The 144,179-nt window shown below is 43.5% G+C and overlaps 1 protein-coding gene across 1 annotated transcript; it reads left to right on the top strand.

The window, feature by feature from the left end:
• Positions 1-26,344: 26,344 nt before the first annotated feature.
• Positions 26,345-112,050, top strand: NOL10 (nucleolar protein 10). The gene is made up of 21 exons (XM_059942213.1): positions 26,345-26,512; positions 30,530-30,575; positions 32,853-32,951; positions 35,685-35,762; positions 37,008-37,045; positions 38,254-38,390; positions 39,131-39,196; positions 40,954-41,014; positions 43,610-43,695; positions 48,006-48,084; positions 49,294-49,443; positions 51,962-52,028; positions 54,336-54,388; positions 81,751-81,877; positions 85,459-85,538; positions 85,732-85,830; positions 86,880-86,969; positions 95,201-95,374; positions 95,638-95,885; positions 105,224-105,326; positions 111,262-112,050. The coding sequence occupies exons 1-21, from the start codon at positions 26,447-26,449 to the stop codon at positions 111,379-111,381; spliced, it is 2,067 nt and encodes a 688-aa protein (XP_059798196.1). The 5' UTR covers positions 26,345-26,446; the 3' UTR covers positions 111,382-112,050.
• Positions 112,051-144,179: the final 32,129 nt, after the last annotated feature.

Genomic DNA, 144,179 nt, shown 5'->3' on the forward strand with positions numbered 1-144,179 from the left:
TGCAGCTAAGTTTAAGTGCCTTGACCACCACTTATAAAATACCCCCAAGGTTATGAAAAAAACGTTCATGGACACAATCCTGAAAGAACCCAGGTCATAAAGAATGCTATTTCTTCCTGGAAATATAGGCTGAGGAGGAAATGCCATCAGCCCTGAATCATCTCTAGCTTATTATGAATTTGGCTTCAGCTAGATATTCCAGAAATATTTGTGCCGCCGGCACTGGTTGTGCACTGAGCCAGCTGAAGTCTGTGCAAGATGGGACAGTTCCATCAGGTTTGGGAAGCAGAAGGACGAGGCTGGCCTAGTTGGTCTGTTGTCCACCAGACCTCTCCCAGGTGGTACCCTTTCAGACCTCTTCACTACTTCATGGAGACAGCCCTTTCCAAAGATGCTGTCCCCAAATTAGCGCAGACACATAATTCCACCTACGATCAGCTCAGGTGGATTTTTCTAGGCTTTGCTGAGAAGGACCCAAGGAAGTTTTTCTGGAGGGACAGGTCTCTGGTAGAGAAAAATGTAAGCCGAATTGTCCCTTGAGTGGCCACCTGGTGTTGTAGAAACAGATTAGGCTTTAGAATCAGATAATCGGATTAGCTGCTTAACCTTGCTGAGCTGCAGGGTTCCTATCTGAAAAAAGGAGGGCAATTATGCTCAACTTTCAGGCCTGTTCTGAGGATAAGAGAGAATAGCATCTGAGGCACCAAAGTCAGAGCCTGGGAACCAGCTGTGCTCAGTAAATGTTCCTTTCCCCTCTCACTCCCTCTCCTCTCTTAGACGGTCTTTGTGGTTTTACACTTTACGTTTGGTACATTATTATAATCCCTTGTTATTGCCCGGCATCTTTCTCCAAGGGCCCAAAGTACTTTGATCTACATTTTATCATCTTGGCCAATACCCTTGTGATTTAAGGACAGTGTCCTGATGGTGTTCATTTTTTTCTTGGAGAAAATAAGACGGAGGAATTCTCATGATTCATTTGCTCAAGTGCATAGAGATAAGGAGAAGGCTTCTCTGTTCATTTCATTTAACAAGTTTTTTTGTTTGTTTTTGGGTTTTTTTGTTTGTTTTCTTTTGGTTTGTTTTTTTTTTTTTTTTTCAGTATCTTCCAGCCTCTGGAGTTTGCAAAAATAAATCAGAGTTTTCAGACTTGTGGTAGAGCAAAGCAAATATGGTTAACAGAATTATGAGCAGTCCCAACTCACGAAGGTTTGAATATAAAACACTGAGCAGGATGTGATACACGCATAAAAATTAGATATAAACATTCAGGAAATGCCGTGATCCTCATTTCACAGATGAGGAAACAAGCCCATTAAGTGAGCTGATTGAGAGCACAGTTAATGGTAGGCCTCAGATTTGCACTTCATTCTTCTGAATATCGCACAACAATATCTAAACTACTGCTCTACTACCTGGTCCAAAGAACCAGCTACTGGCACACTACGTGGAGTTAAATTCCTGGCTTTCCCACTCATCAGCCAAGTGAACTTGCAGTTACTTGGGTTCAGAGGGCTGTAAAATGGGGATAATAATAGTTCCTGTTTAATAAGGTTTTTCTGGGCTTCCCTGGTGGCTCAGTGGTTAAGAATCCGCCTGCCAATGCAGGAGACACGGGTTCAATCCCTGGTCCAGGAAGATCCCACATGCCGCGGAGCAACTAAGCCCGTGCGCCACAACTACTGAGCCCGTGCGCCTAGAGCCCGTGCTCCGCAACAAGAGAAGCCACTGCAATGAGAAGCCCATGCACCGCAATGAAGAGTAGCCCCCACCTGCATCAGCTGGAGAAAGCCTGTGCGCAGCCATGAAGACCCAATGCAGCCAAAAATAAAAAAATAAAGTAAGGTTTTTCTGGGGATTAAATGATATGGCACAGCGACCGGTCCCTATTAAGTCATCAGTCAAAGTATGCTCTGAGTATCAGCCACCTTAAAAACTTCACTCTTCTCTGCTTCTTTTTCTCCTTTTGTTTCTCATTTCTAAGTTCCTTTTTCCCCTCCCAGGGTTCTTTTGGAAGATACTGATCCTGCCCAGTTATAAACACGTGACCTGTCTGTCACTCATGCATTCAGCTCTTCAAACATGTCTTTGATGTAGTTAAGCTGGGAAGAAGAAGAGGGCAGCAAGTGCTTGGCGAGGAGTCTCCAGCAAAGAGAACCCACAGGCGCTTCGAGCTCTGCTTTGGAGTTGAGAGGATCTGACCTCAAGTCTCAAGTTCTGTCGTGTATCAGCTGTGCCCTTTCCAAATACAAGCTCCCATAGTCCAGTTTCCTCACCAATAAAATGGGGTAGTCAAGGTCTTGTTAGAGAATTACAATAAAAGTGGAATGAGATAAGGCATGCAAGATGTCCAAACGTGCCTGATGCTCGCTGCTCGTACTCGTCTTTTCACCCTAGATTATAGCCTTCAGGAAGGCAGGGACCACACCTACTTCATTCACTGTCAAGTTCTTAGTGCTGAATAGATGTGAATACTTTTTTTTTTTTTTTAAAGCACTTTTCTTTCTTATAGCTACTTTATTTATTTATTTAATTTTATTTTTGGCTGTGTTGGGTCTTCGGTTCATGCGAGGGCTTTCTCTAGTTGAGGCAAGTGGGGGCCACTCTTCATCGCGGTGCGGGGACCGCTCTTCATCGCGGTGCGCGGGCCTTTCACTATCGCGGCCCCTCCCGTCGCGGGGCACAGGCTCCAGACGCGCAGGCTCAGTAGTTGTGGCTCACGGGCCCAGCTGCTCCGTGGCATGTGGGATCTTCCCAGACCAGGGCTCGAACCCGTGTCCCCTGCATTAGCAGGCGGATTCTCAACCACTGCGCCACCAGGGAAGCCCAATGTGAATACTTTTTGGATCACCTGAAGCAAGGAACCTAAAAGCTGGAGACTGCCTGGCAGATCCCGGGAAGCTGAGTGAGAATTCTTTCGCTCTTCTAGACCTATTCTGTTTTAGAAATTTTAAGCAGTTTCAAAAGGTCATGAAGATATAAGACTGTATGTAAGGATTGGCTATGTATGTTAAATGTATGTGACACCCATGGTCATTCAATTATGTTTATAGGGCTGAAAATTGGAGACAATATCTATGCCGGAGAAAAGGGATTGGACAAGTTACTAATGGTATAATCATGCTGTTGTTAAAAATGTTTTAGAGGAATATTAAATGATGTATGAAATAATCATAAAATTTTAAGTGGAAAATCCAAAATTAAGGTACCAGTGTTGTAAGAAATCATGTATAAATAGAATAAGTACATAGTATATATCTATTTTAAAAGGGAACACAAATACATCAAGAAGTTGCTGGAAAGTGGGATTACAGATGTTCTCTTTTTCTTTGACCTTTACAGTTTCAACTTTTTCATAATACAAGTGACTCTTAAAGTAAAAACAAAATACCTAATAATATTAAAATTGACAACCATCCAGAGAACCAGATGCCAATTACTAAAGAGCAATAATGTCTCTACATTTTCCACATCCTATTTCTGGCTCTGAAATCTTCCATTCTGTCACTGCTTCTACACAGCTCTTTTTTTTTTTCTTAATTTATGTGTTTATTTGGCTGCACCGGGTCTTAGTTGCAGCATGCAGGATCTTTAGTTGTGGCATGTGGGTTCTAGTTCCCTGACCAGGGATCGAACCCCGCCCCCAGCATTGGGAGTGTGCAAAGTCTTAACCACTGACCACCAGGGAAGTCCTGCTTCTGCCCAACTCTTAAGCTCAAAAAGAGAGACTGCTTTCTTTTTCTTCGTCTCTTTCTCCTTGACCTAATATTCACTTCTGCATCTGAATATTCCCATCCTTTGTTCTTGGAAATGCAGAACTTTATTGATATTTTGCTCCAGGGGGCCAAGTGTTTAAAGCAAAGTTAGAGAACTTTTTATCAGCTACATAGTCATGTTTCAGATTATTCAAACTTGCATTATGATTAGTTATTTATTTGTCTCCTTACTGCTAAATTTTAAGTGCCTTGAATTACCTTTACCTGCCTGGATTAATTTTTTGTCTTCCGCCTCTCCAAGGGACCTAGATCAGGCCTGGCATATAGCAAACATTCAAAGGTTTAGATATTAAATTAAGCAAATATTTGTTGCAACCAAAAAGGGCTCTTCTAGCTTTATTACAACCTGTACAGCCTTTTAAAAACATGAAGTAGAATGTTTTCTTGTGTTCTATACCACTTTTCCGTCCTTCTTTTAAGTAGCTTCCTAATAACCCATCCAAAGTATGCCCTACGTGTTCTACCTCCAAAATGTATCTTGAAGAACCTACTGTATAGCACAGGGAACTCTACTCATACTCTATAGTGGCCTATATGAGAAAATACTCTAAAAAAAGAGTGGCTATATGTATATGTATAACTGACGCACTTTGCTGTACACCTGAAACTAACACAACATTGTAATTCAACTATACTCCAATACAGATTTTAAAAGTAAATAAATTAAAGAAAAAACAAATGAAATGTATCTTGGGGGCTTCCCTGGTGGAGCAGTGGTTAAGAATCCGCCTCCCAATGCAGGGGACACGGGTTCGAGCCCTGGTCTGGGAAGATCCCACATGCCACAGAGCAACTAAGCCCGTGCGCCACAACTACTGAGCCTGCGCTCTAGAGCCTGTGAGCCACAACTACTGAGCCCGCATGCCACAACTACTGAAGCCCGCGCGCCTAGAGCCTGTGCTCCGCAGCAGGAGAAGCCACTGCAATGAGAAGCCCGCGCACCACAATGAAGAGTAGCCCCCGCTCACCGCAACTAGAGAAAAGCCCGCGCGCAAAAATAAATAAATAAATAATGTATCTTGAATCTGCCCACTTTTTCTTCTTTCTTTTGACTCTTCTAGGTCATTATCACATTTACTCCCATCTCCTGTAGTGGGTGGAATAGTATTCTCCCCGCCTCCCCACACCCCCAGTCTCAGAAAGGACCTTATTTGGAAAAAGGGTCTTTGCAGATGTAATTAGTTAAGGATATCCAGATGACATCCTAGTGGATGTATTAGAAGAGGAGAAGACACAGGGACACATGAGGAAGAAGACCACGTGGAGACAGGCAGAGATTGGACTGATGCAGCTGCAAGTCAGGGGACGCCCAGGACTGCTGGGAGCCCCCAGAAGCTAGGAAGGGGCAAGGAAGGATTCCTCGCTAGAGCCTTCGGAGGGAGCATGGCCCTGCTGGTACCTGGATTTCGAGCTTCTAGGCTCCAGAACTGTGAAAAGAACAGATCTCTTGCTGAAGCCTCCCAGTTTGTGGTACTTGGCTAAGGCAGCCCTAGGAAACTAATACATCTGCCTACAACCCAGAGTGGTAGTTTGTAACACATATCAGATCAGCTCACTCATCTGCTTAAAATCCTCCAGTCATTTCCCTTTGCTCTTAAATAAACCCCAAAGCCCCCATCGTGGCCTACAGATTGGTCCTAACTTCAGTTGCTTTAGACATACCACCCACCACCTTGCTTTTTATAGTGACCTATGGACCCCAAGCCACTCCCTCTCATTCCTCAAAGATTTTAGTTCCTCACTCACTGTCACTCCATCTCTACTCATGTCTTTTTTTTTTAATTGAAGTATAGCTGATTTACAGTATCGTGTTAGTTTCAGGTATACAGCACAGCAATTCAGTTATATATATATATATATATATATATATATATATATATATGTGTGTGTGTGTGTGTGTATGTATATATGTATGTATATGTATATTCTTCTTCAGATTCTTTCCCTTTATAGGTTATCACAAAATACTGAGTATAGTTCCATGTGCTATACAGTAGGTCCTTGGTCCTATTCATGTCTTAATGCTTGGTGACGGCACCATATACCAGAATGATTCTGGCCACCCCGTGGCCTCTCATTTCCTTGAACCCTTCTTCTTTTCTTTTCTTTTTTGAAAATATTTATTTATTTATTTATTTGGCTGCACCAGGTCTTAGTTGCGGAACACGAGATCTTTGTTGCCATGTGCGGGATCTAGTTCCCTGACCAGGAATCGAACCCGGGCGCCCTGCATTGGTAGCGCAGAGTCTTACCCACCGGATCACCAGGGAAGTCCCAAACTCTCCTTCTTCAGTGATGGTGTCCATCTGCCCTTTACTCCATGGTCTTACCTGGACGCTACCATTACCACCGACTGCGACCCCTCACTGGTCCCAATGCCCTGCATCCCACCTTCTGACCACCGTAAGGGTAAATAACAAAAAGATTGAACTTTCCCTGTTGCCCAAAGAGAAAGACACATTTCCCTCCCTCCCTTTCCTTCCTTTTATTAGAGCATTTGCTGGAGAAAAGAGTATTTTTAAACCCTACCTCTGTCCCTTTGATATGTATGTAAATCTTCTAAAAAGTTCTGGTCAACATTACAACCCAGAGATGTTCTTCTGAAAGGCCTAGGAGCCACCTCTTTGAAATGTAAACACCAAGGAAGATACCTTCCTGTTACTGCTTGTCATAGAAATTTGAGAAGTTTTCTTTTTCCTCCAGATAGAGGCAGGTAACTAACACAGGTACCTACCCCATTTACCAGGTGAATTATTTTTGCCCCAACACAAACCACTCCCATTTTTCCTCCTCATTTCCCTAGTACCCACTGAGACCAAAATCCATTGACCCTGCCATTGTCTATCTGTCTGTCACACCGTCATGCCCTCACTTCCCTCCTTAAACTTCATGGCCCATCATTTTGTCTACTTCCTTGCCCCTCCCTTCAGCCCTCTTGTCCTTTACTTGCTTGGTTTTACTTGATGGGCAAAAATCCAACCCTCCACCTGCCTCACCTGGGTCATGCACCCACTGGCTGGAGGAAAACATAAGACTATACTGATTGGTCTTGAATTGGTCTGGAAACTAGAATATCTCACCCCAAAATAGGCCACTTTGGCATATCGATTATTTTGAGTTAAAGGCACTCAAGAAACATCAGGGGCAAGGAGGACATTGACCCTGTGTTTCTTGCTAAAAGCAGGAGATAAAGCTCCCAGGTGTCTGCCCTGTCCTGGGAGGAAGGAAGACATTCTTATCACCAGAGACGGGAGACTGGAAGCCGAGAAATCTGTACCAACAACCTTATTAAACTAACCTTTATCTTCCTAGTTACTTCTTCACCACTTACCACCCCTCGTCCAAACCCCTTTGTCTTGTCAATTTGTCACAAATTCATTGTGTCTTTGTCTGAAAGATATAAAAGCTTCCTGCTCTGGTCAAAAAAATTATATGCTCTTCTGTTAATTTGTTCTGTGTCAGTTTAATTCCTAGGACCGGCCAGAGACCCAGATAGGGTGGAGGAGAGTTTTTCCTCCCCTGCAATTCTACTTTAAATTTATGACCAGGAACCTAAGTTGAGCCCTTGGTAGAGTCCAGTACTTTATGTTATTTCCCCAATTCATTCTCTCTCCCACTCTCCCAGACAAGTATTTTAAACTCTCTTCTCTCCTGTATGTCTGTTTCCTCTTATGCCATCTCTACCCTCAGCAGAGGACTTTGCTAATTCTCTAAGAAAACTAAAACAATCCAAAGAAAACCACCGCAAGCCCCCATCATCATATACAAAAAATAACTCGAAATGGGTCATAGACTTAAATGAAAGAGCTGAAACTATAACAGTCTTAGAAGAAAACAAAGGAGTAAAGCTTTGTGATTGAGTTGGGAAAAAATCCGTTTCTTAGATATGATACCGAAATCGCAAACAACAAAAGAAAAATAAATTGAACTTCATCAAAACAAAAACTTTTGCATTTCAAAGGACATCATCAAGAAGGTGAAAAGACAACTCACAGAATGGGAGGAAAATATTTGCAAATCGTGTATCTGATAAGGGACTTGTATCCAGAATTTATAAAGAACACTTACTACTCAATGATAAAAAGAGAAATAACCTAATTAAAAAATGAGCAATGGATCTGAACATTCTCCAAAGAAGATATACAGATGGCCAATAAGTATATGAAAAGGTTCTCAATATCATTAGTCATTAGAGAAATACAAATAAAAGCCACAATGAGATGCCACTTCACACTCACCAAGATAGCTATCATTTTAAAAAGGACAAGTGTTGATGAGGATGTAGACAAGTTGGAACCCTCATACATTGTTGGTGGGAATAGAAAATGGTGCAGCCACTTTGGAAAACAGTTCGGCAATTTCTTTCTTTCTTTCTTTTCTTCATTCATTTATTTATTTATTCATTTATTTATTTATTTATTTATTTATGGCTGCTTTGGGTCTTTGTTGCTGCATATGGGCTTTCTTTAGTTGTGGCGAGCGTGGGCTACTCTTCATTGTGGTGCGCGGGCTTCTCATTGCAGTGGCTTCTCTTGTTGCGGAGCACAGGCTCTAGGCACGTGGGCTTCAGTAGTTGTGGTGCGTGGGCTTCAATAGTTGCGGCACACGGGCTTAGTTGCTCCGTGGCATGTGGGATCTTCCTGGACCAGGGCTCAAACCTGTGTCCCCTGCATTGGCAGGTGGATTCTTAACCATTGTGCCACCAGGGAAGCCCCGGCAATTTCTTAAATGTTAAAGAGAGTTCCCAGGTGACCCAGCAATTCCACACCCAGGTATATACTGAAGAAATTAAAACTATATACACACAAAAACTTGGACACAAATGTGAATAACAACATTATTCATAATAGCCAAAATGTGGAAACAACCCAAAGGTCCTTCAGCTGATGAGTAGATAAATAAAATGAGGCATATCCACACAATGGAATATTATTTGGCAATGAAAAGGAGTGGGGGGAGTTCCCTGGTGGTCTAGTGGTTAAGATTCTGGGCTTTCACTGCCATGGCCTGGGTTCAATCCTGGGTCAGGGAACTGAGATCCCACAAGCCACACAGCACGGCCAAAAAAAAAAAAAAAAAGCCTAAACAAACAAACAAAAAGAAGTGGGGCAGTGACGCATGCTTCAATATGATGAACCTTGAAAACATTGAAGCCAGTCACTGAAGACCATATATTATATGATTCACTTTATGTGAAATATCCAAAACAGGCCAATCCATGGAGGCAGAAAGCAGATTAGTAGTTTCCTAGGGTTTGAGAGAGAGCAGGGAATGAGGAAGAATTGGAGGAAAATAGAAAGTGGTTACTAGCGGGTATGGAGTTTCTCTGAGGGATGATGAAAATGTAAGATTGATTGTGGTGATGATCGCACAACTCTATGAATATACTACAAAACGGGGAATTGTAATTTAATGAGTGAATTGTATGGTATGTGAATTATTTCTCAATAAAGTTGTTAAAAAATAGAAATCAACCACAAATACCATTTACCAAAAAGGTAACCGAAAACAAACAAGGCCGCTCAAGCATGACCTGCTGGTGAAACCTTTCCAGATCCTTGTTTGGATTCCCACACGGCCTGACAACTCCCAGCCCTGTCTCACGGCTTTCAGTGTGGGGGCCTGCAGTCCATCTGTCCTCATCGCTGGGCTGGGGCTACTAGAGGCCAAGGGTCATACTTCACTCTTCTCTGCGTCACCACGTGCCCGGCACAAGGAAGGCTGCCGGTAAATGTTTGTTTAATGAGTGAATTCTCATAATCATCTTGTGACATTTACTAAATATGTCAATTAGATATTTAATTGTTTGATAAATGTTCATAGCCATGAACCTTTGATTCATCAACATCTGATAAACATTGTTGAATCTGTGGTTCTGAGAACCGTGCTGTACTTAATAACTTCAGAGGTCAAGTGTGTCAGATTCTCCGAATATTTGACCTCTATTTTGATCTCAGCACTGGGCAGCCAGCGTTTTAGGGAGCGAGCCACTGGGTAGGTGGCTGGAGTGGCCGGGCTTTGCCCTGAACCCACCAGCCCAGCTGCCCATCCCCTCTCTGATGCTCAGCCTGCAGCCGGCTCTGGAGGTGATCCAGGCCCTCTAGGCCCTGCCTCTGAATCACCTCTGGGCCCCTGTTGCAGACGTAGTGTCCCACACGGACGGGGTCCTCAGGAAGGCTTGCTCTGTGGGCTATCCTACCTGAACTGGTCCTAGAGACCTGCACTTAGCCAGCGGGCCAGCGGGAAGAAGTTTGCAGGCAGAGACAGGAGAGCACAGGTGACAGTGGTGGAGGAAGTGGCCGACCCTGTCCTCCTTGTCCTTTCATTCCACTGAGAGCCTGAGGCCAGCCGAGGGGAAAGCCCACGCCCCTTGGAGGACAGCGTAGGTGGTTCCGTGGCTGCAAATGAGGCTCCTGCCCAGCATTTTCTTAAAGAGCCTTTAAAATTCCCAGTTAGAACTGCTGGTAGCCCCTGTGAAAATGTATACTGATCTGTACTACATCCTTCTCTCTCTGTGGATATGTTTGGCGAGAGTGACGCAATGCTGGTACCCATTTGGAAAAGGAGCGCAGCAATCCTAGGGAATTTTGACTAAGAATGTTTAAAGGAACAATGGTTCTCAACACACATAACTGCCACGAGGAGCGGCACGAATTTTCAGCAAGTCTCTGCTTTCTGGAAGCCTGCTGACATACTAAGCAGGGCGTTCCAGGTGTCAGTGAACTCAGGGGTGAAATCTCTCGGGAGAGCGCTGTGGGTCCAGGTTGGGGGTGACCCTGAGCCGTGTGTCTGTGAGTTTGGGAGGCCCTTGGGGACCCTCATTTCTTTGACCAGCTCATCCATCACACCTGAGCACTTCCTGCTTTTCTGTGCCCTGCTTTCCTCACTCCGGTTCTCCCCAGGGTGCTCTGAGTCCTCCCCCGATCTCAGAGCCTCAGGGCTCCCTGTAGACATCATCGGGGCAAACACACTTGCTGTATGTCAACCTTCCTCCTTCCTGCTGAGCCCTCCCCCGAGGACATCCATGGGGAAACCGATGCTGCCAGACCAGATGCCTCCGTGTCCGTGAAGACGCCCCTCCTGCCAAGGGTCCAGCAGACCACCGCACTCTCCCCCTCCTAGGAAGGGACCTGCGTGCATGGTGGTAGGTCCTTGGAGATGACAAGGTCCGTCAGAGAGAGACCCCTGTCTGCCTGGTTCCCTGTGAGGAAAATCAACAATGAGTATTTCCTGAATGAATGAATGAATGGATGGATGAAGATGAATGAGTGAAATGTCATCATCTGGTCCCTCCCCCCTCCTCTGTGAGGCGGGGCATCTGACTTTGGTGTGGTATTTCTCTCCAGCTCGAATGGAATGGTTTGAGTGTCCCTGTGGACAACATCCAACCCGGCCTCTAAACTCCTCCACTCCAAGGCCCTTCCCTTTGGTCCTTTCAGCTGCCCACTCCTGTGGCTGCACCCTGCACCTTGTCATCACATGAAACTGCCCCACCTCTGAAAGCTTAAATAGCAATATCCCACTCTCATGCCCAACTCCCACTGCGCTGCCCTCAGCGCGCCCACACACGTACATATACACACACACACACATGCACGCACGCATGCCTGCCTTCCCCTGCTCCGTCACCTTCTCCCAATCTGGCTTCTTTTCCTGCCGGGCCTGACTGACTGAACTTCCGTCTCATCAGCACCTTTGATTCTCTCGTGCCCTACTCTTCCCGTGAATCATCCTCAGCTCATTTCAGCAAAACCCTTGATGCTGAGTCTTCCACACCTACATCTGGGCAGCTCCGCAGTGCCAGAGAGGCCCCACAGAGCTGCCCAGCACCGCTCTTGCCCTCCTTTCCCAGCTGTCCCTTCCCTTTGGTCACTCACCCGTTCATGCTTTCAGCGAATACGCTTTGATCTCCAACCACGGGCCAGGACTGTTCAAGGTTCCTGGGCCTGAGTGGTCAAAGCCAGGTCAGGTGCCTGCTCTCAGAGACCTCCCCTGCTGCTGGGGTGACACGGTAAATAGATAAATGACCGTCACGGTGATTCAGCGGGGTCAGCCTCACTGTTCTGCTGCAGTTACTACCTGGGGCTTTGCAGCCTTCATTCTGAAGGTGACCTTGCCCCCTACTTCAAGAAAAGTGATACCCTCGGATGTCATATCATTTCTAATTCTGCCAAGCTATGAATTTACCACCCTATGTACCTCTCACCCCGCAGCTGCCTTGTTCTTCTTGTTTAGAGAACGCGACAGGTCCTCCTGTTTGAGGCCAGTGTCCCCCACCCCCGTGCTCATCCCTGAAGCCCCCCTCTACTTGCCCCATCACTTATCTCCTGGCTATCCTTCATCGTCACACCGTCATTCCACGATCCTTCCCCTCAGCATGCAAACAAGCTCAATCGTCTTCTTTGTTTTTAAATTTTTAAAAATTTTGTCCCTGCCAAGCGGCTTGCGGGATCTTAGTTCCCTGACCAGGAATTAAACTGGGCCACCACAGTGAAAGCACTGAGTCCTAACCACTGGACCACCAGGGAACTCCCTCAATCATCTTCTGTCTTTAAACCGCCCTCCTTGGGCCCTGAGCCCCACTCCACACACCCCGCCTCCCCAATCTCTCTCCTTCCTTCTAAACTTCCAGCACTGTGTTCGCATCCTGACTGCCAGGCACACCCGAGTTCCCCTGCTGTTGAAGGACCTACTGTGTGCTTGAACCTATGCTCATTGCTGGGGTAACCACGGGAGGCATGACAGGCAAGGCCCCGGCCTCAGGCAGCTTACATTCTGGTGTGGGAGGCACGTCACATGCAAGTAAACAGGTAAAGAAGAATGAGAAATTTACATATTTTTTTAAAGTTCTATGAAGAAGATAAAAAGGGGTAGTGAGACTGAGAGTAACGGGGAAAACCCACTTCAAATAGGGTGTTCTCCCTGGAGAAAGGACAGGGCCTGAAAGTTTTGAATCGCCCAGATTCGTGAGGGGTGGGGACAGGAAGAGCCACGCCTGGTGGGAGGAGACCCCCGGCTCTGCTGGGGACGGTGTGTGTAGGTGGGAGCCATTCCCACCTCAAGCCGCTACCATCTGTCCTCACCGCTTCCTCGAAAACAATCCTCCCTCCATTTTTAAGCCCAGGGAACAGGTGCAGTCACGTTTGTTAGTGCTCCCTGCTCCAGGTAACCTCATTTAACGCTCTCCTCTGGAATCACCCCTTGCTGGGACTTGCATGAGTCCATCCTCTCCTGTGGTCACTCATTTCCTGACTTTCCTGCGTGTCCTTTCTCCGACCTCCCTTTATTTTTGTTGTCCCCAAAACTCCATTCTTTGCCCACTCCTTTCTCTCCCTACACCGGAGGTTTATGACTTTTGGGGATCACAGATCTCTTTGATTCTCTGTTGATCTCTCCTCCTAGAAAAAATAACTGCACATTACACAATACATAGGATTCTTTTCATATGATATTATCAAGGAGTTTTTGGGCCCCTCTAGACTCTCGGACTCCAGATCTAGAAGCCTTATCTATACACTTTCCCAGAGAGATTTTATCCATTCCCGCAGGACTATCTATTCTTTATAATTTTAAACATTGAAGTGTAGTGGAAAGTGAGGGCTGAATAGGTAGAACACAGAAGATTTTTAGGATAGAGAAACTACTTTGTATAATACTATTATAATGATGGATACATGTCATTATACATTTTGTCCAAACCCACAGAATACCAAGAATGAACACCAAGGATGAAACCTAATGTAAACTACAAACTAGGTGGTAATGATGTGTCAATGTAGGTTCACGGATTGTAACAAATATAACACCCTGGTGGGGGACTTGATAATGGGGGCGGCTGTGCACGTGGGAATTCTGTACTTTCCGTTCAGTTTGGTCATGAACCTAAAACTGCTCTAAAAATTAATGTCTATTATTTTAAAAGAGGAACTATAATGTATACAGAAAAGAGAACAAATTACAGGTATACAGCTCAATGAATCGCAGGTGGGAACACCCATGGAACCATGACCCAAGTCAAGAAATAGAGCATTAGTTTAAAAAAAAAAAGAAAGAAAAGAAAAAAGAGTATTAGTAATGCACCAGAAGCCCCCTTTGCCCTCTGCCATTTGTTATTTCCTCGCACTCTCCAAAGGAAACTACCAGCCTGACCTCTAATGCCATTGAGTAGTTTTGCCTGTTATAAATAGAATCATACACTATCTACTCTTCCGTGTCTGGCTTCTTGATGCCTGCGTTACGCTTGTGAGGTTCGATGTGCTTGGGTGTAGCGATGATTTGTTCATTTTAATTGGTGTGTGTTATTCACTGCCGGGTGTACCATGGTGTATTTTGGTGGACTTCTGTTTCAAGTTTGGGGCTTTTAGGAATCATGCTACTGTGAACATTCTTGTACATGTCTTTCGGTGAACACGTTGTACGTACTCCTGTTGAATATATATCTGGGAGTGAAATTGTTGGGTCCTGGAGTTTACATATATTTAACTTATGTAGATAATTCTAGTTTTCCAAAGTGATTGCAGTAAGCCAAACACCCCACCAGCAATGTGTTAAAGTTCCTGTCATTCCACATCCTCATCAATACTTGGTGTTGTCAGAATTTAAAATTTTAGCCATCCAGATGCGTGTGTAATGACAGCTCATTGTGGTTTTAACTCACATTTCCCTGATGACTAATTATGTAGAGGACACTTTCATGTGTTTATTGGTCATTAATATACTCATATATTTTGTATTGGGTTGTTGTTTTTTCACTGTTGAGTTGTAGGAGTTCTTTATACATCCTGGATACCAGGCCACTGTCTGATATACGTTTTGCGAATATTTTCTACCAGCCTGTATCTTGTTTATTCATCTTCTTAACTGTCTTTTTTAAAATAATTAATTAATTAATTTATTTATTTATTTTTGGCTGCATTGGGTCTTTGTTGCTGCACGCGGGCTTTCTCTAGTTGCGGTGAGCAGGGGCTACTCTTCGTTGCGTGTGTAGGCTTCTCATTGTGGTGGCTTCTCTTGTTGCGGAGCATGGGCTCTAGGTGTTCAGGCTTCAGTAGCTGCGACGTGTGGGCTCAGTAGTTGCTCTGCGGCATGTGGGATCTTCCCGGACCAGGGCTTGAACCCATGTCCCCTGCGTTGGCAGGCAGATTCCTAATCACTGTGCCAGCAGGGAAGTCCCTTAACTGTGTCTTCTGATGATCAGAAATTTCTAATTTTGATGTCTAACTTATCAATTTTCTTTTATGATTATGGATTTTTGTGACCTAAGAAACCTTTGCTTATCTCCCAAGTCACAAGATATTCTCCTATGTTTCCTTTTTAAATCTTTATTGTTTTAACTTTGGTGTTTAGGTCTATGATCTATTTTTTTTTTAGCAGTTTTTTTCTTTTTAAATTTTATTTATTTATTTATTTATTTTTGGCTGTGTTGGGTCTTCGTTTCTGTGTGAGGGCTTTCTCTAGTTGCGGCAAGCGGGGGCCACTCTTCATCGCGGTGCGCGGGCCTTTCACTATCGCAGCCTCTCTTGTTGCGGAGCACAGGCTCCAGACGCGCAGGCTCAGTAGTTGTGGCTCACGGGCCTAGTTGCTCCGCGGCATGTGGGATCTTCCCAGACCGGGGCCTGAACCCGTGTCCCCTGCATTGGCAGGCAGACTCTCAACAACTGCGCCACCAGGGAAGCCCTATGATCTATTTTGAATTCATATTTTCTGTATGGCATGAGGTTGAATTCAGGGCCTATTTTTCCCTATATGGATATCCAGTTATTCCAGCACCATTTGTTTTTTATTTTATTTATTTATTGATTTATTTAACATCTTTATTGGAGTATAATTGCTTTACAATGGTGTGTTAGTTTCTGCTGTATAACAAAGTGAATCAGCTATACATATACATATATCCAGCACCATTTGTTGAACAGAATTTCCTCTCCTCATCGGACTGCTTTGGTGCCTTTGTTGAAAATCAAATGATTACATACATTAGAATCTATTTCTGGGCTCTCTATTCTTTTCCATGATGTGTTTGTTGATTCTTCCTCCAGAAGCATATTATCTTAATTACTGTAACTTTACAGTAGGCCTTGAAATCACATAGTGTACCTCCTCTAACTTTGGGGGTTTTTTCAAGTGTTTTGAAAAAACCTTTTGTATTGCTGCACATTTTAGAATCAGCTTGTCAATTTCTACCAAAAAAAAAAAGAAAAGCCTGCTGAAATTTTGATTGGGATTGCATTGAATCTATAGATTAATGTGGTGAGAACAGACATCTTATTTTTTTTTTTAATGTGATTTTTCAGGCTTTATTTATTTATTTATTATTTATTTTTTTTGGCTGTGTTGGGTCTTCATTGCTGCACGCAGGCTTTCTCTAGTTGTGGCGAGTGGGGGTCTGCTCTTCGTTGCAGTGTGACGGCTTCTCATTGCAGTGGCTTCTCTTCCTGCGGAGCACGGGCTCTAGGCACAAGGGGTTCAGTAGTTATGGCATGTGGGCTCAGTAGTTGTGGCACGTGGGCTCAGTAGTTGTGGCTTGCGGGCTCTAGGGCGCAGGCTCAGTAGTTGTGGCATATGGGCTTAGTTGCTCCGCAGCATGTGGGATCTTCCCAGACCAGGGCTCAAACACGAGTCCTCTGCATTGGCAGGTGGATTCTTAACCACTGTGCCACCAGGGAAGCCTGAGAATGACATCTTAATGACAAATCTCATCTTGAATTATTTATGTATCTCCCCATCCTCCCACTCCCCCCCCCACACCAAGACCTGCTCTTGTGTTATCTACTGTCATACCTGACCCTGAAACTGGGAGGCACCCTTAACTTTGCCCTCTCCCTTAGCCCTAACAGTGATCATGAAGGCCTACTGATTTTTCTCCTCTTTGTCCCTAGCGCTTCCATGCTAGTGCAGGCCTTCCTCATTACTCACCCAGATAATTGCAATCTCTGCTTAATTACCTGGACCCTGCAAATGTAGCTCATGCACCAGCCTGAGAGAGACTGCTTTTGCAAATCTGACCCCACTACTCTGGCTTGAAACCCATTAGCTCCAGGATGAGTCCCAGTTGCCTTAACTTGAAATGTACCAGTTCATGATCTGGCTCTTTCTCACCTTTTCAGCTACATTTCCTGATATTCGCTGTCCCTTCCTTTTTCCGAAAGCCTCCCCACCCCCCCAAATGAGTTGGGACCCCTCCTTGATGCATCAGTCATGCCCTGTACACAGGACTGGGTACATAATGCAGGGTCCCTTGCTCAAAAATTATTAAGAATTTCAAGATGACAACAGCAGAGTTTTAAACCAGGTGCGAGTGAGGGTCTTATGAGCATGGGGCCCTGTGGGATTGCACAGGGCCTTTGCACTTCCCACACTTGTCATTGTCTCTGTTTCTGTGGAGCAGGAAGCCCTAGAACTCTGAAGGACCCAGGCAAGTCATCCATGAAGTGAGCTGCTTTCTTCCAAAATCAATGGCTTTTGTCCTTTGTTATAACCTGGTCACTTCGAATGCCCTCAGAAGGTAGAACATTGACTACTATTACAGTCCAGCTGCTCAGCTCTGAAAACTGAGTCAACAAATGATTATGTTCAGTGAGGCCCGCTGTGATCGGGGCATTGAGAGCCCTGATGGAATGAATTTGCTTGTGGTTGTGATGTCAGCCAGTAATCCCACCACAAAGGTGGAGGTTGTGATAAACTTTCAAGCACAGACATCACCGGTTTCTGTGTAGTATAATTAGCCTGTGCTCATTCTCAGTAAGTATCTGTTCTTATTCAAAGGATTCTATACATTCAACTCTCCAAAAGAGCTCCTTCAAATAGACTGGAAATGCACGCCCATGTGTATTTGGTATCATTTATGCAAAGTGTTAGTGTGTGATTGAAGGAGAAAACGTGCAGTGAGGTAGCATCCCACTGTCTGGGGTGAGGTGTGGGGTGTTTATTGCAATCTGGTTTGGGGCCCAGGTCCTAGTGAGGGTCTTCATGGTCAAGTGTAAGAGGGCTTCCAATCTGTCTTACTGCCAACTTCCCTGGCTTGATTTCTCCCACCCTAGAACTCCTTGGCAGTGTGGACTACATCCTATGCAGACTTTTATTCCTAATATGCACAAGGTCTGGCAATAGGTCCAGTAAATGTTTGGCTAATGAATGGAAGATAAAGGGAGAAAAAAAGAGGGAAGGAAACAGAATGGGGATTTCAGCGTTGGATTATATTATCTTGTGGAAGTAAGATAACTTATATTATCCCTACCAACACCACCTAGAGCAGACAAGCAAAGAAAACACAGCTTTACTTAATCTAAGGTTCAGCTTAACTTTGTCCAAAATGTAAATAATAACTCATTCTGGTGCATTTAAGACAGTTAAATGTCCATATTAATAATACTAATGAAAACAATAATAAATTTATATTAATAACAGTTATGAAAGTTATTTTCTTAATAACGTGTATATAGCTTTAACCATTTTTTAATTTAGTTATTCATTTATTTATTTATTCAACAGACATTGAGTGCCTGTTATGTTATAATAGTGTTATAATACTATAATAGTGTTATAACTAGGGAATAGATTTTCATGATCAAACATTCTATAGCTTATTTCACCATTGGCCATTTGTGGATTTAACATAATAAAAAAGTAAATCTTTTTTTTAATATAAATTAATTTATTTTATTTTATTTATTTTTGGCTGAGTCGGGTCTTCTTTGCTGCGTTCAGGCTTTCTCTAGTTGCGGTGAGCCGGGGCTACTCTTCGTTGCGGTGCGTGGGCTTCTCATCGCGGTGGCTTCTCTTGTTGCGGAGCACGGGCTCTAGGCACGTGGGCTCAGTAGTTGTGGTGCATGGACTTAGTTGCTCCACGGCATGTGGGATCTTCCTGGACCAGGGCTCGAACCTGTGTCCCCTGCATTGGCAGGCGGTTTCTTAACCACTGCTCCACCAGGGAAGCCCAAAAGTAAACCTTTTTAACAGTAAAACTATTTTTTTTTTAACAGTAAAACTATTAACTGTCTATTCCTTTCTCTTTCTTGCTCAAGTAACATAAAATGGACAGAAGGCATAACACAAGGCTGTGTAAAAGTACAGGGCAGCACCAATGTGCAAACTGCATATGCATACCTGAAAATGTTAACAATATCTCATATACATTCTGGAATCTGTGTGCCAATTAAGCCCACAGAGAAAGACTTACATGGTATTGTCTTATTTTTATATAATAATGTTATCTACAAAGCATTTTCATCTGTGTAATTTCACTTGAAATCTGCCTTCTAAAAACTTACAACCTAAGGCAGACATATTGACAAATGTCTGAACACATAGTAGTAACTCAATAGATATTCGCTGAATGAGTGTATGAATGAATATGGTTACAGGACACATGATTAAGAGTTAAGTATTAAAATAACACAAAAACTTTATAGTAAGTCCTAAAGGCATTTCAATTCAGTTCAAACATGGCATTTACACATGGTAGTAGCTGAATACATGGGTGCTTAACTAAATTTAATTTCTCACATCTTCGCTATACTCCAGGAGTCTATCGCATGGAGGGAGGAGTGATTCTCTTTTTCCCTTGGTGGGAAAGACAACCTGTACATGATGATGGTGATGAGGATGATGATGATGATGTTGATGGTGACGACCATGCAAGTCACGTGTAGTTAGGCAGAATTCTAAGATGACCCAATGTCCTTCACCTTTGCATAGTTCCCTCCTCTGTAACTATGATAGGCTATTACGTTATATCACATGGCAAAAAAGATCTTGCTGATATAATTAAGGTTACTAATCAGTTGATCTTAAGATAGGGCCACCTACTCACATGAGCCCTTTAGAAGAGTCTTCTCTGCTGGATGCAGAGGGGAAGTCACTGAGACCCACTGTGGCCAGCTTGAAAGACCACAAGCATCCATACTGTGAGCTCCCCATGGGGGTCGCGGAGGAAGGACCTGAGAACGGCTTCTGGGAGCTGGGAGTGGCCCCCGGCTGACAGCCAGCAAGGAAACAAGGGATCTCAGCCCTACAACTGAAGAAAACTGAATTCTGCCAACAACAAGAATGATCTGGGAAGCTGATTTGTCCCCAGAGCCTCCAGACCAGCCAGCCTGGCCAACAACACCTTAGTTTCTGCCAGAGAACCAGCCATGCCACGCCATAATTCTGACCTACAGAACTGTGGGTCAATATTTACGCTGTTTTAAGCCACCAAGTTTGTGGTAATTTGCTATTAGCAATAGAAAACTAATCCAGTTGTTAATGGTATTTTTAAGGTGTGGAAAATTCCTCTGCAGGTTATGCGGAACCCGAAGCAATGATTCAGAGTAACAGGGAAGTGGGTGAGCTCGGCATCCTGGGCTGGGAAGGGCGTGGCTAGCTATCAGTGTTCTGAAATGGGGTCTGACAGGCGAGAAGAAGACCACGCGATCAGCGAGAGTCTGGAAGACAGAAACGTTATCTTTGGGGATCACTTATAGTAACATCTTCCTCTTTCATTCATTCAACAAATATTTATATTTGTTCTTTTCTCAGTGTTGCATATAATTACATATATGTATAGCAGTCAGATGGATAAGGTCCCTGTTCTCACGGGGCTTACATGCTAGTGAGCATGGAGGAACCAGAGTATAAAACACTTCAAGTGTCAAAGAGTAAAGTCATTTCAGGTAATAAATGCAAGAAAGACAATAAAGCACATGGATGTGATGGACGCAGCTGGGCGGGGGCAGGGCTGCTATGGGTCAGAGAAGGCATTTGGGGGTGGGGGGTGACATTTGAAATGAGATCTGGATGCTGCAAAGTAGCAGCCGTGGAAATGCTGAGGACAGAGCATTCTGGACAGAGAGAACAGCAAGTGCAAAGACCCTGAGGCCAGAAAAGCAAGAAAACAGTGTGGCCAAGTCACTGGGGAGGGAGAGGTAGGCTAAACACAGGTGGTGGAGGATCTTGTTAGGCATCAGGAAGGAGTTTGGATTTAAATGTGAGTGCACTGGATTCTAAGCAGGGGAGCGAAACCATCTGATGCACTATTTTAAAAAGGCTGCTCTGAGGACTGAGGGTCAGGGGACGAGTGAAAGCAGGGAGCCCAGCCGGCAGCTCGGGGAGCCGGGCAGTGGGTGGCAGTGTAGAAATCCGGAAAACCTTCTTTGGAGATAAAGCAGATAGACTTCCCGGTGGATTTGACTTGGAGAGGGAACCACTTGGTGAATATAATCAGTTGGTTAAAAGATTATTGTTGAAATAGAAAAAAAAACCACAACGAAATGTTATTTTGCAAATACAACTGTAAGCCCCAGTTTAAGAAACACTGCAGTGAGATTATATACAATGTATGATGAGAATCTAGGTATTTAAGGCCCCCTGGAGATGAAGGAGGATGAACGGGAGTTACTGAGGTACACAGAGGGTGGGATTAATAGTAGTCGGAAGAGCAGGTGCAAAGACTCGAAGGAGGTGTGAGAGAGGGTCTCGTATTTTTCACGCTGTGAGTAATTCAGCTTGGAGAGTCTAGGGAGTGAGCAGGGGTGTGAGAGGAGCTGGGGAGGGGGCAGCATCAGGTACGGTGGCTGGGAAAGTCGGAAGGGGCCAGCAAAGGTGTTCAGATGTGTTCTTCTAGGCTTGGGGAGAACTAAAGAGTTTGGAGTTAGACTGTTGATGTGATCAGGTTTGCCCATTAGAGACATGACTTTCTCTCCTGTGAGAGACAGATTTGGGGCAGGAAGACCAGAATAAAAGGATTGCGATGGCCAGGTGGGAGAGGATGAAATTTGAATTCCTCTGGCAGTGGGAACAGAGAAGAATGAATTTGACATCTGAAAGGGAGAATCAAAAGGATTTGGAGTTGGATTGGCTGTGGACGTAAAGAATTGGGAGAGGAATCTTGAATGTTTACTTGAAGGTCTCTGGGTTGGCAACTAATAACACAGCAGTTAAGATTATTTGGAGTCTACAACTTTATTTTTTTCTTAGACAGTTTTTAATGTTTTTGTTCCCAGGAGTAAATAATAATAACTAATAAATAGTGCTTACCATGTTAGGAACAGTTCTAAGCGTTTCATATGTACTATATTTTATTGAATCTAAAAGCCCATTAACTATAAGATGCACCATTATCCCATGTACCATTAGAAGAAAAATACTGTCAATTAAATATGCATGATACACAAGACACACCTGATTTCAGGGATGATAAAAATAGGTATCCTGGACTCAAGTGAATTATAACACACACTCATTTTATCTTTATAACAACCCTCTGAGGTAGGTTCTATTATTATCCTCATTGTTCAAATGAGGAAACAGAAGCAGAGAGATTACATGAACTTGTTCTATCCAGCCTCTATCCAGGTAGCCAGTGGTAGGGCCAGGATTTGGACCCATGCAGTCTGGCTTTGAAGACTGTACTCTTAGCTTCAAGCACAGGCATTGGATAAAGCACCACATTCAAGTTCATCACAGTCTAGGGACTGAATATTTGTGTTAGAGATGAAACTAGAAACACCCGAGAAGCAGCACCTGCTTTGTAGTTCCACCCTCAGTGGAAAACAACCCTAGAATACAGAGGATTGAACCCTCAGGCCAGTGACTGTGGGAAGGGCACCACCCTGGCGCCGGGGACCAAGAACACCTTATTCTACCTGGCAGAAAACACCATGTTCCTTGCAGTGTGGTTCCCGACTCTCTGACATTTCTTGTTGGAGAAGGAAGATGTATAAATGGGCATGTTTGAAACAATCATTTGGCAGAGAGCTGTGCTGTTTTCAATATTCCAAAGGCCAAAATGTATGGGACAAAGAATTAGGACTCTGGGTCAGGATGTGGAGTGATTAATTGACTCATTTTTATCAAGAAGTATTTACTGAGAGTGTGCTATTTACCAGGCACTGGGTTAGGTTCAGGGAACCCAGAGATGAATTAAGGCCCAGACTTTCATCAAGTCTAGGTGGAAAGGGTGGTCAGACAAGTACATTACAAACCACAAAGGTAATTGCCATGGATTTACTTCAAATCTTTCAAAATAATCCGAGGATGAGGAAGTGGTGAGGGTATAGCTGAAACATAATGGTTCATGTGTGAATTGTTGAAGCTGGGTTTTATGTACATGAGTTCAATACACTATTATACTTCTAAATATGTTTAAAAATTTCCTAGAGTAATGAAAATGAGGGAGAAAGAAAATAACAGGGTGAAGAACATGTTCAAAAGGAGTCCATCCCCCATGGAAACAACCTAAGTGTCCACTAACAGTTGAATGGATAAAGAAACTGTGGTATATGTATACGATGGAATATTACTCAGCCATAAAAAGGAATGAAATTTTGCCATTTGCAGCAACATGGACGGATTTGGAGGGCATAATGCTAAGTGAAATAAGTCAGACAGAGAAAGATACTGTATGATATCACTTATATGTATTATTTGTGTTCTAAAAAAGACAACAAACTTGTGAATATAACAAAAGAAGCAGATTCACCGATATAGAGAACAAACGAGTGGTTATCAGTTGTGGGGGGCAATACAGGGATGGGGGAGTGTGAGGTACAAACTGTTGGGTGTAAGATAGGCACAAGGATGTACTGTACAACCCAGGGAATATAGCCAATATTTTGTAATAACTGTAAATGGAAAGTAACCTTTAAAAATTGTATAGAAATCAAACATTTTTTAAATTTTAAAAAAGGAGCCCATCCCAAATTTAACAAAAAAGGAAGCTTTATGGGCTCTATTTAAAAAAATGATATTTTAATTAGCCTTGAGAGATTGTGACTTAAGGAAACCAGAGTGTCTGAAGGAAACTGCCAAGAACAGGCATCTAGTATAGCATGGCATCCATGTTCATTGTCTGTAGGAGGTGTTAAATTACTGTGCATTTTAATAATAAAAATCTGCAAAAAAAAGTTATTTATTCAGTACAGTGAAAGCATGGGAGAATGAGAAAAATATTCAAAAGGTGAGTTTTGAGGAGATGGTGGCCTCTGGATATAAGGACAAGGGGAGGGCTTCAAATGAGCATCAGCCAAGATTCAAAAGCAGAGTAATGAAATGGATATCCATGAGGCAGATGGCAAATCTAGGGGTCAGTCAGCGGGAAATCGGATTGAATAAGGTAAAGTGAAATGGCCTAGGACTCTTTATTATCAAAGTGAGGAGTAGGCTATATCTATATATCTTATACCTAACACATGTCACTTAATAAGTGACAGACATGCTTGTGGTTTACACTCAATGGGTCTTTACAATACATTCTTGAAAATAATAAAGGTAGGGACTTCCCTGGTGGCGCAGTGGTTAAGAATCCACCTGCCAGTGCAGGGGACACGGGTTCGAGCCCTGGTCCGGGAAGATCCCACATGTTGCGGAGCAACTAAGCCCCTGCACCACAACTACTGAGCCTGTGCTCTAGAGCCTGCGAGCCACAACTACTGAGCCTGAGTGCCACAACTACTGAAGTCTGCACGCCTAGAGCCCGTGCTCTGCAACAAGAGAAGCCACCCAATGAGAAGCCCGGGAACCGCAACGAAGAGTAGCCCCCGCTCACCGCAACTAGAGAAAAGCCCGTGCGCAGCAACAAAGACCCAAGGCAGACAAAAATAAAAATAAATAAATAAAAATTTATTAAAAACAAATGATAAAGGTAGTATTTTTGTGTGTGTGAAAGTATTCAAAGTGTCTTGGAAATCATCCTGCATATTTTGGAAAATAAGAAGTTTCCATTTTTTTTTTAAAAATTGAGGTATAGCTGAGTACAATATTAGTTTCAGGTGTACAACATAGTGATTCGATATTTTTATAATTATACTCCATTTAAAGTTATTATAAAATATTGACTATATTCACTGTGCTGTACAATATATCCTTGTAGCTTGTTCATTTTATACACAGTAGTTTGTACCTCTGAATCCCCTACCCCTATCGTGTCCCTTCCCCCTTCCCTCTCTCCACCGGTAACCACTAGTTTGTTCTCTAGATCTGTCAGTCTGTTTCTGTTAACGTTTTCTATTTTTACAACTTGCTTAAAAGGCCTATTTTATTACCACTCTGAAGCCCATGATCTTTCTCTCCCTTGGGACACCACCTCCCCAAGGAGGATGGCAGTCCTGCATATTTTCTCAAAAAAAGTCTCAGGCGGAAGGCAGAATTTGGACTGGAACTTTAAGGCAGAATAAGGACAGTTACAATAGGAACAAAATTGTTAAGCTCAGAAGTCCTTACTCTGCCATGAACAATATAGCTTGTGCTCAAAGTGACCCACCTCAGTTACATGAAAGTGAAGTGAGTACTACTCTCCAGTTTCAAAAGGACCCTTTTGCACAGTTAACCGACACTTTCTGCTGAAGTTTCATCTAACCACTCCAGGAATTCTTAAGTCCTCAGATCTAGGCAACAGTCTCTAAGTAACTGGATGATCAACAGAGAAAGTGTGTGAACTTTCTGAAAACAATACTTAAGTGAGGGTCTGTCTGTCAATACTGTCACACACCCATCTCAAAAAACATCAGGTTCAAATCCATTTCTTCCCTGATCACCTCTTCTTTTACCTTTTTTCCCGTCTTCTTACTACGTTGTTTCTTTTCTTTCCTTATGTAGTGAGATTGCCAGGAAGGAAGAAAATTTTCTCTACCTTTCTAGGTTCTTTTGGCTGGTCTAAGAATTAAATTGACATCAGATTAATATGTGAAAATCAAACAAAAGTGTTATAACATGTATACATGGGAGAGACCCAGGAAAACTGAGTAAGGCACCAAAATGCTGGAAACCCTCATCTTAAATACCATCTTCAGCTAAAGACAAAAAAGATTGTTTGGGGCACTGGTTTGAGACTTCAAAGGCGAGGAAGGCAACTGACAAGGAGATTAAAAAGCAAATGTTTGGTAAACAAATGCTTTCTGGGTATCACAGAGACAATGGGACACAGAGAGGAATTTTAACAGACTTTGCTAGGTTCCTCCTTGTCTACCACACCCAGTTCACACTCTAGTTATCCATGGCGACAGCGCCCTTCCTAGAACAGGTCCTCTATCTACATTCTTCTAGACAGTGAAGGGGAAGGTCAAAGTTTCTTCCTGTGTCTTTTGGGCCTTGATTGGTTTCAGCTTGAAATAATACGCATGCCAAAGAGACATTTTGGGGTGGAAAATTTTGCTCCCCTGCAGGATAACTGTCAATTCCAGATGAAAATATTTTTTTAATATCATTTTTAAAAAGCTTTTATTTCTAATGTAATATTGCAGAAACACTGGTGAGAAAAGAACTCACTTCCACTCTGAATTCGCTCCCAGGTCGCATTCTCTCCCTGGATTCCCTGACCGGACCCCCAAAGCCTCAGTCAGCCCAGACAGCCTCGCCCTCCCGGGTACCTCGACCCTTCGGCCTGAGCAGCGACCCTAAGAGCTTCCTGCTCCTCCCTGCTGAGAAAAGGGAAAGCAGTTCTTCGCCCTCCCCATATTAAGGTCGCTCCCAGCCCCGCCGCCTCCCAGACCTCACTAGTTACTCTTCCCTAACTCCGCCACTTTTCCACTTCCGGGACCGGCGCTTTTTCCCGGCGCCCGGAAGTGCGTCATCACCCAGCGCCGGCGCCCCGGCCCCACGCCGCCCAGGCGCCCCAGGAGGCCCTGAGATTCGGGTTCCTGCGCGTACTGCAGCGTCCTGGACTGGAACGGGGGTCGCTGCTCCTCGGCGCCGCGATGCAGGTCTCCAGCCTCAACGAAGTGAAGATTTACAGTCTCAGCTGCGGCAAGTCCCTTCCCGAGGTGAGTCACGTCGGGTCCTCCTCTTCGCGGGGCAGCCGCCCCTCTCCTCCTCCCTGTCCCTGGTAGTTTCCGCTGGGCCCGGGCCGGCCCCAGACTAGGGGAGGCCCAGAGCCCAGGGACGGTGCCTGGGGGAGCTGGTCGGTGCTGGGAGACGAGGACAGTGCTGTTACCGCGCCAGAACCTGGGCCGAGGGGTGATCGGGATTGATGGGTTGGCTTGAAGTTTTTTGGGGTAAAGTTCTCTAGAACAGAGGAACTGTCCCTTTGGGCTTGTATAATGTTCACAGCCGCTGCCACACCGAGGAGGAAAACGTGGACAAATTGGTTGACAGGTATTTCTCCCCCATTTTAATGCCCGCTCATCAGCTTTTCGTTGAAGTCCTGTTATATGCCAAGTTCTAGAAATGCAGCGGTGAAGAGAAATGCAGACTTTGCGTCAGCAGCATTTATGATGTGGACGGCAGTATTTTTGAACCTTGCTGAACTTAACTTGATTTCGTTGAGTCTTAGGACATCAGAATTGGAAAGCGTTTGGAAAGTCAGCCATTCTCTTCCAATCTTTTCATGTTGAAAATATGCAAAAGATCCAGCGAGGGGAAGGGTGACTTGTCCAGAGCCATCCGCCTAGGCTCTGTAGCTTGGATGTTATTTCTCATAAGTGCTGGTCAGGCTGCTGTCGAAGCACTGCCAGTGAGAAGAAACTTTTGGCAGAAGCTCTTCCATTTTGAGACTGCTTGTTAGACAGTTGTTTTAAAACACGCCCCCTTTCTACATGGCTCTGTTGCTCCGAGCCCTGCCCTTGGAAATCAGAATAAGTGTAACTCTTCCTTGTGTCCGACCCTAAAAGGTTTGGAGCCAGTGATTAGATTCTTCTCAGAATTCAGGTTAAATAACTCCTCGTTCTCCAGCTGTTTGTCACACAGCATGATCCTTCTCATTTTGTTCTTTGGTTCTGCACGTTTGCTGAGACGTGAGTACCTGCAGGCAGCCCTGTTCTAAGTGTTGGGATACGTGATGAACCGGTCAGATAAGGTTCCCTGTTGGGGAAAAGGATAATAAGTAAGCAAATAGGACAACTTCAGATACTGAAAAGTGCTTTGAGTGCTGAGTGTCTATAAGAGAGCACTTGTGGATGAATTGTTTAGAGAAAGTGGTTTGGACTCAAGCCCTCAGGGAAGGCCCCTCTACAAGGGGGTAACATTTGAACAGGAACTTGGATGATGAAAAGGATCGAGTCTTGTGAAGATGGGGGAAAGGAAGAGTTTTCCGTACTGAGGGAACAGAAAGTGTCAGTGACCCACAATGGAAGGCACTTGGCACGTTGGAGAAACAGGAGAAGCACAGGTTGTGGCTGTGGAATGCTGAGTGGGGCAAGAGGGTGGGGACAGCTGAGGCTGGAGAGGTGGGCCTTGTAGGCCAAGGCAGGAAGTTAGGGTTTTATTCTTAGTGCTGTTGGGAGCTGTTGCTGGGTTTCAGACTGGCTGCTCTTTGGTAAATTACTGCAGCTGGGGAGGGTGTGAGTGGGGATGAGTTAGGTGGTCCACCTGAGAGATGGGTGGCTCGGGCTAGGATGGTAGCAGAGGAGATGCTAAGACTGGGTGGGGTAAAGGAGGTGTTTTGGAGGTAGGCTAATGGGTTGGATAGTCGTAGGGAGTTGAGGCGAAGGAAAGAATCAAGAGAGAACTCTTAGGGTTTGGATCTGAATAAGGGGGTACACGGTGTTGCTGATAACTGAAATGGAGAATTGAGCACATTGGGGGTCGGGGGACGGTAGTGAGCAAAAGGTATTAAAAGTTTTATTTTTGGTACTGAAGGTTGGATGTTCTAATAAACATCAGGTGGAAATGCTGAGTAAACAGGTATGTGCATCCTGTTAGGGAATCTCTCTGAATCTTCTTTTAAAGTAATTCTGACTTATCAACAAATTGCCTATTTTGCTTTACCTACTTCAAATGTAAGATCAAGCAGGGTTTTTTTTTTTTTTCTTTTCTTTTCTTTTGTTTTTTTTCAACAATGGCGGCGTGCCTGTCCAGTGAGAGAATTAGGTCATCAGCATTCCCAGAGCTCTTTTGCTGGGTTTCTGGTTAAATTATTTGGCATTGGTAAAGTGACATTCTCTATCAGCTGTGATTTTATGGAGCACAAAGAGGATGCCTGATATCAGTGACAACTTTCAGTTCTTTGGTGAACTTCTAAAACTTAGACTGATTCATTCCTTCCCCGCGCTGACTCTGTCTTGTGTGCTCTCCTGTAGTGCTGTCAGTTTGTACAGAAACTCCAGAGTGAACTGTTTTTCATCATTTTTCAACTGTTTTCCATCATCACTGTTGTAAGGAATTTCTGGCTCTTTTAGGTCCCAGGCTCCCATTTAGGAGGCAATCTCAGCCCCCTCCTCTTTGCCCCAAGCTCATGACGTGTGAGACCAGCTATTGAATGAACTTCCCCCTTTTTTAGCATAACTCCCTGAGAAGAGGAAATCGAATCGCCTATTAAAGGAGAAGCTCTTTGTTTTGCTTCTATTAGGTTGATGTAGAAGAATGTATCGAGTGCCCAGAAATATAGTTTAACATCACCTTTTTTTTTTTTTTAAAAGAAATTCACGTTCTTTTATTTATTTATTTATTTATTTATGGCTGTGTTGGGTCTTCGTTTCTGTGCGAGGGCTTTCTCTAGTTGTGGCAAGCGGTGACCACTCTTCATTGCGGTGCGCGGGCCTCTCACCATCGCGGCCTCTCTTGTTGCGGAGCACAGGCTCCAGACGCGCAGGCTCAGTAGTTGTGGCTCACGGGCTTAGTTGCTCCGCGGCATGTGGGATCTTCCCAGACCAGGGCTCGAACCCGTGTCCCCTGCATTGGCAGGCAGATTCTCAACCACTGCGCCACCAGGGAAGCCCTAACATCACCTTTAATTGAAACATTTCTGCCTAAAATGAAATCAGAGCAGTGTAATCACGAAGTCTAGCACAGACCTGTAAATCAATGCCCTAAAGACAAAGGCAGGAGGAGAGCTCTGGCTCAGACTCAGGCCCTTCAAAGAGTGACACCTGTTCCAGTGTCGACACTGCCTCAGGCGTCACACTTAGGGTCTTCAGGAGTGGGACTACATGACCAGAGAATCCTAAAGATTATAATGTCCTGTGTCTGACATGGGCTGTACATTGGGTTTGTGCTTTTAGAAGTGACATCTGTTAATTTTTCTCTTGCTTTTCTTTGATTTCCTGAGGGTATGGCTTCTCAGCCTCGTCACTATTGACGTGTTGGGCTGGACAGCGCTTGCTGTACAGGCTGCCCTGTGCCTTGCGGGAGCTTTGGCAGCGTCGCTGACCTCTGCCCACTAGCTGCCAGGGGCGCCCACCCCTTCCCATTGTGGCAGCCAGGTGCGCTTTAAGAATTGCCAGATGCCCTTTGGAGGCAAAATTGGCCCTGGTTGTGAACCACTGCTTTAAGGTAATCGTAGTGATTAGTGCTTCATCATTGGCACCTGTTCATGCAATGGACCTATGCTGCAAGCTAAAATAAGGTACAGGAATTACAGAACAAAATCTGGTGTCAGCGAATGGGACTTTTAAAAGTATCATTTCTTTATTATCAAGTGTCAGCTGTTTGGTCAGTTATTTATCTAGGTTGATGTTTTGTAAAAAATATATTTCTTTAAGAAACTTTCTCCATTTAATGTTTGCTTTGTACAATTTCACCTAAATGAAGTTCCATATGTTAGTTACAACCCATAACATTTGAGGCTCACTCCTTTCCCTTAGGCTGATTAGATGAGCTAGTTTTCTCTTGTGTAAAATATGGAAGTTCTAAAAATTTACTGTCTAGTTTATGTAAATATATAACAAAAAAATCCATGTAACAGGATGTTAACAGTAGGGTTACAGAGTATTTTCATTTTCATTTTCTATGTGACATATTCCTGTAAAGTTTCAATTTTTTAATATGAGCATGTATTATTTTTGTAAGCAGAGAAACAATTCAAGTAAATATGTTTTAAAATAAAGTCTCTTTTTTTCTTTAAGTGGCTTTCTGACAGGAAAAAGAGAGCACTTCAGAAGAAAGATGTCGGTGAGTATTATTTTTTTCATTTCAGTTACATTTGTGATCCACATTATAATGCTTTTCTCATTTATTGTTATCATATTTAAGTGAAGGTTTACAAAAACACAGTGGAATTCATGCAGTGGAAAATAAACTTCCTGCCCTTTTCCTTTTTTTTTTTTTTAATTTTTATTTATTTATTTATTTATTTATGGCTCTGTTGGGTTTTTTTGTTGCTGCGTGCGGGTTTTCTCTAGTTGCGGCGAGCGGGGGCTACTCTTCCTTGCGGTGCGCGGGCTTCTCATTGCGGTGGCTTCTCTTGTTGCAGAGCATGGGCTCTAGGCGTGCGGGCTTCAGCAGTTGTGGCACGCGGGCTCAGTAGTTGTGGCGCATGGGGTTAGTTGCTCCGCGGCAGGTGGATCTTCCCGGACCAGGGCTTGAACCCGTGTCCCCTGCACTGGCAGGTGGATTCTTAACCACTGCGCCACCAGGGAAGCCCCCTTTTCCTTCTTAAGAAAACCTTTGTTGTGCTTGATACAGTCCCGTGGGTATGGGGTTTGATTTTACCTACTTAAGCACTAGTAAGTTAGCTTGTTACTGTTTCCTGGATGATAGCAGAAGACGTAAGACTCCTGGGTCAGAGACAAGGGCTCCATTACTCAGGCGGCACAGCAGATAGCATGAGCACCAGCATGCTTCTGTCACCCCCCTGCCCAAGTTCACAGGGGCACTCATTGTGGCCCAGATGGGTGCACTGCATGCAGTGGGTTTGTGTTGCAGCTGAGGAACACTGAACTTGAGAAGTCCACTGCCTTCACAGCAAGCAGTAAACAAGCCTGCTCTTTGTCTAGAGGACACTCACCTGTGGAGGTTCCCAGCTGCATAAATAATGCTGAGAAATGGCTCAGGTAAAGGAGTGGCCAGGGCCTCACAGTCTTGCCATACCCAGCAAGACCAATAGGATGCAAGCAGTGCTAGAAGGACTAGCTCTCCTAACACTTCCATAATCACTTTGTTTTCCTGTGTATTGTATCTTTTTCCATTTGTTAAATCCATTTGTCAGTTTTTGAGATACAGAGACAATGAACATTTTCTTTCTGAACAAAGTAATTTTACATACAGGACATATGAACATGAACATATGATCATTGTAGAAGATTTTGATTCTTTAAGTTATGACAGCAGGGAAGATAGGTTTGTAAGATCAGTTTTTAACTTAAATCATTTTGGACAAATTTTCATTAAATTTTTTCTGTTACAACTTGTCATAGTTGAAAGATGATTAACTTCCCACATATTTTGTTCAAGTTATTTTCTGAAAATCAAAGACCTAAGATATTGAAAAGGTTTCTGGATGTGAGATAAATACCTCAAAGCAAGCATCTTGGAAAAGTAGGCTTTATATAAAATTAGAAAATTACAACTTTAAATCAAAGGAAAAGAATAATTGCTGCTTTCGCAATGCTTACTGATGTTGATTTCTTCTGATTCTCTCATTACACTCCAGTGTTCTAGTGTGTAAGAAAACAGATTCAGATTACTTAGAGGAAAAAATTGTTCATTGACTCCTTTCCAGCCCATCTCAAAACTGTCATGTGTCTTCCAAATTGAGTGGGCCACTCCTGCTCAGTTGGTTGGTTTAGTGAACAAGGCAGTAATGTGCCAGAGAGTCATACACGGTCCTTACGGTGAGCACATTGTTACAATAGCAGCCAGCAAGAACCCACACTTTCTTGTTGCAGGAAACCAGTTTCTGTGAGAGTACGTTTAAGTGTTTTGACCCAGAAAGATTGCTCTAAGGCTTCCGCTAGCCTGGATCTTCTTGGCCGCAGATCAGTGCTGCCACAAAGAGGCAGAAGTCAGCTTGGTAGCAGCTTCTTATATAAACTTAAGATTTTAAAGGTTTAGACTTGTTATTATTTAGGAGAAAAAATGGTAAAGATTTTTGTCTTAGCCATGATCCATGATTGAATAACAATAGTGGTTTAATGTTTATTCTGTTCCCCCTTTATCCCGGGCTTGAAACTGGATGTTTGATGCACTATTATGGACATTTTTTTTCCAATTAACGATGACACTTTTTCCTTTTTGAAACATAAAAATAAAATACTTAGTTTAGAAAAATAAGGTATGAGCTAAGGGAAAAGCTTGCTGTGTCATGGGCGGGGCTGTGTCCGTGCGCCTTCCCGAGGCTGGGAAGCACTGGGGCGTTGCCGTTGGTAGTGACCACTCTGAATACTGTCTTCCTGGACACAGAGTAAGCACGTGGCGGTTAAACCAGTTATTTATCTTCTTTCTTTGTAGATGTCCGTAGGAGAATTGAACTTATTCAGGATTTTGAAATGCCTACTGTTTGTACCACTATTAAGGTATCAAAAGATGGACAGTATATTTTAGCAACCGGTAAGTATCTTTTTGGTTATGATTTACATATACTTCGTAGCAGGAAATGCTGTGGTGGGAAAGGTCACTTTTTAAAAATTACCCTGACATTTTATTATTAAAAAATTTCAAACATATAGAAATATTGAAAAAACTGTATAGTGAACAGCCTGTCACCTAGATTCTTCAATAGTTTGCTGTATTTGCTTCATCACATATCTGTCTATCCATCTTTCTGCCATCCATCAATCCATCCTGTTTTTTGATGCATTTCAGAGTAAGTTGCAGGTATTAGTATACTTCACCCCTAAATACCTCAGTGTGTACATCATTAACTAGAGTTCAGTATTCATTTATGGCTTTTTTTTTAAAGATAAATTTGTATAAGTACATTGATGAGTTTGGACAAATGCATACGCCTGTGTAGCCCAAACCCCTACCAAGATACAAAACATTCTTTCATCCAGAGCATTCCGTTATGCCCCTCACAGTCAATCCCTGCTCCCACCCATGTGTGGCCAGCTTCTGCTGTGATTTATTTTTTCACCACAGACAGTGTAGCCTGTTTCAAATGGACTTCATGTAAGTGCAGTCATACACTATGTACTTTTTTTGTGTAAGACTTATTTCATCTAGGACTTCATATTTCAGATTCATTCATGTCATTATATGTGTCAGTAATGTGTTCTTTTTTTATTAGCACATGGTATTTCCTTATAGGAATATGCCACACTTTGTTAATTTATTCTTCCTTTGGTGGACACCTGGGCTATTTTCATTCTTCGACTGTTACTGGTAAAGCATTATGAACCATCTTGTACAAGTCTGTTCTGAGGACATTGCTGGGTCATAGGGTAGCTATATATTTAGTTTGATAAGAAACTGCCCGATGGTTTTCCAAAGTAGTCAGATCATTTTGTACTCCCACCAACAATGAATGATAGGAAAGGTCATTTTTATCATAATGATTTTCTCTATCATATACTAGTATTTTTTATGTCACTAAGATTTTATGTTAGCAGTATTCATCAGTATCAGAAAGTCATCAAATATAGGGAACTTTTAATGTATTATAAGTTAGAACAGCATTACCCAACCTGTTTTTGGTTGTGATTTTGCTGCATATATCCTGGGTATTGTCCACTTACATTTTTTTTGTTGGCTTAACAGTATCCATCTGTATCTCTTTTCCAACCACTTTCTTATTTGACAACTTTTATACATCCACGTGCTAGTCTCTTTTTTTCTGTGTCAATGGTTGTCTCATTACTAACACTATCCACATTTTTTAGCGTCCAGTTTTATGTTCAGAATCTAGATTATAATTATAGATTATATATAACATATATATTGTATATAGAGTATGTGTGTGTATATATACTATACTATATACTATTTTTAAATGAGATCTTGGGCTTTGATCCATGCCAGAAAACATAGGACTACTTCATTCCTTTCTTTTAAAAATATCCTTAGTGGTTTTAAAAGTCAGTCTTTTTCTTTTCATGATGAACTTATAAAAAATGCAAACATTATAGAAATACATAAGATAAAATGTGAAAGGCCCTAAGATGACACTAAAATATACAAAATATCACTGTGCTTATTCCTCCATCTTCTTTCTGTACAGAGTACTAACATTGTCATTGTTGAGTTTTACAAAAGCCAGATCACTGTATAAGCACCACTCTGCAGCCCTCACTGCACCTGCTCTACTCACTCTCCCTTTCACTTTGTAATATGTTTTGGCAGCTTTCCACGTCAGGAGTTACAGGTCTGCGTCATCCTCTTTATAACCTCTATAATGATTTACCATCATTTATTTAATCGTTTCCCTATCAGTGGACATTTAATTTGCTTTCAAGTTTTGGCCATCAGTAAATAATGCTGCAGTGAACATTCTTCATGTCTTTGGTACACTTATGGGTGTGTTTCTGTAGAATAAATTTGTATAAGTTGAAATACAGATATAAGGTGTATGAGCATCACATATTTTACAGATATTGCCAGATTGTCCTCCAGAGAATTTGTAACAATTTATGCTTATCACCAAAGTATGAGAGAACTTTTTTTGAACAGCAACCTCAATGCAGATACTAACCATTTTTTCATCTTTGCCACTTGATAGACAAAAACTAATTTTTTTTGAATTTGTTTTTTGAATTTTTGAATTTTATTTTATTTTTTTATACAGCAGGTTCTTATCATTTATCTATTTTATAAATATTGACAAAAACTACTTTTTTAAAAATCTACTTTGTTAGATTATTTGTGAAGTTGATTAGCTATTTGTATTTCATACACAGGTTTATACATTTTCTGTGTCTTGCTTGTTTATATCCTTTGTTCATTTTTCCCTTGGGATGTTGGAGAGGGCTGCTTTTTTTTTTTAATACCTTAATTGGCGTATAATTGCTTTACAGTGTTGTGTTAGTTTCTGCTGTACAACAAAGTGAATCAGCCATATGCATACATATGTCTCCATATCCCCTCCCTTTTGAGCCTCCCTCCCACCCTCCTTATCCCACGCCTCTAGATTGTCACAAAGCATCAAGCTGATCTCCCTGTGCTATGCACCAGCTTCCCACTAGCCATCCATTTTAGGAGAGGGCTGCTTTTAAGTTCTTTTTGTTTGATGTGCTTATAATGAATCTTACTTACCTCTAAACAAAAAGTGTACTCAACATATCTGCAGGATATTGATAATGAAAAGTATGTCCTTTAGGTTTTACATCACATTAAATTTTTTTATAGGAACATATAAACCTCGAGTTCGATGTTATGACACCTATCAATTATCCTTGAAGTTTGAAAGGTGTTTAGATTCAGAAGGTAAGAGGTTATATTTGAAATCACAAAAATAGTTTTTATATTTGGCTGCTTTTCTGCTTTTTAAAATGGGCATGGGTTGTGTATCAGTTTTCTGTGCTGTGTAACAAATTGCAATAAACGTGGCAGCTTAAAAAAGATTCATTTATTAGCTCATAGCTCTGTAGGTAAAGTCCGTCCAGGCTTTCCTGTGTTCTGTGCTCAGGGCTGACCTCAAGGTGTCAGCCAGGTGGGACTCTTCCAGGGGCCCTGGGCAAGTCCCCTTTTCAAACATACAGGATGTTGGCAGAATGCAGTTTGTTTTGGTTGTAGGGCTAGGGACCCCTTTGCTGCTGGCTGTCAGCCTGGGGCCATGCTCAGCTTCTAGAGACCCCTGCATTCCTCCTCACCTGGTCCCCTCCTCCTTCAAGCCAGCAGCAGCTCATTGGATCCTTCTTGTGCTCTGAATCTCTCTGACCGTCCCTTCTGCCGCCAGCTGGAGAAAACTCTGCTTTGAAAGGGCTCGTGTGATTATAAATCTCTCCTTTGCCATAGAACGTGATGTAATCACAAGAGCGGTGTCTTCTTACGTTGACAGCGTCCACCCGCACTCTCCGGAGGAGGGGACTGTCCTAGGGGGAAGGTCAGTGGGGTCATTCTTAGAATTCTGCCTGGCACAGGGCGCAGGTTGAAATGGGAGAGTTCAGGTATTTTTGTCAGGTGGCCCCATGTTTGAGATTGAGGGAAAAGAAGTTAATGGGATATGTATTCTCTTAACTCGTTTCACTGTCTTCTTTTTAAAAAACAGGACAAACTCCATGTGCCGCTAATAATAACTGTTTTCATTCTTTATTTTCATTTAGCAGGTATACTGTGAATGAGTAAAAAGTTACTGTTACCTTTTTTAAAGCAAAAAGTTTTGAGTTTTTAATGTTTGTTGTTTTACTTTGAACATCTCAGAAAAACTGTGACAAAATTTAGAAGTCATTATGTTTTGTAAATTTATTATTTAATTTGCTTCAGTTCTGTAGAAAATCTAGCTGATCTGTATAAAGAAACTATAACGCTTTTAATTTTCCATTTGGTGTTTTGGGGGGCAATATAACATGGAAACTTTGTTCTTGTGTTATGTAGGTGCAAAAAAAGGAAGAAAAACCCAGCATTTGTATATAGTATTTGTGTTGCATTAGAATCTTTGCATCAAGTTTGTATTTTTATTAAAAAAGTGGACTGATAATTGTATTTTTCCTACTATTTCTTATTTTTCAGTTGTCACCTTTGAAACTTTGTCTGATGACTATTCAAAGGTATGCTTTATAGCATTGGTTTTTACTGCCTGTCCTCAAGAAGTGAATGAGTGGGATTTGTTTTTACGATAAGTGTTTTTATGATGTTTCCATTTTTAAATTTAAAATGGCTGTATAGTAAAATAAAACCTATTGTTTTCTATTAATATATATTTAGTTTGTCACATGTATGTGACAACCAAGATAGAGATAGCCTTTGGCCAGTCTAATATCGAAATAAGTTTTCCATAGCATGTATGAATGAAACCTTTTCTGTATTTTTAAGAATTGATAGCAGTCATCTTTTTAGACCATCTTATGTTCTAGATGTGTGATTTTCATTATTGCATTTATTATTTTCATTTTCTTATTCATATGTGAAAAGTACAGTAGCAGTGTTGTACGTTTAATTCTCTTAACCCTGCAAATAAGTGGTTGTGCATATACTGAAACAGTTCAAGACACAGCTAATATATTTATGTTTCCTTTTCTTTCTTTTTTGGTGCCATTAGTGCATCTTTCAACTCTTGTAGTAATTTTCAACAGTTACAAGATTGTCAGTAAAAGTGCCTTATTCAATTTAAAATGAAAAACTTTTACAGATGTCATCATGAAGGAAAATTGAATTTTCAGAGCTGACATGCTTTCTATGTTGTCTTCAGTTCTGGAAACCATGGAGTACAGTTTATCCTTTTGCCTGTGGTAGCCGTTTATCATGTTTTGGGACTTGTAATTTTATAGTATATTTTCTCTAGATATTGATAAATTTGCTTTTAAATACCATCTGCAGATTTTTAAGATACCTTTGTAATACGTTAAATTTATACAAGGAGTCTGTCAAACTCTGTGTGATAATAGTGAGATTATTAAAATGTGTTCTTAAGTAAAATAGGAAATGACTCACTGAGGTTACTGAGCAGTGCTCTTCATTACAAAGTGCTGGTGCCAGATAAATGAAGGGCATTTGTATTAAGTCTTTCAGTTAGAAGGTAAAGTTTGCCAAAAAACCTATCTAAGATGCAGGAAGGCATTAAGTAACTAATGGAGAGGTTTGATTCTTAAACACATTTCTTAACCATGATGGCGAGTTGTGTTTATACACATGGGTTTACAGAGAGCAAGAAGGAGGATGAGAGAGATCAGAGATTTTCTTGCTTTGCCGGTTTCAGTGATGATGATGAAATAAATACTTTAACCTAAGCAAACTAATTTTCTTGTTTCATTTTCAGATTGTTTTCTTGCATAATGATAGATACATCGAATTTCATTCACAATCAGGTTTCTACTACAAAACCAGAATACCAAAGTTTGGGAGAGATTTTTCTTACCATTATCCATCCTGTGACTTGTACTTTGTTGGCGCAAGGTATTGGGATCTAATCACCCTTTGTTTTCTCCTTTCCACCTCCCCAGGCAACTTCTGTTCTTAAAATTGAGGAGAGGGATTAAAAGAAGAATAAGACATTATCCCTGCCTTATAGTTGCTCAAAGAGTGTAGTTCCAAAGTGACTGGCTCATTTAGGAATTACATCCTTGACTTCTATTAGCATGGTGCTCTAAATCTAGAGAGACATGGGTGACCCAGTAGTGTAGCAGTGGTGTGAAGTCAGTATCTTAGCCCCATTGCATGCATTTTAAAACTTTTATTCTTAAATGCTGCCTTCTTTATGATTATAAAAATAATACATATCCATTTTAGAAAATTGGGAATATATAAAAAAGAATAAAGAAGAAAAAAAAATCACCCATAATTATGCCACTCAGAGGAAACCCTTATTAGTATTTTATTGTTATTTCATTGTAGTCTTATATACATACACTTATAGATACATTTTGGATCTTGTATTCTCTGTGTTATTTGTAAATAATATTCTACTTAATGACTTCATAATATTTCCTTGGCACTTGGGTAGTTTAAATCACTTTTATGCGTGAACAAACTTACAAGTAAGGTGGTTATCTTTTAGGTTTAGAATACATTTTTGTATCAGTTTTACAAAGGGAAGTGATGCTTTATGACAGATACATGTTTCTAAAAATTATATTTACTTGAAGAAACGTTCATTGTAGTTTACTGGATTTTTTACTTTATTCATTGTTTGGCAGCTCTGAAGTTTATAGATTAAACTTGGAACAAGGACGGTTCCTGAATCCTCTACAGACTGATGCTGCGTGAGTGTTTTGTTATAAGAATCCTGCTGTATTTATTTTGGCCTGGAGATGAAGCCAGACGCCCAATTTGTTGTCACATGACATGTTGTTGCATTTAAGCAGAGCTCTGGGCAACTTAGGTAAAAGAGTAACACTAAATTTTTTCTCACACAAAAAATTCACTAAAAGACCTAGTGATGTCGTAAAATTTAAAAAAAAATTTTTTTAATATATGTGAAGAGTTTTTAACTCACTCCAGAAATTCAGTTACTGTTTTTTGCTATGTTCTTTAAATTTTCATTCATGATTTAGTTTTGTGATATTTTCTTTTATAGAGAAATTTTGAAATAACTTGGAGTACTATTTTTTAATTTTATTTTTTTATGCTTTTGCTGGCAGACATTTAAGATTTTTTCACATTTTCTTTTCATCGTATGTTATGGTCTGTACTTTTGTTTTATTCATAGAGAAATCCTTTAGGAATGAATCTGTCATAATAGGATTAATACTGAGTAATAGCAACAACAGCAGTAGTGAAAGCACTTACTATGTGCCAAGCATTATTCAGGATTTTATATATATTCACTCATTTGAAACTTATAACAAATTTTTACAGTATAGGTACTATGTTATCTCCATTTTACAGATAGGGCAGCTGAGACTCAGAGAGGGTAAGTAGCTTGTTTAAGTTCACACAGCTAGTATAGAGTGGAAGCTGGATTACTTCTCACCTATGTATATAATGAGCTTGTTGGATTTTCCTTATTGCTTTGAAAGGGATTTTTAAAGGTTGGAAGAACAAGTAGTGGTAAAAACCAGGTAAACTCTGGGTTTCTTTTTTTTTTTTCCACCTTGATTTGAAATACTCTTCTTTTTTTTTTTTTTTTTTTTTTATTTATGGCTGTGTTGGGTCTTCATTTCTGTGCGAGGGCTTTCTCTAGTTGCGGCAAGTGGGGGCCACTCTTCATCGCGGTGCACGGGCCTCTCACTATCGCGGCTTCTCTTGTTGCGGAGCACAGGCTCCAGATGCGCAGGCTCAGCAATTGTGGCTCACGGGCCTAGTCACTCCGCGGCATGTGCGATCTTCCCAGACTAGGGCTCAAACCCGTGTCCCCTGCCTTGGCAGGCAGATTCTCAACCACTGCGCCACCAGGGAAGCCCCCTCTTATTTTCTTTAAAAAGAAACTATAGTAATGTCATGATGCATCCTTGAATAATAAAAAGTTATCTGCTCTTTAGTAGCAGAATTTCCTGTTTATAATAACAAGTTTTATTTATTGAGTGTCTCGTAAACTCTAGATGCTGTGCTGAACATGTAGTTTTTTCATTTAATCCTCACAACAACCATATGAGGTTGGTGAATACCATTTTGCAGAAAAAGAAAATGAGCCTAGATCAGTGTACTCAACAAGCTGGTCAAGTCTCAGGATTGGTGTAGTAGTGATAGCCTGTGTTCTTTTTGCTTTGGGAGAAAATATATTGGGAAATGTGTTCTCGCGAAGGTGGAATAGTGTTTTTGAAGAATGCCCTTCCTTGTCTCGTCCCCTGGCAGATAGAGTGTCACCCTGGGGTCTGAAACTGCGGGGACTGTGTACAATGCACTGGCCTCTTTGATGCCTCGGTGCTTCGCATATGCAGATGAGCGAGAGAATCTGCTGCCACCTTCTGCACAGCATTGGGTTTACTGTTTGTTTACAAAGTTTACTGAGTGTCTGTCGTCCCCGCCCTCCGCAAAAGTAGATGCTAAAACTCTCTCCCTTATCGCTTTACTATTTTAGGGAGAATAATGTTTGTGACGTAAATTCAGTGCATGGCTTATTTGCCACAGGAACAATAGAGGTAAGCGTACGTTGACTTTATTTTTTAGAACATTTGCTCTGTATTTGATAACGAATGGAGTTTTATTTAAAGACAGCGTTGCTTGGTCCCTAAGAGCAGGGTGCTAATGAAGCCACAAGCCACTGGTTTGCTCATCGTATGGACCGTGGGTCACGTTCCACAGAGATACAGCTGTGCCGTTGCTGCAGACTGTGCCCCTTGTGCGTTGATTTGGTCTGCGAGGGCCATCATCGTCGGGGGTGAGACTTGAAGTTGCTGCTGAATTGCCAGCTCCAGTGTGATTGCCACTCTTGTTCTTAACAGGAGGCAGTCCCAGCTCTCTGTTGCTTGTCAGTTTTATGACTGACTTGCCCTGAGGCTTGTTTTTCTCGTCAGTGAAATGGAGATGATAATACTTACTTTGGCAACTCTATAGAGGTGCTGTGCTGGTGAGAATCACATGAAAGAACCTATTTGAAAACATAAACTGGAAAGGTATATAGGGTTGTGATTTGGACATCCTCTATAGTAGCATTCAATAAATGCATAACATTTTCATTTTAAACTACAGCACCTTTGAATCAGTGTCCTTCATGATTACCAGAAGTTTTTCTAGACTTGGATTTTTAATTACAATATTGTTAAATACTCATAATTAAAAAAAAGGTAAAAATGTCAAAAACGTATTATTAAAAAAGTACCCTTCTGTGCCTTCCAGTTACCAAATCCTCGTACACCCGAGGTAACTCTTTAATGGCTTGCAGTATTCTCCTTTTTTTTTTTTTTTTTTCTATGTATGTGCGGGTATGCATATGTGTTAGTAACATGGTTTTAAAACTTTTTCACAAAATTGAAATTATACCATGGTTCTTCATTTGCTTTTTTTTTTTTAATGTAATGGTATATAATGTACGTCTTTATACTTTGGTACTTGTAATTACTTATAAAGCTAAAGTAATTTTTAAAAAATTAATTAATTTATTTTTGGCTGCGTTGGGTCTTTGTTGCTGCACGTGGGCTTTCTCTAGTTGCGGCGAGCAGGGGCTACTCTTCGTTGCGGTGCATGGGCTTCTCATTGCAGTGGCTTCTCTTGTTATGAAACATGGGCTCTAGGCACATGGGCTTCAGTAGCTGTGGCTTGCAGGCTCTAGTGCGCAGGCTCAATAGTTGTGGCGCACGGGCTTAGTTGCTCCGCGGCATGTGGGATCTTCCCGGACCAGGGCTCGAACCTGAGTCTCCTGCATTGGCAGGTGGATTCTTAACCACTGCGCCACCAGGGAAGCCCCTAAAGTAATTTTTTTAAACTGATGGATAGGATTCCATTGTTTGAATGTACTGTAGTTTATTAAACCAATCCGTCTGGATGAAATTTAGGTTTCTTTACTCAAATTATTTTTATGTTAAAAGATTAAGATTCAAAATGGAACACATGAGGTTGATTTAATGGAAACATATAAAACTATGTTGACAGTGTTATAATACTATTAAGCCTAAGTCAGGCCAGTGAAGCATTATCTTGCTAATTACTTTTCTTGAGATTACCAAGGGGAAGTTTTAAAATAATTTTCTTGAAAAAATTGTTTATTTGAATAGAGTCCTTACAGAGCAAGCTAGGCTAGAAATCAGGAAGCGTGCTCTGTAAGAGAAGTTACGTATTAGAGCAGGCTGCTCTTTCACCAGCTGTTTTAAGACCAGCCCTGAGACTTGTTGAAGGGAGAGCAGAACCCCCCAGGCCAAGGGCTGGGTTCCTGAAATTCCTTGGGTACCTTGATTACTGGGGGCTTGAAATTTGATATGCATAGTCAGACCAGACTTTAAAATTCATTTTACATTAATTTTTTTAAAAAATAAATTTATTTCTTTCTTTATTTTTGGCTGCGTTGGGTCTTTGTTGCTACACGCGGGCTTTCTCTAGCTGCAACGAGCGGGGGCTACTCTTCATTGCGGCGAGCAGGCTTCTCATTGCAGTGGCTTCTCTTTGTTGTGGAGCACGGGCTCTAGGCGCTTGGGCTTCAGTAGTTGTGGCATGTGGGTTCAGTAGTTGTGGCTCGCGGGCTCTAGAGCGCAGGCTCAGGAGTTGTGGCGCACGGGCTTAGTTGCTCCGTGGCATGTGGGATCTTCCCGGACCAGGGCCCGAACCCGTGTCCCCTGCGTTGGCAGGCGGATTCTTAATCACTGCGCCACCAGGGAAGTCCTGATTTTTATATTATATGTTGGATTTTGATTTCTTCTGTGATAGTTATTGTAGTACATATATTAAACATTTATCATTGATACAATAATATTTACAAATTTATATTTTCCCAGTTATACCAAAATGTCTTGCATAACTCCTCTCCCCTCAACCACACCAACCAAATCAAGGTCCATTCAAGGATCATGCATCACATTTTGCACTTGTTTTTCTTAACCATCCTTCTTTTCTTCTTTTAAATTATAAAATAAATGCAGCTAATGATAAAACATTTAACAGTACTAAAAAGGGTATAAGTAAAAAGTTTGAAAAAGTTAAATTCTTATTCCCCACGAGATAATCAGTGTTAATGAGGCTTTTTTTTTTTGGTATTTGTCTAAAAATTTTCTAGTATTTAAAATGACTGTGTTTTGTTTGTTTAGGGCCGAGTGGAGTGTTGGGACCCGAGGACGCGTGGCAGGGTTGGCCTGTTAGATTGCGCCTTAAGTAGCGTCACAGCTGATTCAGAGTAAGTGGGAGTGAAGTCGCAGTTTAAATACTCATCAGCTTCTGATTTAAACAAACGTATCAACACTAAATTAAAATCAGTTGCTAAAGGGTGACACTCTTAAAACATGTTTATCTGAGGTTGTGGTTTTGTGATTGTTTTATGTAAAAATCCTTTCCTGTGAAAGCTCACTAAGTGGGGAAGCCAGATGGAATTCCTTGTTTATTTAGTTGCCGTGGAATTTTGTTAAAACAAATACACTGCAGGAATTTCTATTTCCCATTCTGTAGGATATGGTGGTGGAACCAGGAGTCCACCACTCCATTTAACAAACAAAAATATGTGCTTTGAATTCTAAGGTAGAGGGAAGCAATGTTTTTGATATTTTCTTGTTCCTATTTGGCCATTCCTACACTTAAAATAATTGGAAAAGTAAATCACAGTTGGGGGATGAAAACCTCTAAAGCTTGAATGAAGTAATACCTATAAGCCCCCTGTCCTTTTCCCACTCACAAGAGTACTTACTGTTACACTGCTTGGTACATATATTTTCAGACATTTTTTTTTTTTTTTGGCCTTGACTCATGGCTTGCGGGATCTTACTGCACCAATCAGGGATTGAACCCGGGCCCCCTGGCAGTGAAAGTTCCGAGTCCTAACCACTGGACCGCCAGGGAATTCCCTTCAGACATTTTTCTGTGCTCATATTAACACATGCAGATTATCACTGTCAGATCCTTGACATGGGATTAGTTGCTGTAATCAACTCGGGAACGCCCTTTCTCTGGGGTCTTGTTATTCATGGAAATGTCATTTTACCTTGTCTTTTCAGTTGGTCAGACATTTATCTACAGTCATGTCACATGGGAGGTGGAGTGTTAGATGGGTGGGCTAAGAGAGACTAACTCTAAATTTATTGTAGAATTTTGTGTGATTTGCATTTTTCTGGAGGAGAGAAGAAGAAATATAGTTCTTTCTTTTGAAAAAATCAGCTTTGTAAAGCATTCTTGACCTAGGAAAAAAAGCTAAGAATCACTGAATGGAAAGATGTCTGTTTCTAATGTATACATTTTTTCCTCTGTCATAAGTAAAGAAAAAATTTTTTCCATCTTTTAATTATGACATTGAAAGTGAGTATAGGAAATTTTTTTCCTGAGTATTGTTACTGAGTTTTATTAAAGTAATACTAATGAATAACTTCATTAGTCATGGTATGGAATATAGTATATTAAACAATCTAAAAATGGAAAACTCATTCTACATTTGATTTTTCGTTTTGTTTTGGAATTACTTAGACATTTTTATTGTGAAATGTACACATACAGAAAAACTCATAAAACATTAATGTGAAGATTACTGAATTATGAGTCTCTACATTTGTTAATAGAGTAAAGCAACGGAAAATGCTTATTAGTATTCATCAAATAGGTATGAAAGAAAATGAATCAGAAACTTGTTTATTTTTAGAAAGTAGAAAATCAGGTTTAAGTGAAAGATATTTACTCACTCTCTAGGAAGCAAAGAGGTTAATTTTCTCTTACCCTTAAGCATTAACTTGTGTTTGAATTAGAATAAAGAGACTTGTGTACAAACTCTGTCATTAATTGTTTCATCTTGAAAAGTCATTTAAGAAAACAGGCCAGTAGGAGTTATTTGCAGTATGTCTTAAGGTTATTTCTACTTTAATGACTACAATAGAAGTACCATTATACAAAATTTAAGGAAGGGATGTTAAAAAATAATCTTAACTGTGGTCCCTAGAAACATGGGAGTATTTTTTCTTTTTTTAATAGAATATTGATTCACAAACATTTTTGGTGGCCTCTTTTGTCCTTAGGGGTGAGGCATTTTTCAGCTATCATGATGGAGGTTATTTTATTGATTAAAAATTTTTTTTTTATTTTGTAAAGATGATTTGTACTTAGTGTAAAAAGATACTAAGCAGTTTCAAAAATGCACAAAAGAAAGTAAAAATGACTTCTGCATATATACAGGCAGGTCTAATTTAAGTAACAGACCACTCTTCGTGCATGAAGGATGCTTATAGTTTTTCACTAGTACACATCTATTTACAGTTTTATGATTATTTCCTGAGGGAGAATATCAAGAGCTTGAACAGCATACATGTTCTTAAGGCTTTTGGTACCCATTGCTAAATTGCCTGACAGAAAAGGTAACATCAGTTTAAAGGTCTACCTACGTGTACAGAGTGCACATTCTCCCACCTTCCATAGCCCAAGGTGTTAATCCCGTTATAATAATACTAAGATGTCAGAAAGAGCCCGGGATATCGAATCAAAATACAGCTTGGTAGAAATAATCGCTAACAGTACTTTCTATTTGCCAGGTAGTGTTCTAAGTTCTCTATGTATATTAACTTATTTAATAAAACAACAACAGTCTTTGATGCAGGTACTGTTTTGTATTTATTTTACAGATGAGGAAGTGATAGCCTTTAAGAATTATGTGGCAGAAGCATATTTATTTCTAGGGAAAGATGTTCTAAATATGCTGTTAAGTGGAAAAGCAAATCATACAGTTCCCTACAGAGTTTTATCACATTTTCATAAGAAAAACAATGAACTTATGTGTACAGTCACAGGGACGAAATCTGGGTATGTTACAAAGTGTTAAAAGTAGCTCTGCCTGCTGATTCAGCTTCAGGTGATTTTATTTATTAATTTTTTTATGCTTAGCTTTATTTTTTTCCTACACAAACATTATAAGCCGTCACCCTCTGTTATTTGACATAGGTAGAGTTCTGGAAGGTGGAGCCAACACAGTCAGAGAAAGAAATACGTGTTAAATTTTGGCTAGCGGAGGACAGGCTTTTGTTCTTTGCAGATGATGTGATTGTCTGCCTAAGAAACCCAGTAGAACTAACTGAAAAACTATAAGCACTAATATGAGAGTTAAGTAAATTGGTTACAAAATAAATGTACAAAATCAGTGGCTTTGATGTTTATCAGCAATATCCAGTTAGAAAGATACAATGAAAAGCAGTTCTCATTTATAACAAAATAATTTATAACAAAAATTGTAAAATACTGAGGGATAAGCTTAATAAGTGACTATCTAAAGAAAGGGACAAAATTTTATTAAGAAACAAAAAAGTTTGAATAGGGCTTCCCTGGTGGCACAGTGGTTAAGAATCCGCCTGCCAATGCAGGGGACACGAGTTCGAGCCCTGGTCCAGGAAGATCCCACATGCCGCGGAGCAACTCAGCCCATGCACCACAACTACTGAGCCTGTGCTCTAGAGCCTGCGAGCCACAACTACTGAGCCCGTGAGCCACAACTACTGAAGCCCGCGCGCCTAGAGCCCGTGCTCCACAACAGGAGAAGCCACCGCAGTGAGAAGCCTGCGCACTGCAAAGAAGAGTAGCCCCAGCTCGCTGCAACTAGAGAAAGCCCGCGTGCAGCAACAAAGACCCAACACAGCCAAAAATAAATAAATAAAATAAATTAAAAAAAAAAAAAGAAATACAAAAAAAAAAGAAGTTTGAATAAATGAGGAAAAATAATGTCACTGCACTGAGAAATGATTCCAGAGTTCATTTTTAAGAGTAAATGACTGAAAGTGGTGCAGACGAGAGGCCTCCAGGTTTCCCTGGATGCTTCAGTGTAGTTGCAGGCTGAGGCTTTAGGTGGCATAAGAGACCTGAGGATGCCAAGAGTCAGCAGTCTGGACTGAAGGTCCTGGGCCAAGGTCATGGAGACAATAGGTATTGAAATCAGGACTGTGGCCCGCTTCTGACTCATCTTCTAGGACCCTTTCCCCCTCAGAGCATTATTCTTGGTTACTGAGTGAGAAGCATACTCTAGATTCAGAGCCATAAACATCCATCATTTTGTTACGTTTACAGGTTCTGGGTCCCTGTTTGGGGACTAGTCTTTATTTTAGCTTGACATCACTATAAAAATGAAAATGGGTATACCCATGCCCGAATATAAAACTGTTTTCTCTTAAGCAAAAAAAGGGCATGTTACTGTAAATATCCTGGCTTAATCAAAATGAAAGATATTGTCATACTGATCTTTTTCAATTGGTTTTATATTTTCAGAAACTTTTTTTGCTTGTAGCTACTTTGAAAATATTTCTTGCAGTTCTTAAAGAACATAATCTATAGATTTTTAAAGGTAGATTACATTTATAAGTAAAGGTTATTTTTCATTTTGATTAAGAAAGTTCGGATACAATTACCTTTTAAACAGAAGACTAAGAAATGTGATTGTCCCCATTAGAATTGAAGTGAAGATTAATAATGAATTTGTTATTTGGAAGGAGATTTGGCCATATATGCACGAAACACAAATGTTTTGCCTTTCAGGATAAACAGTTTACCAACGATCTCTGCTTTGAAATTTAATGGTGCCTTGACCATGGCAGTTGGAACATCCACAGGGCAGGTAAATATGTTTAAGTTGGAAACTTCACACTTAAGTTACTACTTCAGGGGCGTGTATGTATCATGGGAAACATCCACATGTCTGTTCACTGTGGGAACAGAAAATGAAGCATTATTGTTTTGGCCAGAGTGGAGAGGGTACTCAGAATGCTGTGTTCCTTCAGTACCTTGAGAAATTCTGGTTCTGGCCTGAATGGTTGGTGTGAGAGGCTCTCGAGCTGAAGCTGCAGTGGGGTATGCCTCAGCTGTCCTCCTGACTGTGGTTTAGAACAGCATTTTCTAGAGTGTGTGGAGTAGAGTTCTGTGGTCATACAAGTTTGGAATTCTCCAGATTTCTACTCTTTGAGGTTTATAGTGCATTTAAATATGTATTGAAGGCTCAGAGAATTCCTGTAGACAAAAAATGTGTTGAGTAAGTATTTCCAAAATGTATTTGCCCAAGGAACCTTTTTTTTCACCCAGCACTATCACCCATATCCCGTGCAGTGAGTGGTCAGTGGGACATACCTCAGCAAACGCTAGTCTGAGGAGTACAAATGAAATAGCTTCAGAGATTTAATTTCATCTTTTCTCTCTTTCCTTCAAGGCAGAGCCCCCACACTTGTAAGTCTGTTCTCACCTCAGCACAGGTGTGAGCCCTACTTCCTGTAGAGTTACTGCCTCTGTCATCTGTCACCTGGGACTAAGATCCAGCTTCACCAGGTCCCTTGCCTATCAAGACAGGGCTCAGAAGAGACCCCCCCCTCCCCCCGAAAGTCATAACCCTGCCACCGCCATCTGTCTTGAATCTACCAGGACTGTCTTCATTATGCTTCTTGTTCTTGTTTCTGTCAGCTGCTGTGACAGTGCCTGGTACACAGTAGGCCCTCAGTGTATATATTTGTTGAATTCATAAATGACACAAATTCTTGTGGACTTTCCTTCTGGTTCCTTCCTTAATATAGCTAAGTAGTTCTCAATCTCAGTGTGCTTAAAAACTACTCTCAGGCTTGAATTCATAAAACCATATACTGGAAGGGTAATTTAAGAGATTTTTCTGGAGTACTTTTGCTGGCTGACTTTAGAATCTTTGTACCCTGAGTGAGGGGTGTTCATTGTGTTGATAAAAAAGGTAATGAAGTAAATGGCAGCCGTTATTCTAAGTTTTAAAAGTTTCAAGATAAAATATTTAGTTTGTTTAAACGGAAATAACTTTTTTTTTTTTTTTTAGGTTTTATTGTATGATCTTCGGTCTGATAAGCCATTGCTAGTTAAGGATCACCAATATGGGCTGCCCATTAAATCAGTTCATTTCCAGGATTCATTAGATTTGATTTTGTCTGCTGACTCTCGAATTATCAAAATGTGGAATAAGAACTCAGTACGTATTTTTTGTTGTTAACATTACTTACTTATTTGCCTATTTTCCATTTAATGTTTCTTTTCTTTCTGTTGCCTTTTTTGAGCAGTGTCGGTTCTTGAGAAAGAAATATCAATACTAAGCATCCGTTTGGGCACTTCATTGGAAGTCAGTTACTTCGGGACAGATAATATTCATATTCAAAGTAGTCAAGATTGTTTTCTTCCTGTTAAGAAGTTTTCCTCATTTGCTGGAACGGGCATGCAATTTTACATGTTCAGTTAGGTAGAGAGTAAATCATTGCTTAAAAAAAAGATTGATCCATGAGAAACCCCCTAGATTCTGAGGCTGTCTTACAACCTTAGGAAGGTTTTTATGAGCTACTGCTAATCTTTCCGTATCAGTATTATTATACGTCTCAATTTCATACCCTTTCCCCATGTCAAACAATTGGATTTTAGATATGATACCTTTACAATAATTTCTTATAGTGTTTTTCTTAAAAACAATATTTTCTTCAGAATATTTGATGTTCTCTGTCCTTCTGAGTGTCATTTAAAAGGTAACAAAACCCTGTGTTGCTGGTTTTATTCTGCTTTCTGCTTTTGCTTCTTCATTTTAAAACCTGAGTATTTTGAGAGAGTAGTAAAAGGTTAGCTCATCAACTGGGAAAAAATTCATTCAGTGTAGCAATTGCTTTTAAGAGTCTTTGCGTTTATTGATTTCAAACTTAGCATCTTTAGTCAAAAAGTGTTACTTTAAAAAAAAAAATTTCATTTTTGAGATGAAGCGGGTGGAGGACCCAGCAGCCTCAGCATGAGTTGCCGGAGGGCAAGCGTCAGTCTTTCCCGTGAGGGCTGCGCGAGCTCAGGGCACAGGTGCTGCCAGCAGCTCCGTCACGGTTCAGCTACTTACTGGTCGGATTCCCTGCCTGCTCGGACCATTACTTTTGTTTTCCATTTTCATTTTGTCAACTCTCAAAGTATTGACCTTACTTAGCTCCCTTTCTTTTTTTCTCTGGATCACCTGTGGAGGTTCGGAGTTATCCTTGGGGTGTGTCCTGTCTCTCAAGTCCTGTTACCTTTGCAGCTCCTGAGACTCTGTTAGGGAGAAGAGGAAGGGCTTCCGGCTTTTCTCAATTCCTGGAAGAATTACCCTGACGATTGCCCGGGAGCCGACTATGCTGCTTTGAGTTGGAGGGTTTTGAGGGCTTTCTTAGGAAGTTTCGTGGTGTCTTAGGCCGGAATTTTCTCTGCTCTTTTCTGATAATCCAAACTAGTTTACTTTGACACAGTATTTCTTTTTAATACTACAAATGCAGACATTTTATTTTTGAAAGGTCATAACATACTGGTAAAGTAGACGTTTTCCTTGACCTGGCTTCCGTCCTACCTCATGGTAAACTTACCAATTTGGATGTATCCTCCCAGGCCCTCTAACTGCTGCATAGTTTTCCCCAACATGGATTTCTATGAACTGTGGCCCCTTTTCTTTTTTGTTCCATGCTATTATTATTCCCATTTCACCTTCCTTTTTCCTTCCCTCTTTCCATTTTTTGTTTCAGTGGGCACTTGAGACGAAAGGGAGGTAGCTGTGTGAGTTCCATTGTCTGTCTTGAATTAGAACCTGGCTGCTGTCTTTCACTGAGTGCAAAATTAGTTTTTTAACTACTGCCCCCACTTTGCCGTGGAGCCTCTAATGATGGGTTAATAAATGCAAGAGCTGGCAGACATTTTCAACAGCAGTTCTTGAAATCACGTTGTAGTTGCTACAGTAAGTTTTATTTTGGCGTTGTTGCCAATGACTAAATACGCCCTCTTGACCAACACCCAAATTACTTGGTTCTGCTTGACTTGCTTTCCTTGTTTATCTTTCTCATCACCTTTTTCCACTCCCATATACTTACTTTCTGTCTCTTTTCTTTTACTTAACTTCTTTTAATTTTTAAAACTATAGTATATTTCCCCCCACATTAAAAAAAAAATTTTACCCTTTGCTGTGTAATAACTAACACTTTATGTATTTATAGGATTTTGTTTTGTAAGTTATTTTATATTCATCATCTTACTTGATCCCCCTCAAGTCCTCGTGACGCAGCTATGGCAGATACCATCCTCTTTCTGCCATGTTGACCGTCTCTTCATCTTTGGTTTCTTTTCTTTGAGGACAAGTTTACCTAGGGTGTGTTTTCCAGGTTATGAGAATTTTTTAAAGTTGATGTACAACTTTATTTTAGACTTTACCCTTTCCTGTTTAGCATTATCTTTAAAAGTTTGTGTTTATTTTCCCAAGAAAGTCACCTCTCCCCCCGAGCCTCAGTTTCTTCCTCTCTAAAATGAGAGGATTTGATAGATTGATAAAACGAATTCTCTAAGATTTTTTTGAACTTAAATTCTGTGATTTCAGTTAGGTGATTTTATTTTTTCACATCAGCAGAGTGTAGTGGAGTTATGTCTCCAGGTTATTTTCTATATATCACATTGCCAAAAGTTATCTTCCTTTAACTATCTTAATAATTCCTTTTTGCTTACTCTTTCAGGGAAAAATATTTACTTCCTTGGAGCCAGAACATGACATTAATGATGTTTGCCTCTATCCCAACTCAGGTATGCAGTATGTAGCAACGGGCCATTCTGCGAGATGAATCTAGGTTATGCTTTATAGGGTTTTAAACTCATTTTATTTCTTAAGACAGGGTTTGGCTTGGTTGGGACAATTCTTGGATATTGTATTTACTTGAAAAATTACGAGCAGGAAGTGGCGTGGATGATTGAGAAAATGACCCTCTCAGTGACTCAGTCCTCAGCCAGCCTAGCTATCAGTAGAAACTGGTAGCAGTCTGTAGGTCGGTGGCAGGTGAGGTGCTATTTTAGTGTGCACTTTAGCTGTTTTATGTGATTAGTAATCGTGTGTAGAAATTGAGGTTAGGGATTTGGAGGAGGCTGGAGCTCCCTGATGATGATACACAGTCTCATAAAGCCATGGGTTTGGTATATTCTGTGTTGCAGGCTGTTCAGTAAATAACCTGGCAGATTTCAAGATTTAACAACCCCTTCAAGGCAAATCTGTGAAGAATTCTGGAAAATGAGAACACTTCCCACTCTCAAGCAGGGTTGTATTCTAAGGACGGACGTACACAGATAATTTTGACGGGGGGATACAAGGCAAAGCAGGAAGAGTTCTGTTATGTATGTACAGATGGCAGGAGAGAGAGAGAGAGAGAGAGAGAGCACGCGCAGCTGAAGCAATGAGAGGAGAACGTAGAGGAGATCTTTGTTTGCATTGAGCCTGGGGTGCTGGGTGGAGTTGGGAGGTGAGGTGATCCCCATGAGGGGACAGTGTAAGAAGGGCAGGAAGGACGGGCGGGGGCACAGCACGGTGCACGGAGGGGCTCTGGGAGGAAGGGGGTGGGAAGCAGGTGGTGCCCAGGTGGTGTGGGCCCAGGAGTGACCTGCTGAGTGGCTGGGCGCTGTCCGTGGTCAGGACCTACGCAGGCCCTGCTTCCCGAGGTGGTTCTGTCCACCAGGTGAAAGGTAGATCAGTTTTGAACTAAGATGAGTAGGAAGTGATACTTGGAGCCGAGATTGGGAGCACAGGAGAGAGAGCAAATTTGGAGAGAAAGACTATGTTTTCTTCTTTGAGCCTTTGAATATGAGGAGGCAGGGGGACAGTGGCAGTGTCTGGCAGGGGGTCTCCAGCCTGGCCGCCCCCAGGATCGCCTGGGAGCATCTTAAAAGTACGGCCTGCTTGGCCCTACAAACATCAGGGGTACTGACTCGGCGTTTGGGGGAGAGCTCTGAAATGAGTTACTTTTCACATGCTTCCCAAGTGGTTGTGAAGCCCCACCCTGATCCGCAGCCTCACCCTGGGAGCCGCGTCCCACGCACAGTGAATAGTGTGGTCTCGAGGAAAGCAGGTCTGCAGACGCAAAATTCTTTATTTTTTTAATTGATTAATTAATTAATTTATTTTTGGCTGCGTTGGGTCTTCGTTGCTGCGTGTGGGCTTTCTCTAGTTACGGCGAGCTGGGGCTGCTCTTGGTTGCGGTGCGTGGGCTTCTCATTGCAGTGGCTTCTCTTGTTGCGGAGCACGGGCTCTAGGCACACAGGCTTCAGTAGTTGCAGCCCGTGGGCTCAGTAGTTGGGGCACGGGGGCACTAGAGCGCGCAGGCTTCAGTAGTTGCGGCGCATGGGCTCAGTAGTTGCAACATGCAAACTCTAGGGTGCGTGGGCTTAGTTGCTCTGCGGCATGTGGGATCTTCCCGGACCAGGGCTCGAACCCGCGTCCCCTGCATTGGCAGGCAGATTCTTAGCCACTGCGCCACCAGGGAAGTCCCAGGCTGTTAGATTCTGTATGGGTCTTTTCTAGTGTAGCTACACATAGCGTTCCCTGTAAGCATTTTGTTTTCTGTTAAGGTGTAAAGTTTAATTCAAACATTAGGAGTTACTTTGCTGTGCCATTTGATGGGAAATACTTTACCTTGGCTCTTTGATTCCTGATTAACAGAGAGAAACCTTTCTTCTTGACTTCCTTATTATTATTATAATAAATAGTGCATCAAAACTACGTTTTATCTATGTGTCTGAAGCTTAAAACTTTCCCCCTTAAAAATGATGGCAAACTTTGTATAGACCTGAGCACTTCATGGTGGGAACTGCTCAGTCACTTAGCTAGTACAGCCTGAGTGTTTTGCAGATGGGGAAGCTGGTCTTTCTGATACTTAAGGTGCCCCGTCTGGGATGGTCAGGGACCACAGGCCACAAGCTGACTCCGAGGGTGCCTGGCTGCCGGTCTGGCTCTTCTGCCATTCGCAGTGTTCTGAGCACCTCACGCATTTCACAACGGTAAACAAGTAGAAAAGGGAGCTTTTCTTTTCCCCATGTGTTTACATTTTTCATTGTGTTTATTTTTAGGAATGCTTCTTACTGCCAATGAAACCCCCAAGATGGGCATCTATTACATTCCGGTAAGTGATACAGAAAGGAGTTATGATAAAAATAGGACAAGAAAAGATGCTGTATTTTTAAGCTGGCTGTGTCGAGGGACTTGGGTCTGCATGTGGCTGTGTAAATTAGACACAGTGGCTCACTTGTCAATTCCCTGTGCTTCCTGGAACCGGTAAAATAATGCTTAACCACTGTTTATGGGAAACTACTTATAATATCCCATTAAAATAGTAGAAATTCGTCTTTATTCTTCAGATCTACATTTGTTTTTTGTTTAAAAGCGTTCCAGAATCTTAAACTTTCAGCTATTAGTGATCAGGAGATCTAATCCTCTAAAATAAAAGTCTAGTTCTCTTCCAGTCATCTCTTTGTAGTTTGTGTCTTTTAAAAATGAGTTTATATAAAAGAAACTATCTTAGATTGCCATGATCAGTGATGACATGCAGTTTGCAATCTTGTGCCGTTTTTTCTTCCTTAAAGAATTCTTCTGTTACGTTTGCCAGAAGCTTCCCTCCCTTTACCTAAACAGAAAAGCATATAGTACAAAGTTGGCATTAGATTGTGGTTAGCAAACATCTCCTTTTCTGAGATTTGGGGAGGAGCATGAGGGGTGTTGAAGATCAGATCTTTAGGGCAGTGAGCTCTCTATAATCACTGTCAGCCTCCAGTTATGAAAGTTCTTTATACTGATGGTGGTTTTTTGAAATAGCTCAACCATGCGTGTATTTAAAAAAAAAAAAAAAAGTATTCTGTTGATGTTGACTTTCTGTGGTTTCAGGAACCTGATATGTTGTTGAAAGCACTTTGAGATGTTTCTTTTGATTGATAGTGAAATGAAGACTATTCAAACAGCAGCTTTTCCGTTTTCCTAAATTGTCATTTGTTCCTTTTCTCCCCGGAGTCTCACAGATACTGCTTCCATATTCCTGTTAGTTCATATATCTTTGTCTTCATCTGATCAATAAGTGATTGTATCAACTGTGTGGCAGGCACAGTGCTATAGGTTGGCAGTGTAACAGTGTATAGGGTACTGCCCCTTTCTTCAAGGAGTTCATTATTAGGGAATAAAACAAGAAAGTAGACAATTTCCAGTCAGTGTGATGAATGCTGTAACAGAAGTAAGGAACCCAGCATGGGGCTGGAAACTGGTGGGAAGTGTGGAGGATACTCGGAGAAACCTTCCCAGAGGAATTGATATCCAGGGAGAGACCAGAAGGCTGGTTCTGTCTCCTGGATGAAGAGGGTGGGGTTCAGAATGGGGGAAGGATCTTGGAAGTGAAGGGAACATTGTGTGCTAAGATCAGGGAGAAGATAACACACGTGGCCAAGCATTAGCGCTTGAGACTTGGCGGTAGCTCAGGCCGAAAAGGTGCTCCGCAGGCAGGCTGTGATGGTCTTGTAGGCCAGGCGTGACGGTGCAGGGCAGGCACTCCTGGAAAAGTTGTAAGCGGGAGAGTGCTATGGTCAGATTTGCATTTTTGAAGGATTATTTTGGCTGCCATCAGGAGAATGGATTAGGTAGGATCCAGTCCGGAAGCAGCAAGAACAGGCTATAGGAATCTACAGGAGAGGTGATGGTCCCTGTGTTACCTTGGCCAGGCCTCGCTTTTTAGTAGTTGGCGCTTTGGGGGTCCTGGGGTAATTTGAAAGAAGTCTGATCTGGTGGGCAGTGATTTCAGAGGTTTGTTATCCATGAATAGCCAGGTGGTGTGTCCGGAGGTGTCCACTGATGAAGACTTGTGTCGATCACGAGAAGAGCCTTCCCTTGGTCCAGTGTTAATAGTCTTCTCACAGCGTCAGCCCCTCTGGGGACGTCAGGAGAGGCAGAATAAATCAGCTTGCCCCTCCCTTTACTTCTCCTCCTGGCCGAGGTCTCTTTCCGTCTTCCTCTCAGGAGCGCTTACTGTGTTTTGATCGTCAGCAGCTGCCTATAAGGCGTAGATGTCTTGAATGGACGAGCCCTTCCTCCCGTCAGAAGTGTATAGAATCCACCAGAATCTGAGATAGAGCGTGGAGGCCGCACTGGGGGGGTCTGCTCAACTGGTGAGCAGCTGTGGGCTGAGAGGGGAGGGCAGTTCTGAGTACTTTTGTGGGAAGGCTGTCTTACCAGCTTGTGCTAAGATGGTGGCAGTGGGGACAGAATTGGAAAGATTGTCAAGGTTGTAAGACAGGCTTGGTCATTGATTGGATGTGAGGAGGAAAGGAGAGGAAAGAACCAAAGATGACAGCTGCTTTCTGCTTGGTAAACATGCAGACGAGGACGTCCCTCCCTGAATCCAGGAGGAGAAAGGGGATGATAGACTCTTAGAACGGGAGGAGACCCTTCCTTATTCCCTTCTGCTTCTCTGGGTCTGTTTCCCAGAGTGGGCTTTTTTGTTCCAAGTTCTGGGAACTTTAATTTGCACGTGTGAGAGGGGCTAGATGCTGGCCAGGTGGTGAGAAACGGCCTTCTTGACAAATGTTAGCTTATCTTATAAGGTCTTTTTAGTTTCACCTCTGTAGCTCAGATTTAACTTGAGCGCTGTGAGGAAGAATCCAGAGGCTGCTCCCAGGCGACTGTGCATGTGCGGACAGTGAGAGCAGAGTTGTTCTTGCCCAGCTAAGCATTGTGCTGCAGCTGGTACCTCAGTGTTCCTTCCTGACCTGCCTTTCTGCCCTGCTGCCTTGCACGGAGTGAGGTTTTAGAGTGCCGCTTGTCTTTACTTGGAACCTCTTCTTTGTGACGCTCCTTCAAAGCAGAGAGAGCCCAGGGGTCTGAAAGCCTGCCATCTTTCATAAGATTTTATCAAACTCACCAAGCTGATATTTGGCACAAAGGTTTATTTGAGGCCTATAGAAACAGAGAAGTGTGTGTTTAATATATAATTCATGCCAAATATGGGAGGTTTGGACTGTGATTTGTATCAACATCTTATAAACCAGGTATGAAAACTCTTTTTCCCTGCTTTGGGGCTGTGCTAAAAATGAAGACAGCTTAATGTTCTTTTAGCTTATTAATTTTTGCCTTTCTACCTGATACCATCTTTCTTGAATACTTGAAGTCTTTTTAGATTAAATGCAATTACTGATTTATATACTCTCTGCTACTTACATATCCCAGCAGCCAACTAGTCTTTTATGACCAAATGGATTTTCTCCAGCCCTTTCCCCGTTTTCTCAGTACTCTTTTTTTCCCCTCTCAGAGACCAGGATCTGTTATTTTGTTTGTTTGTTTTTTAAATTCCAGGGCCTAATTCAACTGCAGCTTTCAGGACTAATGCCAGAAATAGTTTTTCAAGTTTGGTTTCCTCTGAAATGTAATTTAATCGTAGGTTAGTTCTTCATAATTAACACCTTTGGCAACTGTATAGACTCCAGAGGGAATCCAAGTCCTGTGGCACCCAGCCCAAAACCTGCCAGTGTGCTGAGTACTGTTTCTGTTGGAAATGCTCCTTGGGCTCCAAGCCCCCGTGGGTCAGTGAGCTCCAGAGACCACTCATGACGGGATAGTTGATAGCTTGCATGTTTGATAATGTGTATGGATGCGTAAACTTGGGAAAAAGAGAATTATTATTTGTTTAGGAAGCTATCTGAATTAGAAGAATAAAAGTCAGTTGATTAAGGATGTATGGTTTGGTTTTTTTTTTTTTTTTCCTGAACATGTAAATTTAAGCCACTATAATGATTATATGCAATGTCACTGAACCCATCTTTCAGTATTGGCAGTTAGGTGTTTTATTTTAAAACATTTTCTTAGGGAAAAAAAATACATGTTTTTATTGAGATGTTTTTATTCTTTATAATGAATCAAAAAAAACTGTATTAAATATTTTAACATTTACTATTTAATTTAAAATTATATTTTAAATTTGGAAAGTACTTTTGGATCCAGAGTACCTGCAAATAGGGCAGAGTTAAAAACATAAAGGGTTATATTTAACTTGCACCAGTGCTTCTGTTTCTTTTAAGAAAATAGCACTTGAACTTATCCAGCATAATGCATGAAACCTCCGGAACTCTATCTTTGCAAAGAGAGATGACTACGTATTAAGAAGCATAAAATCTCAAGAACGCTTGCTTCACTTAGTTGTAACACACACGCACATATCCTCCCAAAGGCATGTAAAGCCAAAGGAAGTGCAAGAAAATTAGTGAAGTTTAGCCAAATTTTGTGAAATGTAATAAAAGATTCAGTCTAGTGAATGTCTTTATTAAGTCTCTTCACTTAAGTGAGTTATCACTCACCAACCCAAAATGTCTTCAAAAGAGCCATGGCCTCCAGATACCATCTCTGGGTTCACTTGCTCCTGTTCAGAGGGGTTTAGTCTGATTTAGATCAAACACCTGTGCTTCAGCCCTCCAGGAGACAAGAGGTCAGTGAGTGCGGCCTGGTTTGGGGGTGGTCAGAGAGGTGCTTTTGAAATACATTTGTAGTGTTTGGAAGTCAGTTTTAGAGAAGTGGCATGAAAAATTTTGTAGTAGGTATATGGATATTTGCATTTGGGCAGATTTTGTTTTTGTTGCTCAGTAAAGAGTTAAAAATGGGTATCATAATCGTTTCACTGGTGTTTTTTTCTCTATGGGCTTTCGTGACTAAAACAAAAAAATTTAGATATGAACAATTTTGACTGTTCTGTCTGTGGTGAATTGAACTTGTTAGTCTACTTCTAAACTCAGCCACTATATTAGATTGTCCATTATCGAGGTATTTCTGTGGCCTCCCTCAGAGATGGCCTCTTTTTTCAACGCCAGTATTTCAAATATTACTGTTTGGGTATGTTTTGGCATAATTTTCCAGAAGGCTTAAGAACATAGTTATATAGTGCTTTGTAACAATTATTCCTCACCTTCACCATAGATAACACACTTTATCAGCTGTCCAAATTGTAAATATGTTATTTTAGCTTAACATTAGATTTGACAGTGTCTTACAGATATTTTATGTCTCCTTTTTATATAGCTATTATCTTCTCCATTTTAATTTTAAAGTTTAGGGTTAGAGACTTGGTCTTCTTTTTTTTTTAATGTTTATTTATTTAATTTATTTATTTTGGTTGCACAGGGTCTTAGTTGCAGCACACGAGATCGTTAGTTGTGGCATGTTGCCTTCTTAGTTGCAGCATGCGAACTCTTGGTTGTGGCACGCGTGCGGGATCTAGTTCCCCGACCAGGGATTGAACCCCGACCCCCTGCATTGGGAGTGTGGCGCCTTACCCACCGGACCACCAGGGAAGTCCCTTGGTCTTCTTTTTGTCTGGTGATCACATCACACACCTGGGGGCAAAATGGTGACTGGCAACGTTTGTCCCACAATCTCTAGAAACAATGCAAACAGCAGAGAGAATTTTGGCCAACAGAGAAGGTTCTGCTTTCCCTGGAGAGTTGGATGCGCTTTCTCCTTTGAAGTACATCTCGTATGCAGATCACTTAACTTTATCTCTAGCTAACGTTGGACACAGTTGACCAGGCTGTGCCTAGCTTCTAGAACACCACATTCTCTTGGTTCTCCTCCCGTCGCCCACTTGGCCCTTCCAGTTGACCTTCTTTGGTGGCTTGTCCTGCTGGCATGGCCCAGTGCTTGGGCCTCGCCTCTCTCCCCTTGACCCAGATGTTAGTGAGCCCTGGGGCTTAGTCCTTGCCTCTTTGTTTATTCTCCCCCAGGGAGCTCATCTGTCCCCAGGCTCTGTAAGGCACCTGCGTGCTGCTGACTTCCAGACTTCTGTCTCCAGCCTTTCCTTCCTCTCGGAGCTGCAGAGTTACATATCCACTGGGCTACTGGGCTTCTCCGCCTGGACGTCTACTTGGTGCACTGTATTAAGGTGCCCGCAGCAGAAGTCTTGATCCCAGCTCTCCACCCACCCCACCCGTGCCTGTCTCCCGTTGCAGCAGAGGCACCGTTGTCTCCTCAGTTTCTAGGCCCAGAGCGCAGGCGCCACCGTGTTTCCTCCCCCTCTCTTCACGCCTCCTCGTCCAGTCCATCCGAATGTCACATCAACTCTTTTTCCAACATTGGTTCAAATCCAGCCATTTTTCAGTACTTCCGCTCCTACCACTCATCTGGGTTACCTTAGTGGCCTCTTAACTGATCTTTCTTCTTTCACTTTTGTCTCTCTTGCATTCTGTTTTCCATACAACAGCCAGGTTGATTTAAAATATAAAAATAAAAACAAAAATCAGAGTCTATCATTCTTCCTAAACCTTCCAAAGGCTTATCATTTTGCATAGCGTAGCATCTTAACTCCTATCGTAACTTAAAATGTCCCACCAACAGGAAAAGGCTAAAACACCAGAGTCTCCATTTTCTCTCACCCATTAGAGACTAGATCTCTGTAAACCATTTATCCATTTACAGAGATCACCAGATGGTTAGAGCATAAGACCAAATCCCCAGTCACTGCTGCCAGCAAGGGGGAATAACTTATAGGCCATAAATTAACCAAAACCCAAACACAAAATTAGTAGAGAGGAAAATTAAAGTTAGAAAAACAGAGTCACCGGAGTTCTGCTGCCCCTTTGGATTCATATGGAGCCAAGAAGAAAAGCTGTGCTTGGCTGTGCTTCTCTGGTGATGAAGTTTCCCTGACACTGTCAGGTGAATCCATTGTGCATCTTGGTGAGACCTCTAAAACCGTTAAAGGATAATTTTCAGAAAAATGTGAAGTCATGACTTTCACATAGATATCAAATGAATACGTGTTGAAAATTTCATTTAACTTACTAATTAAATAAGGGAATCAGGCACATGTCATCAAAGGTGAAGTCTAAAATAGCACAGATTTACGTGGAATAAAGTGATATTGAATTGGGAATGTGCAAATAAATGGATAGGCCTTTCTGAAGTTATGGAGGGTTATCTGTCCAGGACAGAATGCATTTGCAGACAATTATCTTGCATTGCTGTCAGTTACTTGCAATTTACAGAGTTGTAAAAATATACCCCATGGAATCAGAATCAGATAATCTCTAGACCAGGAGTTTGGCAAACTAAACACCTAAGCACCAGCTGCCTGTTTTTGTCAATAAAGTTTTACTGGAACACAGTGCACGCATTCATTTATTACGTGTCGTCTATGGCAGCTTTTTGACTAAAAAGGCATAGTTGTGTAGTTACGACAGAAAGACCCTGTGGTCTGCAAGCCCTAAAATCTCTACCTGGTCGTTTAAGGAAAAGTTTGTGGCCCCCACTCTAGAGTATGCGTAGCTTTCCATTGAACACAAAATCTTCCTATATTTATTTACTTATTTGTAAATTTATATAAATAATAAATATATGAATAAATTTATAAATAATAAATGTATATCTTTCCTCATTATAATGTAAAACATGGACACAGGGATATTGTTTTGCTCTTTTCTCTGTTATATTCCCAGCACCTAAAGCAGTGTCTACTACACTGTAGACATTCAATTAATATGTGCTGAAAATTAATAAAACAAATACATATGAGAGTAATCTGATGACTGTAATTTGAAGAATCTTGGATAATGTTTTGACAATGGCTGGTTTGCAATGATTTTTAGCTGTTATGATACCAAATTCAAATTTAACATCTGCCCTTTTCTCCTACCATTAGTGAAATTAAAAAGTGGAGAACATGACTCATAAGTGTTAGACATAATTTTTTTTTTTTTAAAGATGATTTCCTTAGTTTTGACTTTTTAAAAAAAGTTAATTAATTTATTTATTATTATTATTTTTTTAATATTTATTTTTGGCTGTGTTGGGTCTTCGTTTCTGTGCGAGGGCTTTCTCTAGTTGCGGCAAGTGGGGGCCACTCTTCATCGCGGTGCGTGGGCCTCTCACTATCGCAGCCTCTCTTGTTGCCGAGCACAGGCTCCAGACGTGCAGGCTCAGTAGTTGTGGCTCACGGGCCTAGTTGCTTCGCGGCATGTGGGATCCTCCCAGACCAGGGCTCGAACCCGTGTCCCCTGCATTGGCAGGCGGATTCTCAACCACTGCGCCACCAGGGAAGCCCCTAGACATAATTTTTATACAGTAGGGTAAGGATCAGTTCCTTTGCTCTGACAGTATGTTCTAATCAGCAGAATCAGAGAATCTTGGGGCGATGCAGTCATTGTGTTTGGGAATGCTGACAGATTTCTAAAAGAAATGCCTTGTCCAAAAGATTTAATAGTGGTGCTGTTAAGATGAACTCTTTCCTAGAAAAACACAAAAGGAGAATGTGAAAGTAAGGGCATTTAGCTTTTGTTGTACCTATTTTGAAATTTGTGGAAGAGTTGGCTTTGCATCTAGGATAGGATGGACTTGCGTGTTTTACAGATCGGCAGCAATGCCGTTGTTTTCCTTCCTGTGCGTCAGCTGGAGCTGGTGGAGGTGCTGCGCGTGCTCCTCCCTAAGATGTGGCTTTGAATCTGGACCATTGATGCGTTTCGGTTGGAAGCCGAGGCCCAAGGCATTTATGTTTACTGATTTGATACCCCAGATGAGATTCCCCAGATGAGCTCTCTTCAGCCCACCAGTGTATGTTGAACTAGCCCTGAATATATTAGTGTCCATGTAGAGTCCTAAAAGTGATGGGTCACGTTTTCCTCTAAGATGCTTGTTTAAGCAGAGAGCTGTTAGATGTAGTGACAGAAGTAATTTTGTTAGAAATTCCTTTTTTGTTGTTGTTTTGGTTTTTTTAGTTTTTTTTAGATTTAGAAATTCCTATTTTCTAGTGCCAGTTGCAACATATTCTCTTGGTTTAGGGAGGTAGTACCAGATGCAAAGAAAACTGTCCTCGGGGGAGTTTGCCAACATACAAGGGATGTACAAAACAGAACATAAACTGGACAAATAATTGCTGAAATGGCTTTCCACAATAAAGGGTTTTCCAACGTGCTGCAAAGGAACAGGGGAAGCTTTTGAAGTACAGAACATTTGAGCAGGAAGGGAACTTTGAGGTCATCTAGTCTAGCCCCTTAATTTATAGGCGGAATCAAGTCATTTATTCAAGGTCAAATGACAAGTTGGTCACAGAGCTGAATCTAGAAGGCATTTCCTTTTTTTTTTTTTTTAAACATCTTTATTGGAGTATAGTTGCTTTACAATGGTGTGTTAGTTTCTGCTTTATAACAAAGTGAATCATAGAAGGCATTTCTTCATTCCATATTACTTATGGAACGAATTTCAAAATTAGTCTGACCTGAGTTTGAATACCAGCTTTGCTACTTGTAAATATGGTGACTTTGAATAAGTTACTTATCTTGTCTCAGCCTTGGTTTCTTGAGCTACAGAGGAAGAATGATGTTGTAAGGCAGCTATGTACAGTAGATACTTAGTCATTTATCATGGTGCTTGGTGCCTGATAGATGTTCAGCTGATTGTTACTGTTATACTTTTTTTGCAGTGAGTAAAATTTGATGGGTCCAGTGTGAAAGAGTATTTACATTTAGCATTATATGGACACGGGCTTTTATGTAGCTTTTAGGAGGAATGTGATACTGAGGAAAATAAAGATACACTGAAAAGGTCGTGACAGAATCATAGGTGTGAGTGAGGAAAATGACTTCAGAAATATGACTTGAGATTGTTCGGGCTGTTACAGATCATATAAAATAGAGGTTGAGAAAGAACTATTGAATGCCATTGGTTTTGCCGTTAGTTATTGAAACAGAAAGCAGTGATGAAATCTGGTTGCTCAAATTAAAAATCTGATTTTTAAAAGTGAAGTCCATTTCCCCACGTTATATAAACAGAGCACACTCTTTATAGAAAACGTCAAATAAAGACGAGTAGAAACGTCACTCTTCCATCATCCAAAGGCAAACACATTTTAACATTTGGCTCTATTTTTTCCATTGTTTTAAACTGAAACGTTGATATGGTTTAATATCTTGCCTTTTTCCCACTTAATTAATGTTTCCCCAAATTATCATAAACTCTTGGAGATCATTAAAAAGTGGGTTTTGTGTGTGAATATAAAAATAATATATAGTTTTAAAAAAATGTTTAAATAGATGAAAAAACCAACTATAGTCTCACCGAGTCAGAGGCATTTTGCTGATACTTCTGTTACATTTTCTTTGCATTTGGGAACACCTTGGTGGCTACTGATTACATTTTCACCTAAACCCTATAATGACGCTCACTTAGCTTACGTAAATTTAAATAGAAGTCTTTCAAGGTGTGGGTGCTGGGGAGTGATGTGGCCCCGTCCAGCTCACGCTGCAGGCCTGTGTCTAGGACTGAATTTAAGGTGGAAGATCGTCTATCAGCTAACAGAAATCAGCCCTAATTCTCTAAAGCATCCACTGAATGTAGTCGGTCACCTTCTCATCTATGCATGTAGGTAGGTGCTAGTTACGTATCATTCTTGGGAGACTTGAGAAAACAGTCGTTTTCTGCGTTATGTGGTTGAGATGAGGACCGCCATTCAAAAAGGGCTGCTTGAATGTTTTCTTCAAAAGATTTTTGTTCCCAGTACCTCTCATAGCATTGCCACACTGAGTGTGATTCTGGTAATTTAAGGTAAGGGGTTTTTGGTATGACAAGGCTCCTGGCTGTAGGTCGCTGTATCTGGTCCTGGTCCAACACCTGAGGCATAGGTGCTCTTTTAGACATACTGAAGGACATCCCAAAGGGATTTTTCAAGTTTGATTACACTTTATTTAGTCTTAGCTGCTTGACTTTAGAACCTGGTCTCTATGTAAGAGGTTAAACCAATGAAATTCAGAAATTTTAAATGCAATGGACAGAGTAGGAGAAAGGGAAAGATTTTAAAAATATAGTTAGCAAGTTCAGAATGAGTGAGATAGGGCTTAGCAGCAGCCATTTGTGAAAAAGGGATCCAGGGGTTTTGTTCACCTCTAAATTAAAGGAATAAGTTAAGCAGAATGTTGGCAGTGATTCCACATGTGAATGGGGGTGGGGAAGGACGAGGGGGTACAATGAAAGGGCCATCTTGGGGCTGTTAACGTGAATGTTCATTGAGAAATATTTCACAGATTGAGGATTAGAGAAAACTCAGAAAAGAATTCAGGAATTGTGTTATCAGGCACCATCTAGAGAAGGCATGTTTTTAGGATTTAGGAAAAGAATAAGTTCATAAAAGAAAGTCACCCTTTGTGAGGTAAAAAAAAAAAAATGATGGGGCATTAGACTAAGGAAGAAAATTTTCATTATTGAGAGTGTGGGAAGAGCAATCAGGATACAGGAGGGACTGAAGGACTGACCTTTCAGAGCTTCTAAAAGGAAGAAAAAGACAAATTTGAATGAAAAACATCCATTTTAATTTGAGTTCAAAGATGTGTGTTTTTTAGATGTCTTGATTAATAATAATGCAGATGGGACATATGCTTTATTTTGTTCTCTAAAAAAAGCATTTAAAAGATAAAGCCAAGCCCATAAGAAAGATCTGGAGGGATAAGACATATCTTATGGAAGGTGATAGACCTACTTTTATGGAGAGAAAAATGTGAGGCACTTAAAGTCAGAACAGCAAGTTAGTGGAAAAGTTAAGATTCCAAACTCCATGTATTTTCATTACCTTCTTCTAATTAACAAAAAAAGGAGAGGGATGAAAAGCAGATGCATTTCTTTTTAGTGAGCTTCCTTTCTAACCCAGGCTCACAGCAGATCTACTGTAACTGAATTTTATCTCATGCATGAAATCGCTTTATAAGGTGTTGTGTTCTGTTTGTAATTTTTCAGTTATATATTCATAATTGTGAAATGGGAAGTAGGGCATAAATGTCAGGTGGCTAATAAAGTATTCTGATCTAATACAAACAAGTTGTTTGTGTCTTTACAAAGGGGAAATGTGGACTTCCTATTTTAATCTAAACACTTTCAGGCAGTAACATAGTATCTGTGGCATTTTTCTCAACAAAGGAAATCCTCTCCATTTCCCATCACATTTTATTGGGTCACAAGAATAGCAGACATACAGAAAGCGTTAATGTGTGACACTCAGGAAGTAATTTTCTGAGCATCCTGTCACATTTTCAAAAGTTAATTTCAGTTCCGGCAAGGTAAAAATGAATAATTTCCATATGGAAATATTTGACGCACGTATGCCATTTATCTTATTATGTTAACATGTTAGATGATATTTATTTTTGCTTAAATGGTTACACATCTGGCATGCCCGTTTTCTTGAAAGTAAATAACAACTTCCTATTCAGATGCTAGGTTTTCAGTTCTGAATCAAATATTGACCAAAGATCTTATCTCCCAGCCCTGGTGATTACATGCTTACCAGGTTGATCTCTTTACCATTCTTGTTTTGGACAAGATAGAGTTGGAAGTAAATCTAGTATTCTTTTGTCCTGTTGGCGTGGTCACCTCGGTGGTGGTGGTAGAATGTAGTGCTCACAACCAGGGATTGATTTTAGTTTCTGAGTTTGCCTGACTGCTTGAATCCTTTGGCACTTTCTTTGATTAATATGCCCATTACCTACTATGGTTTTTTTTTTGTTGTGTTTTGGGTTTTTTTCCTTAAAAATAGAAGGCAAGTTATACAAATAGGCAAGAAGTTTGGGCTACGTTTTTTAAAAAGGCCCAGCTAATACAGAAAATAAGAAGAAAGTTCTAAGACTTAGACTTTCTTTACTTTGATTTAGTGTTCTCTCAAATCCCAGGCAAGTTTGTCTTCTAAATGCACATGTGCTCAGATGTAAGCACCCTGAGGGCAGGACTTTTGTGTGTTTTACTTTTTGCTGTGTCCCTGGTGCCCAGAACAGTGTCTGGTACTTTGTGGGCTCTTGCTGAATATGTGCCAATTTGAAGGAATGAATATTACTGACACTTCATTTAAAAAAGTTTATTCTGGAAATATTTCAAATATACGTAAAAGTAAAGAGAAATATAAAGAACCCCCATCTATGCATCTCCTTGCTTCAGTATCATGTTCTTTCCCCCCATGCTTTTTTGGGGGGGCGGTGGTGGGATTGACTCGTATTATTAGCAGTTTAAATTGCTGTAGAAAGAAGTTGTTGAAAATTGTTAAATGGAAATGAATAATTGATCTGCACATTGGCACAAATCTTTAGTTAGGTTGTGTATTTACCTTCTTGAGGAACAGAACATTATTCTTGGTTGGAAACAATGTGTAAATGATAATAGTGAGACATATTGAAAGGAAGTTTAGGTCTGTTTATGTTTCTTTCATATTTGCACATGGTTGTATCATTCATTCAGTCATTTATTTGTATGACTTTATTTTTTTTAAGAGCAGTTTTCAAAATGTTCACAGCAAAATCGTGTGGAAAGTACAGAGTTTCCACATACCCCCCCCCCCCACACACACACAGTGTACACCGCCTTCTCCACTATCAGTGTCCTGCACCAGAGGGTACATTTGTTGTAGTCGATGAACTGACATTGACACATCATTATCACCCAAAGTCATTAGGGCTCACCCTTGGTGTTGTCCATTCTGTGGGTTTTGACAAATGTATAATGACATGTATCCACCATTATATATCATACAGAATGGTTTCACTGCCCGAAAAATCCTCTGTGCTCCACCTATTAATCCCTCCCTCTTCCCCCAAGCCCCTGCCAACCACTGATCTTTTTACTATCTATGTGGTTTTGCCTTTTCCAGATGTCACATAGTTGGAATCATATGGTATTTAGCCTTTTTAGATTGGCTTCTTTCACTTAGTAATATGCCTTTAAGATCCCTCCATGTCTTTTTGTGGCCTGATAGCTCATTTCTTTTCATTGCTGAATACTCTTCCATTGTATGGATGTACCACAGTCTGTTTATTCATTTACCTGTTGAACTTGTTGCTTCAAGTTTTGGCAGTTATAAATAAAGCTGCCTTAAGCATTCATGTGCATGTTTTTGTGTGGACATAAGTTTTCAACTCTGTTGGGTAAATAGCAAGGAGTGTGATTGCTGCATTGTCTGATAAAAGTATGTTTAGTTTTGTAAGAAACTGCCAGACTGTTCCAAAGTGTCTGCACCATTCTGCATTCCCACCAGCACTGAATGAGCATTGCTGTTGCTCCAGATCCTTGTCAGCGTTTGGTGCTGTCGGTGTTTTGGATTTTAGCTATTCTAATGGTGTGTAGTGGTATCTCATTGTTTTAATTTGTAAGTACATTTATTTTTATATTGGTCACTGAAGGAAATCCAACCCTTTGTTTTTTGTCTTTGTGGGCTTGACTAGATAGTCTATGTTGACTAGTTTCTAGTTTGAGTTTTTGGGGGAGTAAAGGTCATTGGACAAATCCTTAGTAGGCACGTTTCATGCACATGCACTAAGGCCTGGGATATCAAAGACATTTTATTTGTTGCCTTGGAGCTTATAGTTTTGTAAAGGAACAAACATTACAGTTGTAGGAGCACACTAGGAAGCCATCTTCCCATAGGTGGGGGAGTCAGAGGGAGTACAGACATTTGAATTGAATCTTGAAGGACATGTAGGAATTAACCAACAAAGAGGTAGAAAGAAAGGTGGTGGAATCAGGGAGATCTTTCTACACACGGGGAGTTGAAACTAGATGCTAGAGCCTCAGATCTGTTCTGTGTGCCTGGGAGGAGCTTAGGTTTTCCAGGGGCAGGGAGGGGCAAGAAATAAATAAAACTGGAGAGATGTAAGGGCCTTAAATCTAAACCTTTTGTACTATGTTAGAGTTTTTGCTTTTGATTTGAAGTGGAGCAGCATGCCTTTGAAGGGTTTTATTCAGGGGAGTGCGATGAGATGTGGGTGTAAGATTATTCTGCCTATAGGGAGTGGGTGGCTTTGGAAGCAGGGGCTAGGACAGATTGTAATTGACCGGGAAGAGTCCTGAGAGCGGCCTCTGAGGCAGTGGCAGTGGCTGGTGAAGGAAGAGACAGATAGAAGAGGCAGTAAGGAGGTAATACCTCCTTAGGGCTTGGTGATCATTGGGAGTGGAGACTAAGAGGGAGATGGGGAACTGAATGAATGATGGTACCATTCACAAAGATAAAAGCTACAGATGATGGAGTAGATGCTAAATTGAGTTTTGGAAGTGTTGAGATGACTTGACATTTTCTCCCCCAGGTGTATGATTTAAAACTCCGGAAGCTTCAGATAATGGCAAACTACTTCCTGGGAGCGAGTTTTGATCTTTTGGTTTTTTGGTTTATCTCTATGGAAAGGATCAAAAGTTGTGAGTGAGTTAAGTTCTTGAATTTTCTGGAGAGAAAAAGGATCTTTTGTCTTTCTTAAAGGTCTCTTCTCAGTCAATATCACAAATACCAATCCAGATGTTCACTGAGGGTCTCAATCCTGAATTATAGGCTCTGAAACAATTGATGTTACAGTTTGATGTTGTAGGGGGCTTGTTAATCATTCGGTAACTCTTGTCTGTGTCTGTGCATCTGTCCCTTTGGAGATGTTGTTTATTACTTTAGGAAAAATGCTCTATTTTTTTTTTTAAAAATCAAACATTGTAAAAATATGTAACCAAGGAAGAAAAAGTCCTTCATAACCGCCACTCCCACTACCAGTCTTAACAAGACGGTGCATACTCTTTGCAGAGTCAAGTCCGTTCTCTCTCCCTCCATGCCCCCCCCAAACTCTCTCCCTCCATGCCTCCCCCCAAACCCCCCAAACACTATAGCATGTGCATTTTAGCAGAATTGGGATCTCATGATGCATACAGTTTCGAAAGGGCTTTTTGTCACTTAACGATATGTTATTCTGATCGGATCAGATAAATATAAAGCAAACCCATTCTTTTTAATAGTTGTACAGTGTTTCATTATATAGATATGTCATAATTTATTTGTCTAGTTTCCTATTAATGGATATTCACCACTCATTTCTTTCCGTTCTCTAAACCAGTGCTGTTTAGTAGAACTTCTCTGATGGAAATGCTCTAAGATCTGCTCTGTCCAACATGGCAGCCACTAGCCATGTGTGATTATTAAGCACTTGAAATGTGCTTGGTGTGCCTAAGGAACTGCATTTTAAATTTTATTCCATCTTAGTTAATTTAAGTAGCCACATGTGGCTAGTGGCTACTGTGTTGGACAGCGCAGCTCTAAACTATGTTAGAGTCAAGTTAGGCCATCAAGGTGCTTGCTTGGATCACATTACTTGGGCCTTCATAAATTGCAGTTTAATGGTGTTTCTTTGATGTTTAACAGTCATATAAAGTTTCTCTTGTAAACCTCTTTTAAAGAAGTATTGTTCAGTGTTAGAGTTCCTTAGAGGGAGATCTATGAAATGCTTCTCGAGTTTAGTTCCAAAAGAGAGTTTCTCTTTCCAGACATATCAGTAGGCTTCCTTTATCAAGTAAGTGATCTCTTTCTACCTCATTTTGCATCTCTTTTGCCTTGGTAGCCATGGAGTCCAAAGTTCAATTTTTGGTTCTGCTACAGCAGGTAATCTTTTCCCTTTCATCACTCCCCCCACCAAACTATATAGCTTTCCTTTCATTCTGAGTTTAAAGATTTCATTATGTGTATGGTTTTCCTTGTAAAGCACTTCTCTTTTTGAAAATGATTAGATTTACATGAAGTTTTTGGAATCTATCCTAAGACTTCACTAAAAAAAGATAAATACAATATATACACTACTTCCCTTCCACAACCCTGCACACACACACATCATATATCTTAATAGGGCCATTAATATCGTCATGTGTATGAATCCTGTTTATCATCACAGTGGGAAATATATGTATTTAAAATCTGAAATAGACATTCTACCGGGGTTGTAGAAAATTACGTGCTTTATGGTTGGTTACATTTTATTTAATTATGAGTCCAAATTGGGTTCTTTTACCTTCTTGTTTTGCCAGTATAATGCTCTACTTTGGCTTTCTTTGGGAATATATGGAAATCTTCTTTTGCTTGAATTTAAAGTGTATTCTTCAGGATTTCCTCGTTCCATGTGTGGCACCCTGTAGATAAACATTAACTGCTAAATGGTGGCAAAATATTTTTTGACCCTTCTAGAGTAGCACTGTTGAAGTGTATAACCTTCATTTAAAAACATTTTACTCTTCCTTTGTTTCTGCCAAGTTTCCATCCCTAGATATTTTTAAATATTAGAATACCCTTAGTTTTTACATAGACTTAAGAATTGGAAAGCGTAAGAATATGCCGAAAAATTATTAATAAATTCCTTTGCCTGTGAGGAAGTAGGATAGAACCAGGAAACTGCTGATGTGGTAACCAGGATAACACACTGAAACCATCTGTGTAACTCTTGGCAGGAATAAAATGACAAAACAAGATCTTGGAGAGTGCACATTACCAGGTGTGTGATCAAAAAGATAAATACATTCTCAAATGATAAAATTGGCTTAGTGCCTTTAGCACCCATGGGACTGTTGTGTGTACGCATATGTGCAGACATAGCTGTCAAGGTTGAGCATTTTTAGTGTAGTTAGGAAACTGGGACAGGAAAAGGCTGGAAGTAGAGGACTTTGACACTGCTTGGAGTCATTGGAACGGTAAACTCTGGATGTGAACTTGGGGAAACTGCATGGGATTTCAAGTGTGACATGATGATAAACATCCAGTGGTGATTTGCAGCAGAGATGCAGAGCCAGGTTCTTCAGGAAAGAATAAAGGGGAGACCTTAAAAGAAATATGTTTGTCCTATTTAACTAACAGTGGACTTTGAAAAAGATAGGGACCATATTAAGATATTTTTTTTCTTTTTTCTTGAGAATTGAAGGAAGATGGAAGCTGAGGACTTTTTCATGCTATTTAATGCACTGTTTGTAATTTTCAGGAAAAGCAGACGAATGTAAAGCTTTTCATCCTAACTCAAATTAGACTTACTTAGGTTAAGTTTAATACAGCTTTGAATACTTACAAGAGAACTTTAAGAGATTTGGTTTATGAAGGAATTTCATGGTTTTGAACAAGATTTTTGCTCTGTTAAGTTGCAGTGGTTTGAGAGTAATTCTCTTTCCCCTTTTCCTCAATTTAGCAGGACTATTTGATGTAAGCTTGCATGTTCTGAATGTTGCCAAGCTCACAGTCAGTAGATCTCCAGTGGATGTATGTGTTTAGTTTTCAGTACATTGTTACTTTGGCTTCCCAGAAGCTTTCTTGGCATTACAATACCTCAAATTTAAAAGTTTAAAAAAGGAAAAGAGTGGTATGAATATCTGTTTTCAGATACATTTGTCTTTTCACAGTTTGACAATGATGTGTCTAGGTGTGGATCTCTTTGAATTTGTCCTACTTGGAGTTGAGCTTCTTGGATGTGCCGTTTAATAGTTTTTACCAAATTTGAGAAGTTTTTGGCCATTATTTCTTCAGATACTCTTTCTGCCCCTTTGTCTCTTTTCTTCTGGGACTCCCATTATGTGTATGTTGGTCTGTTTGACGTCCCACCGGTGTCTGAGGCTCTGTTCAGTTTTCTTTCTGTTTCTCAAACTGGATAATCTCAATTTACCTGTCTTCAAATTGGCTGATTCTTTCTTCTGCTGATTTATATCTGTTGAGCCCCTCTAGTGAATTTATTTCAATCATTGTATTATTCAACTCCAAGACTTTTATTTAGTTCTTTTCTATAATTTCCCTCTCCTTATTGATATTCTCTATTTCATGAGACATGTGTTCTCATACATTTCATTAGTTCTTTAGACACGGGTCTGTTTCTTTAGTTCTTTGTGCATATCTATAATAGCTGATTCAAAGTCTTTGTCTGGTAAGTCTAAAGTATGAGCTTCCTCAAAAGATAGGTTCTGTTGACTGCTTTTTATCCCCTGTGTATAGGCCGTGCTTTCTTTGCACGTCTTGTAATTTTTTGTTGAAAACTAGGTGTTTTAGATAATATAATTTGGGAGTTATGGAACTCAGATGACCCCCACCCTGAGTTCATTGTTGTTGCCGTTTTGTTTGTTTAGTGACTGCTGGATTAAGTCTGTAAAATCTGATAGCTTTGCTCTGTGTGGCCACCAAAGTCTCTGCTTAGTTGACTTAATTCAGCTAATGACAGAGCTTTCCTGGAACCAGTTAAGTCTCCCATCCTTTTTAAAGGGATCCTTGTAAACATAAGTCAGATCATGTCACACCTCTGCTCAGAACCCTCCAGTGACTTCCATCTCACTCAAGGAAAAGGTAAAGTCCTGCAGTGGCCTGCAAGACCCTACCTGATCTAGCCCTCTCCTGTCTCCCTCTGTTCAAACCATACTGGGTTGGTCTCTTTGCTGATCCCCAAACATGCCAAGCAGTTCTGATCTCAGGACCTTTGCATATGCCAGATATTCTCATGGTTTACTCTCTCCTCTCCTCTAGGTCTGTATTCAGTTGTCACTTCAACATGGGCTTCCCTGTCCACCCCTGCTCCCCCTCCCCTGTGTTCTCCATCACCCTTCACTGCTTGATTTTCTCCATAGCTCTTATCACTGTCTGTCATACTCTATACTGTCTTTCCTTTGTTTGTTTATTGTTTCCCTTTCCAGAATGAAAGCTCTTTAAAAGTAGAGATTCTTGATTGTTTTGTTCACTGCTGTATCTACAGTGAAGAGAAAAATGCTTGACAATAACTTTGTTGAATAAATGAATCTATTCTTATTTAAGAATGAGACACTAGGGACTTCCCTGGTGGCGCAGTGGTTAAGAATCTGCCTGCCAGTGCGGGGGACTCGGGTTTGATCCCTGGTCTGGGAAGATCCCTCATGCCGCAGAGCAGCTAAGCCTGTGTGCCACAACTACTGAGCCTGCGCTGTAGAGCCCGTGAGCCACAACTACTGAAGCCCACACGCCCTAGAGCCCGTGTGCAGCAACTACTGAAGCCTGTGTGCTCTAGGGCGCCCGCATGCCGCAACTCCTGAGCCCATGTGCCACAGCTACTGAAGTCCGTGCACCTAGAGCCCGTGCTCCACAACAAGAGAAGCCACTGCAATGAGAAGCCCGTGCACCGCAACGAAGAGTAGCCCCCGCTCACCACAACTAGAGAAAGCCCGTGTGCAGCAACAAAGACCCCACACAGCCAAAAAAAAGAAAAGAATGAAATACTAAATGCTGATTGGAAGCTTTTTGTATGCCGTGGTCTTGTCTTCTGGTAATTTTCATGCTAACTCTTCAGCTAATGACCAAAAGCATACCTTGGAGAAATTACAGGTTTGGCTCCAGACCACTACAATAAAGCAAATGTCACAATAAAGTTAGTCACATATTTTTTGGTTTCCCAGTGCATATAAAAGTTATGTTTTGGGCTTCCCTGGTGGCGCAGTGGTTGAGAATCCGCCTGCCAATGCAGGGGACACGGGTTCGAGCCCTGGTCTGGGAGGATCCCGCATGCCGCGGAGCAACTGGGCCCGTGAGCCACAATTACTGAGCCTGCGCGTCTGGAGCCTGTGCTCCGCAACAAGAGAGGCCACGATAGTGAGAGGCCCGCGCACCGCGATGAAGAGTGGCCCCCACTCGCCGCAACTGGAGAAAGCCCTCACACAGAAACGAAGACCCAACACAGCCAAAAAAAAAAAATAATAATAATAATAAATAAATAATAAATAAAAAAATTTTAAAAAAAAGTTATGTTTACACTATACTGTAGTCTATTAAGTGTGCAATCGCATTATGTCTAAAAAACTATGTACATATCTTAATTTAAAAATACTTTATTGCTAAAAAATGCTAACCGTCATCCATCTGACCACACAGGGTTGCCACACACCTTCAATTTGTAAGGAACACAATATCTGCGAAGTGCAATAAAATGAGGTCTGTGCCTGTATTGGAGGATTCCCAGATATCAACATCTGGAAGTCTGTCTTTGGGGATATTACGTTTTCTATAGAGAATCCCCCAGTTTCTCACCAGGAGTGTTAGGGGTTTAGGCTGGCAGGAATGGAAGCACAGCAACATGTGTTTGGCTTCTGGCATTCTGGGAGCTGCGAAAGGAGCTGAGGGTCGCACACTGATACGGAGGCTGCCAGTTAGTTTGCTAATTTCAGCTCCCACAGCTCAAGTCACCTGTGCCAGGTATCTACTCACGTGGAGCAGCTTTCCTTCACTTTCTCCAAAAAATCATCCTCTGGTTTCCTAAGGGGTGGTGGGACTTTAGATATTCATCAACTCCATCATCTCCCCTCTGTTTGGGCCCATCTTCCCGGATACATGGAGCCTGGAAGTGCTGGGCCTCAAGGACTCTAAGGAAAGAATCTAATCTCCTCTTCGATACTTACCTCTGGAAGCACCCAACATTTTTTTTTTTTTTTTTTTGGTTGCATTGGGTCTTCATTGCTGTGCACGGGCTTTCTCTAGTTGTGGCGAGCGGGGGCTGCTCTTCATTGTGGTGCGTGGGCTTCTCATTGCGGTGGCTTCTCTTGTTGCAGAGCCACGGGCTCTAGGCACGCGGGCTTTAGTAGTTGTGGCACATGGGCTCAGTAGCTGTGGCTCACGGGCTTTAGCGTGCAGTCTCAGTAGTTGTGGCGCACGGGCTTAGTCGCTCTGCAGTATATGGGATCTTCCCGGACCAGGGCTCGAACCCGTGTCCCCTGCATTGGCAGGCGGATTCTTAACCACTGCACCACCACGGAAGCCCGTACCCAACATTTATACTGTGTTAAATCCTTTAACCACTATATTTTCTTCTTCTGTTCTTTTTGTCCTTGAAGGTAATACCTTTTATACTGGTTTACTATCATTTTAAGTAGGCTTGGGAGGGAAAGGAGATAAAAATATACAGTTAGTGCGCCATTTAATTGTTTGCTTGGGGTGTCCTATCTCCCCTAACCCTTGAGTATAGGTGCTCCATCTCATGCTTATTTGTACTCATAGGGCATTGCATAGATTAACCATTGGTTTGTCGGCTGATACAGATAGAATGGCATAGGTGATCTTTTTCTTTTTCACCTGGCCTTATTTTATTATCATTTTATTTCAGTGCCTACACTGCTTTTCAAAAAGTGAATTGAAAAAAAATTGAAATCATGGCAGATAATAATTTTTCTCCTTTTTAAAATAAATATTTTAAAATGTTGAAATTCAATTGCTCTTTTGCTGATCTGATTTTTAGGAATGAGAGAACAAAGCACTACAAGTAGAGTACCTTTAAATGACTCATAATTACTCACGCAAATACATGTAAACTTGGATACGCAATTAGGCAGCTCATTATGTTGCAAATGCAGTTACATGCTTAAATTCATGGCCACTCCCTTGGCTCACCCAGCTGTCTCTCCTCTCTTAGGCTTATTTATGACTGGTTATTAATAAGCCCCAGCTGTCAGAATTTGAAAATACATGCTGGTACTAGTGGTGCTGTTCAACTAATAATAGAGGGAAAGTTTGAAAAGGAAGTTTGCCTTTGAGTTTATGTATTGCAGAGTTGGTCATCTTAGTTGGCAAAATCCCGTTCTCCTTCTGGAGATGCAGGCTATACATTTAGAAAAATTATGATTAATCATAATAGTGGTTAATGATAGTCACATTATAGTATACCCCCATCATCTCTGATCTGCAATTCTGAAATCCAAAAAGCCCTGAATTTTTTTTTTTATAACTGATCAGTGGCAAAACCTGAATCGCTTCATTAGGACTCAAATCTGACATGCAATGATGAGGCTCTTTCTAGTCTGTTTATCCAGATCGCCGGTATGAAGATGTATAGATTTTGCCGCAGAGAACTATTAATGTGTTTGATTATGGATCACTGACCCAGACCCCACTGAAGATTTTACATAAAAGCAGTATACATACTGTGTTACCTTTTGAAAATGCAGAAGATTCTAAGGTTTCAAATGCTTTTTGGCCCCAGTAGTTTCTTCTTCTTCTTTTTTTTTTTTTAATATTTATTTATTTATTTGGCTGCGTTGGGTCTTAGTTGCGGCACCATGGGCTCTTCATTGTGGCGTGCGGGATCTTTCGTTGCAGCGCATGGGCTTCTCTCTAGTTGTGGAGTGCCGGGTTGCAGCACGTGCGGGCTCAGTAGTTGTGGTGCTTAGGCTTAGTTGCCCCGCGGCATGTGGGATCTTAGTTCCCCAACCAGGGATCAAACCGCATCCCCTGCACTGGAAGGTGGATTCTTAACCACTGGACAACCGGGGAAGTCCCTGGCCCCGTTAATTTCTGATAAAGAGTTGTGGCCTTATAGTGAGAGTAACAGATTTCAGATTAGATGTGGGTTAAAATTCTAATGGGGAAACTTTAACTGGTACATGTTAGAACACTTGGATATATTACATACAATTAAAGTTTCCCATTTTTGTTCAAAGTTATTGTGAAAAAAGAAAAAAGTTATTTATTGTATGTTGATACAGTACTACCAAATGGAGTAATTAAGAATTTTCTTAGTTACTAAAGTTTTTAAAATTGTTTTTAAATCATTAGTTTAAAAGTGAAGGAACTTCCCTGGTGGCGCGGTGGTTGAGAATCCGCTTGCCAATGCAGGGGACATGGGTTCGAGCCCTGGTCCGGGAAGATCCCTCAGGGCAACTAAGCCCGTGTGCCGCAACTACTGAGCCTGCACTGTAGTGCCCACGAGCCACAAGTACTGAGCCCATGTGCCACAACTACTGAAGCCCGTGCACCTAGAGCCCGTGCTCCGCAACAAGAGAAGCCACCGCTGAGAAACCTGCGCACCACAACGAAGAGCAGCCCCCGCTCATCGCAACTAGAGAAAACCTGTGAGCAGCAACAAAGACCCAATGCAGCCAAAAATAAATAAATAAAAAATAAATAAATTTATTTTAAAAAGTCAAGATAACAATTTCATATTTAATTGCTGTGCTATATTATCAGTGATTTTCATATAAATAGGAAATACTAAGTAGCATTATAAGTAAATGGGAAAAATTATGGCATCTATATTGAATTAGTACAGTTTGGTTCTTTGTCTGTAATGATATTAATAATACTTTGTTGTTATGTTAATCACCCTTGATCTGTTAAAACCATCCATCCAGTAATCCTCAATCCTTATTTCTGCCTTAACCCAGCTTTAGGATGTGGCACAGTGGTTTTTCAAAAGAATGGGGGAAGGGGTACCCTTTTCTGTCAACTCCCTAAGAATCTTAATATTCATTGTCTTTCCTCCCCACTCTTAGTCATTTTTGTCCATTACCAGAATACATGAGAATTTTGAGGTTTTAAATTAAGCATATGTAATTAACATCTTAAAAGTAGATTGTAATCATACAGGCGGATGAGCTTGGGCACGTGGCATGTATTTTCATGTACCTTAAAATTGGTTCTTTTGCCCAAACGGATTAGAGCAAGTAGATACTCGGCTGCATTTCAGTCAAGGCCTTCCCAAAGCACACTGATAAAGATTCTTTCCTATTTTGGAGGACCAAGTATTTCTGTTTGAATTGATTGATGTGATTGTCATTAAAGTTGCTGAGGGACCCACGGAACCCTTTATAGCGGTTTGATGAGTCCGTTTCCAGTTCTCTACTTTTACTGACCTGTGACTTTAGGAAATTCTTATAAATAAACAGTGGAAAGTCATTAACAGATAAACTGAAGTTTAAAATAGAACAGTCTTCACCAAGTTTCTGAAACAAAACTCTTCTGGTGCATAAAAATGTAGATAATCAAGCAATAATCAGTTTTGACTGCAGTATAGAATATAGCAATATAATGACACTACGGAAAACCTAGAAACTTTTGACGTAGTAGTAATAGTACACCAGCTGTTAAAAAAGATGTTTTCTTCAAGTTGTAAAGCCTGAAATTTAAGAATAAATTAATATAGTTTTACGTATTAGTTGAAGGATTAACATATTTTATGAATAAAGACAGCGAGAATTTTTACACTTGAATTAATATTGTGGTCGTTATAGGTACATCAGAGCCGTGCACGTGCTTAAGCCCTCCTTATTAGTTAAGCCAACCACTGTTTTTGCAACTTAGTGGTAGACCTTTGAGGAAAGCTCTAATGTGGATAAAACCTTCAGTGAATACCAGTTAAATCAGTAATTTGAACTTTGTTATGGTTATTCTGATGTTTTTTTCTGTGAGTAGGAAGTAGGGAAATGTGATTAATAATCAACCCATTAGACTTCGTTTTGTTTTTGATGGAAATATTTCCTCCTGTAAAATTTAATGGCCATGAATTTGATTGCAGAGATTATTTTCCATAACCAGAGCTGTCCCTGGAGAGGCAATTTGAAACAGTTTCATTAGAATCCAGATAACTATCAAAAAGAGTGTTCTGGAACATTATAAAAAAGGACCATGTGAAAGTAAGTTCAGATCTGGTCTGATATTTTAATATTCCTACCCCTCATCCCCCAAGAAAAGTCAGTAAACACAGTGTAATCTTTTCATTGTCTTTGAAGCCCATGTTTATGACTGAAACTACTTTATTATGAGGTCCTTTGGTACCAGTGCCCCCTCGCATAGGAGGCAAAATAAATCTGACTTTCACTAAAAAGTGTTCTTATATCCAGTAGTTTTATGGTGAGGTATTTGAATGTTTTTATCTGAGTAAGGACAACTAGACAATTTAAAAAATACTTTTGCCAAACTAGACCCTTTAAGTCTTCATGCCTTGTGGAGTGGAATTCATGAATGCATTCATACATGTTTTATGTGTGACTAGATTTATTTATGAAACACTTAACTGAACACCTACTACTTGGCAGGCAATGTTCTAGATACTGGAAATTAAGCACTTAAAACAGATGAAGTTTAAACCCTCCCATGAGAACAATTTCTTGAGGATCTTATATTCTAGAAAAGTGCTAAGAGTTAGTGTACTTTCTTCCTCTCTAAAAGAGGAGACGATTGCTGTCCTAGGTTGTACACCAGTACATGGTCGAGCTTTGCTTTTGCATATTTGTGACTGATGGGAAGCAGATACCCTGTAGTTGCAGGTGCCTAAACTCTCACTCTCAGAAGGTGCCCCGTGGTTTTCCTAGCTTGCTCACGTGTTCATTCTAACCGGAAGTCCTTTCAAATATACTTACTGAGTGTCCCAACCCGGCCTGTTTCATCTAGCCCTTGCCCGTCTTCCACGTGGATTCAGCACAATCTCAGTTCATTGCTTTAAACGGCTGAGTGTGTGCTCATGTGCACGTGTGTGCGTGCACAAACCATCTGCTGCAGTTAGGTTTCTAACTCCTTGGGGAATAAGAGCATAGTCGGGGACTTTGGTTTAGCACAGTGCTTTATATATAGTAGCAATTAATATCAATATTTGTTAACTTCAAGCTACTGTCCTAAAATTGCTTAAAACCACAGCAGTTTCTTTAAAATGGTCTACATTGAATTTTTTTTAAAAATACCTTTCATTTCTTGAAGGTTTGTCTTTTATGGTTAGTCAAACCACTTAGCGTATCAAGACCTTTACCTCTGTTTTTAAAAATTGTACAGATTATGCAAGTAAGAAAATACTCCATGGGACTTTTTAATGCTCATTAAGAGTTGTTTTTCATGTTCATGAGCCCCATAGCCTTTGGCAGGAGTGGTGGGATCACCCTCTCTAATCAGGCAAAATAATAGAATTAATTAGTATGGCTATATCTTACATTTACTTTTTTTTTTTTTTTAATGGTTGAAGAGGATACTGGGGGCTGTCTTCCTTTGTTATAACTCTCTTCCTCCTACCTTCCCTTCTCCAAAAAGTTTAAGCTAGATTTAATAATTTCCATTATGAGTTTTGTTTTTTTTCCTCTGTATGATTGGTTACTGTCAAAATACACAGGCAAGAAGTCATTGGAAGTTTCATTTTGTAAGAGCCCAGAGTTCTCTCTTCTGAAAGCCTCCACCGTGAGGGAGGGTTTCGGTAGCTTGGCTCTCCCGCTGAGTGTTATTTCCTTTGGGATAAGCGTTGATCTCAGTGCGTGAGACGTCTGCTGGGAAAGATTTGTACCAGGGGCAAAAGAGTAAGAAGCAATCACCGTATTTTATGGAAGTAATTGGGTTACAAATTGAAGTATTCATATTTTATTACTTGGTTATAAATTCTGTTCAATCCTTTGTTCCTCAGCCTTTTATTGGGACTGATTGTGGATCCTGGCAGCCCATTTTAGGTTAAATCTAAAGAATTCTGTATACAGAATTTTAATTTTTAATCAATTAAATGAAGTGGACCATACAAGATAGAATGTAATTATCAAGTAATTCGTTGAAAACCTTTAAAAAGGATAATTCACATTTTGGACTTTTGTCATGAGTGGCAAACAAAAAGTCTGGTATGCCAAGTATGCTTTTGTAGATTCTAGTACTGTTTTGAATGAAAGAGATAATAGAATTATAGATGGATGTTATTATTACTACCTGAATTATTATTTCTATTTTCATAGTTCTCACATAAGGATATTCATTAATATTGTTGTGTCCCAGACTGAGATTTTTCCCTTACAGGTCTAAGTTCTCCCTACTTTGTTTTTTTCTCTTCCGTTATAGACTTGATTATGCATATTGCAGTTGTTTCTCAGTACTTATGATAGAATCAAGGATTTTTAAATTATATAAATATAATATGAAGTCTGGTTGTAAAACAACTCTTAGTTGACATGATTAGAATGCACATTTGCTAACCTTCTAATCAACGCCGGCAGGTTTTGGGTCCTGCTCCCAGGTGGTGTTCCTTCTTAGACAACTTGACAGAAGAATTGGAAGAGAATCCAGAAAGCACAGTTTATGATGATTACAAATTTGTCACCAAGAAAGACCTTGAAAATTTAGGTAAAAAAAATTATGATGAAATGTTTATAAGATTATTTCTACTTGTTTTTGTTTTGAGTTTTGAACATTAGAAGTGATGGAGTCACATTTATCTGATTTTCCAAATCTCGTTCTGACAAATCAGACATTAAACTTAGTATTTATAATCTCTGCTTAGAAAAAGATTCAGATAAATTCAACCTACTGAAGCTTTTTTGTATCTTAAATGAGGAATAATTTTTTTAACCTACCACCTATGTATAGGAAAAATATCAGTCAAGGGAGCAGTGACTTTCAAGTACTATTTGAATATAATAAGATTTTGAGAAATCTCAGAGACTGCACGGAAACGATTTTTGTCCCCCTGTAGGTTTGCTTATTAAAAGACCTAATCCAAAACTTAGAACCCATAGATTGAATCCTCAAATATGTAGAACCTTAACAGTTACTTAGGTTTAAAGAATACAAACCAAGAAATGCTTCTTAATAATGGCCAACATTTAAAATAGGGCTTAGATGTGCCAGGCGGTATTCTGAATGTTTTATATACAACTCATTTAATCCTCACAGCTATGGAGTGGATACTATTATGATTTCATTTTATAGGTAAAGAAACTGAGGCACAGAAAGATTTTTTTTTTTTCCCAGAAAGATTAAAGCAACTTGCCAAAGGCTTCAGTGGTTGGTAAATGTGAGGGTTAGAGTTTAAACTTAGAGTCCATGCTCTTAACCTCAGCCATACTGACCCCTCTGAAGAACATGTTTATCTTAGTTGACTAGTGCTGGTTTGTAGGATAACAAGAGTAGGTTTTGCTAATCTTGTTCTATTGTTGGGAAAAGGCTACATAACAAATTACTGAGAATGGGAAAACCTAGAGGGTCCATTCTCCACAAGCCTAGGCAGCTTAGTTGTCTAGAACAAATAGATGTACTATAGCAGTTAAATGCTAAAAGAAGATAGAATCGTATAACAAATAGATGAGAAGAGAGATTCTTAAACTCTATTTTGAAACTATATCTTTTAGCACAGTTAATCCAGGCAGAATTATGTTCTACTAGCTACCACCAAAATAATTCTTTAAATTTTAATGTGTTTAAAAAGAAAAGAGTTGTATTTAGCCTTTTAAAAATATGACTTATGGATGAAATAGGGTGAACTAAGTCTTCCTACTGAAGTGCCTCCTTAAATATCTCCAATGTAATTTTTACAGTATGCTTGTGTCATACTCACCTACCTTCTTAGATTGGAGACTAAAAAGTCATTGCTGTTTTGTGGATTTTAAAAAACTACTGTGTTTAGTATATTTTGGGTGTTTTTTCAGTCTCTTCACTGTGTTTATTTTGGGTGAGGAAGGCCGTGATAAAGGTTTAGATACGTTTTGTTAAAATGCATTCATACTGCCTATTTTTAAAACTATGGAAATAGATATAATATTCAACAAAATAAGTTATACTAGAAATCATCTTCATGTAAATTAGTAATATCTTTTAATATTAAATGAGCCATTGGTTATAATTTTTCAACAGATTTTACCATCATATATAAAACCTTTAAAATAATTTATGTTAAAGTAAAAATAAGGCCATGTCACTAACTTCCCTTATTTCTTAAGATTATAGCATTGAATACTTGCAAGTTCTGACATTTCCCAGTTATAGCCTTTAGCAGGTCCTATACCATGGTGTTTCCCAAAACGTGTTTCATGGGCCACTGTGTATGCAGTGCTGGATTTTGGCTGATATCATGGGCAATTAGAGATGGGCTGACATGGGCTCACATCCCACCGCTACCACGTAACAGCTCTATGACTTGGCCAATTTACTTAACCTCATTGTGCCTTGGTTTCCTCATCTATAAAATGGCAGTAGTAATGGTGCCTACCCGTAGGGTTGCTTGGAGAATGAATCAGATAATGCTTGAAAAGTACTCACCACAGTTTCGAAACATGATACATAAATGTTACCTATCATTTTAAGAGATTTGTGGCAAATAAGTTTGAGAAATGTTAGGTTAAGCCAAGATAAATCAGTTTCTCTACTAATGGACTTCTTTGAGCCTTTAATGCCATCATACACTATAAATATCCAGGAGGGGGAGGAAAATATGAAACAGTTCCCAGACTTAACTTGATCGTAGAACCTCTTCTTCCTCAAAGATCTCTTGGGACTAGTGTTCTGTGGAGCTAACGATGGGAAAAGCTGCTGCTCCTGCCAGATTCTCTGTGTAGAATTGTTTTAACATGAAAAGCTTTCTCCTGGAATGGGAATAATGCTGGGCCGTAAATGTAAATTTTATATACCTAATAGAGGAAACAAAAAATTACGAACCCACATGTGCAGGTACCTAAATGCAGATTGTTATGCACTGGACATTTCATTAAGGTTCAGCCCTCCCTCCCCCCGAACACCCCTACCACCTTTTAAGTTTCTACTGTGCAAATCCAAACCCTGTGGTTTTATTAACCTAATGAATTCTAGGAAAGTATTTTTCTGACCAAGTCTTATTACTTTATGAGATTATCCTAAATTTAATTTTGCCTTTTGATGTTGTTCTGTAATGTATACTGTTTTGTACATCTATGTGATTTTGCCTAGTAAGTGATTTTTAGGTCTGGAGGGATGTTAATTTCTAAAATTTGGAGATCAGGGTAATGTTTTCCTTGGAAACATAGTCACTTAGTATTATACCAACTAAAGCTGCCATTTATGTGAGTATATCATAGGTGGTCTTATTCTGAAGATAAATATTCTCATAACCTTTCTCTGTGTAAATATTTGCAATTAATAAATAATTTCTGTGACATAGGCAGAGCATCCTCTTCTGACCACCAGCACCACTGATTGTAAATGAAATCTAAATCTAGGAAACCCTGTGGAAGATACTGTTCAAAGCTTCCAAACACTGATTGGCATTGAACTTTTAATTCATCCATGATGAAGTATGTCTGTATATAATATGTATGTTGGTATAAATTTGCCAAAAGCTGTTCTTTTGGGGGAAAAACATGCCCTTTCTACATTATTGTTGTGACAGTGTCCTTTGTTTTTGGAAATTATGGGCCATAACAGTGGTCTCCCCCCAACCCTGGCACTGTTCCTACTTGGCAGTTTGAAAGTTGACAACCTAGTGTTGATCTCAGCATTTTTTGTTTGTTTGGGCTTTTTTTTTGGCCGCGCTGCACGGCATGCGGGATCTTAGTTCCCCGATCAGGGATCGAACCTGTGCCCCCTGCGGTGGAAGCGTGGGGTCTTAACCAGTGGACCGCCAGGGAAGTGCCCTCAGTATTATTTTTAAAGTTAAACTAGCTCATGGAATCCAAAAATCTGAGAACCACTTGTATAGGGAACCCTTCTTTACTTACCTGTCATAGTTCATAAAGACCTTGCCATCATTTTTATGCTTAGTATTGCATTAAAAATAAGTAAGGATGATATTGCTGAAGCAGAGTAAAATTTTCTTTGCAATTATTGAAGAAGATCAGTAATTCTGATCCTTAAATTTTTACTCAAAAGTGAACTTATAATCAAATTGTCATGAAAAATCGTTGAATTTTAATCAAGATTTCATAAAAATCTGCCCTCTTCTGATTAACTTTCCCCAGGGCTCACCCATCTTATTGGATCACCTTTTCTCCGGGCATATATGCATGGATTTTTCATGGATATAAGACTCTACCACAAGGTAACTACAAAACTACAGTTATTTTAGGTGACTGATGAGCGCTCTGTAGCCATTTCTTCTCTACTTACTTGCATTTTTATAAAACATACTTAAGATTTGTAAGCAATCTGTCTGTTCTTTGGCATGATAGTCATGCTGTATATGAGACATGCTGCTAAATACAATTCTCTTATTTTTTTTCCACTTTGAAAAGGTGAAATTGATGGTAAATCCATTTGCTTTTGAAGAATATAGGAAAGATAAGATCCGACAGAAGATAGAAGAAACACGAGCACAGAGAGTCCAATTAAAGGTAAATATTGTAGTCATCATTGAATGTACTAGAGAAGGGTACTTCACTTTTATTTATTACTCAAAGAAACCTGCCATCCATTTCTTAGTTTTTCCATCCTTAGTTTACATCTTTTACTGGTATTTTTGGTATATTTTATTTGTTGTGAGGGTGGACACTCTTTAGAGTTTTATCATTATAGACTCTATGGTAATGGTAGTGTGGAAGATCATGCCAGGCGAGCTGATAGTGTCCGTCCTACCAGGAAGATATGATGCTGTTTTCAAACAGGGATTTAGATTTTGGAGCGATGGCGCTTTGCTAATCCCCATTTCTTCCTGACATTTGGGAGTGTCTTAAGGCTAGCTGCTTGGATCATGGGAAATGGTCATTAGACTATGCCAGGGCCCAGACAGGAATCAGGCCACACTAGTTCTATTAACAGAGGGAATTTAATGTAAAGAATTGTTACCCAGGTATTAGAGAACTGAAAAGGCAGAAATACTGAGGTATTGACAAGAGAGGCCGTGGCTTCAGGGAGCAGCTGACACTCCAGGGCTGGGCGGCAGGAGAGAGGCAGGCCTGAGAGCCGGGACTCAGACCTCCGTGGAGGGCTGACAGCTGGCCGTGGGGTCCTCGAGGTAGGGTGAGGCTGTTCCCGGGAGCGGGGGAGAACCACAGAGTGGCCTCCCCGCTCTGCTGGAGCCACCTGTTGTTGCCAGGACAAAGAAGCATTGGCGGGTGATGTCACGCCAGCGGCAAGCAGAGGGGAAGCGCAAACCCCATCTCCTTCTGCCTTCCCGTCCCGACTGAGATCAGCCACCAAGTGATGCAGTCACTTCCAACTGGACATTGTTTAAAGCACATGCACACACTTCCAGCGCAAAAGACTAGTGACAGGTCTTTCCTTTTTCCAGATTATTTGTTAAGTTTTTAAAAGCAGTGAGTGTGTGTGTATATTGGCCAGGTCAGGCTAGGACACGGAGTCCTCTGTCCCTGCTCTTCGCTTTAACCTTTAAAGCTAAATTGTAGGTATTTCAGTACAGCTTTTTTTTTTTCACCTCTACTAGAAATTGCCAAAAGTTAACAAAGAGCTGGCACTTAAATTAATTGAGGAAGAGGAGGAAAAGCAAAAATCTACATGGAAAAAGAAGGTTAAGGTAAGATTTTATAAGGCAGAGAAAATATTGATAAATTGTCTCTCCATTTTCTTGACAGTAACTTGTATCTTTTTTCTTTTTACTTTAAAAACGCATTTAGTTTTCTGTTTTCCCTGCTTTTAAGATAGTATGTGCTCAATATGGGAAGTTTGTAAAATAGAATATAAAGAAGAAAGTCACCCATATAATTCTATCCAGACAAAGGCATCATTAATATTTTAGTGAATTTCCTTCCTGTCTTATTTCTCTTAAAATTATAAACTATAATAGCAGGATACTATTGTATATATAAAATATTTATCCTGGTTCTACAAAATAACACACATAGCTTCCCATTTTTATTAAAAATTCTTTCATAAATATTTTTGAGAGCTGCATATTTTATCTTGTGATGTATTTTAAATAATCCTTTTATTGTTAAATATTGAGTTTGCTTATTGTTTTTCTCTGTACTAACTAGGTTTGTTTATAACTTCACAAGTAACCAGTTTTCATTTAGACTTGGCATCATTGGGACTGTGCACTCCTATGAATACTGCTCTCCACATTCCGTTCCTAATGTAAAAGAGAGAAAGATCGGTCATAAACTAAGTAAGGGTCAATGCTTCATTTAGCTGATGTTGTCAAGACAGGAGGAGGTTTTTCTAATTTTCCCGGATATGCGAAGCCTTCCTCGTTCCTCCCCAGTGCTGTTTTCTCACCTGTTTAGATCAGGCAGGCAGATGACCAAGCTGGGCTGTCCTCTGGAATGAGGTGTAAACATCTGATCTCTCCTGCAAGCCTGCAGGACCTGCCTGAGTAGATAGATGGCTGAACCTCGTATCTGGGCCGGCTGTGTTGAGCTCTCAGGAGGGGATTGTTTGCTTGTTTATTCTTTCTCGGTTCTCTCTCTAGTTTTTAGCCAGGTGAGTGAACGGGAGATAAGTGAGCTCTTCATGTGTTTATTTTTGTACCACTCTCTTCAGTGACGTCAGGGGACTGCAACTAAAGGGTCTTGTGTCTGGCCCCCTTGCTAACTAGTTGTGTCATCATGGGTGACCCTCAGCTTCACTGGGTCATAGCTTGTTCTTCTATAAGATGCAAGAGTAGGACCAGCGAGGGGCGTTCTTGGCGCTATGATTTCTAAATGGGTTCATTCTCACTGTTCCCTCTGTCGTCCTTGGCCTCCTCATCCTTTCTGCATCCTCTTATCCTGGTCTGTTAGCTTCTTTTAATATGCTGTTTTTTCCCTTTTTTTTCCAGTTCTTTTTAATTTATTTTTTATTGGGGTATAGTTGTTTTACAGTGTCGTGTTAGTTTCTGCTGTACATCGAAGTGGAGTTCCCTGTGTTATACAGCAGGTTCTCATTAGTTATCTATTTTATACATATTAGTGTATATGCATTGATCCCAATCTCCCAGTTCATCCCACCCCCCCACACACAAGTAAATACATAGATGGCTTTTACGTTTCTATTTTCATTACATGAATAGTATACCAATGTTGAAGCAATGACTTAAACTTGTTATTATGTGAATTTATACATCTATATGCTATGGCTGTGCACCATCCTAATTTACATCAGTGTACTAAGTATATATGTATATCTTAAAATGTTTAAAATGTAAGTGCTTCCTGCTACCTTGACTTTCTCCTCAGAGTATTCACATTGATTTATTTTCTTTCTTCCTTTCTTTCTTTAATAAATTTATTTATTTATATTTTTGGCTGTGTTGGATCTTTGTTGCTGTGTGCGGGCTTTCTCTAGTTGCGGCGAGCGGGGGCTACTCTTTGTTGCAGCGTGTGGGCTTCTCATTGTGGTGGCTTCTCTTGTTGCAGAGCACGGGCTCTAGGCGCGTGGGCTTCAGTAGTTGCGGCACACAAGCTCAGTAGTTGTGGCTCGTGGGCTCTAGAGCGCAGGCTCAGTAGTTGTGCTGCGTGGGCTTATTAGTTGCTCCGTGGTATGTGGGATCTTCCCGGACCAGGGATTGAACCCACGTCCTCTGTATTGGCAGGCAGATTCTTAACCACTGCGCCACCAGGGAAGTCCCCACATTGATTGTCTTGTTAGCCCAACCTGAGGATGGTTAGGGAGGTAACCTTTCAGCTTTATATGTCATTCTGCAAGCTTAATGGAAGTGATCTTTGGATTTACATGCCCTGAAGTTTCAGTAAGGAGGGAATGGAGCTAATTTAATTTTGATACTTTGTGCAACACGGTATACACAGTTCCGGAGCCTTTTTAAAGGCCTTATGATTGTGGAGATGTGGGGGAAGCGTCCTTTTCTCACCATCCTCCCTCTGCTTCACAGACTTTTGTTGAGGTAGGGACGGCTGGAAGAGATGTAGAACACAGGCGGCCCTTGCTGTGCACGTTAGTGCAGGCTGGTAACAACGAGCCTGGGAGCTGAAAACATGCAAAGTGATCTGTAGAGTCAATGGGAAAATCATGGTTGTCTGTGCCTTTAAAACAGTTTTAGTCAAAACATTTATAGGGTTATCCTGTAAAGAGTCATCAGACTGTGTGCTGTTTCTACTGCAGGTGCAAAGAGGAAGAACCTTGGAAATTCTTATCTTCTTCCATCAAACAGTTCCCCTTCAGCTGTTGGAAGCTGGAAGCACGGTGTTTGTAGCTGTGTGAACTATAGAATCCCGCTAGAAGGTGGTGTTTGTAAAACGTGCTCCTCATCTGCTCTTAGTGGCTTGCTGACCCAAGTCAGGCTCCGTTATCAGAGCTCAGTTTCTTTCCAGAAATACTTAAATATAGTCATCTAAAAATCTGAGACTGTCATTAGACAGTTTGTATGATTCGTTGTTTAACAGTTTTATCTAATTAAATGACCTGGGGAATTCTCTGGCGGTCCAGTGGTTAGGACTTGGCGCTTTCACTGCTAGGGCCTGGGTTCAACCCCCTGGTCGGGGAACTAAGATCCCACAGGCCGCGTGGTGTGATTCCCCCACCCCCGCCCCACAAAAAAAGACCTTAAAAACCGTTCCTGAATTAAGGAAAGACTCCTTCATTATAATTGTAAAGAATACTTGAAAGAATTGTGAAATCCATCAGCAGTTCATTAGTCTTGTCTGGTCTTTGAATTCAGCTCTTTAAGCCCTCAGGAGCTTTAATAGCTCTGGTAACTTCTGACGTGAAAGTCAGTGTGGTGCGGTTATGTTCTGCTTTGGCTCCAGCTGAAATTTCATGGAGGCTGACAGTGAAATACGTTCCCAGATATTGCTACCACTGATAACATAATTAAAGTCTAATAAGATGTTTACCTTTCAGTTGATGTTGCATCTGCAATGGCAAGTGACCCACCGCATAATGTCAAGAAACATTATCTGGACCTTATCCAAACTTAGAAATTTGGTTGTATTAATTGGTGGTATTTGGTATTAGAAATTTGGTATTAATTAATTTGGTGGTATTAATTCTAATTAAGAATTAATTCATTTGTTCTTTCAGCTTTATTCTTTCAATCCAGGAACTTAGGTTCTTCAGCACTTGGAAATTTTCTTAAAAAAAATTTTTAAGTAGTCTTTCCCTGCTGTGATTCATGGTCACTTGTTCAAATTTAAGAGTGAAAGATTTGAAAAGCTGAGGGGAGGCTCTGAGGTGGAGACAGGGCTCCTCAGTCCTGTGTGCTGACCTGGCCAAGCGGTTTATTTGGGGAGGCGCCAAATGGCAGGGTCTTCAGCCTTTCCCTCGGCTGCTCCGAGCCTCCTGACTGGAGGGCGGTGGCCTGGCTGCCAGCATTCTGAGGACTGAGAACTCCCATCAGGGGGGCTTGGGGCGGCCGGGTGGGGGGCATCTCAGCCCCTCGCCCGCACCCCCTGGTGCCAGGTGCTCCCCTGGCCTCCCCGCGCTGTGGGCCCGGCTGGCCACGCCCTCCCCTGCAGAGAAGCCTTCCTTCAGCTGGAGACCGCGGGGGCTAGACCTTCCTTTCTTGCTCCTGCAGCCTCGTTGCTCCTGTTTCCTTTCCTGTCCTTCTCAGCGTTAAGGGTCTGTGTCTTTTTAAAGCCCCTTTTCTGTTGTTTTAGTGGGGTTTTAGCAGAGATTAGAAGATGCTCATGTTCGAACCACCATCTTTACTCAGAAGTCTGCATCACCTTAATTTCATAGATACCATAGCATTGAAAGAATTAATCTGTTTTAAATGTTAAGTATTTCTCATATATGTCACTGTGTTGGGACAAAATATTGATAATAAGCATCCTACTCAGATCTACACATAATACACTTCTTTGAGGCAGGGCTGTGGTATAAACAATACTTTAAGATGTTTCCTAAATTCCAGTGGCAAGTGTTTGGCATATGCACATGTGTATTTGTAGGGCAGCTCGCTAGCCAGACGCTCGTGAACTACTACAGCACATCACTAACTACATCTCAAACTACTTTTTTTTTTTTTTTTTTAAGACAGCTGTGAAAACAAACAATTAGACTAGGAAACTCTCTGATGGAAATATTTTTACAGCTGGGTTAGGAGAGTTTTTATTTTATATTTGTTCTAAGGCATACTTGTCTTTAGGCAATGCAACTTATTTGTTTTAAATTAAGGGAAAAAAAGAATACTAGCCAACATATCCTTTTTTAACATGTTTCTCAGTTATTTGTTAAATGTGATTATTTAATAATACAGTAAGATGAAAAAGAAAAGATTTCCCTTGGGATTTATATGTATATACATGAAACCTGAAAATGTATAACAGGCCAATAGCTATTCATGTGGTCTTTGGCAGTATTACGTATCCTGTGTTTACAGGTAACTCCAAAATTTATCTGGTTTATCCCCCTCTTCTCTCCTGAGTCCTGGTGCCTTGATTTTAGGCACCTAATGGTGTCCATCAGAATCCAGATGATGTTCTCCTTGAGCCATAGACTGAGTTAACCAGTCTTAAATGGAACATAATTTCTTTGTTTAACTTTTCTCATGCACTGGATTTTTTTTTAAGACAATTTTTACTTTAGAACAGTTTTACGTTCACAGCAAAATCAAGAGGAGGGTACAGAGATTTCCCATATACCCCTGCCCCGACACATGCGTAATCCCCCCTCCCCCCATTAATATCTCCCACCAGAGGGAACATTTGTTACAATCGATGGACCTACATTGATACATCATAATCACCCAGAAGCCCACAGTTTACATTAGGGTTTACTCTTGGTGGTGTTCATTCCACGATTTTGGACAAATGTATAATGACATGTATCCACTATTAGAACATCAGAATATTTTCACATCCCCTCAAATCCTCTATGCTCTCTACCTATTCATCCCTTCCTACTGAGCCCTAGCAACCACTGATCTTTTTACTGTCTCCATTGTTTTACCTTTTCTACAGTGTCATATAGTTGGGATCGTAGCCTTTTCATATTGGCTTCTTTCTCCTTAATAATATGCATTTAGGGTCCCTCCATGTCTTTTTGTGGCTGAAAACCTTCTTTCTTTTTTTTTTTTTTTTTTAGCATATAGTTGAGTTTTTTCCTTTTTTTTTTTTTTTTTTAATTTATTTATTTATTTTTGGCTGTGTTGGGTCTTTGTTTCTGTGCGAGGGCTTTCTCTAGTTGCGGCAAGCGGGGGCCACTCTTCATCACGGTGCGCGGGCCTCTCACTGTCGCGGCTTCTCTTGTTGAGGAGCACAGGCTCCAGACGCGCAGGCTCAGTAGTTGTGGCTCATGGGCTTAGTTGCTCCGCGGCATGTGGGATCCTCCCAGACCAGGGCTCGAACCTGTGTCCCCTGCATTGGCAGGCAGAGTCTTAACCACTGCGCCACCAGGGAAGCCCCCTTCTTTCTTTTTAACGCTAAATGATACTCAGTTGTTTGAATGTAGCACGGTGTACTTACTATTTAGCTACTGGGGGATGTCGTGGTTTCCTGGTACATGATTTCTTGCCCTTTCCTCCATCCTCTGCCTCGCTTTCTGATCGTCTCCAGTGACGGATCCTGACTTGCTGTATCGCCAGCTTTCTAGTCGCTTAAGCTAGACACTTGAAATTTTTAACCCTCTTTTTCAGTCTTCCTCCTCCCATCTCATCTGTAGCTGTATCTATCAGTTCGAACTTGGAAGTGTATCTCACTATCATCCTTTCCTAAAACACCCTTAGATTCCAGTTGCCCTAACTCAGGCCCTGTCTCTTTTCCCAGTTTCCTCAAGAGGCCTCTTCGTCTTCCCCATGACTCTGGTTTCTCCCTCAACAGCCCATCATGTAGCACGCTGCTGCAGAATCGCAAAGCAGGCTTCTTTTTGTCATCTGAGTTTCTTTTTTTTTTTTTTTTAATTTATTTATTTAATTTATTTATTATTTTTGGCTGCGTTGGGTCTTCGTTGCTGCGCGCGGGCTTTCTCTAGTTGCGGCGAGCGGGGACTACTCTTTGTTGCGGTGCGTGGGCTTCTCATTGCGGTGGCTTCTCTTGTTGTGGAGCACGGGCTCTAGGCACCTGGGCTTCAGTTGTTGTGGCTCATGGGCTCTAGAGCACAGGCTCAGTAGTTGTGGCGCACGGGCTTAGTTGCTCTGCGGCATTTGGGACCTTCCCAGACCAGGGCTTGAACCCGCGTCCCCTGCATTGGCAGGCGGATTCTTAACCATTGCGCCACCAGGGAAGCCCTGTCATCTGAGATTCTTGACGCACTCTTCTGTCTGTATCTTTCTCCTCCTTATCCTCTTGTTCCCTAATAGTTTCCCCTTACCTGCAGAATAAGGTCACGGTATTTAAAATTCTTTACAATCTGGCCTGATCAAGAATTGCTTTTTCAAATTTTGCCATTATCCTTGCATTATCTATTGCATTAGACTGTTCACCACTCCTCGGTGGTCTGGAAATGTTCTTCCCAAATTTCTATCTGTTGAAAACTACCCATCTTTTAAGCTTCCTCCCCGATGCATATCCCCTGTGAACCCTTCTGAGGTGTACCTTGTTGGAATTACTTTTTACCTCTCTGCTCCTAGAGCACTTTCAACTCTGTTTAGCATCCTTTTTAAGGTGCCTTGTAGCATAGAGGTTTGTTTGCTTTTTGCTCATTAGGTTGTGAATGCCTTGGGATCAGGAGCTAGAACTTACCTATCTTTGTTTCTTCCTTGAATCTAAATCTGTCTTGGAAATGATACTTAGTCAGGGAAGACTTCGATATATCTCAAATATATATTCAGTATATCATAGAATTTTAGTAAGGGTTTGTCAGATTTTAGGTACATACAGGTAATAAACAACCCAAGTTCCTTAATGTCTCATGGTTTACCAATTTTTTGTGTAGCTCAGTTATACAACATTCTGAGCTCAACTACTTACAACCTTATTTACTCCCAATAGTGGAGAAGCAGCCAGTAAAATAGTCTGTTAAGTAGAGCCATAGTTTACCACAAACAGGTTCATTTTTTCCAGCCTGTGCTTAGGCTGTTTACTTTACAAACCATGTTAAGTAGGTTAATGTATCTGGTTTCCAAGCCTATTGCAGATAAGGAACAATAGGAGAGCCCTGAGTGTATAAGATTATCATCTGTTTAAGTGAACAGATAAGTTTACAGTACATTCTAGAAAATGTTTCTGTTCAGAGTGGTATAAATAAAAGGGAATGCAGTGTCAGTCCTGAGCTATCCAAAATGGGTCTCAATAGTAAAGTTTTATTATGTCAAAATCGCAGTGTCACATTATATCCTTTGAGAACAATTAAATGGCCTAGGAGAAAAAGATCGACGAGGCTGTCCTGTGAGGGAAGGAAATATCCCTTAGGTTTCCGAATAACTCAGAGTCAGTAAACTTACACCACCAGCTCCCCACCTTGTTAATTCTTGACTTATTATTGATGCATACCTCCTCTCCCAGTTTTAGAATATGAAGTTGAAAGTCTCACTAATTTTCATTCAGTATAGTAGCTATGCTTAAAAAGCCATGTTTCAGAAACATGTATTTTCTTGAAAAATGTTTTTGCATCCAAAAATGTTAATTGAAGAAAATTCTTTCTAATGTATTAAGCATAAGGTTAGGCCAAAAGACTCAGTCTTAGCTCATTGTGTGCAACGGCCAACTAACACATATTTTCTGTGAAATAGGTGAATAGAATTTGATTGTGGGTAAGAGATAAGCAATTAGAAAGTTCTGGAAACTGATTCTTTTAGCAATTTCATAATAATTTAATAAGTTGTGCTTTATGTAGCTTATTAATTTATTATTGAGTAAAATGTTTTTAAGCCATCTTTCTGGTCAGATTTTATTCCAATATTAACTTAAAATTTTGACATTCTTTTTCTTATAGAGCCTTCCTAATATTCTCACCGATGATCGATTTAAAGTTATGTTTGAGAACCCTGACTTCCAAGTAGACGAAGAGAGTGAAGAATTTAGGCTTTTGAATCCACTTGTTTCCAAACTTTGTGAAAAAAGGAAGAAGAAACTAAGACTCTTCGAGCAACAGGAACTTCATGAAAAAGTAATGTACTCTTTATCATTTAGAATTTGCTCCTGTTTGTTTAAAATAAAGTTTTCTGTGTAAGTTGAAAGAGTCTTTGAACAAACTTGAGCTGTAATTTGTTTGACCTTCAGCTTAGGAATATATCTTATTTAATTAAAGATGTTTTTTCCGATGCATGCGATGTCACGTACTCTGATGGGCTAATGCTGTTTAAGAGAAAATAGTGGGTCAGTGTTTTTGGTTGGGGGAGAGGAGCTGCTTCTTACTATTTTTATTTTCAGGAAGAGGAGGAAGAACCGGAAGGAAAACCAAGTGATGCAGAAAGTTCTGAGAGTTCGGATGATGAAAAAGCCTGGGTTGCAGAGGTCAGGAAACAGCGCCGACTTCTCCAACAGGAGGAAAAAGTGAAGCGGCAGGAACGGCTCAGGGAGGACCGGCAGACGGTCCTCAAGCCCCAGTTTTATGAGATCAAAGCAGGCGAAGAATTCAGAAGCTTCAGAGATTCTGCCACAAAGCAGAAGCTGATGAAGTGAGTAGCACAGCCTTCAGTGATGGTTCCTCGAGTTGTCCCAGCCTTGCTTTTCTCCTTGCCCTAAAGGCGGCATTTGGATCTTTGGAGTTAATGTGAGGGAAGCACCACAAGGCCTGAGGGGAAATACACTGGTCTTTACTGTGATTATTTTTAACAACTTTTTGAGGTATAGTTTACATACAATAAGGTGCAGGGTGTGGCCCCATGAGTATTGGTAAATATATACATTGGATCACTTTTATACTGCAGAAGCCACTCTCTTAAATTATGGTGGTAATTAAGAGGTAACAACTTCTTTAACAGAAAGTTATTTTTAAAAGTTAGAATTTCAGTTATGTTTACCATCATCGTAGTTTACCTGATTATTAAAAAGGTCACTTGGAAAATTTGCCAGGAATTTTAAGTCTCTTGTAGGCAAACTGAGAGATCAGAAAGAGTGGTATTCTAGAATAGTCGAACACATAGAGACAGAAAGTAGAATGGTGGTTGCCAGCGGTTGAGGGGTGGGGAGACATTGCTTAATGAGATACAGAGTTTCAATTTGGAATGATAAGAAAGTTCTAGAAATGGGCAGTGGTAATGGTTGCAGAATAGTGTGAATATCCACTGAACTGTTCACTGAAAAATGGTTAACATGGTGAGTTTTATGTTATATATATTTTATCACAATAAAAAAATCCACCTTAAAAGAAGTGGTATTATTTGAACAGTTTCAGTTGTCAGGTGTCTAAGTAAGGAACTAGCTGGGTACGTAAGCCCAAAGCGTGTATAAGCTCTAAGTCACCCAGGTCTCTGCTTTGAGAATTTCTAGGCTGAGTATTGATATACAGGATTTGGATGTGATAGCCAGTCAGAGTAGAGTACCTTGTAAGAAGAGCCTAAAGGTCTGGGGAGCCAAGGCAAGGGGAGGAGGAGGAGGACCCGAGCAAGACCGGCGAGGCATTAGGTCAGGGGCAATACCAGCGCTGTGCCCCGTGCTTTTCTAGCTCCCACCTTCCCGTTTTGAAAAATGTGGTTTTTCAGACAGAAGAAGGGGGAAAAGGTGGGGAGGATATTGATAGACAGGCTGACTTGTTTCTGGAATGGAGATATGCCTATTCATCTTTATTTCAGCAGTTTCTGGCAAATATCTGGGAAACCAAATGTTGAGCAAACCCTTCAGCTTAGATCCAGGAGCACCTAGAAATTCTGGTTCTGACTAACAAAAGAGACGTTGGTAGACAAAGAATCTAGTGATAGGCTTAATATCTTTTGAAGAAATTTTCTTTACCTGCCAACCTCACTTTTTTTTTTCATAACAACTTTCTTGAAATATAGTTTATATAACATAGAGGTCACGTACTTAAAGTGTGTAAGTCGATGGTTTTTAGCCTATTCACAGGGTTCTGCAACCACCACCGCAGTCAGTTTTAAAACATTTTCATCGCCCCCAAACAAAATTCCTTACCCCGTTGGTATTCACCCCCATTTACCCCACCCCATCCCCGGCATCCACTAATCTATTCTCTACCTCTATAGATTTGCCTATTCTGACATTTCTTTTTTTCCTTAATGTTTATTTATTTATTATTTGGCTGTGTCTGGTCTTAGTTGGGGCACGCGGGCTTCTCTCCAGTTGAGGCGCATGGGCTCCAGAGCACGGGGGCTCAGTAGTTGCGGCGCACGGGCTTAGTTGCCCTGCGGCATGTGGGATCTTAGTTCCCCGACCAAGGATCGAACCCACGTCCCCTGCATTGGAAGGCAGATTCTTAACCACTGGACCACCAGGGAAGTCCCTGACATTTCATACAAGTGGAATCATACAGTACATGGCGTTTTGTCCAACTGCTTCTACTTGGCATAATGTTTTACATGTTCATCCATGTTGTAGTATGTGTCAGTACTTCATTAGTTTTTATTGCCGAGTAATATTCCAGGGTAGGGATATACCACATTTTATTTATCCATTTATCAGTTGAAGGATATTTGTGTTGTTTCCAGTTTTTGCCTATCACAAATAATGCTACTATGAACATTTGTGTGTGTGTTTGCATAGGCATGTGTTTTCATTTCTCCTGGCTGCGTACCTAGGAGTGGGATTGTTGGTCCCATGGTAACGTTATGTCTAACCTTCTGAGAAACTGCCACACTGTTTTCCAAAGAGGCTTCTTCATTTTACGTTCCATCAGCAATATGTGCAACCTCGCTTTTTATGTAGCTGTCATTCTTAGATTTTTATTCGGAGTCCTACTCAGAAGCAGAGGGAAGACTGCTTGTTTTCAGTATTCTGATTCCGTGGAGTGAATTTCTTTGTTAGATTATCTGCTGTTTTTGTCTTGCATTATTTACCCCTAGCTCCTGGATCAGTACCTAGACCCGAGTAGGCACTTGATAAATCCTTGTGAGAGTGTGAATCTTCTATGCCTTGCCTACATGTCAGGCAACTCTGGAAGTTACCCTTTCAAGATCTGCTGAAAAAGAACTCATTTACCTGAAACCCAGGAAAATCTGGGAGCAGTTGTTTTCAGGGTAACCATGGTAACAGGAAGCCACGATTTCGGGGTGGGAGACATGACTAAACTCACTGACATTCTTGTTTTGCCTGTGGGTTGTAGTAGGATATTAATGTAAAAAACAAAAGGGATGAAAATTTAGTATTTAATGATAAATAATAGCTAAGTTAATGCACTGCAGTTACACGTTCTTACTAAGTTAAACGTCAATAAGTTAAACAATTTTTTTGAGAAGAGGAGCTATATGAGTGATAATACTTACACAAGCTTAAAAGCCAAATCCAGTTGCTTAAAGTAATAACCCTTTGGTATGAATAGCCTGCAGTTTGCTGGCATTTTGGCACATACTGCTTATTGAATTCTGGTCTTGACTGGATTATTCTGGCAAATTCTGAACTTGTAATATTTTAATGTTATTTAATGAAGCATTGAACCATTTATCCTTCAGAGAGCTATAGTGATTCCTTATGTTTATTCTGTGAGTTACCACAAGGCAATCAACAAAACACAACATCAGAAGCAAGTGTATTATGTTTAAAAGTTCACTTGGACTTGCCCAACCTTAAAAGCATTTCTATAAAGGGAAAAGTGAAGAGTGAATCCCGACTGAGTACTTGAGTGAGTCCTTTGCTTGACGTAGTAACAGGGCTTTAGATAAATGCATATGTCTGTCAGCACCTTTTCATATGCCTTCCAGTGTGCTGCGCTTTGTTTGTGTGTCTGTTCATCCACCTGTCAGCCTCTCCACCCACCCATTCATCAGTCAAGCATTCATCGGGTGCCTCATGTGAGCAAAGTGCTGTTCTAGGCCCGGGGGATGGAAAGGAAAAGCACAGCTCACATGCCCGTAGCATTCCCATTCTCGCTGACGCCGTGAGCTGTCCAGAGGCCTAGGGAACGTATACAAGGAAGAAAGAGGGTCAGTTTTTAGAGATTTGAGGACGTCTTTATTAGAGGTCCTATTAAAACTGGTCTCTTGACAGAAAAAGATGAGCACAGAAAGCAGGGTGGGAAAGCTGGCATTCTCGCCGAGGGCACGGCGTGGAGAGAGGACTGCTGCGTGGGAGTGAGGGAAGCGCGGAAGCGCCCTCGTTGTGCAGCGGGAGCGCAGAGCGAGTGGCAGGGGCCCAGCTGACGAGCCGGCCGGAGAGGCGTGTTGGGCCCCGACCCAGGTCCTGGCGGGCCAGGGAGGGGTTTGGGCTCAGAATAACGTGATCAGATCTGCTCAGCCCCTCCTCCCAACGATGGAAATACTTACACAGGAAAAGCAGTACATGTTTGTTGTAGAAAATAAACATAAAAACATAAGCGAAAAAGTCCCTATTTCCCAGAGACTGTTATGAAATACCGCAGTTTTAGAGAGTAAATGCAGGGAGAAACGGCCTGTGAGGTCAGCTCACAAACTGTACAGTAGTCTCAGTGGGAAGTGACGAAAGCCTGAAGTGTGGGGTGGAGAGGAGCATGAGTATTTGTAAGCATGTCTAAGAATAAGACACACGCTACAACATTGTTTGGTTACTAATTTAATATCAGAGGAGTCAGGGGTGATGTTGAAATGTCTAGCAATGTTGCCACCGAGATAAGGGATACAGAATGAAAAACAAATTTAAGGCTAAAGTATTGAGCTGGGTGTTCAGCACATTAAGTCCGCAAGACCCAAATGTCCTCTTGGTAACATCCAGCTGACAAATGGAAATGTAGGAGGTGGGCCAGAGACATTGGTAGAAGAGATACCAGCTTCATTGTGGGACTGAAACTGTGGTATAAAAAAGACTTCCCACAATTATGTAGAGGGAGATGAGGGCTAAGAGTGGAGCCCTTGGGAACAACAAGTATTTTTCTTGCGTCTGTGATGAAAACCGTACACCTCTCTGACAACATACAAGTGCAGGCAAAGTAACACATATGATTTTAGAGGTGTCGGGAATATATCGCTAGGCTGGGGCTGAGAATTCTGATTTAGAGGGCTGGTAAAGGAGAATATGGGCAGTAAACATTACTAAGGAGCTGCCCAAGAGGCGGGAGGAAAACGAAAGAGCCAAGCATGGGGAGAATTTCACCGAGAGGGGCGTGGCACAAATGTCAGGGGGAGCAGGGGAGTCCCCGGAATGGAGGTTGGAGAAAGGCCGTAGGAAGGGTGTCTTATTGCGATGAATTTCTCAGGATTGATGAATGAATGGGAGATAAAAGAATATTGTGAACAATTAGCATAGATGGTTCTTTCAAGACATTGGCAGTGAAAGGAAGGAATTCAGAGCCAGTAACTTGGTAAGAAAGGGTTTTTAGGCTTGAGAGATGTGACTTATCAGTACACAGAGGGGAAGGGGAGAGTGAAGAAATGAGAGACTGGACTGAACTGGCAGAGCCGAATTAGGTGAGCAGTCAGGAGTGAATGGGGCCAGGAGCACCAGTACATCTTCAGAGACAAGGGAGAGAAGTCAGGACGAGTGGAGATGATTGTGTTTCTAGGTAGAAAGATTGGGAGTTCACGCCGGCTGGCCTCCGTCAGGAATCTGGGCACATCAGCCTCTTCAGTTACCTGGGGCAGCCTTGGTCTGCGGCGCATGATGTAAATATTGGAAGTGTCTGTTGGTAAACCCCAGAGAAAGAGTCCTTGGGATAACTTTCTAAATTTCAGTAGTTGAGGATAGCCCCTCTTCTTGGGTAATAAGTACTACATGCTAGGTGGCCCTTTCAGCCCAATTCATGAGAGCATTCTTTGAAGCACCTACCCTGTGGTAGGTCCTGGAAATTCAAAGATTTTTAAGACATTTTTTGCCTTTGACGACCTCATCTTCTTCACCAGCTACTTCAGTAGCTCTTGGTGAGCTGCCTATCATGTCTGCAACCTTATCCACTTTAAATTAAATAACTATGGCCAGTTTTTACTCTTCAGCTAATTTTCTTCACTGATTGTGGATAAGAACTAAAAGAATGCAGTCTCATTTTTAATATAAACATTTTTGAAATCTAATTTTGAAAGCAGTTTAATTCCAAACTTTCACTTTAAAAAAAAGAGAATCTTTTATTATTCCAGTAATATGTGCTCCAGTAATACACGAGCATATTATCATTGTAATACTTAGGAGCACAGGATGAAAGGTGAAAGTCCCTTCTTCCCCACACTCCCTTCCTGAGGTCCTGCTCTGGGCGCCTTCTTAGATTTCAGTCACTCCCGTGTATGCACACACTCACGTGTACAGTTGTAGCTTTTCTGCCTTTGACATGAAAGGATCACACTAACCTTGTTGCTGTTTCACGTGCTCTTTTCATTGAACAATAAGTTTTGAAATTTTTTCATTGTAAATACATGGAGGTCTGCCTTATGGCTGCATAAATATTTCGTAAGATGGATGGGCCATGCTATCTAATTTTGGATGTTGAGGTTGTTTCTTGTTTTTCTCTTCCTTTTTCACAGTTATAAATATGTACACATGTGCAAGAATTTCTTTAGACTGCCTTACCTAGTGATGGAGTTTGCTGGACCAAAAGAGGTGTGCGATCAATTTGGCCAGATCGGCCTCCAGAAGGGCTTTGGGCCCTTTGCCCTCTTGCCAGGATGCCTGTTTCCCCACACTTGCAACAATAGTGGATATTAGGGATCTTCTAAAATTTTAACTGAGCTGCGAGTTGAGATAACCGATTTCATGGTTGCTTGAACTTACATCTGCTGAGATAGAGGCTTTGAAGCCACCGTATGCAAACTGAAAGCACTGAAATAGTTTCCAGTAACCTTTACAGTGTATGTAAATATTTGTCAAAGTTATATATTTAAAACGAAGTACTTAAATTTTAAATACTTCTGTTTCTCCATTCTCTTCTTACTCCCTTTGATGTAGACTGTGTGGGGTGATTCCTTTCTCTTAAGCTCATTTCACTCTTCTCAATGCTGTACTAAAGCAGGTGCCTTTAGGTACGTCTTCCACTCCCCTACCTCCCTTTCCTCACAGAGTGATTTAAAAACTCTGTGAAGGAGCATTATTTTTAATTAGTTTCAATTAAGGAAATAGATACTGGTGTGTGTGTGTTTTTAAAGCCTCAAAGAAGTAAATCATTTAGCTGTCCTGGGGCATCTAATAAATATATAATTTGATTTTTTTCCCCTCGTAGTTTATGCCCATTTTTCTTCATTCTTTTAACGCAGCCGTACTGATCATTTAGGTTCTTCCCCCCCCATACCCTCTCCATCCCATACTGAGTCGTTCCTGTGCCTTTCCACCTTCTGCAGCCCATGGCTGTCTTCTTAGCAGTCCCCGCAGATGTGGGGGAGTTTTGATCATCTTGTGACCGGCAGGGGGGTACTTTTTCCCTAAACCTCTTAACTTTACCGTCAGTTACAAAGCAGCCGGAGGCCTGCGACCCAAAGCCTAGACAGGAAGAGGAGCAGGACGGGGAGGGCCGGCCAGTGCTGGGCGAACGTGAGGAGGACGGGCAGGGGGGTTTCTGTGTTTTCTTCTTCGGTTACAGTAGACAGTTTTCAGGGGCCTGACTGCGTCTTCAGTCACCTCTGAGCGAATTCACACTTCGGGAATTCAGGCTTCGGGACTGGTGGTTCACGGCCGCTTTCCGCGAGCCGACTTTAAAGGGGGGGAAGTGGGACCTGCTTTACTGCAGGAGCCTCTGCCCTCGGCCCCTGCGTCTGATCCTCTGCCACGGCTCCTCCTAAAGCTCAGGTCTCTCCAAGGAGCTGAGGCAGAACAAGTTGCTGCAGGTGCCCGGCCAGGTACACGGAGAGGAGACCAGAGCTTCTCTGCCCTATCTGCAGGAAATAGGTCATCCTGAAAAGAGTAGTAATTTCCCACAATTTACTTGAAAAGTCTTTTTCTTCCCAAATTAGTGTTCTCTGTGTACCACCTTGTCTCAGTGGCTCCATACTTATTCAGAATTCCTGTTACCTTTAAAATCTCAGCACTTGTAGCTCTGAAAGGAAAGAACAAAAGTGCAATGAAGGACTGGAGGAATTTGCAGAGCTGACATGAGTCACAGGCGCGCTGGAGTCAGTTTACACGTCACCTTTGAGTTCTGCTTAAGTGAAAAAAAGGCGAAACCAAACCTTAATTTCTCATTCAGTTTGTCATGTGGAAGCTTGTCATTTAGAATACTTAGTGGACACATTTCCTGAACAAACCTTTATAAATCAGGCATGGTCTGACACACGCCTGGAAACCAGAAATTCTTCAGGTGGAATCCTGGTTTTAGGCTTGAATCCGTCTGTGGCCTGGGGCAAGTCATAGAACATCTTGCCTCCCTTTGTGCCATCTATAGAGGATAAGCGCTTCTGTCTCAGGGATGTTGAAAGGATTAATTAGTTAGTCTGTTAAGAACTTTGAAGATGAAAAGTACTTTAAAAGTGCTTCTTAATAACATTATTGCTTAGAAAACAGTGCCACTTTTATGCTAACCACGTTTATGTCTCAAATCATGTAAAGAAGGTATATTTAGTACTAACTAGTAGTCATAAACTAGAGGTAGGGCTTTCAAAGGTGTAAACATCAAACATTGGCTTCAGAATTTCAAAGGAGCATCACTTTGTCTAATGGATCATTTAGGAGTTGTGTTCTCCTCAGTAATTAGTTACGAAGATCATATTTCAGGAAAAAGAAGACCCTTTCATACAGTGCACACCCCCCCTTTTAAATTCAACCAAGTTTTTTCATATTAACTTTTAAAAAGGGTGCATTCAGTTTTAAGTTGGTGCAAGGAGGATTGGAAAGGGAAGTATATTTACTTTTTTTTTGAGGAAGGAACCGAATAGAAGAGAAAACCGTATTCTTGTTTTTTGTTCCCTCTCTTCTCCCCTCCTAGTTTCATCCCAGGGATATGAGGGTGTTGCTTTTTAGCCTTTTCTAGAAGGGCTAGAGCTAACTTTAAAACTTACTCAAAATGTCTATCTTTAGGCTTAATTCTGTTTTTTCCCCTCTAAACCAACTTAACAATGATCTGATTTTATAATAATACATTATTTTAAGAACATTCAATGAAGTGTTATATAACTGGTACAAAATTCAAATTTAACGTCTTGATTGTTGTACATGGCAGTGAGTTGCCGGGCACAGCAAACCATAGCAGGGACAAAGATGATAAAAAGAGACCTTAGAAACATGATCAAGAGATGAAATGAAATTGAAATTTGGGCAAATTGTGTCAGAAAGGGTAATTCAGGTAAGAAATTGAAAGGAAAACACCTGGAGAAGTAGCAGTGAATAGGGCTGGATCAGATAGAATTTACCCTCAGTGTAACTGCTTTTGTTTTCTCTGTGTAATCAAACGAGTATTCATGTTTGAAGTTGCTCATACTGTGGGTGATGAGTGTGGTCCGTGAGCTAAGACCAAGTGAAGGAAAAATCAGAATTCTCATATCACGTCTCTGTGGCTTGACCTGGAGAGCTTCCTTTGCAGAAGGTGAATGAGTTGCTGAGATGCTCACATACCTAACTCATGCGTGGATTACATATAAAATGCTTTAGCAGCGTAAGTGCCGCTGACCATTACAGTAAATTACAGGCTTCAGAAATATTGCTCCTTTGCATTTTGGCTTCAGAAATGTGATTTAGTAAGATAAGTAGCAAGCATTGAAATATGTGGAACCACCACTTAAAATACTAAATTAGTGGGTGTTTGGGGCAGCCATTGTTTCTACTAGGGATCTGCTGAGTCTGGATAATGACGGTTTGAGTGCCTGCAATTCTCTCCATTGATAGTATTAAACGAATGCCATTTTCTGTCTTTACCAAATTTGTAAAAGATCATTCTTCGTGTGATCAATTACAATTAAAACTTGTTTCAAATGGTAAATCAAAACAAAATGCTAATTAATATGTCATTCTCTTAAATTTCCTGCAGTAAAACCCTTGAAGACCGGTTGAAACTCGAAGCGAAAAATGGGACATTGAGTGTATCGGACACCACGGTTGGCAGCAAACAATTGACATTTACGTTAAAGAAGGTAAGTTGCTTTTTAATGTTCTTTTTTAATTTACAGAAGAAAAATAGGCCTCCAGTAGTGTTGTGCGTGTGTGACCTCAGAGCTGCCTTCCCAAGTTTTTCCCCTGTTGAGGAGCCGTGTTGTCTTCAGGCATTTTTCCTGCCGCCAGGACGCGTCCTGGGCTGCAAGCGCACTGCTTGGCCTCGGCACAGCTGGCGTTGTTTCTGGTGTCCTGAGGGAGACAGGGCCTCAGTGACCCCAGGCTTGGTGCTGTTGGTGAGGAGCTGCCGTGTGGTTTCTGGGTGGCTGGACCACGTGAGTGGGGCCTTCTAAAGCAGAAGTCGTGACCTCCTGCGGTATAGTGGACTGGTTCAGACTCACGTGGACTTAAAGGAGATCAAGAACTGGTGAGTTCCGATATGTTCGTGGCAGTAGGATCAGCTTGTCCAGCGTAGATAGTTTCTGTCAGTAGTAGGTTATTCTAAACTGACTTATAACAGTCAGTTCTTTAGCCGGCTTTGATGATGCCTGGCGCCCACTGAAGGAGGAATAAGCTGCTCTGAACACTTGCTGGTAACTCGTCAGTGAGGCTGTTGCCGAGTCTTGGCTCCCCGCGCACCGATGCCGAGTACAAGTACAGAGACAGAGGTTCGGGAGATAAGAAGTAGCGAGGCTTTTTATTTTCTTTGCCAGGCAAAGGGAAGACACAATAGGCCAGCGCCTCAAGAACTGTGCCCCCGCTCCCTGGGGAGTTACAGGCATCCTTATAGGGGAGTTCGCAGTCCGAAGTGAGTGATAAGGATCAAAATGGTGAAGGTCTTACATTCTTCTTCTTCTTGCATTATTTCAAAACAGTCCCCACTGGAGTCAGGCAACCGGGTAATTGGGTCCGGCAGCCCGGTAATTGGGTCCGTTAGTCTCTGGGATATGGGTCTGTGACCTCCTTTCTGAAGTGCAAACAGCTACAAGGGGTGATTTGCTACAAGAGATTACAGGGGGAGCAAATACCAGGTGCAGAATGTAAATTACACAGGATTAGGGGTGACCGGTTAGCTTTGTGAAGGACAAATCTAACTACAGACACTACAGATTAGTAACAGTTAAAATGAAACTAGGATTGATTAACTCTTGCAGGCCAGGTTATGTTTCTTCTCTAGCCTGTTCACTGTTCCCTTTATTTTTCTTTGTTCTCAGGAGAGGGAAAACTTCTTTTCTATTTTTGCTACATGGTTTTGTTTTTCAAATTTTTTTTCTCATTTAGTCCATCTTCCTTAATATACATTGTCACCAAGAGGGAAAGAGTAAGAAAGACTCCGCCTCTGATTCTTTTTTAAAATTGAGTTATAATTCACATATCATAAAATTCATCCTTTTAAAGTGTACAGTTCAGAGGTTTTAGTATATTCACCAAGTTGGGTGTTCATTACCACTGTCTAAATCTGGACCATCCTCATCGCCCCAAAAGGAAACCCCTTGTACAGTCACCCCATACTCACATCTCCCCTGCCTATGGATTTGCCTGTTCTAGACACTGTATATAAATATAATCATACAGCATGTCTTCTTTTGCGACCAGCTTCTTTCACCTTAGCATGTTTTAAAGATTAATCCATGTTGTAGCATGTGTAAGAACTTTATTCCTTTTTATGACTGATATTTCATTGTGTGGCTATACGACATTTTGCTTATCCTTTAATCTGTTGATGGACATTTGGGTTGGGTTTTTTGTTGTTGTTATTATGAATAATGCTGTTGTGAAAATTCAGGCATGTGTTTTTGCGTGGACTCGTGTTTTTGTTTCTCTTGGGTATCTACCTAGGAATGGAGTTGCTGAGCCACATGATAACTGTTTAACTTTTTGAGGAACGGCTAGACTGTTTTCCAAAGCGATGGCACCATTCTGCATTCCCACCGGCAGTGTATGAGGGTTCCATTTTGTCCCCATCCTTGCCAACGCTTGTTATTCTTCGTCTTTTTTATTGTAGTCATCCTAGTGGGTGTGAAGTGGTATCTCACTGTGGTTTTGATTTACATTTTCCTGGTGACTAGTGAGGGTAGAGCATCTTTTCATGTGCTTATTGGCCATTTGTATATTTTCTTTGGAGAAATGTCTGTTCACACCCTCTCCCATTCATCTCTTATTCTTTGACAGTTCTCTTGGTGTCATCAGGAGGCTTGCCAAATGATAAGGACATTTTTTTTCTTAGTTACCATCCATTATCTCATATAGATACAATAAAAAGAAAAAGCAAAAAAGGAAGAAAAATTGTTTTTTCCTTGTGATGAGAACTCAGGATTTACTGTTTTAACAGCGTTCAGGCATATAATACAGCAGTGTTAGCAGTAGTCATCACACTGTACGTTACATCCCTAGGACTCAGTTATCTTGTAACTGGAAGTTTGTATCTTTTGACCACCTTTCTCCAAGTCCCCCCTTCTCCCACCGCCCCTCAGAACATCTTTATTCTAAGTGTAAGAAGCTTTTCAGTTAAATCTGTCTCCATTTAGAGCAAATTTGCACTCTTACACTTCTCATTTAAATAAGCCAAAACTGGCTGTGTGTTCAGACGAGCTCATTGTGCCTATACCTGGTTTCTTAGAAATTCTCTGTGTACCATCAGACATTTCCCGATTCCCTCTGAAGTCCAGGAGGCCGAGGGGGCGTCAGGCGCACGGCAGCTGTGGGAGGACCTCAGGCTCGCGGCCGCCCCGGCCCTGCGCTCCCTCTGTGGCTCGGAGTGAGCTTCAGGGAGGAGGCGTGCACGCTCCTTTCCCGCTTTTTCCCCTTAATTGGAAGGTACTGAGTTGAATATCAGTTTGTAATTCATGGTAAAGTGAAAATAAGATGGCTCTGATTTTCTTGGGGTTTTTTTTTCCCCTGAAAACAAAAGAAGCACTAAGTAAAAAATACTTAAAACAGGCTCGTGGTTGAGTCTAGCAGAGGCTTGGAAACTATTTTTGGGAATGCGTCAATTGGTGTTTGGCTTATGCCTGTTTTATCATTCGACTAACAAAATTTGAACTATTAAGTCTTAGTTTGATTTAAGACTATTTAGGGAATTGTTTGTATATTTGTTTATACGTATCTTTTTATACTACGGGTACGATACAGTCAGGTAAGATCTCGAGTTTTCCCAGTTTTTTCATATGTGAATCAAATAGAGGAAGAAAACCTATGCTTTGATATTATTTAAAATTGTGAGGTGGCAAAACTGGGATTAGGTCCCAAATCGTGTTTCAGATGTCCTGTAGCTCAGTTCCTCAGGGGCCCTGGGCCGCTGCTAGTGCGAGGGTGTGGGTTTGTGCTCACCCTCCCCGTCCCTGTGACCGGACTGCTGTGGATGTGGGGAAGGAGTCGGGACAGGAACAAGGAGGGGAGTGAGCTAGTTGGCTCTTCAGTCATAGCGCATCGGTCACATGATGGCGACGTCTTCCAAGTACAGCCGCCTTTCAGAAAGGGGCTGATGAGAGGTTTTTCTGGACAGGGGTTTGTCTGCAGGACGATCGCTCTTGCTTATGAGCTCCTGTGTAGGCTCCTGCCTTGTGGGGACCAGTGGGCAGGGCCTCGTGGAAAGGGGCTTTGCCACCAGACACGTAAGGGAAATCTACGACTGATGTCTGTATTAGAGACGCATAACAGCACCTGACTTAAAAGCCCCACCCAGAACACCCTGTTCATCTTTATTTTATTTTCCCAAAGTTATTTGGACAAGAAGCACTTTTTTTAGGGATACTTTTTTTAAAAAATTTATTTATTTATTTTTGGCTGCGTTGGGTCTTTGTTGCTGCGCGCGGGCTTTCCCTAGTTGCAGCGAGCGGGGGCTACTCTTTGTTGCGGTGCGTGGGCTTCTCATCGCGGTGGCTTCTCTTGTTGCAGAGCATGGGCTCTAGGCGCACAGGCTTCAGTAGTTGCGGCACGCAGGGTCACTAGTTGTGACTCGCGGGCTCTAGAGCTCAGGCTCAGTAGTCGTGGGGCACAGGCTTAGTTGCTCCGCGGCATGTGGGATCTTCCCGGACCAGGGCTCGAACCCGTGTCCCCTGCACTGGCAGGTGGATTCTTAACCACTGTGCCATCAGGGAAGCCCTAGGGATACTTTTTAACATGAAAAAACAAATTGACTGACTTTACAGGGGTCTTGATGACACCGTTATTTGGTCTGCTAGGGAGTATGCGGTTTCCCTCGGGGTTTCTGACTTTTCCGTTAATAAATGTGTATCAAATACCTGCTCTGTGCCACATGCTGGGGATACACAGAACAGGACAGACTTGGTCTTTGCCACCGCAGTCCTCAGGCTGTAGAGGGGGCTACACATACAGTCACGTCACTGTAACGTGGGACGTGCTCCCAGGGAGGCCCGGGGCTGTGAGTGTCAGGGGCCCGGCCTGGACCGTGGAGTGCGGGGCGGGTGAGTGAGGGACAGGCTGGGTCCTAGAGTCAGGTCAGAGCCTGGGTGGGGCAGGCAGGCTGCTCGGGGATCTGAAGGCGCCTACGCGTGTGAAACAGCCATCTTGGGGAGGGGAACTGTGGCTTCGGGTGTAACTGGAAAGACGTGTAGGGCTGTCCTGTGGGGCCTCGTGAGTAGGTCATGTTCAATTTTAACCTCAATCCTAAGAGCCGTGGAAAGTTATTGAAAAGTTCTAGTTAGCAGAAGACTACATACTGTTTTTATTTTTAAAAAGTCCTGTGGCTGGAGGCTCCTCCCCTGCAGTGAGGGGCCCGTGGGGTGCGGACAGCACCCCGGGCTGGGACGGGGCCAAGGTAGAGCCAAGGGGAGGAGTACACAGGGCAGGCTTTATTTTGAAAAGGCTTTGCAAAAATGGTAATAATCAGAAAAAGAACTTAAATAATTATTCGGAATCTCTAAGAGTCTCCTAGAATAGGGGCGATTCCTCTCTTTTTGGTCTTATAAGTTGCTTTCCTTTCTCACGATTCCCTCACCTTCCAACTCTTTAAAGTATTGAATGATACCAGCTGGAAGTGAACACAGAGACTTTCTCTTCAAGACTAAAATACAAATGAGTATTTTCAGGTGCATGGAAAATACAGGTCACAGGCAGGCAGGCTGCGTACGTAGGTGTCTATAAGGCAGTGTTTTTCAACCTTTAAAAATTTGTCCCTGCCACTGCTTTCACAGTTACCTTCTGTCAGTTCCACCGGCTAAGAATTTTTTTTTGAGCTTCACGGTTAGGAGTTTGTATTATCCAAACCACCAAAAGTGTTTTTAAAACTATGTAGCTCTTACCTTCATCGCGGATTCTGCGTTGAAACTCCTCTCTTTTAAGAATTTCTGCTAAACGTAGTGAAACTGTTAGGAGGAGGTCTGGCTCTCGCCTGAGTGTTGAGAACGGTGCCTTTCAGGCAGCCCGCCTAGAACCCACGCACCCACTCCAGCCATGAACTTGTGACTGACGTGTCTGCTGAGCTTTTATCAGCATTTAATGGTAGATCTCTGCCTTTCAAGGGGAGTGTGACTTTTTGGAAATAGCCAAAAACTCTTTGGAACCAGCTCTGGAGACTGAATGCTTAATCATGGGTGGGTTATTATACGCTTTCAGGACACAGAAGTACTTTTGTGTCTTTAAGACAGTGTGAGTAAACTAATGAATGGCTCTGGCTTGTAAACGAAAGACAGTTCTACACGAGAAGTCGTGGACATCTTGAAAGCAATGGCGTCTCTTAAAGTTGGCTCTCCTGGGAGGGGCCGTGTTGTGTGGGGAGTTGGAAAGCCAGCCTCAGACTGTGTGGTTTAGACCCGTGTGTCAAGGCCGTTCTCTTACCGAGGGGTTTAGGATTTCAGGTTTCGCAGTGATGGTAAATGTTGGCTCTCGTCCTGCTGTGCCTGCCGGAGCATGGCAGTGACTGGTGGTTGTGCTGTTGGCGTTCTGAGGGTCACAAAAAAGGGGTGTTGGCCTTTCCTTTCTCTTTCTCTCTCCTCATTTAATTTTCTCTTTTAGTCGGAACAGCAGAAGCAGCAGCAGGAGGCTGAGAAACTGCACCGACAAGAGAGGAAGACCCTCCGCCGTTCGGCCGGTCACCTGAGGTCCAGGCCCCGGAGAGGACGGCCGTTCCACTGAGTCTGGAACTGATCCCACGTGTGAGTCGGAGGAGCTCGCCTCCCCTACTTGACCGTCGTTAGAGGGTGTTGTCTGCGCCGGGGACGCGCGCTCCCGAAGCCCCGCGGAAACCCTCGCTGCGTCTGCGGGGGTCAGCATCTGGCAGCGGGTCCCAGGCCTCTGGTCAGACCGCGGGGCTGGGCCCGCTGGCCGTGCGGTGCCCCCAGGGCGCTTCTGTGCCTTGTGGCTCCCCGAGAACATTGTCCCTTTCCCCTGGTTTTAATCAAGTAAACGAGGTGGTGGTTTTTGAATGTTGTGAAACGTGCACCGTGACATGAGAGGTTCTCTTGTGCTGAAAACCGGGACTGACGGTCTTCCAGAAACGTTCTTGCACTGCCTGCCGCCATCCATGAATCAGCCACCCCGAGATGCCATTCCTGTCTTGCCTGACTTGCGAGCGTCGGTCATGTTTATGTTTATAAGGATATGCTGGTAGCTGTGTTGCTTGTTTATGTGTTAGTTTGGGATTTTTTAAAACATATTTTTATACCAAGAGAATATAAAGTAATGGTAATAACAGTCTAAAACAAGAAGTGGAAGCTACTGGATATTCTTTTAACTTGGCACAAGATTAAATACAGATTTTTTTTTTTTTATTCTGTTTCTTAAGTGTAATTAGAGACGTACTGGCTGGAGAAAATGTTTATAAAAATAAATGCTTTCATTTGAACAGCTTCTTGGAGAGAGACCCATTCCTTGAGTTAATTTGAAAAATAACTTTGGTTTCCTTAGTTTTTTTGTGTATGAATGTGATTTTGGAGGTGCGTTTCTTTATGTACAACTGGGAGAGTGACTCTTTGGATTGTAGATGATAGACTCGAACTTGAAATGCTGTGAGCAAAAAGGCAAAGGCGTTAATTAACACAGCCAGGCTGTAGAGCCTTACTGCCTCGGGACACCTGGATCCAGGCCTTCCAAACTCAGGCCGGTCGGCCCTCCTTTCTTGTCTCCCTCCTGTTTCAGCATTACTCCTGTCTCCTCAGGTCTCCCGTCTTCTCTTCCTACACCCCCTCCCCGCTGTAGCTCCGCCCCTGTGCAGACTGGCCTGCTCCCCCAGGCAGGGGACAGCGTGGGGCACACTGTTAGCTCTGTGGTCTGAGAGAGAGGGTACGTTTCCAGAAAAAAGGCGTGTGTGTGTGTGTGTGTGGACAGACACGGTCACCAGAAAGAGACTCTGGTTACGCGGGCAGCCAACCCAACTTGTGTTGTGATACCAGAGGGTCCCCCACCTGTTTGGTACTTTCCTTTCTCAGCTGGTCCCCTAAGCTATTCACGGGGCTTCAGCTTTCTGTGGCTTGCTTTTCTGTTTCCCACGCTGCTGTCTTCAGGAGCTGGGAGTTTGAGAAGAAGTTAGAGAAGGACACTGCCAGCTGGAGTTTTTCTCCAGGGGTTGAGGGTTGTTCTCCAGACCTGTTTCCTGGGGTCAGGCGCTTCCGTACATACGCCTGGCCTTCCCGGCCCCCCTTTTCCTTCTTTCTTCGGGGTCCTCCGTGTGATGCGGGGGGCCAGTACACCTTGTGCCAGATTCCAGAAGCAGTGCTGCAGCTGGCAGAGGGGCCTCATTCGCCCTGTGAAGCTAGGGCTCGTCTGAGTCCGGAGCATTGCCAGGGCCAGGAGGATGGTGTGGACCCATTCTGGACGCTTGGGACGCTGGCAACGGGGCCGGCCTGACCCAGGGTGGAGTCCCAGGCCTGTTGCTACCAGTTCTGTGCCCACTGACCGTAACTTCTCTGAGTCTCGTTTCCTCCTGTAAGTGGGCCTGATGCTTCATTTCGGTGCGGAGCGAACGCGGCCCGTACGTGCACGAGCACCTCGCACGGGTTCAGGAGCGCTCGACGAAGTGCTCGCTCAGCAGCCCCCCCCCCCCCCAGCACACGCGCCCCTCTGAACTCAACATACTCTTTTTTTTTTTTTAATATTTTATTTATTTATTTTTGGCTGTGTCGGGTCTTAGTTGTGGCATGCGGGCTTAGTTGCTCCGTGGCATGTGGGATCTTAGTTCCCTGGCCAGGGATTGAACCCGCATCCCCTGCATTGGAAGGTGGATTCTTAACCACTGGACCACCAGGGAAGTCCCTCAACATATTCTTTAATATCAAGATTTTCCTAGAGCGAGGTGCCCCTCAGCTTTTGTTCTGGGGGATTCCTGAAAGGGCAGATGGAGGGCCTGAGCTGAAGCTGTGAGGGACATTCGAGAAAAACTTGCTGGATAGATAGAAAGCTGCAGAGCACATCCTCCAGGCCCCGCTGTTCCCCTAGCGACCCCTTAAACAGCCCCGCCTCTTCAGGGTGGCGATTCCTGAAGCACCTGCTGCAATGCCCCCATTTCTTTGAAGTCTTCTGTTTTAAAAATGTTAAACATGAGTTTCGTGCTCCATAATTTCCCTGTGTTTCTGATAGCTTCCTCAGCAGCCCGATACTGTGGCGTGCTTCTCTAGGGCAGGGCGTTCCTGAGCCAGTAGGAGACGCCCAGCCTAAAGCTGGGGGCGTGGGTTTTACCTCAGGACCACCCTGCGGTTACTGAGTCATGACTTCTCTAAGCCTGCCTGTGCCAGATCCCCTTCGTTCTCTGATACCCTCAACCTGATGCCTAATATGGTTTTTTTTTGGCTCCGACTATTAACAGAAAGTTGTTTGCAGCAGCTGGGGCAGTGGTTACTTCTGGAGAGAGGGGAAAGTGGTTGAAGGGGGACGTGATGGGGCAGCTGGCACCTGGCTGGTCCTAGTCCTTCACCTGGGTGCTCAGCTACCCTCATGACTTGTACACTTTCCTGTGTCATGTGATACTTCAGTTAAAGTCATAAGAGACAGAATTATTTCATCAAAGTCACATGTACCCAGGATAACAAATTCCCCACTAATCCGTAACTACTAACAGTAGAAGGTATATCTTTCCAAATATTTTTCTGTTGTATGAACAACTGTATACTATTACCGTACCTACCACGATGCCAACGTGTCGTGCCATTTGTGATGTTCCTCACACTGTAACGTGCTGTTCAAGTACCATTCATGGACGTCTTACTACGCCTGCAACTGAAATGATTAAAGTTCCTAAGACAATTGTACGGGTTTCCACCTCATGAAAGACCTGCCTCACTTATCCTCCAGCTGCCGTGAGAAGAATGGGCAGAAGTGCCGAGGCCCTTGGGTGAGCCGGGGTTGGGGGGGGGGGGGGCCTGGACGGGGCGGAGGCGGTGGTGGGACCTGATTTGTTTTGAAGGTGCGTTGGCAGGATTTGGGCTGGGCTGGCGGCGCGGCTTGAGGGGCAGAGGAGGCTGCGGCCCCAGTGCTGGGCACCCCCCCGGCCCCGGCAAGGATGGAGCTGTCACTGACTCGCCCGGAGGACAGAGCCGGTGTGGGGCTGCGGGGGTGAGGACGGATTCCACTCGGACCACATCCGATCAGGTCCCTTCTCCTCTGAGAACCCTGCAGGGGCTACCCTCAGAGCAGACACCCAGATCCTCAGAGCCTCCACGGCATGGTGTGGTCAGGCCCTTCTGCGCCCCCTTCAGTTACTCCTCGTCGCCATGTGATGCTGTTTCTGGAACACGCAGAGTGTCTCTTAAGCCGGGGCCTCCACAGCTGCCATTTCCTCTGCCTGGAGCGCTCTCTCGTCGGCCCACGGCATGTCTGTCTCACCTTTCAGGTCACGACCACCCTGTGTAGAATTGTCCCACCCCTGCTCCCAGCACCGATACCCACCTCAATGTGCTTTAAGAGAAGAAAAACAGACAAACTTATTACTATGGAAAATTTCAAACACAAACCAAAGTCGAGAACAGTTTAATGAGCTTCCGTGTACGCATTCATCATCCAGCTTCAGTAATTAACCACAGAAGCTCATCCTGTTTCCTCTTTACTCCTGGCCACTGGCCCTTTGTTTTGAAGTGTTTTGATCCCAGACATCGTATCATTTTACAAGAAATATTCGTAGCACTTTACTTGTTTATTGTTTATCCCATCCTCCACCCCACACCAGAATGTGACTTCCATAAGGATAGGGAGATAGTTTTTTCTTTTCTCTTCTGGTCTGTTTTGTTTACTGCTGTATATCTAGCACCTAGTACAATGCCTCGTTACATAGTAGCTACTTAATAAGTATTTATCAAATGAATAGTTGAGTCAAGTTAGATGAGGACGAAATAAGTATTTATCAAATGAATAGTTGTGTCAAGTTAGATGAGGACGGCAGATTTTGGATTGAATAGCAGAGGGGTGATTCTCACTTGACAAAAGCTTTTACAGAGCTGAAGGGCCTAATTGAATAGTTCAGGAAAGAAGAGGAAAAAAGGAATCAGAAGAAGTGACTATAGACAGCAGTTGGCAGGAGTTTGGGAATACAGGAGAACAGAAAATGTGAGATCAAGAGAGAGTTTTCTTTAAAACGGGAGAAATCCAGCATGACTGCACACCACTGGAAATAAGCCAGGAAAAGGAAACAGTGACGTCAGAGAGACAGGGGACAGTTATTGGAGTGATATCCATTAGCAGGTATAGCAGTTGCTATTGCCGTGTAATTGCCCCAAAACATAGTGGCTTAAAGTAACGGTTATCCAACAGCCTCAGTGGACCAGGAATTCAGGAGCAGCTTTGCTGGGTGGTTCTGACTCCTGGTCTCTCGTGAAGATACAATCAAGACGTCAGCCAAGGCCACAGTCGTCTAAAGTCTTGACTGGGCCCAGAGGATCCCTCTTCCAAGCTCAGACACATGGCTGTCGGCAGGAGGCCTCAGTTCCGTGCCCCATGGGCCTCTCCATAGGGCTGCTCGAGTGTCCTCCCTCCCCAAGAGCAAGGGATCCCAGACAGCAAGAGAGACCAAGACAGAAGCCACTGTGCTTTTTATGACCTGGTGTCAGGGGTGGCACGTCATCACTTACCCTTTCTTTGATTTGTTACAAGTGAGTCACTAAGTACAGCCCACTCACAGTGGGAGAGGAATTGGGTACCATCTTTTGAGTGGAGGGAGTATCCTGTAGGGTTGCCAGATAAAATACAGGGCACCCAATTACATTTAAATTTCAGATAAACATAACTTATTAGTACAGCTATGTCCCAAATATTGCATGGGGCATACTTATATTAAAAAAAAATCATACATCTGAAAATCAAATGTGATGGATGATCTGTATTTTTATTTGCTAGATTTGGCAACCCTAGAAAGAATCTGTAGACAAATTTTAGCACCCACACACTAGCCTGAGAGGGAATGGGATAGAGTGCACAGAGACACCGACCTCACACAGACACACAGGCAGAGGCCACTGGGGTTCAGATAGGCAACAGAGAGGCAGGTGGACGTTCTCTTCTAATAGCTTCTGTTTTCTCATTGGGCCAAGGTGAGCTTCTTCCCCCGCTCACCGTGTCTTGAACTTCTGTGCTTACACACCAAGCTCACCCTTGATTCAGAACCCTTTGTTCTGGTGGCTGAATCTCTTAATCCCCAGGAACTGTCCATCCCGTTCCTTTCTCTCCTTCCTGCCCCTCCACCCACCGTGAGCATCTTTGTAGAACACCAATTGCTTCCTCAGAGTAATAAAACACAGGACATAAGAGTTGAGAAGTCTGGGTTCTGCTTTTGCTTTTCCTCGGATTTTATTGCCTCTCTGAGTTTCCAGAATCTTACCTCAGTGTTTTTCAAATTTTTTTTTTTTTACCGTGTCCCACAGTAAGAAATACATTTGACACTGTGACCCAGAACACGTGTATCAAAAGTGTTACAAACTGTACCTCCCAGTATATAAAGCAGGCTGGCATTTTTCTGTTCTGTCCTATTACATTTCCTTTACCCCACCATCCTCCCCCAAATAAGTTCACACCTATTAAATTGATTACATGACCCAGTAATGATGGCTCCAGCCCCGAGTTGGAAATTGCCACCTACCCTGACAGATGGATTTGTCTTCATGCTCCAGGAGCATGTTGGCAAAACCCCCTAAAATTTGTCCCGCAAACCTGTAATTGTTGCTATAACTTCTAATAGTGATAAATTGTGTAGTGAGACATTTTTTTTTTTAAGATTTATTTTTATTGATTGATTGCTATGTTGGGTCTTCGTTTCTGCGCTAGGGCTTTCTCTAGTTGCGGCAAGTGGGGGCCACTCTTCATCGCGGTGCGCGGGCCTCTCACTACCGCGGCCTCTCCCGTTGCGGAGCACAGGCTCCAGACGCGCAGGCTCAGTAGTTGTGGCTCACAGGCCTAGTTGCTCCGCGGCATGTGGGATCTTCCCAGACCAGGGCGCGAACTCGTGTCCCCTGCATTAGCAGGCAGATTCTCAACCACTGCCCCACCAGGGAAGCCCTGTAGTGAGACATTTTGCTGGAGCTTCCATGAGAATTTTTTTTTTGACTGAATGCACAAGATGAGTATTTCAGTGACTTTTCTTTTTTTCAAAGCTCTATCTTCAGCACAAATTAAATGCAAAATAGATTTTATAGAAGAACAGTTTGGGTGGTTTTATAAGAAAATTTAACAGATTTTATGGTTGTTAAGTAAACTTTCGATGCATTAAAAATCTGATTGTTTTTTGATTGATTTTGGTTTTGAAATGATTTTTAAACCTCACATTACCTATGTAGCCATGAAGTTGAAACAAAATCCTGGAGTTTATGCTGTCATTGTTTTTAAGCAAACGTAGATGATGGTAGTTACATAACCATTTTACTCTTTGTAAAAGACCTGCCTCCATATTTCTTACCTGATAGAAAACTCATCTCTCATTTGCACTGAGAATACTAAAAGTAATGTATTTTAATCCAAGAAAAGTCCAAAGTAAATTAACATGTTGGGTCTTGAAGTGACTGAATTCTACTCAAAACTTTGAAAGAGGACAGCAAAGTATTAGAAAAAGTATATGTATAAATAAATACTATAAGTAGATACTTGATTATTTCCTCGACATCCCTGTGCAAGTTGGCATAAATTATTTTCTTCTCTTTGGGAAAATATGGAGTTGCCTTATATTTGGAGTGTCCTTATATTTAGGCCTATATAAGTGGCTTGATTTAGGATACCACACACCTTTTTGAAGTAGGGGAAATTCCAGTCCTAATAATTTTTATTCCTGAAATTCATGTTTTATCCACATGTAAATTTTCCAAAATTAGTGCAATAAAAAGTCTGTGACATTTGAATGAATTCTCTTGGGAATTAGGGTGCCACCTCCTACTCAAGGCATGTAACCTTGATCATGAACACATCCTGGGTGAATGGAAATGTCTTAGAAGATGTTCTGTCCTTGCCCTTAAAGATAGGATGGGCCTGGAGCCAGGTTTCAGGAAGGACACAGCTCAGGGTGTTTGTGGGGCGTCCTGCTGCCCAGCTGTCCTGCAGGGGCTGGAAATCACCCATACACTCCCAGTCTTCCTGTCTACGCACGCGCGCACACACACACACACACACACACACACACATCTTAATTGAGGAGGAAGTTGTTATTCTCTGACGGTGCTGGGTTCCAGACTCTGAGACTATTTTGTAAACCCAGATGGAACTTCAAAGTTATAGGGCCACAAGCTTTCCTGTTGGGTGGGAGGGAGGCCAACTGTATTTTTCTAGTAGCCTTGGGTTTCTTTCAGACTCAGGACAGAGTCATGAATCCTAGACTCTCGGGATTTGACGGGACCGACCTTCCAGTTCAGCTGGCCACACACCTGCCCGATTGGATTTCCCCTGTCCTGTCCCTTTGAACTCACCATCCAGTCTCTGCTGACATACCCAGCTGACAAATGGCCTTCTTCCTGGTTCAGATGCTCCAACTGTGAGTTAAAACTGGGGGAGTTGAAACCTCCCTCCCCCCACCCTTCCTCCCGTCCCTGCTGGGTCTGCCTCCTAGGTCTCTGCAGGGCAAGTTGAATGTCTCCGGGCGGCCCCGCCCAGCCCTCCTGCCCTCCCCCCATTCCTGTACTGAAGCCCTGCAGATGGGGAGGCTCATCTCCTGCGTTTGCCAGATCTGAGACCCGCTTCTCCCGCCCTGCTTGGCTCCTTTGCGCGTTGGGCGCTGTCTGGTCCGTGGCTGATCCTCGTGCACTGCACAGGTGCGGACGTGCCCCGGGATTTCCTCCTCCTCTCACAAGACCACCCCTTGCACCTTTCATCTGTGTGCCCTCTGGTGCCTCGGGTCACCTCGCCCGAAACACCCAGCATCGACCCCTTGCCCCCACCAACCCTCAGCCCAAGTACTTGTTCCTCTGCCTCGTTGCTCATCCAGTCACCTGAGTCAAAAATCATGGTTCGTATCAGTATCGATGGATTACACCGTGCAAGTGACCAAGCAAAGGGCCGTGTTCTCGTGGGGCTTCCATTTTCACGGGGGGACAGCCACTGTCTCACAAACGTCGTGAGGGTGAAGAGGGCCACGAGGGCTGGGTCAGCGGCAGGTGGGACAGGGGACAGAGCCCGACTCTGAGCCAACTAGGCTGGGTCAGGATAGGCCTTGTTGAGAAGGTGAGATCTGAGAAAAGGCTTGAAGGAGGGGAGGAAGGGTGGCCAAGCTGCTGGGGGAGGAACATTTTAGGCAGAGATACTGAAAAGCCCCCAGAAATCTTGAGAAACAGAGTTTCTGATTCAGCGGGTCTGAGACGGGGCCAGAAACTTCGGGTTTCTAACACAGCAGCTGCCGCTGCTGCTGAGCTGGGTCCCCTTTGAGAGCCACCGAGCAGAGGCCCCAGGGCAGGCTTCTGCCTGGAGGTTGAAGGAAGAGCCTGTTGGCCAGTGTAGTGTCAGACTCTTGGCATGGAGGCAGGAGCGGCTTGGTGTCAGCTGTGTGCCCCTGCCGCCCCACCAGCCCTGGGAACATCTGGCCAAGTGTGCGGGATGATGCGGGCTCTGCAGGCTGTGAGCCCAGGCGGCGCGATGCTGGAGGAACAGCACCTCTGGACCCCAGACCCCTGACGGGCCGGCCTCCTCTCTCCCCTCCCCGCACCCCTAAGTCCCCTGGCTGGGCAGCCTTTTCTGCACAAGGATGGCAGCAGAATCTGGGGTCCCCCAGCCACACTGTGGGAAACTCTGAGCCTTTCATGATGAAGGGCTTCAAAACCCAGAATGGAGCCTGATGAGTAGAGAAAACAGACGGAAACAAGAGGAGACCTGGGTCTGGCCCAGACTTGCTCGTGGTTAAGCGGCGAAGTCACTTAACCCGTCCGTGCCTTGGTGTCTGCTTCTATAAAATGGGTTTAATAGTATCTGTCCCCTAAAGACTTCAGAGGGTGGAGCTTAATGAATGAGGTCCATTAAACTCCTCAGAAGAAAGGTGTAACTAAATATAAAGCACTATTGTAATTAGCTCTGGTTCTTTAACTAGGTCACATCTTGTTTTAAGAGGGTTACCATGACAACAGATTTGTTTGAAAAACACACATAAAAAAGGCGTGGCTGTAAATCTCACAATAATAAGTGAACTTTATTTTGCTGGTTTCTACTGCAGTTAAGAACTATATAGCTCCCTACCTATGGTCTTCCGTGGACGGTCAGCCATCGCGGCGACTGCTGGCTCCTGTGTCTGTGGCCAGGACTGCGTGACTATTTCTCCTGTGCACACAGCAGGCGCTTAATAAATGATTCTGAGCTGATGAAGTCCACAGGCTCTGACTGCTTGTTGGCTGCATAAAATGGAGATATCGTCACGCTATAACAACACTGACTGTATTAGTCAGGGTTCCCCAGAGAAGAGAACAAATAGGAGTAAAGATATAAAGAGATATAAATCTCTTTTTTAAAATTTATTTATTTTTGGCTGCGCTGGGTCTTTGTTGCTGTGTGCGGGCTTTTCTCTAGTTGCGGCGAGCGGGGGCTGCTCTTCGTTGCAGTGCGTGGGCCTCTCATTGCGATGGCTTCTCTTGTCGTGGAGCACGGGCTCTAGGCATGCGGGCTTCAGTAGTTGTGGCTCACGGGCTCACTAGCTGTGGCTCGCGGGCTCTAGAGCACAGGTTCAGTAGTTGTGGTGCACGGGCTTAGTTGCTCAGCGGCATGTGGGATCTTCCCAGACCAGGGCTCGAACCCGTGTCCCCTGTATTGGCAGGAGGATTCTCAACCACTGCACCACCAGGGAATCTCTCTATAAAGAGATTTACTCTAAGCAATTGGCCCACGTGATTATGGAGGCTGACATGTCCCAAGATGTGCAGCCAGCAAGCTGGAGACCCAAGAGGAGCTAATTTTTTTAGTCTGAGTCCAAAGGCCAGGAAAGACCGATGTCCTCACTCGGTCAGGCAGGAGGGCTTCCCTCTAGCTTTGACTTCCTGTTCTATTGAGGCCTTCAGCTGCCCGGATGAGGCCCACGCACCCTGGGGAGGGCCACCTTCTTCGCTCGGCCTACACATTCGAGCGCTCATCTCACCGAGACACCCTCACAGGCACACCCAGGGTAACGTTTGACTGAATGTCAGCGCACCGCGGCCCAGCCAAGTTGGCACATGAAATTAACCATCCCACTGATATTTGCCACCCGCTTACTATGTGCCAGCCTTGGAACCCCACACACACCGAGTTGTTGGCCCAGACTTGTTGAATGAATCAAGAATCAGTGAACAGAAAGGACGCGGGAAGCTCGCTGGATTCAACTGAATTCGGCACAGATACTGGGTATCATTTCAGGGCAACAGCAAATGTTGAGGACCAGCCAGGAGGCTTGGAGCAGACATTAATAACATACTAACAATTCAGATTGGAAGATGAGGCTGAAAAGGTCAAGGAGGATGGCAGAAATCACGCCTCAATTCATGAACAATGAGGAACGTGTTGAGGTTTGGGTCTGAGGTGAGCAGAGGGCCAGGGCACGTCCCAGCTCTAAGAATCGGGTTCAGTGCCGGCTGGGTTTTCCTTCTCTCCTTGAACAAGAAATGTGCCGTCTGTCCATGAACTTCAAGTGAGAAAGCAGATAATCCCCTCCAAGCCCAGAAGGCCTCCTTGCAACTCAGCAGGTCCCCGAGCTTCTGGAACTGCGATCCCAGGACTGTTCAGTGGGCCTGACCCATGTTCGCTGCTCCTGCACCCGGCCCTCTGAGGCGAGGGGCTGCGGGCCCCGCCGCAGGGCCATCAGGAGCTCGGGCGGGGCGGGGGGCTTGGAGCCTGGTGTGCGTGGCCACTTAACCTCCCCACCCCCTGCCCCATCCATCCCGCCGGAAGAGGGGATCCGGAATCCCTGGCAGAACTTGGAGTTACAGACCCATGATGAGGGCAAAGACTTTACACCCACACTTCAGGTAAACTGCCTGGAAAAATGCAAGCTCGTAGGGACACACCACGAATGGTCAGAAAGGAATGGACTGGGGAGAATCAGGCTTTGAAAGAGAAAATAATGAAGCTGACAGAGGAACACGGAGGAAAGACAGGAGGGGATAACACAGGTGGGGGACTCAGGTGGGCTGGGTGCTGAGCTCGAATCCGGCTGTGCTGGGAAGTTGCCTTACGGAGCCCTGACACCAAGCAGCCTGTGAGGGCGGCTGTAGTAGGAAAACTGAGGGTCCAGCGGGGACAGAACACTGGCTGGTAAGTGGCAGAGCCAGGGCTGGAAGGACCTGAGGCTAACGGCCCAGCCCTTGCCGAGGTTGGACTGAAGACTTGGCCCCGGAGCTGGGACAGGCGGGCTGGACTGAACAGGAGGGGGAAGGCGGACAGAACTGACTGTAGCCAGCGGAAACCCAGGAGGGCTTCCCAGCAGAGGCTCCGTGCCGATAAGATGCAGCAACAAGATGCTATGAGAGGGCTCAATTGACAAATGGAGGAGGGTGTGAATGGGAGGCGGACAAGCGGAAGGAGTTCCCCTCCCTAATTAGAGTTCCTGGTTGGCGGGGCCGGGTGGACAGGGCAGCTCTCGGTAATGGTAGGTGGCTCCAGACCTGTGGACCTCTCTTCAGCCACTGGGGGCTTTCCTCCTGCCAGAGGGGGGATGGAGCATGGATCTTTGAAGAGTCATTTAAGGAACGTCTGCTGGAAAAGAATTACTTTCCCTCGGGTTTTGGCCCAGCAAGCATGGGCCATCGCCTTTCATGTAGTTGAGTGCAGCCACACGTGACGGAACACCAGCGTGTTGTTCATCGCGGAGAGCTGAGTGGCAGGCACGACGTGAAAAGCTCAGGACTGGGGGCTAAGGCCCGCCAGCTCACCCTTAGCCTGGGGAGCCCCAAGGGGCCGCACCGTCTAAGGGTGCTATCCACGTCTCCTCACTCTCTGTTCGTCCTCATCTCTTATTATTACTTTCTAAAGGTTCGCTATTCTGTTCACAGGGCCATCCATCGTCTCTACCCTTAACCCTCCAATTAACTCTCCCAGCCCTGACAGGCCCCAGGAGATGGGCTGTGTCAGCCCCACGCAGCCCCGTCTCAGCCGATGCTGGTAAAGGGTGAGGGGCTGGGACAGAATACACTGCACGTCTCTACCCTGTTCTGGCTCCCGTCGTACCCTCTGGTGACAGAGGTGACGTCGGGCAAGGCCGGGGACGTGGGGCTGAGCGTGCCCGTACAAAATAGGCCGTCAGACTGGGCTGCACCTCTGTGAACTTTGTGGGTTGAGAGTTCCTCCCTGCTACTCATAACCATAGCAACAACTTCTTCGACAGGGACCACACCCACCGTTGGCCTCCCACCTGCAGCTCTCCGGGTACCAAAGGCTCAGAGGAAACAGCCGGGTTCGCCGGTTACCACATCTAGAAACTTGGAAACATTAAAAGCCCCTGGATTTCTTTCTCTGTCAAGTGGGCATAATTACTTCTACCTCACAAGGCTGCAGGGCCATTTAATGAGATAAAGTGTGTAAAGAACCAGACATTGCTTACAAAATGGTAGGTTCCTTGTGGATGTTCAACATCTGACCCCCCTCCCCTGCCCAGTCTTGTCAACACGTTTGGTCCAGTGTGGACCCAGCTTGGCACGTAGGTGTGGCACTGCGGGAACACCCTTCCGGTGGGTTCTGCCCACAGGACAGTCATCTGACTGTGTGACAAGGTGGCACCACGGTGGAGACTCAGCCCCAAGTGAGGTCCCAGGCGCCATGTCAGAGAAGTGGGCTCCACACTTGGGTCACAGGCTCCGTTACCATGGAAACAGTTGATGGAGTCCTACTCTCCGCTCCCCACTGCCTGACCCCATTTGCGCCACAAGTTTCATCAATAGAAGCCAAATCTCCACCAGATGGTCACTCCCCCTTCCCGATACAACCTGCCAGACAGCTTCTGTCTTTGAAGGGCCATCTCAGAGGATGCTGGGGACAAAGACCAGAGGACTCACGTCCTGCTTCTCCCCCCTCCTCCGTCCCGCTGCCTGGTGGTCGCCATGGCCTCTCCTGCCTTGCTTGGGATATTGCCAAGACCCCTAATGGAAAAATCCCTGCTGCTCCTTTCCCTGCAGTCTTCTGGATGAGAATAAACCCTGAGCTTTGGGTGAATTTTGAACATTCCCCTGCACCCATTCACCCCTGTCCTTTCTGCCTTTGATTCAGAATCCTAATTTCTTGGGTACCAAATATTTGACTTTTTCCCAAAACAAATCTGCAGTTTAAGTAACAACACACAATGTATAAATCTGACTTACAGCTCAGCAGTTTTAGAAAATATTTCCATCATTTCTAGGCTGCAGAATGTCTGGTGGAAAAACCTCACTGTTTGCCCATTTCTCCCCGAGGGCCCTTGCTGGACAGATGGTCACCAGGTCAGGGCAAACGCGGGAAGGCGGCCAAGCGGGCAAGGCTGTGACGGGTTGGAGGCCCTGGAGCTGGGGGCAGTCAGGCCTTGGAGACCTGACTTGGCTCGTCTGCCTGAATTCCCAGCTTCCCTTATGAGGATATGGTCTCTAAACAGGGCTTGAGGCTTCAGGGTTTATTTCAATTATACTTGAAAATACTTGTTCAATCAATTTGCTCTTCAAACCCTTTAGCAAGATGTGTTCTGAGCCCCCAGTGTGTGCCTGGTATTGTCCCAGACAGTGGATGGGAGGCGGGGACATATAAGAGACAGATAAGACCGGGTCCCTCCTTGCATGGGGACACAATTCAGCCAAGAAAAGCATGACGGGGCAAGGCAATGCAGGGTGGGCGTAGGGGATGGGGAGTGCAGGGGGAACGTGCGAGCTGGGGGAGTGGAGTCTGAACCTCCAGGCACAGGGCTGGCCCAGGGAATGAGTGACGCCCGCAGATGTGCCAGGAGGTGAAAGGGCTTGGGGGGGGGGGCGGGGCACGGGAGCCAGAGGGGCGGGGCCTCGATTCGGGGGCAAGGGTAGCCCGGCAGCTTCTTGCGCCCAAGGGTGACTTGGCCACTTTGAGCCCCTGTTTCCTCCGTCACCACATCGCCTTGCTCATTCCAACAATGGTTCTTTTCAGAAGTGGGACCTGGGTGTCCAAAATGCCTTAAGAGGAGACTGGGGGTCGTGGGCATGTGTCGGATTTCATTTATACCAAATGGCTCTGAAGCCCTTGTCTTTTCCGGCACCTTGGGTCGGGGGTTGAGGGCTGGAAGGGGCCAGTACACCATGCTCTGGGCACATCTTGTACCCGATGGTCACCCCAGGTGGCCACCCCATATCTCAGGGCACCGGCCTTTTCGTGTGTTGAGGGGGTGACGTCTGGACACATCCAGTGCTGAGCGAACCCGCCCAGGCTGTGTTCTTAAACCGTCAGGCCCCGACTCGCAACTCGATTTTCCCTTATTCTTTCTAATTAGAAGAGAAATACATGCTGATTATTTAAAATGATTTAAACGTTATAGAAATGTAACAAGGAAAGCGAATTTCCCCCAGAACCCTGTCTCTACAGGGACAACCACTATTTTTTCTTGCTTGATCTTACTGGTGTTTGGATATTTGCTGGGAGAAAACAGCTGCAAGCCGATTCTTCCTCATCTATGGGGCACTCGATGGGCAAAGCACGTTCAGGGCACAGTGAGGGGTTGGGAGTGCTTTTTGTCCTTAAGGAGCTTCCAGTCTAAGGAGGGAGACAAAAATCCATAAGAAACTTAGGCCAAGAGGAACCTAAAGAGACATGATACTACATGTAACACGGTGTCCTGGCTGGGGTCCTGGGACAGAGAAAGGACGTTAGGTTAAAACCAAGGAAATCTGAGTAAACTCTGGACTTAAGTTAATGATAATGTATCCGCATTGATTCATGAGCTGTAACAAATGTGCCACACGAATCTGAGATGCTCGCAAGGGTAGAAACTGGTGTGGGTACCTGGGAACAACCTGTACCATATTCTCAATTTTTCTGTAAACCTAAAGCTGTTCAAAAACATTAAGTGTATTTAAAAAAAAAAAGACAAACCAGAAACATAGATCAGGCAAAATGGTAAGCGGTGTGTTGAGGTAGAAGAAGCTCAAGGCTTTTGGCTCCGGGGGTGGAAGCACGAGGAGCTCTCACCCGGGGACCACCTCCCAGCCACATGGGGGGTGAAGGAAGCAAGATGGATGTTCCAGGAGACAGCCATCCGAGGCCCCATCCAGAAACCGGTCCTCATCCTCCCTCTGAGAGCCCTGGAAAAGCCACAAGAGAAAGGGGACTATTAACCGATATCAGGAGGGCAGAGGCCGGCGTTACTGCACCGGCTCAGGCCTCCTCTGCCAGCCAGGCGGAGGGCTCTGTAGGTGCCAGTAAATAGATGCTCAGTAAGTCTTCTGACTCCCGTTCCTGTTTACAGTTGTTTCATGGCTGGAGGTCAAATCCAGAAAGCTTCTCTGAGAGTCTTCCTGCCCCTCAGTTGGCTCCGCCACCGTGTTCCTGTTCAAACCCTTGAGGTGCGCTGGGGCCGAGGGACTGACCAGCAGCCCCAGAGAAGCCCGGTTCCTTCTGGTTCCTTCCCCTGGATGTGTGTTTATGAAGGCCTCTGCAAACACGACTGTATGGAAAAGTCTTGAAATAGGAAACAGAGTCCCAGCTGAATGTCTAGGTTATATGAGAGTTCAAAAAAAATGAAAATCATTTCCTCCACGGCCGCCAAGTTTGGAGACCGTCCCCGGATCTACACATCCTGCAGGTGACTCAACTCGACTCGCCCCCTCCGTCCCCCATGCTTGCCTGGCCTGTGGAGCCAGCACCTGAAGGAGCGAGCAGCACAGTGGGAGCCCCGGGCCGGGCTCCTGCTCTGTCATAACACCAGCCCTTCCCCAGGCCAGGCTCAGGCCCCAGTGCCCAGCGAGCCCCACTCTGCTACCTGGGGCATCTGCTCACTGAAAATGCCATTCTTAGTACAAGTAACAGTGGCCTGTGCCATTCATGGGGGAGAATCATTCTGCTATTTTAACCATTTGTAAGAGAACACTTCAGTGGCATTAAGCACATCCACATTGTTGTGCAACCATCACCACCATCCATCTCCAGAATCTTTCATCATCCCAAAGAGAAACGCTGTACCCATTGACCTGGTAACCTCTACTCTACCTTCCATCTCTATGAATTTACAATTCTAGGTGCCTCATATAACTGAAATCATACAATACCTGTCCTGTCGCATCTGGCTTATTTCACTAACCATGTGTTTTCAAGGTTCATCTTTGTGGCAGTAGCATGTATCCAAATTTTATTCTTTTCTATGGCTGCATAATATTCCGTTGTATGTATATACCACATTTGGCTTATCCATTTATCTGTTGAATGAAACACTGGGTTGCTTCCACCTTTTGGCTGCTGTGAATAGTGCTGCTGTGAACCTTGGTGCACAAGTATCTTTTTTGAGTCCCTGCTTTCAATTCCCTTGGGTATAGGCCTTGGAGTGTAATTACTGAGTCATATGGTAAGTCTATGTTTAACTTTTTGAGGAACTGCCAAACTATTTTCCACAGTGGCTGTACCATTTTACATTCTTACCAGCAATGCACCAGGGTTCCAGTTTCTCCATATCCTTGCCAATACTTGTTATTTTCTGTTTTTATTCCTTACTTTAAAAAAATGTATTTATTTTTTACAATAGCCATCCTAGTGGATGTGAAGTGGTATCTCACTGTGGCTTCGATTTGCATTTCCCAGCTGACTACTAATGTTGACCATCTCTTCGTGTGCCTGTTGGCCATTTGTATATCTTCTTTGGAGAAATATCTATTTAAATCCTTTGCCCTTTTTTTTTTTTTTAATTTAATTTTTATTTTTATTTATGGCTGTGTTGGGTCTTCATTTCTGTGCAAGGGCTTTCTCTAGTTGTGGCAAGCGGGGGCCACTCTTCATCGCGGTGCGCGGGCCTCTCACTATCATGGCCTCTCTTTGTGGAGCACAGGATCCAGACGCGCAGGCTCAGCAATTGTGGCTCACGGGCCCAGTTGCTCCGCGGCATGCAGGATCTTCCCAGACCAGGGCTCGAACCCGTGTCCCCTGCATTGGCAGGCAGATTCTCAACCACTGTGCCACCAGGGAAGCCCCTTTGCCCATTTTTAAAATTGGGTTGTTTGGGTTTTTTTTGTTGTTGTTAAGTTGTAGGAGTTCTTTATATATACTGGATATAAACCCCTTATTCTATTTGATTTGTATCTGTCTGTGCACACATACCTGGGAGCAGAAATTCAAGGTGCGCACATACCTGGGTGGTCTAGGAAGGGTTATTCTTAGGCATTTCATGCTCCAGGAAAGGATGTCTGGGTTAACCAGGTGTCTCAAGGTGCCAGACTGGGAATGGACGGAAAAGAGAGAAAATCAGAGACAAGAGGTGGGGAGGTCTCCATCCAGGCTGGCTTACAGCTCTGGCCTCCAACTGCTGATCTCTGCAAAGCAGTATCTGGAGGACTCTTCAGACACAGATGAGTCTACAGGGCCTCACCTGGAGCGACCCCGGTCAGCACAGTGACCAGCCCCCGAGTCCTGCTGAAGGTAACTGCATGTCCAGTAAAGCCAGTACACCCTTGGGCTGTCTGGTCCATACATCCTTCACTCCAGCCAAGGGAACTCTGCTCACAGGGCTTTTCTTGTTACCCCAGTTATTTCAGAAGAATTGATGGTGAAAAGGAGAGGCACCCCCAGTAAATATGAAGCCCGCCTCTCCCACTGTGGCCTCTGGCTGGTTCCAGACAGATCACCCGCCTTCTATTCCACACCCACATGCATTGGCCGAGGCTACGGCAGCTTTTCATACCGCAGGACCACGGCTACTAAGTTGGGCAGTGGTCCCCAATCTTTGTGACACCAGGGACCAGTTTCGTGGAAGACAATTTTTCCACAGACCAGGGGGCGGGGGGATGGTTCAGGCAGTAATGCGAGCGATGGGGAGCGATGGGGAGCGATGGGGAGCCATGGGGAGCGATGGGGAGCGATGGGGAGCGAAGGGGAGGGATGGGGAGCGATGGGGAGCGAAGGGGAGCGATGGGGAGGGATGGGGAGCGATGGGGAGCCATGGGGAGCCATGGGGAGCGATGGGGAGCCATGGGGAGCGATGGGGAGCCATGGGGAGCCATGGGGAGCGATGGGGAGCCATGGGGAGCCATGGGGAGCCATGGGGAGCGATGGGGAGCCATGGGGAGCCATGGGGAGCCATGGGGAGCCATGGGGAGCGATGGGGAGACATGGGGAGCGATGGGGAGCGATGGGGAGCCATGGGGAGCCATGGGGAGCGATGGGGAGAGATGGGGAGCCATGGGGAGCCATGGGGAGCCATGGGGAGCGATGGGGAGACATGGGGAGCCATGGGGAGCCATGGGGGAGCCATGGGGGAGCGATGGGGAGCCATGGGGAGCCATGGGGAGCCATGGGGAGCGATGGGGAGCCATGGGGAGCCATGGGGAGCGATGGGGAGCCATGGGGAGCCATGGGGAGCCATGCAGAGCGATGGGGAGCCATGGGGAGCCATGGGGAGCCATGGGGAGCCATGGGGAGCCATGGGGAGCCATGGGGAGCGATGGGGAGCCATGGGGAGAGATGCGGAGCGATGGGGAGCCATGGGGAGCGATGGGGAGAGATGGGGAGCGATGGGGAGCCATGGGGAGCGATGGGGAGCGATGGGGAGCCATGGGGAGCCATGGGGAGCCATGGGGAGCAATGGGGAGCCGTGGGGAGCTGTGGGGAGCCATGGGGAGCGATGGGGAGAGATGGGGAGCGATGGGGAGGGGCAGATGAAGCTTCGCTCGCTCACCCGCCGTTCACCTCCTGCTGTGCGGCCAGGTTCCTAACAGGGACCCCTGGTCTAGAGGACCCACAATTCTCAGGGTGGAGAGAGTCCCCTCGGGTGGGAAGCGTTGTCTGGATCTGGGTTTGGAAGGAGAAGGCAGCCATGGTGGAGAAAGGGCCCTGGACTTGGAGTCAAATGTCAGCTTTGTGACCCGGGGCAGGTCACACAAGCTCGGGAGCCCGTTTCCTCCCTCCCAAAAGAGGATAACACGGGGTGAATGATAATGTGTATAAAGGAGCTGTAACCACGTGAGCACAGATCTGTCTGATTGCTGCCATGGGGTTGTCTTTCTAGCTCTGGTCCAGGCTTGCAGATGACCCTCAGATTCTGAGCACCTAGGTTTTCAGGCATTAATATGCATGTAATAGACCTTTTTAAAAATATTTATTTACTTATTATTTATTTGGCTGCGTCGGGTCTTAGTTGCGGCACACAGGATCCTTGTTGCCGCGTGCGGGATCTTTATTTGTGGCATGCGGACTCTTAGTTGCGGCACGCAGGATCTAGTTCCCTGACCAGGGATAGAATCCGGGACCCCAGCATTGGGAGCGCGGAGCCTTAGCCACTGGACCACCAGGGAAGTCCCTGCACATAATAAATCTTAATTCAGTGTAACTGACCAGACCATTTGGGAGGTTGTGAGCATAAATAACAGGCTTGATAACGAGGCCTGTCACTGGCGGGGCACCTAGAATATTCCACACACTGTGCCAGTGCTTTTCCACTTGTGGAAACCCCAGGGGCAGATTCCACCCCGTTTTGCAGAAGTGAAAGCCCAGAGGCTGCTTGTCCGGGTGTCAGTTAGGGCCAGAGCTGGGACAGTGACCCAGGCTGCGGTGGGTCCCAGCCCTGTCCAGCCCCGCGCGTCACTGCCGGCTGTGCAGGTGACTGCTAACTGTCCCCCTCACTCCTTTAGTCACGGGACACTCCCGGATTTAGTTGGGCGCACAATCTAGCCCGAGGCTGCATCCTCGAGCCCCCGGGAGTGGATGTGAGCAGAAGTCACACGTGTTACTTCCACGTCACCAGGTCGAAGGGAAACGTCTTCTCCTGCACCTCCTCTCTTTCTCTTCCTGAGAGCTGGGGATGTGTCAGATAAGCTGCTGGCCAGCTCTGACCACGCACATGGGGCGGTGGCAGAGCCACAGGAGGGAGGGAACCTGGGCCCCTCAGTGATTTCTTGCAGCTGGGCTGCCCCATCGGCTCAGACGACTTCCTTACAGACCATGACATGAGAGAAATACAAGGCTCTTTCCTAAGGCCTCTGTCATCTCCAGTCTTCTGGCCATTGTGGTTTTGCCCAAAGCCTCACTAATGGGTGTAAATGCTAAGGTGACATTCTTGCAGCATTGCCAGTAAGGACCAGCCAGGCCCACGTCACGCCAGCTCCAGGCTCCATCTCGATGTGTGAGAGCAAGTGTCCGGGGTAACAGAATCTCATGGCTGGGCAGTTAAATCCATTCTCTAGCCAGCTAAGGGGAAAGTTACCCCTTCTAGCAAAATCTTCTAAAAAGTTGTGATTTCCTTTGCTGCCGTGGTAAGTCCTGTCTTGGAATTGAAATGGACTGGATGTGGCTGGTCTCTCGTTCTGAAACTCAGGTACCACTGGACAGGACTCCAGGGGGATACAGAGGACAACGGCCCCCTCAGTGCCCAGAACCGCCCTCCCGTGTTCACTGAGGGCTGCACTGGGGGGTTATATTTCCCCACAGGCGCGAACTGAGTCCTCAAGGCCAGGACCGGATCTTACTCAGCCGTGAACCCCTGGTGGGTCCCCAGGCCCAGGGCCTGGCAGTAAGAGGCACTGACTTGAGGGCAGGTAGGAAGAATTAGGGGCTAGGGCACCTCCTGCAAAGACGCGGCTTTGACTGCAGCAGGTTGCCCTTTGAACACAAGCTCTCCTAGTTGTCCTGGGCCATTTTCTCCTAAGACCTGAGTGCAGAAGCCAAATTCCTATTATCTGGAAGTTCTGAGTACTTGGGGCCAATGTCTTCAGTCCTAAAGTTGACTTGAAGTTGACAAGTTGACCTTACTTTGTTGGAATAACACGAGCCTTTCTTTGCAGCACCACATAAGTAGCTTGAAAACAAAACATAACAAAACCAGACTCTGAAGAGTCCCTTCCATTCCCAAGGAACATTCCAGAAGACTCCCGTCTGTCTCCATTTCTGTCTTAGTTCACTCCTTATCAAATGTTCGCTGGCCACAGCCTTAGTGTTCTCTTCCAAACACACTGTTTTATTTTTCACAACATGGGTAGGCTGAGAATTTTCCAAATCTTTAGGTTCTGGTTCCTTTTTGCTTAACAGTTCTGCGTTCAAATCATTCCTTTCTTCTTGCATTTTAGCAGAAGCCGTCGGGAGGAGCCAGGCAGCTCCTTCAACACTTTGCCTAGAGATCTCCTAAACATCCAATTCCCTCACTCACAAGTCCTACCCTCCACAGAACACTAGAACGTGAACACAGTTCCGTCAAGTTCTTTGCCGCTTCATAGCAAGGATCACCTTCTCTCTAGGTTCCAATAACATGTTCCTTGCTTCCATCTGCGGCCTCATCAGAATGGCCTTTACCGTCCACATTTCTTGTTTTTTGTGTGTGTGTTTGTTTGTTGTTTATTTTTATTGGAGTATAGTTGATTTACGATGTTGTGTTAGTTTCAGGTGTACAGCAAAGTGTATCAGTTGTACTTGTACATATAGCCGCTCTTTTTAAGATTCTTTTCTCGTATGCGTCCTTACAGAGTGTTGAGTAGAGTTCCCTGGGCCACACAGTGGGTCCTTATGACACCGCCCGCATTTCTCCTCACGTTCTGTTCATGGCCGCTTCGATGTTCCCTAAGAAGACTGGGCCTTCCTCCCAGCTCTCCTCTCTACCTTCTGCGTCCTCAGGAATCACCCTTCGCTTCCGTACTCCCAGCCCGCCCCTCAGAACTCCCGCAGCCTCTACCCATCACCCAGTTCCAAGGTCACGTCCACATTTTTTAGGTATTTGTTACAGCAACACCCCACTTCTTGGTACCGGCGTGGCTGCCGAGGTGGCGTGAGGGAGGACAGCCACGGCCCCTCCCGCTGCCCACCGGGCGCGTCAGGCTCCCCCCTCGTGACCCCCAGCCACCACCTGCAGACGCACAGCGCCTCCTGCCCCTCCTGTACCTCGTGCGTCTCCCTGCGCCCATCAGCACCCATCCCCTCTGGGGGAGGAATTTTGTCTGCAATGCTTGACGGCTCTCTGTGGATGCAGTTTCATCATTCGGGGAAACGATGAGTGTGGATATTAAATAATAGTTATGGAAAAAGAGAACAAAACCCACGCCAGTATTATTACACAAGGTATGATGCATTCGAAGGAGGTGGTAGGCTTACCCATCTGAGTCACACCCAATCTATTCGTCAGATTCCTCAAATTGTGCAAACAGACCAATTCCTCCTCTCATGGGTGTTTGCCACCCACAGTCAGGCTCCAAGGATCAGGCCCTCCTTGTCACCACTTGGATTTGAGCTTTTCCAGGAGTGAACACCTGAGACTCCGCAGGACCTGGGAGGAGGTAGTGAGCAGCACGTCTGAGGGAAGATGCAAGCCAAACGTGCCGGATCCAGGCCCCAGACTGGAATGGGGCGCTCAGCGCGGCTCGAGGGGAGGATGGGGCCTCCGTGGCTGCCGGGAGCGAACGCCGGCTCTGTCCCTCGGCTCAGCTCTGCCGTGCCAGCCGGATGGGGCTGAGGCAGCCCTGAGCCACTAGGCAGAGGTGCCAGGACCCTGTTCTCCTGAAGCTTCTGCTTGGCACTGCTAACTGCCCCCTTGTCTAGTTGCTGGTGAGTCACGCTGCCCAGTGCCCCTTAGATGGACGCTGTGATTTACCGTCATCTCGGCTACGGTGGAGCTCAGCAACTCGGCACGAAAGAACTCCAGGTGAATTCTAACCACATCTGATCCCACCTGTCTGAATAATTTTCCTGCCGTTATCTCTGGGGAGCTGCTCACCACAATGGAAAACCTGGATTTCTAGAACCCTGGAGAGAGGGATGTGCCTCAGCTCCCCTCAGACCTTCTCTCAGTGGAGAAAGCTCCCAACACCGGCAGCCCACGGCCAGACCGGCCGCATCTTCTCGACTGAGCCGCTGACTGTGTGGGGAGGGCCTGGCGGCCCGGGGGATGCAGGCCAAGGGCGTTTCCCTTGAAGGGAGCCTCCAGCCTGCCAGCCTCCCATGGGTGGGCTCAGGCTCTCAGCCTCTCGCCTTAAGGACAGAGGAGTTCACGTCCCCGAGGGGACCCAGATCCCTGCACGTGGGGACTTCAGCACCTGCCCCTGCCCTGAGCAGCCCTTACCTCACTTACCTGCCTCTCATGTCCCTTGGTCTCCTCGTTGTCACCTGGCCTTGGAGTTTGGCATGTTTGTTCCCCCTCGTGCTCTACCTGGAGAACTGTCTAAAGCCCAGGACTGAAGGTGCGGCCCTGCGCCCTGCGGGGCCTGTGCGGGGAGCTGCCACAGGGGTTGTGAAGACGGGGAGAAAGAGACCGGTGTGTGGGCAAGGAGACCGAGGCTCAGAGGGTGGACGACTGGGCCGAGACGGTCCTGGGCCCCGGGCCCAGTGGAGGGTCACCCACCTGGCTCATCCCTGACACCCTCACACATCTGGGAGCCCAAATGCAGAAGGGCTCCATCGTGTACATCTCCCCAGGCTGACCCTCCCTACCCCAGCCCTAGATGTAGGACAGACAGGGGGGTTCTGCCTTAGCCTGCGCAGACGTTGGTCTTTACTCCGATTGCCTTAATGCCTCCAGAGGAATTTGCTATTTAAAGGCATCCTATGATTAATCTTTTCATAAAACAACGAATCATCCCATTTTTCTGTTGAGAATATCCGAGTTTTCATAGGTGGGGTTTACTCATCGTAGCGTTGCCGGTGGAAAGGAAAAAAGAGAAAGTCCAGGATGCCTAGTTAAGTCTGAATTTCAGATAAACGACAAATACTTTTTTAGTATAAGTGCGTCCCACCTCCTGCATGGACACGCTGATATTCACATACGACCAGGGGTCCTGTGGTTTATCTGCTATTATGGATTGAATTGTGTCCCCCGCAAATCTACATGTTGAAGTCCTAAACTCCAGTACCCGTGAGTGTGACCTTATTTGGAAATAGGGTCGTTCAGATGATCAAGTTAAAGTGAGGTCATTAGGGTGGGCCCTAACCCAAGGTGACTGTGTTCTTATAAAGAGGGAAATTTGGACACATCCCCAAACACAAGGAGAAGGCCCTGTGAAGATGAAGGCAGAATCCCAGTGATGCGTCTACCAGCCAAGGAATGCCAGAAATTGCCAGCAAACCACCAGCAGCTGGGGGGAGGGCCTGGCACAGATTCTCCCTCACGGCCTCAGAAGGAACCAACCCTGCTAACACCTTGATCTTGGACTCCCAGCCCTAGAACCATGAGCTGATGAATTTCTGTTGTTGAAGGCATTCAGTTTGTGGTGCTTTGTTACGGCAGTCCTAGTGAACCAAACAGCTGACACAGAGTCACTTGGTTTGAAAAAGCAGGGCTTGGGGGCCGAGAGGGTGGTGCTGGACCCATCTCCCCCTCCCACCTGGGCCCGGGTCCTCGACAGGGATGGACTGCATGTTCAGGTTGTATTTTCGATCTTTCCCGTGGGCCTCAGGGATAGCGGACAGAAAGATCACGAGTGGCTGATTGAGGCTTGCCTTGTAATTCAGGTCAGAAGGTAGGGTCCCTGGGCTAGAGGGACCCCAAACCTCTCAAAGTGGGGCTCGAGCCAGGCTGCGTGTGTGTATGAGGGGAGCCTTGCGTGGCCCGGCGTGCGGACCTCCGTGGCATCTTGTTTGCTGGCGGAGCACGGTGGCAGCCCCCGGGGACCACTGCAAACCCGACATTGGGGGAAGGTGCGTGCAAGGCCTCTTTCGCGGCCTGGAGGACGCAGTGGCCGAGAGGCCAGCGATGCTACAGTATTGCTTCCCGCGGGCCGGGCTTCCTTCCTGTGAGCAGCGGCTCCCTCCCTGGAAAAAGGCTGCAGACACGTGTATCCTGGACAGCTGGGGCTGAGAGTGTTTCCTCTCAATTGTTTGGAGGAACTCTCAGGGGTAAATATGGAAAAAGCCAGCCTGGGCAGGCAACCCGCCTGACCCTTGAGGTGTGGCCGGCCCCCCTGGGAACGTGGCCATGATACTGGGGGTGTCTCACTCCTCCGGGCCTTTTTGTCAGGATGACCTGTAGGGCTGTTGGGCCTGACAGGACAAGGGCAGCATCATTTCAGGGGAGCTTGGGGGCTCCCCACTGCCTGCAGCAATATGGGGGCCTGGGAAGCCCAGCAGGGGGCGCCCTGCCCGTCTAGCCCCCCTCAGTGGAGCTGCCCTTGGGGTTTGCACACAGGTTTACGCAGGGGCTGGGGAAAGGCTGCTATTGCTAAAGGTGCTCGCGGACCAGCGGCGCCGGGTTCAAGCCCAGCCCTGAGCCTGTCTCTGGCCCCTCATCTGGGGCAGCCCCCTCCTTGCCTGCTCTCACTTCTGGGTAGGAGGTCCCTTCCTGCTCACCCACAGGGCACACACTCGTGCCCTGAGTGCCCTGAGCTCTGTGTGCACATGGGGGGTTCCCCTCTCAGTGGCTTTCGCGTCCCCTGGCCTGGCATGGAACCCACACCTCATTCGGGTTTTAATTTAATCTAATTATTCCTGGGTAGAAATCGTGAGCTGGTTTAAGTTCAAGCTACAGAGGGACCGTCTAAGTCGAAGAAATGAGAACTGCCTTGGAAGGAAATGACTGCGTGTCGACGGGTCTGTTCAAACAGAAGAGGGGCAGCCCGTGAGGGGCCTCCGAAGTCAGCATGGGGTTTGAAGCGGGAACAAGTGTCCTCCAGGACTTTCAACCTGAGTGTCTCAGAATCTATATAACTAACCGGAGCAAACAGGCCCAGTGGTCTGCATACTCTAGGCGTGGTGTCGAGAGGCCTGTCCGCCCAGCTTCTCCCCGAGGCCACAGCCCTCCAAAACCCAGCACTTCCTTTGTTTACTGCATAGTAGTAACAACATCCCCAATACCGTCTTCTCTCCCCATCTTCCAATAGAAATCCCAAATGTTAGCACATGCTTTTCTGGAATAAAGACTGCACTTCCCAGCCTCCCTGGAGCTAGGTGTGACCATGTCACCAAGTTCTAGACAAGGGAAAATGGCAGTGGTAAGTGCCACTCTGGGAGCCAGTGTTTCTTATGGAGGGAACATCCTTTCCAATCTCCAGCCTTCTCCTCAATGGCTGGAATTTCAGCACAATGGCCAAGTTCCAGCAGCCGTCTTGGGCCATGAGGACAAGGCACGCAGCCCAGGACGAGGCACTGAGAGTTGGGAAGAGCCCAGATCCCGGTGATTTTGCGGAGCTCCTGTACCAGCACCAGCAAGGCTATGGGCTGAACTTCTGGAAGATGAAAGGATGAAGCTTTGGATCTTTGCCTCACAATGCAAAATCAAATGACTAATATATCCAAATGACAGCAATATCCATGACTTTAAATCTCCCTGAAGGGAGAGACCAGGGTTTATGTGTCTTTATTCTTTTCGCCATCTAGCACGTAATAAGTGTTTTAATTTGATTTCATCCAACCTTTTAAAATCCTGTTACTTAAGGAGTAACAAAATCTATACAGTGACTTCCTGCTGTGCCAATAATACTTCTTTTTTTTCATTCTAAAGGCTACCTATTTTAAGTTCCAGACAGGCCCTTTTTGAGGGATGCCAAGCTCACTTTTGACCTAATTTATGTGGATGACAGGTCTGGATGACATCACTTCTTAGCACCAATCTCTCCAGATAGGAAGTTCCCTCCAGAGGCTGCTGAATGAAGCCTTTGGCCCAGGCCATGTGCGGGTCAGCGTCCCAGAGAGGAAGGGCTTCCAGGAAGGAAGTACTGGGGTCAGCTGTCCGAGGCTGGGCAGCTCCTGGCGGGTGGAGCAGGCCTTCTGGTGCGGGGCCTGCGGCGCCCTGGGGATGGGAGCCATCCCAGCAGAAGTGAGCACACGCTGCAAACGCAGGAGAATAGCTGGAGCTGGGGAGCTGGGCCAGCCCGACGCCAGCCTTGTTGAGGAAACGTCTGTGGAGGCTTGAAAGAGGACAGAGCGTCGGGGCCACGAGGCCAGCTTCCTTTGGGTGGAAAAGCAGAGGCTCTTTTTCTAACACTGACAGTTTCCTCCCAGCTTGGGGTGGGGAGAGGGGAGGATCTTTTATATTTTCCTCTGTTCACATCTGTATTATTTCTAGTTCTTCAAAGCCTATTTGCCTACTTCTGTCATTGAAAGAGAAACATTTTAAACATTCTTAAAAAAGAAACTGTTATATTCAATATCCTGAAATAAACCATAATGGAAAAGAATATAAAAAAGAATGTATATACGTGTATAACTGAGTCACTTTGCTGTACAGCAGAAGTTAGCACAATATTATACATCAACTGTACTTCAATAGAAAGAAAGAAAGAAAGAAAGAAAGAAAGAAAGAAAGAAAGAAAGAAAGAAAGAAAAAGAAAAAGAAACCTATTATATTTAGAATGGATAAACAACAAGGTCCTACTGTATAGCACAGGGGAACTATATTCAATATCCTGGGATAAATCATAATGGAAAAGAATATTAAAAAGAATGTATATATGTGTATAACTGAGTCACTTTGCTCTACAGCAGAAATTGACAACATTGTAAATCAAATATACTTCAATATAAACAAACAAACAAATAAATAAATATGAACTCGTTAACAATTAAAGATAAAATCCCAGGAATGTCTTTCGCAGCCTTCTCTGACAATGGGACTTGTTTCCAACTCTGGGGTCAACCAGACAAGGGGTCACTAGTGAGAAAAGCTTTGGGAATTCCAGTTGCTATGAGAACTTGGCTTTGGGGGGAAATGTCAGAATGGAAGCCAGTAGCCGCAGGCTCAGACTGCAGGGACATCGGCGCCCCTGTCCTCTGGGCACCAGGAGGGTCCCGGGTCCCAGCACCTCCCTGTCGTCCCTTGACCCAGAGCCCAGCCTCACACACAGTTTTGTTTCCAGTTCTTTTCTTCCTGTGAAATAAAGAGCCAGATGGCAGTGGTGGGCATATGGCTTGGGTTGGGGTGAAGCCAGGGGGTCATGACCGTCACACGGCCGTCCACAGTGAAAGGACCCCACGGAATCTCTTTCTTTCCACCCTCAGTTTATTCCTGTAGTCACTAAGTGGGGTTCCCGTCAGAAAAGGCCAACGACGGCAGAGCTTTGTGGTGAGCGTCGTGTTCCCGACCCACCCAGGTTAAGGGGGTTAGGGAAGGCATGCCCTCACCATGGATGGTGTCCAGGTCCCTGAGCCACTGTGGACCTCGCACCTTTAAGAGCTGGACACCGTGGGCGATACGCTTCGCACGTGGGATCCAACTGTTGTGCACACTGACCGCAGAAAGCCCACAGTGTCTGCCCATTTTGTAGATGAAGAAATCGAAGCTGACCAACCAAGGTCCCCCAGCCACTGAGGGGCCCAGCTGGAGTGTGAGCTGGGGCCTCTCGGTCTTCAAAGCTGACCCACGCCTGCCCCAGGCCGGGGTGGTCCTGACCGCCGACTGGGCTGGCAGACACAGAAAGTGGCTCCTGAATTGACCTACAGGTGCAGAGGGTACTTAGGACAATGTATCGCGGTCCATGCGTTTTTGCACTTACTTATCAGGCACCTGCTGTGCAAGTGGCCTGGTGTGGAGCTCGTAGGGGTACCAGGGACACACAAGGCCAAGTCTTCCTTCAAGAACCGGCCGTGAGGCTGGGAAGCAGGGTGCACACAGAGGGGACAGCCCAGCGTGCTGGGTGCAGTTGTAAGTGCTGAGGGACCCCAGGAGAAAGCCTCCTCTGAGGATAAAGGGGTCATTCAGAATGCTTTATAAAGACAGTTAGGTTGGAGCTGAGCTCCAAGCACGAGCAGGGCTTGAGATGGTGAGAACAAAGGAAGAACGTTCCAGAAGGGAGAAATAGGATGAGCTATGGGTCAGAGACAGACATGTGGAAGGTGTATTGGGGAACAATAGATCAGCCTGGCTGGAACAGCAGAGGTCGTGGCAGGGTCTAGAGGGAGGTAAGTTTGGAAGGTACAGTTCTGACACATGGTACAACGTGGATGAACCTGGAAGGTATTATGCTAAGTGAAATAAATAAATAATAATAAAGGACAAACAAACAAATAAGGGCCTTGTCATCTGTCTACTCTGACTAAATCATGCTTCTCTTCTAAATCCACCAGTTACAGGGAGTTCCCTGGTGGTCTAGTGGTTAGGACTTTGCGCGTTCACTGCCGAGGGCACAGGTTCAATCCCTGGTCAGGGAACTAAGGTCCCACGAGCCATGCAGCCAAAATAAATAAATAAATAAATGAATAAATAAATAAGTCCACCAATTACACAAAGATCTTCTTTCTGTCATTAAAATCTGGCTAATAACTTTCCATCTTCCCTGTTGTCTACCTGTTGTTTTTGCAAACTAATCAGAGGCTTTTATTATATTTTTAATAAAGGTATTCAGAACACACCAAGACTTTTTATTGGGATGAATTGGAAACAGAGAATTATGTTCCCTAGTGTCTTTGCTGTTGTTCCCAAGTTTTTGGTGTGTGCAGATATGGAAGTTTTTTATTGACACCTTTATTACCAGTGGTCCACGTCAAAAAATCACACGACAATGGGAACATTTTCAAATATATTTTTCAAATGCTCAGTTGCACAAACTAAAGCAAGTACTGTCTTAGAATTATCAGAATGTCATTTTTTTTCTGAAGGGACAGATCGTGTGCGGGCGGGTGTCTATGTTTAAAGTACCTGCTAGGTGATGGTCACGTGATCAGAGAAAGGCTCCCTGCGTTTGGAACACTTGTTTTTTGTTTGTTCTCAGCTCAGTGGGTCTTTTAAGTGTTCTGTCACAAGGTCACCTTTGGACCTCTGTGGAATGAGAGATTTTCTCCGCTCCTATCTCATTGCAAAGTATTGAAAAGATCCTACTATGTTTAAAAGTGTTGTTTTTATAAAATTAACCACTTCTGGTCGCATTGCTCTTTGGCGTCACATTCTTTGCCTTCCTCAGCGATGGAGACAATGAGTTCCTGCTTTGTAACCTGATTCTGAATTCCCTTTTTTTTTTTTTAATTCCAAGGAAAATGAAGCTCCAGTTGCTCACAGAGGTTTTCAGTAACACATTGTTTTGAAGAGGTCACTTAGAGTTGAGAAAATACCTTCTTTTGGTGGCTCATGAAAAAAATAGTAGTTCTTTGTGCACTTCGATTGTGAAACATAATCTTTTCCAGATACAGTAACAATATCCGTAGTTTTATCCAACTGTATGTAGCAAACTGCCCACTGAATAATTTATTCTAATGATTGTCTGTTCAGATTTTCACTTGTGTTTTCTAGGCATTTTCCAGCAGTATTTGTTGACAAAGGAATGTGTTTTGGTTTGTTACCCTCTTCTGTATCACTATTTCATCCATTTAAGTGTTTGCACACTGGTAATGCCTCTTAGGCTTTTTCTATTAAAATAAAACTCAAAAGAAGCTTCTAGACACTTTTCAATACAAGAGTGAAAAGAGTTCATTTGCAAGAGTTTGTGAAGAACTGGATTGACTAAAGTTTGTAGAGAAAAGTATTGAGGTGTGTCTTGGGCTCTGGGGGCTTAGTTTTCAAATGTGCTGCTGAGGGACTTCCCTGGTGGCGCAGTGGTTAAGAACCCGCCTGCCAATGCAGGGGACACGGGTTTGAACCCTGGTCTGGGAAGATCTCACATGCTGCGGAACAACTAAGCCTGTGCACCACAACTACTGAGCCTGCGCTCTAGAGCCCGCGAGCCACAACTACTGACAACAAGAGAAGCCACCACAATGAGAAGCCCGTGCACCGCAACGAAGAGCAGCCCCCTCTCGCCGCAACTAGAGAAAGCCCGCGCGCAGCAACGAAGACCCAACGCGGCCATAAATAAATAATAAATAAATAAGTGTGCTGCTGACTGAAGCGGCGTGGCACAATGCGATGCATGAACACGAACTTGGAGGGACGCTTCCTGTCAGTAAGAGCAATCAGTATAAATCCACATTTCGCATGGTCTTGGTAGCTTTTAAAGAATGGCTGACTTCTTGTCACAGACCACTAGATCCGCACTGTTTTTACTAGACGCTTGTGAGCTCGGTACCTATCGTGCAGTGTTTTCTGCCATCACTGGTGGCACCAAATGCGTGTTGTTTTTCCACACCAATAACTAATTCTCCAATTCTCTGATGCCAACTCTGGGGGACCAAGAATTCAACCCAATTCTGACACGACCTACCTGGAGTTAATGTCAGACCCCGCAAGTTAAAGGCTCAGTCCTATATGATGGCTCCCATTTAATTTTTTTTTTTTTTTTTTTTGGCCACGTGGCGCAGCCTGGAGGACCTTAGTTCCCCGACCAGGGATTGAACCCACGTCCTTGGCAGTGAAAACCCAGAGTCCTAACCACTGGGCCGCCAGGGAATTCCCAGATGGCCCCCATCTCAGATGCCAGCCACACTTGGGGTCCCCAGGTGGCCCGTGATTTGACCCCATTGCCTACAAATTCAGGCGTTCCCACAACTCTGCCCCCGGCCCCCATCCCCACGCTCACCCCCACCCCCAATCCTGGTTTGATAATTCACTAGAATGACTCAGAACTCAGGAAATGCTTTACTGACTGTCACAGTTTATTATAAAAGGTACAAGTGAACAGCAAGCATAGGACCAGGTCTGCAATGGCCTGAAGCATAGGAGCCTCATCCCCATGGAATTGGGGTGCATCACCCTCTGGCACATGGATGTGTTCACCAAGCCCAGTGGTTAGGGGTTTTTAATGGGGTCCCATTACATAGGCACGGTTGATTAAATCATTGGCCATTGGTGATTGAACTCAATCTCCAGCCCTCTCCCCTCCCTGGAGATCAGGGGTTGGCGCTGAAAGTTCCAACTCCCTAATCATGGCTTGGTCTCTCTGCTGACCAACCCCCATCCTGAAATTATGTAGTTGGCCCCCCAAGAGTCATCCCATCAGCATACAAAAGACACTCATCACACAGGAAGCTGCAAGGATTTTAGGAGCTCTATGCTAGGAACTAGGATAGAGACCAAATCTTTATTTTTTTATACCGTATCTATTATTCAGTTGGGCCTGCATATTAGGATTATTTCCACTCTTAGGTTTTTCGAGGTTGTTTTTTTTTTTTTTTGGTTTTTTGCTGAATATTTCAAAATCACTTCTCCATTTTAACACAGTTACTTTAGCTAATATCATATGATGTAATCCAAATATCCATAGGAATCCCCTGGGTACAAGTGATCTGCAAATGTCACACAAATCTAAAAAGGGACAAAATATGGGACAAAATGTGGTTGAGAGCTCTCTGTATATTGCGTGCAGGACAAGCTTCTGACATACAGACCACGTGGGACCAGTGTCAAATGGAATAATAAATATTTGTAAATCTTGCTTTCTTCAGATGACAGAGTCAGTGAAGATTCTCAAGTTTGAGTGATTCATTCACCCATTCACCCCACAAACATGTGCTAGGAGCCTCCTGGGTTTCAGATGCCGTGAGGGGGCTGAAGCCACGAAGTTGAATGTCACGGTCCTTGCTTTTGAGAAGTGCACAGTGTAGCCATCAATCCAGAAAGACAGACAGTTCCT

This window comes from Balaenoptera ricei, chromosome 13, assembly GCF_028023285.1.
Source record: "Balaenoptera ricei isolate mBalRic1 chromosome 13, mBalRic1.hap2, whole genome shotgun sequence".
In the NCBI taxonomy this organism is placed as follows: Eukaryota; Metazoa; Chordata; class Mammalia; order Artiodactyla; family Balaenopteridae; genus Balaenoptera; species Balaenoptera ricei.

What these genes read in the sequence shown, in the direction of transcription:
- NOL10 (XM_059942213.1), top strand. Translation starts at nt 26,447, where the DNA reads ATGCAGGTCTCCAGCCTCAACGAAGTGAAGATTTACAGTCTCAGCTGC. An exon ending in ACTTCAGAAGAAAGATGTCG is followed by an intron (nt 30,576 to 32,852) that starts GTGAGTATTATT and finishes CTTTCTTTGTAG; the next exon opens with ATGTCCGTAGGAGAATTGAA. An exon ending in CACAGAGAGTCCAATTAAAG is followed by an intron (nt 85,831 to 86,879) that starts GTAAATATTGTA and finishes CACCTCTACTAG; the next exon opens with AAATTGCCAAAAGTTAACAA.